This window comes from Bubalus kerabau, chromosome 13, assembly GCF_029407905.1.
Source record: "Bubalus kerabau isolate K-KA32 ecotype Philippines breed swamp buffalo chromosome 13, PCC_UOA_SB_1v2, whole genome shotgun sequence".
In the NCBI taxonomy this organism is placed as follows: domain Eukaryota; kingdom Metazoa; phylum Chordata; class Mammalia; order Artiodactyla; family Bovidae; genus Bubalus; species Bubalus kerabau.
Window position 1 is genome coordinate 63,375,974 of NC_073636.1, and position 144,179 is coordinate 63,520,152.

General features: G+C 44.5%; 3 protein-coding genes and 2 long non-coding RNA genes across 9 annotated transcripts; 2 read left to right on the plus strand and 3 right to left on the minus strand.

Annotated features, from left to right (window-relative positions):
- Window positions 1-11,133: 11,133 nt before the first annotated feature.
- Window positions 11,134-18,133, minus strand: LOC129625069 (uncharacterized). Of its 2 annotated transcripts, none has more exons than XR_008701245.1 (3): window positions 18,042-18,133; window positions 11,404-11,467; window positions 11,134-11,288 (listed from the first exon to the last, which is right to left on the minus strand). It is a non-coding gene; the product is annotated as an uncharacterized LOC129625069 (long non-coding RNA). The 2 variants fall into 2 exon arrangements; XR_008701244.1 differs by lacking the exon at window positions 18,042-18,133 and adding an exon at window positions 11,631-11,947.
- Window positions 18,134-26,593: 8,460 nt separating this feature from the next.
- Window positions 26,594-29,215, plus strand: LOC129625219 (vomeromodulin-like). The gene is made up of 4 exons (XM_055543336.1): window positions 26,594-26,754; window positions 27,537-27,659; window positions 27,953-28,020; window positions 29,203-29,215. The coding sequence occupies exons 1-4, from the start codon at window positions 26,704-26,706 to the stop codon at window positions 29,213-29,215; spliced, it is 255 nt and encodes an 84-aa protein (XP_055399311.1). The 5' UTR covers window positions 26,594-26,703.
- An 8,619-nt stretch (window positions 29,216-37,834) lies between these two features.
- On the minus strand, window positions 37,835-73,605 carry CDK5RAP1 (CDK5 regulatory subunit associated protein 1). 3 transcript variants are annotated; one of them, XM_055544776.1, is made up of 15 exons: window positions 73,458-73,591; window positions 70,823-70,957; window positions 70,065-70,395; window positions 68,398-68,501; window positions 67,864-67,898; window positions 66,739-66,839; window positions 64,407-64,617; window positions 62,551-62,671; window positions 60,952-61,182; window positions 59,795-59,892; window positions 59,074-59,129; window positions 51,970-52,100; window positions 48,980-49,129; window positions 44,772-44,912; window positions 37,835-38,091 (listed from the first exon to the last, which is right to left on the minus strand). In XM_055544776.1, exons 3-15 carry the CDS (start codon window positions 70,372-70,374, stop codon window positions 38,011-38,013), a joined length of 1,770 nt encoding a protein of 589 aa, XP_055400751.1. In that variant the 5' UTR covers window positions 70,375-70,395; window positions 70,823-70,957; window positions 73,458-73,591; the 3' UTR covers window positions 37,835-38,010. The 3 variants fall into 3 exon arrangements, with proteins under 3 accessions (XP_055400751.1, XP_055400750.1, XP_055400749.1); XM_055544775.1 differs by lacking the exon at window positions 73,458-73,591 and adding an exon at window positions 72,998-73,222; XM_055544774.1 differs by lacking the exon at window positions 70,823-70,957 and having other exon boundaries at window positions 73,458-73,605.
- LOC129625850 (uncharacterized) lies at window positions 73,540-80,142 on the plus strand. 2 transcript variants are annotated; one of them, XR_008701629.1, is made up of 4 exons: window positions 73,540-73,900; window positions 74,020-74,133; window positions 79,507-79,630; window positions 79,840-80,142. It is a non-coding gene; the product is annotated as an uncharacterized LOC129625850 (long non-coding RNA). The 2 variants fall into 2 exon arrangements; XR_008701628.1 differs by having other exon boundaries at window positions 73,576-73,900; window positions 79,507-80,142.
- Window positions 78,497-105,086, minus strand: SNTA1 (syntrophin alpha 1). Its single transcript, XM_055544777.1, has 8 exons — window positions 104,645-105,086; window positions 101,496-101,681; window positions 86,277-86,481; window positions 82,656-82,863; window positions 82,370-82,500; window positions 80,049-80,245; window positions 79,166-79,353; window positions 78,497-79,081 (listed from the first exon to the last, which is right to left on the minus strand). Exons 1-8 carry the CDS (start codon window positions 104,952-104,954, stop codon window positions 78,989-78,991), a joined length of 1,518 nt encoding a protein of 505 aa, XP_055400752.1. The 5' UTR covers window positions 104,955-105,086; the 3' UTR covers window positions 78,497-78,988.
- Window positions 105,087-144,179: the final 39,093 nt, after the last annotated feature.

The following is a 144,179-nucleotide window of genomic DNA, read 5'->3' on the forward strand; positions in this document are numbered from 1 at the left end:
ATTCCTGCTTTCCCTTAGCCCCTCAGAGGGGTATTCTGAATTCTGTATTCAGTGTCTTAAACGGTGTAAGTGCCTCAGAAAATGGAAAGGGGGCTTGAACTCCGAAAGCCTAGCCCCTGAGAGGATGCTGTGTGGAAAGGATGGGAGGAACATGCGCACACAGAAAAGCTCCCCTGCTCAAGAGGGAGGAAGAGAAAGGAAGCAGGAAAGAGAGTCCCTAAGAAGAGAGGGACCACAGGAGACCGATGTTTGGGAGGCGCTGAGCAGAGAGGGAAGCAGGCAGACCCCCACGCAGGTGAGTGCTTGTGAGACAGCCACACCTCAGAGCTCCCCTGGCCTCAAAGGCGTGGTGAGCAGCAGTGATTTTCATGTGCCCAAGAGCAGGGCCTTCAAGGGAGAGAGCCAAAAGCATCATCACCACCAACCTGCCAGCCCCATTTGGTCCAGGCAGAGCAAAGCAGCGAGCAGAGAAAAGCCAGGCACCAGAGGGCTTTGCAGTCTGAACTGTAAACAGCACCATGGTTGCCAAGGATGGAGGGATGGCCAAGCAGAGGGACGCCCCCTCCCACACCTGGGCACCTGTCAAAGCCCACAGCAGTTTGGGCCCTGCCCCAGAAAAAGACAGATGGGGGGAAACTTCAGATTCTTATAGAGACTCATAGCAGGCTCTGTCTTGGAATGAATAGGTAGTCAGCCGCCCAGGAACCCCAGCTGGCCTGTGAAACTGGAGAAATTGCTGGGGAGGCCGTCCTGGGGGCTGATTCTCTACCATGCAGCCCAAATTATGGGGGGAACTCACCAGTCTGCTGCAGGGTCCCTGATGGTAGGAGGAGGTGGGAGCCCAGAGCAGACCACTTGTGAGTTCTTTACCTGACTCCTCAACCTGTTTTACAAGCCTCACCTTGAAGGAAAAAAGTCCCCCACAGGAGCCCCCAGTGCAGGAGCCATCAGGAGGACTTCAGGCAGGAGGGCAGGACCGTCCTGGTCTTGGACCTCACTCTTGATGTGTATATGACACACCTAAGATAAGGTGGAGGCTAGAACACACTTTCCCAGAGGAGACGCAAATCTTTACCCCCAGCCCAGAATTTTCCCACCTGTGTGTGACCACATCGCCCGGCATAAGGTAGATACTAAGCGCAAAATGATTGAATGAAGACTTCCTCAGGACCCTGGCTTGCTCGTCAGCAGGAGTGACCTGTCCAAGCAGGAGAGAGCCTCTCCCTCGAGCCTTAGAAGATCCTCATTCCTCTCCTATGGCTTTACCAGATGCATGTCACTCTGCAGTCTGCAGACACTGTTATCCCATTAAACCTCGTGATAACATTGGATGCTCCCTGATAGGCTGTGAGATCACTCCCATCTGCCAGCAGGGCAACACCATTTCTGATGCTAGAAGTCAAGACAGGGGCTCCAAAGACCACCCTCCTGCTCCTTCCACCCCTATGGTCCCTCCCCGCTGCCACCCCCATCCCAGGCCTCGAAGCTCAGCTAAGGAGCAAACAGCCCAAAACACCTCCTCTGCTCACCTGCTCTGGTGACCTAAGATCTTCCCCATTTAGATCCCCCCTGAAGGTCTTCTTAAGAAATACATCTTTTTAAGAAGTGATTTTCTATTTTTCAAGGCTCATGATCCATGTCTTCAAATAAAAGCTTAAAAGAAATCTGATACATAAAACAGATGACAAGGGAGCTCCTCTGATAGAATGAGACAGGGGGCTGGATCTCTACCCTCTCTCGTTCCACTTTCTAATCCCCCAAGTGGGCACCTCTGAGAAGCCTCTATGCTCCATGGAGTGAAGTCATTGAGTCACCCAGGAGGGAGGCCATCAAGAACCAAGAGTGTTGAGGGACATGACACAGGATGGACGTGTTTTGACCAACTGGGATAAAAGCCTAAAGAATGGGGAGAGATTTATTGGAAGAAAGAAAGGGGCCCAGAAGGAAGAACATGGAAGGCACTCACTCTTCCCCACCCCGACCACAACTCCTCAGTTAAGGACTCTGATTCCTCCACACCCAGTCCAACACTGGTCCAATCCTGTGGTCCTACTTTCTAAATAGTTCTCAGACCCACCAGCAGTACCACACTGGACAAAGCTTCCACCATCTCTCACCTGGATTATTCCAGCTGCCTTCCCCTTGGACTCCAAGTAGCAGCCAGAATAGACTTTTCAAAACATAATCTGTATCATGTCACTTCCTGGTTAAAACCCTCTAATGGCTTCCAACTCAGAAGAAAATCCATGGTCTTCACCACGGCCCACGAGGCTCTTCCTGACTGGCCCCAGGTCAGCCCTCCATCCTCCTCAGTTTCATTGGCCTGTGAGCTGCTCAAACACACCAGATCTTCCCTACAGCAGGCTGACCCAAGCTGTTCCCTCTCCCTCAGCCCCTCACCCTGTCTTGGGTGGTTTCTTCTCATCCTTTAAATCAACTTAGGAACCATCTCCTCTGAGAGGTCCTCAACTACTGCCATCTCAGGCTTCATTTCTTTCAAAACTCTTAACACAATTTGTCCTTTATTTCACTGAATTTTATTGGTCTGTTCACTTGGCCTGTGTCTGTCTCTCTGACTATAAGTCATGAGGGGAGAGACCATGGCTCATTAATGCATTCATGGTGCCTGGTACATAGCTGGTGCTTAATAAATGTCTGAGGAATACATAAATAGATGAACTGATGGATGGATGGATGGCTGAACTCTCCTTGCCTCACATAAGGCTGTCACTTTACACACTCAGAGCCACCGTGTTATCTGACTCCCATAATCCCCCATAAGAGAAGCAGGCAAGGAACTGGTAGCTGATTTGACAGTCAGGGAGAGGAAAGTGAGGCTCTGAGAAGTCGATCCATTCATTCATTCTACCATTACTTCATTTATTCCATGTTTACTGCACACTGAGTGGAGACAGGGATGTACAAGGTGAGTGAGACATGCCCCAGCCCTCAAGAATCTCACAGACCAGAGGCACGAGAAGACAAACGGCACGTCCGAGGTCAAGGCTTTGGTTTCAGGCACATCTGTGCTTGAATCCCAGCCCTGCCACTTTTGTAGAGGAATAGCCGCTTCTCTGAGCCCCAGCCTCTTCATCTCTAAATGGGGATGTGGGTGATGGTAATGTGCTGCTGCTGCTGCTGAATGCAGGTTGTTGTAAAGATGAAAAGCATTTTTTGAGTGCTTATTAACAGGGGTTTGGTGGTTGTGGTCGCAGTCTTGTATCTTTTCAGTGTGATTTCCATGACATGATCCTCTCTCCATCTCAGGCAAAGCTCGATCCATCCACCCCCCCCAACCCCTACACCCGTAAAACCCAAGCTGGCTGATACGTAAAATGCCATCAGAGAAACACCTATAGCTATATATGGAGCCAACTTGTTGCACTTTCAAGCAGCAAAATGTAGCCCATGGATGGTAAAGTCACTCAGTGAGAAAGCAGCAAAAACAATGTGTAGCCCCTCAGGGAATGAATGAAAAACTCCTCTAGGCATAGACACATTCAGCTTTGACCTATTAACAAAGCAGAGACCATAGGCCTAACACATTGACATCTGTGGGGCAATTGGGTGGAAAAGAAACAGAGTCAAAACAAAGACATCTGCAAACATGTCTTAAATACTTAACCTTTTGAAACCACTCATGCATCTGTGACAAGATATATTCACAGGCATCATTGTGGTAGGATGTGTCAACAGAACTCTGTCCTCCCATTGAAAGAAAAAACTCTAATGACAGTAAAATGTCTCTATGCCTGCCTTAATTCTGGTAAAAGCATTATAAAGAATCCAATAGTTCAGTTAAAAAAAAATCCATATTTTCTTGTAGCAAATAAAGTATAAATAGTTGCCAAAGTCTAGGAAAACGGTATAAAATCCGAGAGAAAGGTAGACCCAAAAAAAAAAATTCTGAAAAAAATGATGCAAAAGTATATGATGATGATGACGGTAGTAAATTATGGAATACTCATATATGCCAAGGGGCTTCCCTGGTAGCTCAGACGGTAAAGAATACACCTGCAATGCAGGAGACTCATGTTCCATCCCTGGGTCGAGAAGATCCCCTGGAGAAGGGCATAGCAACCCACTTCAGTATTCATGCCTGGGAAATCCTATGGACAGAGGAGCCTGGTGGGCTACGGTCCATAGCGTCGCAGAGTCAGACACGACTGAAGCGATTTAGCACGCCCACACGCATATATGCCAAGCATTGTGCTAAGTGTTTGACACATTCACCTCATTTGATCCACAAGGCAATCCTATGAAAGGGACAATATTATCCCTACTTTATGGATGAGGAAACGAAGGCACAAAAAAAGTTGGATGACAGCCCAAGGCCACAGAAGAGTTAGTAGCTGAACCAGGATTCACAGACAGGTCTGTCTGGCCCCAAAGCCTGTGCACAGAAATTTTGCCTCTTCCTAAAACACTAACCTTTCACCTTTGATAAATCACAAAGCACACTGAAAATCTCATGAAAGATATGTACCCTACAAATGAAAATTAACCCAAATTTTACAAGCAACCGAAGAGTTCAGGGAGGTCAGTTCCCTACAGGAGGCCTCTGTGAATTCCCATTGCTGGCAAAGATCTGAGAGCAAGTGCACAAAAGAAGGAAACTGAGGAAGGAAAGCCACACATGACTGACAAGTCCAGGGGACTAGACGACATAGACAAGCATATATGCAGACAATCATATAAGCATGCACACGGCTGTATGCGTGTCACTAAAAAAACACCTATGGGACTTCGGTGGTTAAGAATCTGCCTGTCAACGCAGGGGACATGGGTTCAATCCCTGGTCCAGGAAAATACCACATGCTGCAAGGTAATTAAGCCAGTGCACCACAACTTCTGAGCCTGAAAGCCACAACTACGGGAAGCCCATGTGCCCTAGTGCCCCTGCTGTGCAACGAGACACACCGCAATGAGACGCCCAGACACCACAACTAGAGAGCAGCCCCGCTTGCCACAACTAGAGAAAGACCACGCACAGCAACGAAGACACAGCACAGCCATAAAGAAATGAATACATTAAAAAAAAAAAACCTATGAAAGGTCAAAACCCTGATGCCAACCATGGCTCAGCCAGTCCTATTAAGACATCTTCACACAAAGGTCATTAAGAATTGGTCTCTGCCTTATCTTCTGGAACTGTGATCCAGCCAAGACTTGGCCGGACTTGAAAGGGCCCTGCTCTTCAAGAATCAGCAGGTCAAATCACTTAGAACTTGGGAACAAACATGTCCTTGTGTTCAGCCTCATAAACCATACCTGCCTGAAACACTTTCCCATGAATCCTGGATTAGCAGAATTCAAAGGCTGCCCCACCTCCGAAAGTTCAAGGAAGGAGCGAGACAAAGACCTGGGAGGCCCCCAGGGCCTTCAGAGACTGCATTCCGGATATGCCCCTTCCAGACCATGGCGTTGGGTTCATTCCTTGGCACCAAAGAATCAATGGAAGCACCGATATCAAAGTTCACACCCACCGACAGGCATGACAAATTTCACCGAAAAGATGATTCTGTTTCCCTCAAAGCTCCAAGAAAAATAAGAGCCAGGACAGTCGGCTTTGTCTTCTGCTATCACCAGCTACACGTTCTGCCCTCTGAGAAAAGGTCAGCTGTCACTGGTTCTAGGCATCCGACATTTCAGCAAAGACGAAAATGGGACCTTTGGCAACTGGAACTGGAGCTGAGGTTCACAGTGTGAGAACAGGGAGGTTGGAGTGAGGTTGGAGGGGCCCTGCAGCAAAGTGCTGAGCCTGCCTGAAGGCAGGGCCCAGCCCAATCCCCACCCCAGCCCCCACTCCCCACTTAAGACATTAACCACCCCATGAGTCCACATCGCCCCCTCTCCCCGACTCTCACATTGTAAAGCTGTGGGAACACCACGGCATGATCATGCCAGGACAGCACCCCATCACAGAACATGGAGTGCTAGGAACCTAACAGATGACTGGGGCTTCTCTAAAATATAGAAAAAGCCTGAGGCCCATGGGATAGGCTTTAGAATTGAGGGAGCCATTAAATGAGATAATAAGTGAGAAGTCTGGGCTAGAGACTGGAAAATCCTGTATACAGATGAGCTCTACAGCAATCTCCTGACACCCTTTAAGCCTCATTCCTGCATGCTAAGTCACTCAGTAGTGTCTGACTCTTTGCCACCTCCAGGCTCCTCTGTCCATGGGATTCTCCAGACAAGAATTCTGGAGTGCGTTGCCATGTCCTCTTCCAGGGGATCTTCCCAACCCACGGATCAAACCCACATCTCTTAGGTCTCTTGCATTGGCAGGCAGATTCTTTACCACTAGCGCCACCTGGGAAGCCCTCAAGCCTCATTCTGGGGCAATGAGGGAAAGGAAAAGGGGCTGAGCAAATCATGTAACAAGCATGTTTAAAGCCCCCGGCCTGCTTTCACGCTCTTGCCCACTTAAGACACAGTGTACTTTCATCCTGCACCCATTATGTCTCTCTCAAATCTCTGTATGTTTGGATCCTTCATGTCACACATTTCTGATACAATAATGCCACTTGACGTGGAGGCCGTCCCTGAACGCCTTGCCTAAAGGGACCCACACCCTCTCCCTCAGATCCCCCACTGTAGTGAAAGTCACTCAATGCTGAGTGTCAACTATGACCAAGGCATGGCACTGGCACCATGCAATGAATCTCCCAGACTTCAGCCATAACACCTAAAAGCCTGCCAGGGGTCGATGATGTATTCATTTCCATTAAGTCTAATGTAAAATCCCTGTGAGGCATTACGGCAATGATAACCATTTTCTGACCAGTAGGACATGCCCAGCACATGTCCAGACACTCAACAGACAATGCATAAGAAAACCAAAAGTGCTGACTCATCCACCCACCCATCTCAACCACCCAGGGAATGCCAACCTAGACCATGAGGAGTACTGAAGAGAGGCAAGGTTTTGGGCCCACTTCTGAGAAACCATCTGTTCTAATCATCCTAAGAATACATATATTAAAGCACGCAATGAAATACAGATACTACTGAAGCAGAAAGAAAAAAAAAGAAAACTAAAAAGGAATAAAAAGGAAATATTTGAGCCAAGTATGAGATCATCAGGGGTTTCCCCAGTGGCTCAGTGGTAAAGAATCTGTCTGCAATACAGAAGACCCGGATTCAATCCCTGGGTTGGGAAGATCCCCTGGAGGAGGGCATGGCAACCCACTCCAGTATTCTGGCCTGGACAATCCTGTGGATAGAGGAGCCAGGCAGGCTACAGTCCAAGGGGTCACAACGAATCAAACATGACTGAAGCAACTTGGCACATGCACTCATGATATCATTAGAAAGTTTTCCAAAATTGTAACGATGTGCAAAAAATGCTTTTGATGGTGCTGCTAATTTTTCAAAAGCAAAATAAAAATTATATTTGGTATGCAAAAAAAAAAAAGAAATACAAATGCTGTCACTCAGAATCTTTTCCCTTCTTCGTATTTCTCTAAACTTTCAAATTTCCTGCCATGTGCTATTTGCATCTTATAAATAGAGAACACAATGCATATGATAGGAAGAGGAGTTATTCAATGGAGGCCAGAATAGATACCTAGTGGGAAGTTGCTATAATAGCCCTGTGCTCTGTGATGACCTAGAGGAGTGGGATGGGGGTCAAAGGGAGGGAGGCTTAAGAGGAAGGGATATATATAGTTATGACTGATTCACGTTGTTATATGCCAGTAACCAACACAACAGTGTAAAGCAATTATCCTCCAATTAAACATAAATAAAATTTTTAAAAAAATTTTAATGGTGAGATCCTGGAGAGAACATCACAGGTTGTGATGTTGAATTTTGAGAGTTCTTTACATGTCCTGGACACAAGCCCAACTTCAGATTCTCTCCCAATGTGTGCCCACCCCCACCCCGCGTGGCCCCATTTTTCATTCTTTTGCCAAATAAAACTTTGTTGTTCTTTTTCAGAATTGTTCTGGTTATTCTAGGGCTTTGGGTTTTCAATATTAATGATAGAATCAGACTGTCAATTTCCAAGAAAAAGTCTACTGGAATTTTTCTTGGGATTGCAATTTGTAAGGAATGCATTTCTTAACAACATTGCACTTTCCAACCCATGAACACGTGTCTCTCCATTTTTTTTTTTTTTTTTTTTTTTAGGTCTGCTTTATTTCATCAACTCTGTACTTTTTGACACAAAGACTGTTCAGGAACAGGTTTTGAGGGATTTATACCTAAGTAGCTTGTTTTTTGTGTTACTGTAAAATATAGTCTTCATTTTAATATACAGCTCTGAATTGTCAATATACAAATGCAATTGATGTTTGTAGCTTCACCTTCTATCCTACTGTCAACTTAAAAAAAATGCACAACATGAGAGTTGCAAGTTAAGTTTTATTTGGGGCAAAGTGAGAACTGCAGCCCAGGAGACAGCACCTCAGATAACTTTGAGAGACTGTTCCAAAGAGGGTAGGGGGGAAGGACAGTATATATGTGATTTTGGTAAAGGGGGACTACATGAAATCAAGCACATCTATTTCTTAGTAAGCTTCTTGTGGCCACCTGTTGCAAAGAGCCAACTCTTTGGAGAAGACCCTGATGCTGGGAAAGACTGAGGGCAGGAGGAGAAGGGGGCGACAGAGGATGAGATGATTGGATGGCATCACCTACTCAATGGACATGAGTTTGAGCAAACTCTGGTAGATAGTGAAGGACAAGGCAGCCTGGCATGCGGCAGTCCATGGGGCCACAAAGAGTCAGACATGACTGAGCAACTGAACAACAACAGTAATCAAAGAATATACTATGATTTTAAGTTTGTTTTATGGACCAGAATATAGTCTGTTGGTGAATGCTTCATACAGTCTTGAAAACATTGCATTCTACTGTTGCTGGGTAGATTGTCCTGTACAGGTCAGTTGGTTCAAATTAGTTGGAAGTGTTGTTCAGCTTCTCTATGTGTTTGATTTTCTGTGTACTTTTTCTATCAACTGAAAGAAGAATATTGGTTAATCATTGGTTAACCTGTTGGTTAATCAAAGAAATCTCCAAATGTAATTGTGGGTGTCTCTATTTCTCTTTTCATTTCCGTCAGATTTTCCTTCATGTGATCTGTTGTTAGATGTAGACATGTTTAGGATTACTATGGCTTCTAGGTAAACTGACTCTTCTATTATTATATAATGTCTCTCTTGATCCCTGATACAATATCTTGTTCTAAAATTTACATTGGTTTGATATTAAGATAGCCCCTATAGCCATACATATATATTTCCTAATCTTTCAAATTTTTCTTTTTAATCACACTTACACATGCCCACAGTTTAATGTCCTTCAGACGCTGGTTGCATTCCCAAGCTGTTACCTTTGCTTCTGACCAATCAGCTACAAAATGAAGGTTCCCATGACCCCCTTCCTTAGGTTTGATTAACCTGCTAGCACAGCTCACAGAATTTAAAGAAACTCAGTTTATAAACTCAGTTTACAAAAAGATATGATAAAGGATACAGATGAACAGCCAGATGAAGAGATGCAGGGCAAAGTCTGGGATGGTCCCAAGCCCAGGAGCTTCTGTTCCTGTGGATCTGGGGTGCGTCACCCTCCTGATGTAAATCTATTCACCAACCTAGAAGCTGTCTACGGAGAAGGCAATGGCACCCCACTCCAGTACTCTTGCCTGGAAAATCCCATGGACGGAGGAGCCTGGTGGGCTGTAGTTCATGGGGTCGCTACGAGTTGGACATGACTGAGCGACTTCACTTTCACTTTTCACTTTCCTGCATTGGAGAAGGAAATGGCAACCCACTCCAGTGTTCTTGCCTGGAGAATCCCAGGGACGGGGGAGTCTGGTGGGCTGCCGTCTATGGGGTCACACAGAGTCGGACATGACTGAAGTGACTTAGCAGTAGCAGTAGCAGAAGCTCTCTAAATTCTGTACTTCTGGGATTGTATAGAAGGCTCCTCAATTTGGCATGATCAATCATTAACTCCATTTCCAGTCCATCTCCCTTCTCTAGAGGATGGAAGGTGAGGCTGAAATTTCCAACCTTCTAATCATGGCTTGGTCTTTCTGGTGGCCAACTCCTATCCAGAAACCACCCAGGAGCCATCATCCAGTGTCACTTCATTATAACAAAAGATGCTCTTATTGCACTTATCATGTAGGAATTTACAAGGGTTTTAGGAGCTCTGTGCCAGGAACTGGAGGCAGAGACCAATATACCTATTTTCTATTATCTCATGAGCTCAAATGAAGCCCATTTATCCAGTCCTCTAGCCAGAATAATGGAGAAGGGAATGGCCACCCACTTCAGTATTCTTGCCTGAAGAATCCCATGGACTGAGAAGCCTAATGGGCTACAATCCATGGGGTCACAAAGAGTTGGACACGACTGAGTAACTAACCCTTTCACTTTCATATGACTTGGCTTCCATGGTGGCTCAGACAGTAAAGAATCTGCCTGCAATGTGGGAGACCAGGTTTGATCCCTGGGTTGGGAAGATCCCCTAGAGAAGGAAATGGCAACCCACTCTAGTATTCTTGCCTGGAGAATTCTATGGACAGTACAGTCCATGGGGTCGCAAAGAGTCAAACACAACTGGGCAACTAACACTTTCACTTTCAGCCAGAATATAGAGGAAATCTTATGGAGATTTTGTAGTCCACTGTCCTGCACACTTCCAGCACAGGGGCTCCCCAGGAATCAAAGAAGAAAACCTAAGGGAAAAAAGGAAGTTTATGCCTGAAAATTTTTACCTCCTTCCCTTACCTATTATTATTTATTCTCAGAGCTTTGGGGTATTTTCCTTTTATATTCTGTTCAGAGTTTTAAATTGTGATTAGTGTGCAACATAGCAGGTGGTTGGCTTACATCATCTTGGCTCACACATAGCCAAAGAGCTCATGAGTTCTTCGTCAAGACAGACCACATGCTGTGACATAAAACAATACTGAACGAATGCAAAAAGTTTAAATACATAACCACAATATCATTAGTTAAAAATCAATAACAGATCAATACATTAGGAGATGTGAGGATGATTCTAAATTGGACTACAAACCTCTAAGTAACTCAAGGGACAATGAAAGCAAAAGGAAAATCGGAAATGTTTAATTTTTTAATTGTTTTATTAATTAATTTATTTTTAGCTGCACTGGGTCTTCGTTGCGGCATCCACAGGCTTCTCTTGTTGCAATGCACAGGCTCAGTAGTTGCAGCACACAGGCTTAGCTGTCCCGAGGCATGTGGGATCTCAGTTTTCTGACCATTGGAAGGTGGATTCTTAACACTGGACCACCAGGGAAATCCCTGGAAATGTTTATAACAGAGTAGTAATGAAAAGACAGCATACCAAGAATCAAAGGTAATTTCCCACTATAGTCCCCCCTTACAGTCATTCTACCCCTCTTCTCTCCTCTAGTACCTGACTTCTAGGATCCAGTAGAGAAAACAGAGGGAGGTTGCAGCATTCGCATCAGAACTGAGGTCTAAAAAACATTAAATCCAGTGTCATAAATGAAAACCCCAGAAAAAATAATTCATACAAAAATGAATTTAGAGAGAGATAGACAATTGGAAACAGGATGCCCCCAAATTGACCTGGTTCATTGTGACATCTTCATATAGAAGCCGTCAAGGGCTGGCACTTACCCAGCCTCCTGTGGGGCTAAGTCTCGGCCAGACTGGAAAGGCCCTACCCTCCAAGAGTCAGCAGGTCAAACCACTGAGAGCTTGAGAACAACCACATCCTTGTGTCCTGCCCAATAAACCACATCTGAGTGAAACACCTCCCATGGATCCTGGATTAGCAGAATTCAAAGACTGCCACATCTCCTAAAGTTCAAGGAGAGAGAGACAAAGACCAGGAGGCCCCATCAGAGGTTGCATTCCGGATATGCCCCTTCCAGAACATGGAGTTGGGTTCATTCTTTGGCTCCAAAGAATCACTGGAAACACTGAAATCAAAGTTCACACCCACCAACAGATGTCACAGATTTTCACGTAAAAGGTGATTCCATTTCCCTCAAAGGTCCAAGAAAAATAAGAGCCAGGACAGTCGGTTCTGTCTTCTGCTATCATCGGGTACACCTTCTGCCCTCTGAGAAAAGGTCAGCTGTCACTGGTTCTAGGCATCGACATTTCAGGAAAGACGAAAATGGGATCTTTGGCAACTGGAACTGGAGCTGAGGTTCACAGTATGAGAACATACTGTGGAGGTTGGAGGGGCCCTGCAGCAAAATGCTGAGCCTGCCTGAAAGCAGGGCCCCAGCCCAATCCCCACCCCAGCCCCCACTCTCCACTTCAGGCATTGAATCCAAATCAGCTCCCATCCCATGAGTCCAAATCACCCCCTCTCCCCAACTCTTACATTGTAAAGCTGTGGGAACACCATGGCATGATCATGTCAGGATGCACTCAATCAATCACAGAACATGGAGTGCTAGGAACCTAACAGATGACTGGGGCTTCTCTAAAATACAGAAAAAGCCTGACACCCACGGCATAGGCATAGAATTGAGGGAGCCATTAAATGAGATAATAAGTGAGAAGAAGTCTGGGCTGCTGCTGCTGCTGCTAGAGACTGGAAAATCCTGAATACAGGTGAGCACTACAGCAGGCTCCTGACACCCTTCAAGCCTCATTCCTGGGGTAATTAGGGAAAGGAAAGGGAGTGAGCAAATCATGTCATGACCCTGCTTGAAGTTCCCCTGAAAAAGCAGTTCTAGCTCAGGGTAGCACCGAGCACGCCTCTGGGCCGAGGCTCATATTTGTTTCCCTTCACTGGTGTCCAGAGCAGGAGTAAAACCTATACTTGTCTCCTGGGGCAGTTTTCTCTACCTTCAGCCAAGAATCTTTCCTCCCACCTCTTGAACTAGTCAAATTCTTACCCATGTCAGATTCTTTGTACTTTTCCAAGCCCCAGACCTCTGCAGGCCTGGACCCCTCATATTTCTCCCATCAGGGATAAAATGTCACTCATCACCTGACACCCTATCCAAAGAGAACTCACTCCCTCTCTCCATCTTTTTTTTTTTAATATCACTATCAGAAGTCAACCTATTAACAGTGTCCCGCACTAAGGTGTGAGCTCCGTGAAGGAGAACCTGTGTGTCTGGCCCACTACCTAGTCCCCACAGCCTACCGCAGTACATGGCAAAGAGAAAGTACTCAGTGATATCCACTGAATGAACGCAGGCATGTACACATGCCAAGGGTCGCTGAGAGCGTCACACTTTACTTCAGGGATAGGAAAGAACTCACTGACAATCCCATCTCCCTGGCTCACAGCAGAAAGTAACAGTGGGTTTGGGGGGAAATTTGATATCTATTAATAGCAAGAAGATTTGAGTTCAGATCCTAAATCAGCTGGACTTCTTGGCGTCCTGAGGCACATACATAACCTCCTCTCTAGATCTCAGTGTTCTCATCTGCAAAAAAAAAAACAAGGGCATGGAATGGGCTAGACCAGTGGTTCTCAAACCTGGGCCACTCGCTTGGACCATTTGTGGAGGCTTTTTCAACAAATTTCTTCAACTCAACCCTGACTTATTAAAGTATTTAAGAGTTAGGCAAGGGAGGATCCAAGAATTAAAACTTTTAACAATGACCCCCACCCCCAGGTGATAATGATCCCTGCAGGGACAGCCAGTTTTCTCCACTAGGAAAAGAGGGCAGGGCCAGGCCCACACCTGCCCTGAAGACTCCCAGAGAACCTTCCAGATGCTCCGCCCAATGCAATCCCAACTAGTGAAGCTTCCAGAACCAGCTTCATTTGCTTCAGACCCTGATCCATGATCATCCATTCATCTGTGGGTAGCTTGGCGAGTGTCAGTCTCTCTCACTTGGACCATCAGCTCCATTAGGGCTGGGACCCTGTGAGTTGTACACCCTTCTACCGCCTCCAGGAACAGTGTATATGTGTTAGTCGCTCAGTCGTGTTTGATTCTTTGCAACCCCATGGACTGTAACAGCCTTCCAGGCTCCTCTGACCATGGAATTCTCAGGCAAGAATACTGGAATGGGTAGCCATTCCCTTCTCCAGGATCTTCCTGACCCAGGGATCGAACCCAGATCTCCTGCATTGCAGACAGACTCTTTACTGTCTGAGCCACCAGGGAAGCCCCCAGGAACAGTGCCTGGTACAATATATATTTGTGGCAATATAAGAATGAATGAGCACACAGGTCCTTTATGGTAGACAGCTGAGAGGCCTAGAGAGGCGAATATACTCAGAGAATCTCCAGGAGAGGGCTCACCATGATGTTACTACCCAGCTCAGTTGAACTCAGAGCCCTTTATCATGAAGCAGCAGATAATAAGCATGTTACAGGGGACAAAGACTGCCCAGTGAGGGGCACGTAAGAGGCAGACAATACTAGATGAGTGCAGGGGGATTTCATGTGGCTGGAGAGCTGCTTAAACCCAAGAGAGAGGGACCATCTAATCCCTTTGAACTGAATTCTTAACCCAGACTCATTTTTTTTTAATTAAAAATTTTTTTATTTATTTATTGGTTGTGCTGGGTCTTCACTGCTGCATGTGGGCTTTCAATAGTTGTGGTGAGCAGGGGCCACTCCCTAGTTGTGGCACACAGCCTTCTCTGCGGGGGCTTCTCTTGTTGAGGAGCACAGGCTCTAGGGTGGAGGATCAGTAGCTGTGGCCCACGGGCGGGGTTGCGCCGAGGCATGTGATACCTTCTGGGACCAGGGATCAAACCCAAGCTCCCTAGAGCCTCTGCTCCGCAGCAAGAGATGCCACAGCAATGAGCACCCCATGCACTGCAACTAAAGAGTAGCTCCCACTTGCTGCAACCAGAGAAAAGCCCAGACAAAAAAAGATAATTAAATGTAAAAAAATTTTTAAAGATAACAGGCCTGTGAAGATTAAAAAGAAGGGAACAGTTACTTGGCCTGCAGAACATCTCAGAAAGACACCGACAGACATCAAAACCATTAGCAGGTGCTGATCTTGGAAGTCAGCCTGTATCACATCACCCTTATCAGTAGGCTTGGATGGTGTCCCTACGTGTCCAAAGACTTTTCCGAGAGACACTGGTCTATAAAAATGGGATGGAGCTTTTCCTCTGACAGATCGGAGGCAGAAGCAGGAGTAAGGCACCTCCTGAAAACTTGTGCCCACCAACACCAACCGATCGGCACCGGACGAGGTAAGAACTCTCAATAAACAATACGCAAGAGAAAAGGGTCAAAACTCCAGGAGGGAAACAAGCATAGGCCAGCTCGTCAAAGGATAGATGACTTGGGTTCTGTGTTTTGAATCTCTTTCGCCATACCACTTCCCGGCTAAAACGTACATTACTCTGCCTAGCGCAGTAGGTGTTAACAGGGGCCTGTTAGGCAACTGCTTTTAAAAAAATGGGAGATTCATTACTAGAATTATCAGCAGGCTCCTCTCAAGACAATGTCTAACAATACTGCCATCGACTCAGTCACAGGCACAGAATTTTATTATTTTTCCCTCACAAGACACATGTTTCCTGAGACACTAATTCTAATTCCTCACTGATGAGGATAAAATGAAAAAATAATGAAAAGGTGAGTTTTTTCAAAAGCCAGACTTATCCAATGTGAAGGACTGTCAGTGGATTCCCATATGTCCTTCCCAACATTTCTGCAATAGCAGTTCTTCCTATGGTGTCAGTAAATAACAGGCAGCTTGACTTGGGCAATGCCGGCGAAGTCGACAAGCCCAATTTTACAAAACTTGACTGATTAGGAAATCCAAATAGAGAGGAGCTCAGAGTCTACTTGCTTCACTGAGGGGAAAGGCCCCAAGACACAAACCTCCATGTTGCCCAAAACATGAGCAAAGGAAAAGACAAGAGAATCCTGGGAACAGAGGAATCTGACCAGCAGGGGAGGGAAGTAATCTCCACTGGGTCACACAGCTGAGCTCAAACAGGGCTCTCCTGCCTGGGTCTAGACCCTGCCTTCTCATTAGCACTGAGGCTCCTCCGCTGCAGAGGATGATAATAATATTGTCTAGTGCCGGATTCGCTGGGAGAATTGTTGCAGATGAAGGGCTTAACACAACTGACCAGTATGAACATGAACCAATACTCATTAAGGAAACACCTATGGACACATCCCCAGAAGTAGAGTGGAGATTTACGAAGCTTACACATTCACAGTCACTAAGGCTGCTCAACCTCAGTCCAGAGGAAGATGCCCCACAGCCAATGGTCAGCGGGAGCATCCAGTGCCCTGCCCACAGGAGGGCCTCAAGAAGTGGATGAATAGGTTAACTCAGTCATTCAATACACACACAGGTGAGCTTCCTACATTATGGCTGCCTCCAATATCATAGTGTGGACTGACCAGTGCCACCATCAGACAAAGCCAGCGGCTCTCCCAGAACAAGGGAATGGGCTTTAAAAAGAGAGAAGCCCTGAGATGGTCTCACTCATAGGGAGATGACTCTGGCCTTAGTACACTGAGCTAACACGCTAGGATAGCCCAGTGACCAAGTGAGTGGAGGCTGCCAAGCCAAGGGCTGATTCCTGGGGTGCTTTAGTCCTGATCAGGCAAAACTACCAGCTGGGGGCAGACAGTGGGTAAAGGTGAGCATACTGGCCACTCTATAAACACAAGTTTCACCAAGTAAAAAATGAGAACACAGGCCTTCCATCTCAGCATTGTGTGGAGTTTAGAGCAACTGACGTCCATTCACACTCCACAAAGGGACTGGCATGTGATAAGCTCACATCAACAAGGACACTGCTATACATTAGCTGCCTGAAAACAAGGAGAGACCTTGACTACCACAGGAGTGATAACACTCGCAGCTTGATCATTCAAAACACTTGAGTTCCCCAGTTGGTGACTCAGATCACTGCAAGGCTATTTGAATCCGGAAGACTGGTAGGAGAACATGGGACCGTACAGTTAAGATCTGGGCAGGGCATGGCCTGTACTTAAAGGGTGCCACCAGCCCATAGACACCCCTGCGCAAAGTTAAATAAGCTGTAGAAAAAGGGGCCCTTCCTCAAGATACTGACTGTCATGGGCTGAAACGCCGTCCCTCGAATACGGTATACTGATCAGAATATTGACAATGTGAGTGGCACCTTCCTGTAAGAGCTAGGACCCTGGCATGTGCACAACCAATACAAATATACTGGCAGCCCTGTGGTCCACTGGGAATGTGGTGTCTGACGAAGCCCTCCTTTGCAGATATCGGCCACAAGATGCTGACCCTGTGGGCCTTGGCCATCATGCTAGCCGTCCAGGCAGGAGCGCTTGACCTATCGACCTCACCTTCACAGGTGGGAGCCCTTCCTGACAAAATAACCTCTAGGCTCCCTGTTCATTTCCCGATCAGTGTGCCTGACCCACAAGTCCCCAGAATTTCCTCAATCAGAAAAGGCTCTCTACCTCTAAGACGTGCAGCTGGGACCTCAGGAGCCAGATGTTCACCCGTGGCCAAATACCTTGTGTCTAGCAGCAAACTCAATGACTGTAAGTAAGATTCATTTTACCTGCACAGCTTTGACTTTCTACCCCTTCACACATGCTTTTCATCTCCAAGCCCAAAGGCTAGTTACACCTTCTGGCCAGGTGGTTCTGAAATAAGAGGTGATAGCAGTATCACCTTTGGAGCTTATTACCAAATAGCTGCCTGGACCCCACTCACGGACATTCTGGTGCAGCAGTACCGCCGTGGGCCGGAGGGAAGTTCAGACAGTGCTACACGTGATAGTTTTAACCCATCAAACAGCGACTTGGTGGTAGAGGCTGTTAATTTCATTGTCAGACATAAAAAAAAAAAAAAAAAACTTAAAAGATATGAATATAGAATTAACACCCTTGTGGGGGCTTCCCTGGTAGCTCAGTGGTAAAGAATACGCCAGCCAATGCAGGAGACGTGGGTTTGATTCCTGGGTCAGGAAGATCCCCTGGAGAAGGAAACAGCAACCCACTCCAGTATTCTTGAGTTGGAAATCCCATGGACAGAGAAGCCTGCCAGGGTTACATTCCAAGGGGCCTCAAAAGAGTCAGAGAAGACTTAGTGACTAAACAACAGCAACACCCTTGTACCCACCACTGAGACTGAGGAATAAAACGGGCCATAGGACGGAAGACCCCCAGGCTCCTACTGGGGCTGCGCTGCTCCATCCTCCATCTCCTCTCCTGAGAAGGCCTCTGGCCTGATTCTTTTCCTCCTGCCATTTCTTTATCTTTTATGACATGTGGATATTCCTTCTCAAGATAAATATTTGCACTAAGTGCTATAAAGTTTTCTAAAGGTGACCTGTCTCTCCAACCTAAACGTTTCTGAGGTGGTTCATCTGTGCTGTAATGAGAAGCTCTGGTCCATTCACTTTCGCTGCAGTATTGTACCCAATGAATCCTCCATGATTCACGAAGCTAGTCGATTTCCTTTAAAAAAAAAAATTGCAGTATAGTTGATGCAATGTTCCAGGTGTACAGAAAAATGATTCAGTTTCTTATATGTATTTTTTCATATTCTTTGCTATTATGGTTTATCATAAGGTTTATCATAAGATATTGGCTTCCCTGGTGGCTCAGATGGTAAAGATTCTGCCACAATGCAGGAGACCTGGGTTCAATCCCGGGGTTGGAAAGATCCCCCGGAGAAGGAAACAGCTACCCACTCCAGTGTTCTGGCCTGGAGAATTCCACGGTCTATATAGTCCATGTGGTCGCGAAGAATTGGACACAACTGAGCCACCTTCATTTTCACTTTCATAAGATATTGAATATAGTTCCCTGTTGTATACAACAAGTCCATGTTGTCTATCCTTTCCCCCACCCACTTGGTAACCATAAGTTTGTTTTCTAAGCCTGGAAGTCCAGTTCTTTTTTGTAAATATTAAGTATGTTCACTTGTATCATTTTTTTAGATTCCACATATAAGTGATATCATGCATTTGTCTTTGTCTTACTTCAGTTAGTTTGATAATCTCTAGGTCCATCTGTGTTGCTGCAAGTGGCATTATTTCATTCTTTTTTATGGCTAAGATTCCAGTGTGTGTGTGTGTGTGTGTGTGTGTGTGTGTGTGTACCACATCTTCTTTATTCATCTGTCAATGGACATTAGGGTTACTTCCATGTCTTAGCTATTATAAATATTGCTGCTATGAACATTGGGGTGCGTGTGTCTTTTTGGCTTTTCGTTCGCTTGCTTGTTTTAATTTCCATTTCTTATTTATTTGGTTGTGCCAGGCCTTAGCTGTGGCACACGGGATCTTCAGTCTTCACTGCACCATGCAGAATCTTTAGTTGCAGCGTGTGACCTCTTAGATGTAGCATGTGGGATTTAGTTCCCCAACCAAGGATCAAACCTGGGCCCCTGCATTGGGAGTGGGGAGTCTTAGCCACTGGACCACAGGGAAGTCCCAGCATGTATCTTTTTTAATTAGTGTTTCTGTCTTTTCTGGATATATGCCCAGGAGTAGAACTGATGGGTGAAATGGTACCTCTATTTTTAGTTTCTTAAAGAAACTCCATACTGCTCTCCACAGTGGCTGCATCAATTTACATTCCCACCAACAGTGGAGGAGGATTCCCTTTTCTCTACACCCTCTCCTGCATTTATTATTAAATGTAAAAGTCTACATTTATAAATGTAGACTTTTTGATGCTGGCCATTCTGATTGGTGTGGGGTGCAGAACCACACGGATGGAGAACAGATCTAGATCAGTTAGCTCCATTAACCTCCCTAGCCACCTCCTGCCCTACACAGCACTTAAAATCAGTGATCACTCACTTGGCCTGCCCCCAGGGAATCATGCTACAGGTTCCATCATATACCCCTGGTACCCCTGAGGCAAAACTGGGCCTCAGAAAAGAGAGGAGCCTGCCCCAGGCCACTTGGCCTTCAAGGGGCAGAACCTAGACTGTATGTATATACTCTGGGCTGCTAGGCTCAAAAGCTAAACTAGGTCCTTTCATGCCATGCTCAAATTGCTTTAGAGTAACATACTCAATACCAGGTTGGTCTCAGGTAGGTGCTGCTGCTGCTGCTAAGTCGCTTCAGTCGTGTCTGACTCTGTGTGACCCCATAGATGGCAGCCCACCAGGCTCCCCTATCCCTGGGATTCTCCAGGCAAGAACACTGGAATGGGTTGCCATTTCCTTCTCCAATGCATGAAAGTGAAAAGTGAAAGTGAAGCCACTCAGTCATGTCTGACTCTTCACGACCCCATGGACTGCAGCCCACCAGGCTCCTCCATCCATGGGATTTTTCAGGCAAGAGTACTGGAGTGGGATGCCAGTGCCTTCTCTGCAGGTAGGTGCTAGTAGAGGCTAACTCCTAAGAGGGGACAGGTATGTTTCTGGAACACCAGGTTGTCCTTGTGGGGAGCAGTGGCAGGAATTGATATTTCGGGGAGGCATGATATTAAATGCCTATGGGTCCCACAACTCAATGGTGCTGGCTCTCCAGCTGGAAAGCTTCCTCTGGCTGAACTGGCTGGGCAGCTAGCAGCAGAATCATGTCTGTCGACCCTTTTCAGATCTGAATGCCACCCTGACCCCGAAGATAGAGAACATGCTGAAGTGCGAGGAGATAAATCTGGCTGGTGTGTTGGGAGAAGTGATATCCACAGTGTCCAACTCTGGCCTGCTGTCTGTGTTAGATCTTACTTCATCCCTTGATATCCTTGGAGGTGGTGGCCTTGGTGGTATTCTGGGAAAGGGGAGCAGCAACAAGTCCCCAAAGCACCTCCAGTCACTGCTCTCAGAAGCCACTGGTGCTGTCGGTGACCTCGGCCAGGAGGCTCTGGGCAGCCTGCCACTCCTTGGTAGAGAGAATGCTGTCAAAGAACTCGTCGACAGCACTGGTCTCTTGACTGGTGACAAACTCAAAGAAACCACTGAGGGCATACTGAACAGTGTGGTGCCAAAAGACATTGACAGTGCGCTCACTGGCCTGCTGGGAAATATCGACTTGGAAGATCTCTTGTTAGGGTAAGTGCTTCCTTGACCCTAATGTCTGGCACAAGACGAAAGCTACTGTTTGGAGATACCGATGTTCAGTCCCCAATGATCCCATGGAAAAGGGCAACCACGTTTTCATGAAGCAATATTTTAACTCGGTGCTGAAAGGCTATCCTTTCGGGGGGAAATATGATCAAGATTTGTTGACCTTAAAGAACTGGGCCACCTTTTTTTTGAGAGTGGCAGTGATGTCTGTGGAACTGCCCCCAAGAGCCAGAGCTATTGTATTGTTAAAAAAAAAGGAAGGAGGAAAGAAAGAACCAAGTGGGTAAGGGGGCTGGGGAGTCCCAGAGATAGATGGGTGGGTAGGTTGTTAACTGCCTGCTTCAAAGGTGTTTTTCTTGTTGCCCAGACTGATTCCTTGAGCCAGGACTGACACTTATACTTGATGCTGTCACTTTACAGATTAGAGGTTGAAAAAGTGACCGTGGAGAACATGACGTCAACCATGACAGGCAACGGGATCCTTGTCCACGCCGTGACTACTGCCTTCATAGGTGGAAACGGGTGAGCCTATGTCCAAATCAGTCAACTGGGACAGGCTGGACTAGTGACTTAAGATCTAGCGTCCAAGAGCCAAGCAGAGACAAAAACGAGTAAGGCAGGATGGTTGAGGATGGAGCAAAAAGGGCACCAGGCCCAGCTGCCTCTCTCCTCTAGCCCAGAGGAGCAAGGTGGCAACATAACACCACAGCACCCCACTCTCAAATAGTACTAAAATAAAAGCCAGAAATCCAGATCTCCATGTGAAATCTGTATAATTTGATAGATGAGCAATGAAGACAGAAACCATGGAGAACTCATTTCATATCAACATGTACACTGGTCTTAGGGGAAATTCAGTTCAGTTCAGTTGCTCAGTTGTGTCCGACTCCTTGTGACGCCATGAATTGCAGCACGCCAGACCTCCCTGTCCATCACCAACTCCCGGAGTTCACTCAGACTCACGTCCATCGAGTCGGTGATGCCATCCAGCCATCTCATCCTCTGTAGTCCCCTTCTCCTCCTGCCCCCAATCCCTCCCAGCATCAGAGTCTTTTCTAATGAGTCAGCTCTTCACAAGAGGTAGCCAAAGTACTGGAGTTTCAGCTTTAGCATCACTCCTTCCAAAGAACACCCAGGACTGATCTCCTTTAGAATGGACTGGTTGGATCTCCAAATATGCCTTCCAAATAATCTTGACTCTCCAAGGAGAGTCAGCTCACTCTACAAACACTGTGCTAGGAAGTTGAGAGGAAACACAGATGATTAAAATGCCCTCAGGAAACTAGAGATTTAAACACGCATGCGTACACACATTCACTCATCCACCTAATGGGTAGTTAATAACTGCTGCTCTGTACCAGATGCTGTGTTGGGCAGAGGGAAGACTAAAGGCAGGTGGTCCCTGTCTTCAGTGGATGTCAACACTTGGGGGAGGGACAGGTTAACAGAGGAGGCCCAGGGCACCCAGGAAGATGTGAGAGGGGCAAGGGAATCCACACTGGGAAGGAGATTTCTTGGACTAATACATTCATATCCCTGATACTTATCACTGATTAAGCTCCAGCCAGGCCCTTAACTGAGGTACTCTGAACTCATGAAGCCTCTTGACAACCTCCTCAGGAAAGCAGTCCTGTTTCTAGACTAGAAAACCAGTTTAAACTAGGAAAACCAGTTATAAACCTTGCTCAAAGTCCCTCAACCAAACGATGGCAGTGACAGGATTTGAGCCCAGGTGTTCAGCTTCCAGAGTCCATATCTGTGACCACTACAGCTAACAGTGTCAGGGAGAACCATCTATCTTCTCCAAAATATCTGACTCAAAGAAGACCAGGCTCTGGAAAATGGTGGGTTTTTCCTGTCCGTTGTCACCCACACAACAGACAGCTGGGAGTGCTGGGCACAAAGGTGAACTTGTAATGGGCATCTTGTTACCAATCAGCCTGGTGCCACCCAACAAAAAAAGACCCTTGAAGCCTCGTTAGGAGGGTGATTTTGACAATGTTTATTGAATACCTCCTTTGAGCCAAGCTCTGAATTCTATGCACAGGAGATTGGCCAACCATGGGGCATACTTATTGGAAAGCACCGAACTTACCCTCACTCAAATAACCTGGTGATTCCCAAAATGCCTATTGCTTGGCTGAGTGACATCTTGCAATGGGACCTGGGTTCACCTGCATCTTGTTCTCCACAGCCTAGCAGGACCTGTAGTCAGCATACTGGGATTTCAAGTGCATGCAGATGTAACTCTGGAAATTGGAATTTCCACCAACAACACACAATGTGTCAGCCTCCTAGTCCAGGAGAAGAACATCAAAGTCAAGAATGTCAACCTGCAGATAGCAGAGGTGTATGTGAGACCATTTTTTCTCATTTTCTGGATCAAGTGGCCTATATGTCAGGATATCCTTGCTCGTACCACACCTAGAGAGCAGCTCAGCCAACCCAGTGGTTTGAACCATCAATAAAGGAGGCCCAAAGAAGGGCCTCTGCTTGCAAATGGCCCACTGGGCCTGAGCACAGCCTTCTCTCACTCTGCCTGTGTTCTCTTTGCTAAGCATGCTTTTGTACTCAGTCCTATTTTCCTGCATAAGCAATCCATTCACCTAGATCAAAATTCAAATGATTCAAAAAGCCATACAGTACAAGTCTCCCTCCCACCCATATACACCGGCTAATTATCCTTCCTGGAAGCAACCAATGGATCCAATTTTTCCATTGGCTTTCAGAGATATTATTTGCATATGCAACAAACGTGCATGTGTATACACACACAGAAATGGGCTGGTTTATTATATACACTTTTCTGGCCTCTGCTGATATTTTTAAAAATTGCTTGGAATTGGTCACATCAGAATATAAATAGCTTCTTGAAATTTTATGGCTGTCTAGTACTCCATTATGAAGATACACTATCACTTACTTAACAGATCCTTGTCAAGGAATAATTGGTTTTTTTCCAGCTACTAACTTTTGTACTCAACCGGTGAATAAGGTCCCAGACAAGTTTGTTTACCACTGTCGTGGTATCTGAAGGATAAATTCCTCCCTGTGAGATTTTGCTGGGTCAGCCCTCTGGCTTTGGTAGTTTTCTTAGGTATTCTTCCATCTTCCTTAGTGACTAAAACTGAAGGCAAAAGAGCTTAGGGCACAAAGTAAATAGCAGGACATCACTGCCATTGGTTTGTCAATGGATGTTTGGGCAAATGTGAAGGATCACACAGGTATACATGTGTGATACATGTTCTCCACGTGTATCTTCCCCAGGGTCACAGGTGTCTTGCCTCTGCCTCTGCCCTTGGATGATACCATTTCTCAATTGCTGACAGTAACTATGAACGAGAATGTAAGTCGTGGGACGGGGAGGGCACTGCCTCGGAGCTCTATGTTGCTGGGGGACACAGGAAGAGGCCCTTACCTCAGATACAGTCTGGTGCTAGAGGGACATCAGGCCTCAAGAGGCCCGTTTCTACAGAAGCATCCCCTCCCCCACCCCCAGCCCAAAATACCGCAGTAGCAGGATAGGCTAATGCTCCAGGTTGGGGCAGGAGTAGGGGAGGATGAGTTCTGGCAAAAAGGAAACCAGGAAATAGGACAGGGAGAAGAGGAGGACAGACGGAAGGGGACAGGAGGACAGGACTGCTGCTCTCCCTTGGCAAAGCTAACGATGAGCCCTGTAACAGATTGAAGGACCAAAATCATGTGGCATTGAGCTCAGTGATGTCAACGAATGCAAGAACTGTGAGTACAAACACCAGACCCCCACCCTCCCCAGCGGGGCTGCCCAGGTCAATGGAGGGAGGTGGCCCAGGCTCCTTTGGGATCCTATAGGTGATAGGAAAGGATGGAGCTGTAAGCTGCATCCCCCAGCACCCAGGCTGGAAATGTGGGAACTTAGCAGCTTCGCTGAACCACAGTGACTCATTCTCCAGGACACAGAGCCCCTCTGGAGTCTCTGGTAGCTCCTCAGTTCCAGTGGTGTGCAAAGTACACAGTGTGGAGTTTGAGCAAGGAGCACCCTCACACCAAGGAAGCTGGGAAGCAGAAACTCCCTCTCACATTTCCTAACATCCAGGAGACCAAGATAACAGGACGCAGTAGGATGGCAGTTGCCAAGACAGTTCAGGCAGGAACCTGTCGACATTTCCCAGGACCCAGAGCAGACGAAACACGGGGCCTGGGCAGCAAGACTCTTTTAGTTGTCACATCACCTTCCTCTCCATAGTCTCCTCCTAGACACATGTGGAAAAGCTAGTGAGGCAGCAGGTTTCTGCCTGGGACCAAGGGAGAGGGAGGCGTCCAGGGCCCAACCTCCAGGGGACTGCGCGTGCCTCCACATGCTCTCTTTCCCTCTCACCTGCAGCTACTGGCTTGTTCAACTACCAAGTCAAAAGTCCCAGGACTTCTGCAGAAGGTCTTTCAATCCTCTACTGTGTAAGTGTTCTTTGCGCTTATGAATGGGTTCTGTAAGAGGGCTGGAGACATCCCTGAACTCACCAAATAAACTCCAAATCATGACAAACCAGTCTTCCTCCCTTCGATCCCCAGACCTCCACCTGGGGCGATCTCCAGGCTTCTACCGTTAACAGCTGAGTGCCTGCTACAGGAGCCAGCCATGTTTTCCCTTCCATTTACGTCTAATGCACAGTGCCTGAGATGCATACCCAACAACGACAACTTTTTCTTGACCAGTAGGATGTACCCAGCAGCAGTTAGATATTCAACAGACTATATTTAAGGAAAGAAAAAGTGCAGACTCTCCCACCCACCCTCTCAACCACCCAGGGAATGGAAAACTAGGCCATGAGGAGTACTGAAGAGAGGCAAGGTTTTGGGCCCACTTACTCTACTCGTGGGAATCCATCTGTACAGACATCCCAAGTACAGATATATTTAAACACAAAGAAATACAAGTATTAATGACAAAGGGGGAAAAAACTGGAAATGAACTAGAAGGAAATAACTAAGCTAACTATGAGATTATTAGAAATATTGACAAAGTATGAAGGTACGGTTAATTTTTTAAAGCAAAATACAAGTGATATTATGTACAGGCAAAGGAAGAAAATAAGGTGAAATATTAGTGATAGCCACTCAAAATCTCTTTTCCCTTCTTCATACTTCTCTGCACTTGTCAAGCTTCCTGCCATGTGAAGTCTGCATTTTATAAACAGAGGCACAATGTATACGAAAGGAAGAGGAATCATTCAAAGGAGGCCAGAATTCCATAGATAAGATGAGCCTTGAGTGTGCTTGACAAGACAGTCATTGTAAGGTTGGGAGAACTGTGAGATAGGTACAGACATGCATACACACATATTACCTGAGGCAACATTTAAATGGAGGAATTCATTGGAAAATGAAGACATGTAGCTTCTCTTGGAAAATCGGAGGTCTGGGGGACCAAGGGGCACTGTTTCAGGGCTAATCGGCTGGAGACGGCAGTGCTTCCTCCTCTGTAAGGGGCTCCTCTCTCCCACGACCCCCCTACAGTCCCACAACAAGGGGGCAGGGAGGTCAACTGTGTTTTGTCTTCATGCTCATCCACTGTAGGATTCACATGGGGCCACCTCACTCCTCAGCATCACAGACGGGCCTTCGAAGACCCTGAAATTGATGGCAGTCTCACACGATAACAGGGATGTTTCTCTTGTTCTCTCTCTAGGCCTACTTTAACCAAAATAAATCCCCTGTGCCTGGAAGCCATCTTCCTCCAGATCCTAATAATGTCAACACTGCCGTGATTTTGTCCCAAATGATGCTCAGGGAGATTGTCACTAAAAGTGCCAAGGAGAGCTCTGTCAAGGTGAGCCTCAACCACATGGCCCTTCGACCCTCCTCTTTGCTTAAGCCTAGCCTATCAACCTCTAAGTGTGAGAAGGTAGAAATGCCAAGTGGGTTCTGGAATGCTCTTCCAGAGATAAAGACGAGGAATGCTATGGGATACAGATTTTCCCTTAATGGTCGTCTAACTGGGTCTTGTATATAATGCACTAGGGGAAAGGAGAGAGCAGGGCACAGGGGGAGCAGGAGCTCTGGGAGGCAGAGCTGCTTCTCTCCATTTTACAGGCGACCAAAGTGAGGAAGCAACTTAACCAACACTCACAGCATGTGCAAGGGAGTGGGTTTATCTACGTAGGAGGTATTCACTTGCTTCCTGCCCAGAAAGTGGTAGAAGGCAGGTAGTTATAACAAAATCATAATCTTCAGTACTCTCTATGTGCCAGGCTCTATTTCAATGCTTCCTTAACACAGTCTCCCAAAATCATCAAGTGCAGAGCTATCTGCTACAAGAGCACAGAAAGAAATGGGCTCTAAAATGGATGAGGAGTAATAGAAACACGCTTCTGTGTCATGGGCCCCACTGTCTTTTCGAGAAAGGAAATGCGATAAAGGGAGATGTCTGGAATGAGATGGTGTCTGTGTGCTCATATCAGCTGTGGCAGCACCCAGCAAGGTGACCAATGCATACCGCAGGATCCATAAACATCTGAATAATGGAATCGAGCAATGCATGGATATCTCACCATGCAACATCCTGCAGCCCTCTCCCTCTCCATACTCTATACGATGACTTCTTTACCACAGATAAACAACCTGGAAGCGGCGATCACCAAAATCATTTACCACCACCTGCCGAACAACAAAATCAACGCCGCCTACTGGGTCACTATAGAGAAGGATGGTGAGAACATAGCCACTGGGCAGACGGTGAGTGCTGAGTAACAAATCGGGAATGGCTATGAGGAGGAACGAATAGGAGCAGAGGTCCCATGGAAAGAAGAGTGCTCTGGGGGGGAACTACTACCAAAACTCTGGGGGTCAGAGTGCCTGGGTGTCCCTAGGAGGAGGAGGCCAACCAGGCTGGTAGGCTGTCTCCTAAGACCTGGTCGCCTCCACGCCAGGCATCACCTGTCACCTGCTGGTCATACCACAACATGACACGTTTGCTGAGCAGCCTGGTGAAGGTATTTTCAACTCATGTTTGTTTTATATTTATGCAGGACGTCACCATCTCCCATGCAAGTGAGATTTCAAACAACAAAATCAAAACCACCATCAAGATTGACAGGTACGGTCTATAACTACAAACTCCTCTTGCCATTCATCAGCATAGAATGCAATCTCAAGAAACCAATTCAGAAACTACTGTACAGGCACAGGGAGCTCAACCCGGGGCTCCGTGACAACCCAGAGGGGTGGGATGGGGCGAGGGTGGGGGTGGCTCAAGAGGGAGGGGACATACGTACACTTAGGACTCATTCATGTTGTTGTACGGCAGAAGCCAACACAATACCGTAAAGCAATTATCCTCCAATTAAGAAAAAAAGAAGAACCCAATTCAAATCACATGCAAAGAATAATGGACAAGGCCTTTGAGAAATACTTGGATCATTACAGGGAAATCAGAAAGAAGTTTTACTCACATGCTGTTATGCACCTTAAATCTGCTCTTTCTCCTCTGTATTTATTACAACATTTTATAAGTGACTTCAAGAAGGAACTGAGCTAATACCTAAACTCTACTTTAGAACTGGTTAATAATTGTTATTTGGAAATAATTTTTCCTTGTCTTTCCTGACAGTGCTAAACACAGCGTGACACCCCCTGAGGCTGTAAGTCAATCTGATTTTTCAAAATATTTATCTATGATAGGTGAGAAATTATTTTCAAGCCAGGCACTCAGTAAAACAGGACTCTCAAAAAAAAAAAAAAAAGACACAGATTGGATCACAGACGCAATGTGGAGCAGGACTGCAGGTTCCAAACCTAGGTTCTCTCTGGGAAGCTCTTAAAACCCGGTTCCCCAAGCTCATTCAATGACCTCAGTCAATGACCTAAAGGCAGGCCTAGAATCTGTGCTCTTTGTGTTTGGTGATTCGGATACACCAGGAAGTCTTGAGGGTCCACAGAAAGGAAGAAAACATGATGTGGATTCTATTTACACCTTGGCTCACCAGAGCATCTCACTACCCCCACCTTTATGACATTTGATCTTACACACACACATAATTATACTTTCATTCAACAAACATTTAGTGAGCATCACTACATGTGTGACCCTAAATCTGTGACATGAAACAATGGTGAAGTCCCAGATTCCGGGAGTGACACTCTAGTTTAAGCAGGAGGACAGGGACAGATTAAAACCATATATGAATTAAGCCCCATCATTAAGAATCTGGTAACCACACACTGGCTGGAGGCACACAATATGCACTCAGAGGCGAACAGCCTTATGTCTATGTCCCAGGTGTCAGCCCTGAGACAGGGGGATGTCAGCTGAGAGGTAGACCCTGGAAGTCAGTGTAAGCCCAGGTTCCTTCACCTTATCTGTACTGGGCCGAGCTCTGTGCAGGGGAAGGATCACAGAAGGCATGAACCCTGACCTCATGTAACTACCCACCTAACAGGGAACAGACACTGATGCAATAGCTATCAACTGACCATGAAAAAGACAGAGAGCAGAAAGCATGAACAGGCAGGCAGACCATGGGTTCACTGAGAAAATGATGCCTGGACTCAGCCCTGAAGAAGGAGCAGGAGTTTACCAGGGAGCAAAGGTGTAAACCAGGTAGAGGAAACAGGAAGTGCAAAGGGTAGGCAGCGTGGACTCCTAGGCCTGTCGAGGGGAATGCAAAAGAAGGGAGGTAAACAGAGCACCAGATCCAAGGGGACTCGGAACAGATCCCGAAGAGTACAGTCCATCCTCCCAAATACTGAAACGGCATTTGGCCTGAGGGCACACAGCTGCATCTCAGTGCCTACAGCAATGTCTGGAACAGGATCCCAAGAAACACTGGCCAAGGAGCCACCCAAGGCATCAAAAACCTACTTGAAAGGCCTTTGAAAATCCCCAAAGAATTAGAGGCCTGAGGGATAAATTGAGATCCACCTCCCCACATAGCCTTGTCGAGTACCAGGAAAAAAAAGAGCCCACATGTCCAGAGGAACCCAAGACCACTTTCCACTATGTGAGGACTAGCTGGGAGGCTAGCAGATGTACTAACAAAAACACTCCACCCATCTCTTTCAGGAGGAGGAAGAAAGAGATGCGCTACGTGAAGTTCTGAAGAAACTTCTATTTGCTGTTACCAGTATGTGGAACGAGTAACGTGAACACCAGAAAAGTCAGTGTCACTGAAAGGCCGGGACGGGACAGCACCCTGCAGCCTGTGCCAAAGCAGCGAGCAGAGTATCATCTGGTCATTGCGGGACTGAAGAGCACGTTTTTATTATCAGATAGGGACCGCAGCATCTTGAGATGGCAAAACATGAAAACCAAATCAAAATGTTTCTTCTCCCGGTCCAAATGAAATCCAGCCCACTGGGTGTCTTCAGAACAGCATTATGCCACTTAGAGGAAAGAAACATGGGCCTCGTCACCTAGTCACATAGATAACAGAGTTTGAGAAATTTAGGAGTATGAGTTCATAACCCTGATGATCATCAAGAGATAGAGCACAAAATGCCATCTATGCATATTAACGATGAACTCTAGAGGGGTTGATGTATTGCAAATGAAATCAAAAGAGCAAGGCTTAATTCTTCTGGTTTCTTAAGAGAAAGAGGGCAGACATGCCAGCATCTCTCTTGGTATCGATTATACCCATCAGATTTCCAGTTAGCTCTAGGGTCCTTGAGAACTCACCCTCACACACACACAAGACTGGGAGAAACTGTGTCTTAACTCAGATCCCTCTGTTGAAGGGGCGGGGGAGAGATTTCCCCTAGAGCCACACTCTGCCCAGAGACATTCTCCAGTTGACTGTGGCTAAAACAACCTACCCTAGCCATTGTTTCTTTCAACTCACATCGTAAGATGTGCCTTCTTTTTTTCAGGAAACATAAATCAATGGAATATTCCACTAGGAGTAATCCCAAATTCTCTAAACAGTGCCAAGCTTCAAGTGCTTAAATCGGTAAGAGAAAGAAATACAAACATTTTCCTTTCACATTAAAGTCCACTCTGCACCTGTCTTCAGAGTAATGAATAAGGCCAGTGGGCCCTGGCATCAAAGTCTGTCTGGGCTGCTTTACCAGCTCCATCCAGTCTCCCTAGTCTTTCCTAAGCAGATTCATTGCCTACTGTCCCTGTCATTACCATGTAAGTTCTAACCCTGAGACTGGAAACACGTGCACGCACGCCCAGTCATGTCCAACTCTTTGCAACCCCATGGACTGTAGCCCACCAAGCTCCTCCATCCATGGGATTTTCCAGGCAAGAATACTGGAATGTGTTGTCATTTCCTCCTCCAACGGATCTTTCCAAGCCAGGTATCGAACCCATGTCTTCTGCATTGGGAGGCAGATTCTTTACCACTGGGCCATCGGGGAAGCCCTACATCCCCACTACATATTCCTGATTCATCCACACTGTTGCCTTTTGACTGTAAAGCCTCTTGTTCTTTACCACCCTGACTCAGATTTCCCCTTCTTCCCATCTATCTAACCTCACACTTAGGGAAAACTGAAAAGAGAACTTGCTTTCTGAAAAATAGTTAAAAGGATGGAACCTTTATGTAAATTTGCCACCAGGAAAACAGTGAAAGAGGGGTGAAACTAGAGAAGATATACGAGAGAGTAAATAAATTTAGAATCTCCATCACCCTTACAATGTTCCATTCTTGATAAACATGTCTAATGAGTATGCCATCTGACTGGGAAAACATTAATTTCTTTCATGTTGGCTCAAATTTCAGAAGTCTTACATTCTAATTTTTACTTAATCCCCCAAAGTCCATGAATCTGTGACCAAACCAATTACTACAGTGTAGAGGCTGGTAAAATCAGCACTTGCCTCAATGTTAGCTTTCTACCTCCTACTCTTATGCTCCGTAACTATGAGGGGCCTGGACATATCCCTTTGCCTCCCGCATTCCGCCTGAGTTAAGGGACTGGATCAGATGAATGCCAATTGTGTTTCAGCTGCAAGTGACAGGAAACTCAACCAAAACTGGTTCAAGCAACAACACAGAGTTATTGGTCCTAACATCCAAGGATGGTGCTAACTTCAGCAGTGGCCCAAATGTGACACCAGAATCCATCTCTTGACTCTAAATGCTTTGGGGTGGGCTCTATTTTGGCTCTGAACTGGGGGTCCCTAACTATCAGGAACTTCACCCTATTTCCGGAATAACAAATGAAAGTCATCCAGAAGTAACATCTGGGGCTCCCATTGGCCTGAACTGTTCCACATCCCCATCCTTGAAGCCAGTGCTGCGGTCAGGGGGATGGAGTCCACTGCCTGGCTCAGCCTGTGCCTGCACCAGCTTACGTATTTAAGAGTATATAACTAGCTGTCTTTTGTCTCCCCACAGAATGATTTTCAAGCCACAAACTAAACCCAGCACCGGAAGCCAGGGAATGTTTCAGAATGAAAGCAAAGACACTCTGTAATCCCTCTCTATGAAACACTGTGGAAAAGACATCCTTTTGACTAAGGAATTAAGTAGAGTTAGTGTTCTCAACATGTCCAGCTATGCTTTGGAATTTCACCAACAATACCCTGAATTAACAAGTGTAAGAAAGGCAGGAATCCAGGGATAGGTGGGGACTTTTCTAATTATCTCACCAATAAATAACCTGTTTTCATGCAGAAAAAAAAAAGTGATGTGTCTTTAATTCTTACAAATAGGAGTTCCATTGTGTGTTTATGACTAGTAAAAGCACTTCTTACTGGGGACAAAAATTAGTAATATGAGTGATGAGGCCACAAAACTCAGGATTACTTTACAGAGTGCTCTAGGGAACAATCCTGACACTGATTAAGACTTTTCTTCCCACAGCTCAGGCCTCCCGTCCCCAAATGCCAAACGTTCTCTTCTGCCCATTGGCCCAAGATGAAAATCACACAGGGGCTAGGCTCCAACTTCCCCATTGTCACATGTTAAAAACTGAAGGGCACAGTCCAAATGCTAAAAGCTGGGTGGAACAGAGCAGATAAGAGTCCGATAATATCATAAACAGGGCAGCAAAGGATCTAGATCCCAGCTCAGGGACTACAGGCCAGGCCAAGTGGCTGTGAGAGGAAAGATATCAATGTTAGGTCAGTAAATGCAGAGAAACCCAGAAAAATACACAACAGGGATAATGAGAAACACAACTCTGAACTCTAAACCAGGCAGAGACTCTCTGCCCTATGCCAGTGTATTGCACAACTGTGTGCTCCAGAACCAAAACAGCTCAGGTTGTGGACACAAAAGATCAGAAAGGGAAGCAGGGCCATAGACTGGGTGTGCCTTACAGCAAGGACAGCACCGCACAAGACAAAGACCCGATCACACTCTTAATGGGTATGGGGTTCTATTCTGGAGTGATGGTTTGGAACCAGATAGAGGTTGTCGTTGAACCTTGTGCCACTAAACTGTCTCCTTTAACTTAGTTAATTTTATGTTATGTGAATTCCACTCCATTTAAAAAAACAAAAAATGGGACTTCCCTTAGAAGGTGAGCATTTGATCCCTGGTCAAAGAGCTAAGCTCCCACATGCCACACCAAAAAACCAAAACATAAAACAGAAGCAATACTGTAACGAATTCAATAAAGACTTAAAAAAAAAGGTACACATTAAAAAAAATTTTAATAAATAAAAAACAAGAAGCCTTCCAAATCACATTCGCAACGAGTATATCAGTACCCAGATGTTGATTTCTATACCATTCTTTATCAAAGGAACCTAATCAGTCCCCTTGGAGAAATGGCTAATTCTAAGACTAGAAACAAAATATGAAAAATGACCCAGAACAGCTCAGATGCAAGGAAGAAGGCACTCATACAAAGGCGGAAGTGTGTCAAAGGGATAGAGGGCCAAAAGAAAGAGCTTCCAGAGCTGAAACAATTTGGCCAATGAAATATATAAAGGAGTATTGGATTGATCCAGAATATTCATTAGAAAGGATGCTGAAGCTGAAGCTCTGATACTTTGGCCACCTGATGTGAAGAGCCAATTCACTGGAAAAGACCCTGATGCTAGGAAAGACTGAAGGCAAAAGGAGAAGGGGGAAGCAGAGGATAAGATGGTTAGAGAGCACCACCAACTCAATGGACATGAATCTGAGCAAACTCTGGGAGATAGTGGAGGACAGAGGAGCCTGACATGCTGCAGTCCATGGGGTCGCAGAGAGTCAGACATGACTTAGTGACTGAACAACTGGATTATAACCCATAGAATAAAATAAATATCTAGCAGCCTAAACTAATATAAATAAATGATTCAGTAAATATACAGGTGAGAACAGGCAAATCTCCTGTGCAGAAGAAGCCAAAATGATTTACACAAGCTACTGCACCCTTGAGGAGGGAGGGCATAACTTCCATTCACTAAGCTTCAGCTGCACATGGCGACTTTTCTCCAAAGTATAGAAAGGGGAAAAAAGAGCAACTGTACAATGAAAAAATCTGACAAACACTACCTGAAGCCAAGTGATCAAGGTCAGTATAAACAGTGATAAATCATATTAATAGTATGTACCCTTATGATGGAATGAGAATGGTATTTTACCTTCGTGGTCTTCCTTCCCAAAACACGTAATTCCAATCTAAACATGAGAAAAACATAACAAATCCTAACAAAGGGACACTGCAAAATATCTGACCAGTTCTCCTCAAAACTATCAATGTCATCAAAATTACAAGTCTGAGTCAAGAGGAACCTAAAGAGACATGATTGTAATGTGGCCTCCCAGATGGGATTCTGGAAAAATAAAAAGAGATTAGGGAAAAACTGAAGCTATCTGAATAAAGTATGGCCTTCAGTAAATAATGCATCACTATTGATTTATTAGGTGTTAACAAATGAACCACAATAAAATATTACAATAGGGAAAACTGGGTACAGTGTATAGAAAAACTCTCTGCACTATTTTGCAATAATTCAGTAAAACTATTTTAAAATTTAAAGTTTGTTTAAAAACATGAAACAAAATATTAACAAAAACTAAGAAAAATAAAAGGGCACAAGAGTCAACGTGAAAGTGTTCCCAATGCCCAAACTGGGATCAATTTGAGCAAAATTAAATAAATATCAGAGTATAAACCAAAATATAAACACCCATGAGTCCATTCTGACATAAATGATGGAATAAATACATAAGTAGAGGGAAAGAGGCATTTTTCCTACAGAATTCCAAATAATACATGTAAATAACCCTCCACTTTGGAGTTTGGGCTCAATCCCCACCATCTAATAGGTGATAAAAGATTAACTTCAACAATGATGTTATATCACGTACACTCTGGTATGATTCGATAATAAACGTACTAATCATAAGAAAATAGCAGAAAAATCCAAACTGAGAATTTGTGACTGGTACTCTTCAGAAGCGTCAGTCACGGAAAACAAGGGAAGACTGAGTAACTTTCACAAATCACAAGAGACTAAGGAGACATGACAACTAAATGCAATGTGGTATCTTGGATTGGATACTGCAATAAAAAGGCACATTCATCAGAGGAAAAGCTGGTGAAATCTGAATGAAGTTTTACTCTTAGTGAATAGCAATGTGCCAATATTAATTTCATAGCTCTGACAAATGAACACTATGCTGTGTGATGACTTAGGAGAATGCTCTATGAACTCACTTTGCAACTTCTCTGAAAGTCAAAAATATTTAAAAATTTAAAAAATTAAAAACCATCCAATGTCTCCCCACTGTATTTAAATAAAACCCATCAGGCCTCAAAGGTCCTGGACAATGCACCTAAAGCCAACCATTCCCATCTCATCTCATATTAGACCAGTCTGTCCCTCCCTGACAGTATTTCATCTACACTAAGCTCCTAGTTTCTTTCAACTCTCCCAACTCATCACCAAACTCTTTCTCTTGCCATGAGATCTGTGGCAGACTATATTCCAAAGATGGCACCAAGACCTGCCATCCCACATACTCTTCAGGAACCCAGCCACTTCCTATTAAGAGGAGGAGCCTAATTTTCCTTTATTTAAACCTGAGTGCAAATGTGAGTTTCTGAAAATCAATAGTAACTCCTCTTTCTTTACCCTGTAAGATTCAGAAGTGAATTAAGTAAAACAAGAATTATAAATCTATGTTAAGGGGTACACAGTGCATTAAGATGTATTTTAGAACAATAACAACAACATGGGATGGAATGGTACCCTTCAATGTTTTTGAATCCTATTGAAACTAAATTAATATTAATTGGGAGATATTATAATCCTCAAAGCAACCATTAAGGGCTTCCCAGGTGACACAGTGGTAAAGAATTCGCCTCAGGAGATGCAAGAGACACAGGTTCAATCCTTGGGTAAGGAAGATACCCTGGAGCAGGAAATGGCAACCCACTCCAGTATTCTTGCCTGCAAAACTGCAGGGACAGAGGAGCCTGGTGGGCTACAGTCCATGGGGTCGCAAAGAGTTGGACACGACTGAGTAATTAACACTTTCACTTCTCACTTTCACCTACTATACATTAGGCACCATTCTTTTTTCAATGACTGTCTGTCTATTTATTATTTATTTTGGCGGTACTGGGTCTTAGTTGCGGCATGTGAGACTTAGTTACAGCATGCATGCAGGATCGAGTTCCCCAAGCAGGGATCAAATCCAGGCCCTCTGCATTGTGACTGCAGAGTCTTACCCACTGGACCAGAGACGTCCCAAATGCTGGCCTTTTCTGATCCAGGAAAAAAGTAAAAGGCAGGAAACTGACCAATTACAGATACCTGTTATATTGTCTGAATTATTTACCACATGTATGATTTACTTTTTCATAAAAAGTAAAATAAAATTTCCAAAAGTTTTTCATGTCTTCTGAATAAAGACTGAGGTGAAGAGCCATAACAAATATTTCTTGAGTAGAAGATGGATTTTTTTTAATATTTATTTTTATTTGGCTGCGACAAGTCTTAGTTGCAGCATGCAGGATCTCCAACCTTCATTGTGGCATGTGGGATCTGGTTCCCTGACCAGGGATGGAACCTGGGCCCCCTGCATTGGGAGCTCAGAGTCTTAGCCACTGGACCACCAGGGAAGTCCCAGAAGATGGATCTTGAGGACAGAAATCAACTCCCTCAAGCCATGCCAACAGATACGGAAGAGGTTCCCAGCCTGGGATTCCCAAAGGTTGCCATGCAGGTCAGTGGGAAGGTGTAAAAAGGAGATCATAGCCAGACACACAATAAAAGCCTCAGCATATCCTAATATACACAGTGTGTTTTAGAAGCAAAATCTTTCAATGATCACTCTTCATCTGCTAAGATTTTACTGTGTTCCACAGACCGTGCTAAGTTCCTCCCAAGTACAATCTCACTGAACTCCAGATGAGATAAGCATTGTATTATTATTCCCATGTCACATGAGAAAATCAAGGCACAGATAAATAATAAAATAACTACTCAAGTTCACACAACTCTGAAGCAATGGAGCGGAAACTTAGACCAAAGTCCTTCTGACTCCAAATATTCTATACCACCATCTTTGGGATTTTTTCACATGATCCCCACAGAATGACATAATCTTGGCAGATTAAGGAGCCAAGAATGACTCCTCAGAACCTACTAGAAGGTAATGATGTTTTCTAAACTCCAAATGCTGTCAGACCTGAAGGCAAAAAATACTCTGACAAGCTTAAAAAAAAAAAGGGGGGGGGGGGGTCCATGAGGGAATTTCTCAGGTAAAATAAAGTGAGGAGATAGGTAGCTGAGTCAATGTTATCAGACCAAAATGTTAGAAAGATCTACAGCAGGTTTTCCTAAGCAAATGGTTCTCTCCACCTTCCCTGCCCCTTTAGTCTCCAATTCCTAGGGTACGTGAGAGAAAACCAGAGAAGTGTTACAGTCCACAACAGAAACTGGGTTGGGAAACTAGGGAAAATCTCAGACACTCACCAAGGCAAAAATGAAGTAAAAGTAGATAAAAATGAACTACTTTAGGTAAATTTAATGACTGTAAAAGCTATTCACAAAGCAGCAAAGAAATGCATTTTCCATTTCATAGAAAGTTGCTTCACCACTTGAGGCTTGGCTCCAAAGCTTCGTCTTTCATTAGTGACCACTCATATTTCTCTTCCTGCCAGAAAAGACTGACGCCAACCACTCAGGTCAGCAATATGCTGTAGAGTCCTTCAGAGTGGTCTTGCAGAGAACACGTCCTTTAAGTGTCTGAGAACTGGCTGAGGTGATCTGAAAGAAAACAAATCAGAAGAAGGCAAGGTAATTGGGACTGAACTACAGGGACTTAATGTGAATGGTCCAAAGGAGAGGCCACCAAATGGAATCTAATGGGAGATAACAGGCCAGCATCTCGAGACTGCACGGTTCCTCTCTGCCCCCAGAGACGTCTAATACAATACTAATGTATATAATTTAAGAGACAGCATGGTTCCTCTATGCCCCCAGAGACATCTGATACAATACTAATATATATAATTTAAGAAGTCCAAAATAGGTCAGTCCCAAACAGCCACTACTCCCTTTTCTCTTGGGAGATGGTCTTCCCCAGAGGCAACCATAAAGTTCATGTACGAGCTGCCTAACACAGACACGCGTGCATGGTAAGTCACTTCAGTCGTGTCTGACTCTGCGACCCTATGAACTGCCAGGGTCCTCTGTCCATGGGATTCTCCAGGCAAGAATACTGGGGTGGGTTGTCATGTCGTCCTCCAAGGGATCTTCCAGACCCAGGGATCAAACCCGAGTCTCTTCCATCTCCTGCACTGGCAGGCGGGTTCTTTACTACTAGTGCCACCTAGGAAGCCTACCACAGACGCTGCCCTCCCAACCCAAGGCAGCTGTGATCCAGGCTGCACCTGTCAAACACCTTCCTAAGACATTTATTGTGTCAAGATGCATTACTATGAACAAAGCTAGTATACGTGATGGAATTCCAGTTGAGCTATTTCAAATCCTAAAGGATGATGCTGTTAAAAAGTGCTGCACTTAATAAGCCAGCAAATTTGGAAAACTCAGCAATGGCCACAGAACTGGAAAAGGTCAGTTTTCATTCCAACCCTAAAGACGTGCAATGCCAAAGAATGTTCAAACTATGGTACAATTGCACTCATTTCACATGTTAGCAAGGTAATGTTCAAAATCCTTCAAGCTAGGCTTCAGCAGTATATGAACCATGAACTTCCAAATGTTCAAGATGGATTTAGAAAAGGCAAAGGAACCAGAGATCAAATTGCCAGCATCCGCTGGATGATGGAAAAAGCAAGGGAGTTCCAGAAAAACATCTATTTCTGCTTTATTGACTATGCCAAAGCCTTTATGACTGTGTGAATCACAATAAACTGTGGAAAATTCTGAAAGAGATGGGAATACCAGACCACCTGACCTACCTCTTGAGAAACCTGTATGCAGGTCAGGAAGCAACAGTTAGAACTGGACATGGAACAACAAACTGGTTCCAAATAGGAAAAGGAGTACATCAAGGCTGTATATTGTCATCCTGCTTATTTAACTTATATGTAGAGTACATCATGAGAAACAATGGGCTGGATGAAGCACAGGCTGGAATCAAGATTGCCAGGAAAAACAGCAATAACCTCAGATATGCAGATGACACCACCTATATGGCAGAAAGTGAAGAAGAACTAAAGAGCCTCTTGATGAAAGTGAAAGAGGAGAGTGAAAAAGTTGGCTTAATGCTCAACATTCAGAAAACAAAGATCATGGCTTCCAGTACCATCACTTCATGAAAAACAGATGGAGAAACAGTGCAAACAGTGGCAGACTTTATTTTAGGGGGCTCCAAAATCACTGCAGATGGTGACTGCAGCCATGAAATTAAAAGACACTTACTCCTTGGGAGAAAAGTTATAACCAACTTAGACAGCATATTAACCTTTACCAACAAAGGTTCATCTAGTCAAGGCTATGGTTTTTCCAGTAGTCATGTACGGATGTGAGAGTTGGACTATAAAGAAAGCTGAGCACAGAAGAATTGATGCTTTTGAACTGTGGTACTGGAGAAGACTCTTGAGAGTCTTGGACTTCAAGGAGATCCAACCAGTCCATTCTAAAGGAAATCAGTCCTGAATATTCATTGGAAGGACTGATATTGAAGCTGAAACTCCAATACTTTGGCCACCTGATGTGAAGAGCTGACTCATTTGAAAAGACCCTGATGCTAGGAAAGAGAAGGGGAGGACAAGGGGGGAGGAGAAGGGGACGACAGAGGATGAGATGGTTGGATGCCGTCACTGACTCAATGGACGTGAGTTTGAGTAAACTTCGGAAGTTGGTGATGGACAGGGAGGCCTCGCATGCTGCAGTCCATGGGGTCGCAAAGAGTCAGACACAACTGAGTGACTGAACTGAATTGATGAAGATAAAATGGGCTAATGCCCAAACAGTGACAAGAGCAAGGCAGAGGGAAGTTGCTTTCAGCACTAGTGAGCTTTTCAAGGAGGTGACATTTAAGAGAACTTGGAATGTTTAAAAGAAGGCAGCCAGGCAAAAATCAAGACCCTCCTAAGTGACACAGCATTTTCAAAGTCCCTAACACTCGAACTAAGTCTGAGAGGCAAAAAAAGAGGCCACCAAGACTAGATGAAAGAGAATAAAAAGAGGACAGAGGACATGAGGTTGGAAAGGTAGCTGGGAAAGATCATAAAAGGCCCTGGACACCCTGTGGCTCCAATGAGAAACCACTGGAGGGCTTAAGCAAATGAGTGAGTGATCTGATTTAGAAAGATCAAACTGACTGCTATGGAGCAGGAAGACTAGAGGAGGGCAAGAATGAAAGCAGGAATACAAAGCCTCTGAAACACTCAGGTACTGTTGGTGGGAGTGCAAAACGGTATAATCATGTTGGCTCTTTCTATTATATATACCCAGTTTCCCAGCAATTTCAAACCATATACCCTATAGAATGCACTATAACACATACATAGCAGCTCTATTCGTAATAGCTCCAAAATGGAAAACAATCAAAATGGCCATCGAAAGTACAATATATAAATTGTGGTATATTCATATAAAATGGATAAGTATTATCATAGATGAACTGCACAATATCCATGTTATCAAAAATCTACACTGTATGATTCAATTTTATATCAAAAATAAGCAAAACTGAACTATGGTATTAAAAATTAGGATGGAGGGAAGAAGAAGAGTATGGTAGGAACATGAGGGGGGTTTTGGAGGTTCTGAAAATATTGTTTTTTGATTCAGGAGGCAGTCACATGGGTAGGGTCACTTTGTGATGATTCATAAAGTATTAAGTACACTTTTGAGCAATTTTCTACATTTATGATATGCTTCAATAAAATAATTCACTTTCAAAATACAGAAACAAGAAAACTTGTGAAAAGGCTGCTCTAATCTAAGCTAACCAAGAAGACAGCTTAGAGAAAGAAAGAGACCCAAAATACATTCCATAGGTAGAGCTGAAACAGATGAACTACTGAAGGGGAGTACAAGAAAATAAATATCTAGAATGATTCTATATATTTGGTTTTAGCAACTGAGTGGTGCTATTTGCTGAGATGGAAGAGGCTTCAAAAGAAGAAAACTGCAGGAAAGTGGGAAGAATTCATTCTATTTTGGCCACATTAAGTTTAGGACACAAGAGAGAGAGAAGAAAAATGCAAATCTGGAGAGGATGTGAAGGGATGGAAGCAAAAAGCACAAGCAGCAGTGTGACAGAAGACGCAGACACTTCCTACACAGCCCACATGAGCAGACAGCAGGGACAGGTGGAGACGCGCCTGAGTGGGTGCAAACAGCAACGAGACAGTGAGATGTCACGCGACTGCATCTATTTTCTCTACACAAGACAAGACAGACATAGCTGCGACTAGGATTTAAAGACGTGAGTGAAGATTTAGGGAGAATGAAGAGTTCAGATCAGTTCAGTCGCTCAGTCGTGTCCGACTCTTTGTGACCCCATGAACCACAGCACACCAGGCCTCCCTGTCCATCACCAGCTCCCGGAGTCCACCCAAACCCATGTCCATTGAGTCGGTGATGCCATCCAACCATCTCATCCTCTGTTGTCCCCTTCTCCTCCTGCTCTCAATCTTTCCCAGCATGGGGGTCTTTTCAAATAAGTCAGCTCTTCACATCAGGTGGCCAAAGTATTAGAGTTTCAGCTTCAAAATCAGTCCTACCAATGAACACCCAGGACTGATCTCCTTTAGAATGGACTGGTTGGATCTCCTTGCAGTCCACGGGACTCTCAAGAGTCTTCTCCAACACCACAGTTCAAAAGCATCAATTCTTCAGTGCTCAGCTTTCTTCACAGTCCAACTCTTACATCCATACATGACCCCTGAAAAAACCATAGCCTTGACTAGATGGACTTTTGTTGGCAAAGTAATGTCTCTGCTTTTTAAAATGCTGTCTAAGTTGGTCATAACTTTCCTTCCAAGGAGTAAGCGTCTTTTAATTTCATGGCTGCAATCAGCATCTACAGTGATTTACTGGGAAAATACTGTAAAATTAGGATTTCAGGGCCATGCTGAGTGTTCAATTTGAACTTTATGGCATAAATGTGAACTGAGTGCAGCTGGTTTCTGTGAAGAGACTGTTTCTTGTCCCCCAACAGTTCTCCTCTTCCTCCTCAGTAACAGAATTACCCATTTTTAACTGGGCACGTGGTCATTCAGAACGAAGACCATACTTCTCAACTTCTTTGCAGCCTTTTTGTGCAACTTCTGCAAAGTGTCTTGAAAGGAAGAGGGCATGCCCTTCACCTCTCTTCTTCCTGCTTCCTACAAGCTAGGATATGGACATGGTTGCTGCAACAGCCATCTTGAATCATAAGATGACCTTGAGAATGGAGGCCACACAGAGAAGAGCAAAAGATAGACGCAGTTGAGACCCTTGGTGATCATGGAGCCATCGCAACCACCAGTCCTGGACCTTCCATATATCTAGATTTTTATGAGAAAGAGAACTTCTGCTTATTTAAACCAGTGTATTCTGAGTTTTCAGTCACCATTATCGGACTTAACCTATGTCATACAGATTAACTGGGTGCTCTTCCCCAACTATTCAGCTGTTTTCACGCAGATAAAAAGTGAAGCAGATAATCATTTTCACCAAGCTTGGAGACTAGCCAAATAAGCACCACAGAAGAAAGGCAACAAGAAAACGGAATTTATGAGGAAATGGTTCTAGTACAGCCCAGAAACTTTCTCAGTGGAGAAAGATGAGAAGAGCAGATACGAGTGACAGAAACAGCCAACAGACCCCTGGTTCCACAGTTTCTCCTTTATTTTGCTCCCTCCATTAAATCTTGTCGGGTTTATTATGTCACTTTGGAACAACAACAAAAGAGTCCCAAGTATCACCTTTCTGTCTTTCTTGACAAATGGAATTTTTCCATTTTACAGAAGAATATCATACTAACATTATAACCCAACCCACTAACCTCATCCCTTTATCAAGTAACCTTTATCTATAGTAGAAAGAGAATAGGAAGAGGTATGAAAAATCAAATGAAAATCAAAGAAGCAAAAATTGAGAAGATGAAGAAGAAAACAAGACACTGTCAAAAAGAAAGAAAGAACAAGTAGAAAAGCCTATGAGAGACTGTTTCCACATCAATCAGGTTGCTGCTGCTGCTGCTAAGTCACTTCAGTCGTGTCCAACTCTGTGTGACCCCACAGACGGCAGCCCACCAGGCTCCCCTGTCCCTGGGATTCTCCAGGCAAGAACACTGGAGTGGGTTGCCATTTCCTTCTCCAATGCATGAAAATGAAAAGTGAAAGTGAAGTCGCTCAGTCGTGTCCGACTCTTAGCGACCCCATGGACTGCAGCCTACCAGGCTCCTCCGTCCATGGGATTTTCCAGGCAAGAGTACTGGAGTGGGTTGCCATTGCCTTCTCTGAATCAGGTTGCTACCTAGTAGGAATTCCTCCCCTGAGGAAACCTCTAGGCAATGCTGAAAGTAAGACAATCCCCTGTCCGAACAAGGCCAGAAAGGAATGAGATCACAGAAGTCCCCAACCACAAAATCACTGATTTTGTCAGATGGACAGAACAGAAAAGTTCTGAGCGCTGGTAAAACTTCCAGGCCAATCTACAGAAGTTACACACCAAGGAAATGAGACTCTGTCTGCTGCATACCATGAACCATGGCTCCTATGATGATTCAAGCAGGAGGTGAAGTAACAAGGATGGAAGAGTAGAGGGTGAGGCACCAAGGAACAGGGCAGAGAATGTAACTCTGAACGACATCAGTAGAAGAATCGCCCTCTTGCCACCTCTCTTTTGCAGATGCCTCAGAGATCAGTATTGGAAAAGTACTTGTGCTCCTGGCCACCTCATCAGCACATGTCCTGCCAGCCTCTGGCACTGGGGCAAAGTGGACATGAGGAAAAAAAGGGAAGATGGCAGTGGCAGACCTGCGGTTGTACAAGACGGAAAAGAAGAGAGAGGAAACTCAGCAAGGGGGAATATCTTCAGTGAAATGAGAGGAAAAAATCCCACAGCCATTCAACTAGACCTATAGTCCAGGGAAGGAATGCAGGAAACTTGTAAGTTAGGAACGTCTGGGGCATCAGAGACCTCAAAGGGAATGCTCATCTCTGCCAGAGAGAACTATCAACTCACATAAGAACTTAATCTTCCTGGCCTCTCTCCAGCAGAAAACTACTTGCTACTGTTATTCCAACCTCACTAAATTCCCAGAAATAATCCTTTCAGGGCAGGAGAGAAGAGAATAAAACAGAAGGCCTAGTTAGGAGTAGTCTAAAATTTAATTCAAGTGCCCTTGCATTGGTGGGGTTGAGAAGAGATTTTTATCTTACTCAAGAATTTCTCCAGGAAAAAAAACTTCATTCCCTCAAATTATCCAATCCAACTCCCATTTCACAGTGCAAGTCAAAAGCACAAAAAGAACTCCTTACCTTCACCAGCACATAGTCCCCAGGCTGAGCTCGGACCCTGAGCCCAGAGTCAGTGGCATCCTCCATCTCTACGTCAGCAAAGATCACCTTAAGGTTTCCATCATTCCGGCCACACAGGTCAGCAGCAGAGCGTTTACTGGGCTGCAAAAGGACAGAGGAGAGGTTACGAATGTCAGGCACCAGTTTTTGGTCTGTCTCAGATCCCCAGGGGTCTGAGCCATAGAGCACTTTTTAACCAAGGAATCACCTAAGACTAAGTGCTTCACCGCTGCTTTACCAATGAGGTCAGTAAATGGCACATGACAGAAACTGAATAAAGTTTTGCTGACAATATGTCCATTTAATAAATGACTCGATCAATGAGTCTTTGATTACAGAATTACCTTTCACAGGAATGAACCTCCAACAGGCTTGATGCCAAGGGCATATGAGTGATATATTCGGTAAAATGACTCTCACTTCACAGAGTCTCATAGCAATCACTCAGGAATGTTCTCGGGTTGTCTGGCCTGGGTTACAGGTCTCAGTGAATAGAAGACTGGAAGCCAGAGCCTCCATTATAACATGTAAACGACTGGGCCAGGAAAATAATAAAATCAGTATGCAGTACGCAGTTCTGGGTATTAATTCCCAGAACATACACAAGCCTTTCTCTTCCAGTCATGAGGAAGTGACAAGAACGAAATTCATCCTCAGGCCTTAAATAACCAGGAAATTGGACAAAACATATGAAAAACCTATTTTCTGATATTGGACAACAGACTGTGTAAAACTATGATCCCCAAGAGAAGGAAAACAAATGGAGAGAATCACCCCTGCATTCTACCAGAAGACATGTGCCAGACCAGAGAACACAAAGCTGGGAGGGAGACCTCAAGCAGAACATGGTGGTTCTCTCTGAACTGAGGAAAAATGGATCAAAGTCCAGGGAATCTGCAATAGCTAGAAATTGTAGAGCAAGTTCTAGAGAAGAGGGGGTGAAAAGCCATGAAGTCAAAGAATTGGTTAGCTGAGAACTGTTTAGCTCCCAGATCTCACACTGGGCTGGGAATCATTTGATCTAGCAACAAATAGTCCTCATTGATTCTTTGGGACATGCAGCAGCAACTCTAGAATCTACAGCCACACCTAGTACTAAGGCCAAACTTCCTAGAATAAAAAAACTTTTCTAGCAGATTAAAAACAAACCTTAAAAGGATCAAACAAAACCCCGAGTAATGAAACTGCTTTTTAAAACAAAGCCCAACACAAATCCCAGACATTCAAAAATAATGTCCAACATCCAATCAAAAATCACTAGATATGCCCAGAAGCAGAAAAATGTGACTCATAATCAAGAAAAAAATCAATGAAGCAGACCTAGAAATGATGGCAATGATGGGATTATTACAAAGATATTAAACCAGCTATTATAATTAAGTTCAAATACTAAGTTTCAAAAGAAAACAAGAAAGCAGGAGAGAAATACTAGAAGATGTTTTTACAAAAACCAAATGTAACTTACACAGATGAAATATAAAACATCTGAATGTATTAATTCAATACATAATAGCAAATGAGACACTGTCAAAGAAAAACAAAACTGAAGACAGAATAATAGAAACTGAATTATTCAAAGTGAAGCACAGATATAAAAAATACGACAGGGGAAAAAAAAACCTGAACAGCCTCAGTGACCTACGACACAATATCAAGTGGCTGGACACATGGGTGATTGGAGGAGAGAAGAAAGGGGAGGCGGTGGGAGAAAGCAGGAGGGGTACAGAAAAATATCTGAAGAGTAATAAACGAAAGTTTTCCAAATCTGATGAAAAGTATAAACCCACAAATTATGTAGCCTTGATATATTCCAAACAAAACACAAACAAAGCCCTGCCAAAACACATTAAATTTCAAAAAAGTGATACAATGACAACACATGTGATACTGAACTGAATCTTTTTCTTATAAATGACGGGTTCTTAGGTAAGTGGAGAAACTTAAGTCAGGTCTAAGGACTGGATGGTAATAATCTAACAAGCTTAATTTTCTGACTCTGATGGTTGTACTATAGTTATTTAGAAGAATGCTCCTGTCCACACAAAACAAACACTCTAATGTTTGGGGAGTTGGGACCATCAGAGCAACTTATTCTCAAATGCTTCACAGAAAAAAGTTCTTTGTACTATACTGCTACTTTTCTGCAAGGTTTGTGACGGCTTTACAATAAATTTTTTTAAAGAGACAGCATTCATGTTCCATGATTTGAACAAACCAACCACGAACATTTATAAGACAAAGAGGGAAACTAGAACATTGACTAGATATTTGAAAATAATAAGAAACTACTGTTGGGACTTCCCTGGTGGTCCAGGAGCTAAGACTCTGCACTTCCAATGCAGGGGGTCCGGCTTCAATCCCTGGTCAGGGAACTAGATCCCATACGCTGCAACTAAGAGTTCACATGTCACAACAAAGATCAAAGATTGCTGTGCTACAATTAAAAATCCCGCATGCCACTAAAAAAAGACCCTGCATGCCAGAACAAAGATTGAAGATCCCAACTGAGTCTACACAGCCAAATTAATTAATTAAATAAAATTAAATTTAACTTATTATAAATAAAATAAAGACAAAATAAAACAAAACTTGTTTTGGTTGAAATAATTACCATGTGCTCTCCATGGGGCCAATGACGTCATGGACAAAGATTAGTAACCTGAGTACTTATTCATTCAATCAAATGACAAGTACACTATTCTGTACCAGATCTTGTATGAGGAGAACTGGGGTTACAGTAAGACCTAATTCCTACTGGACAAAATGAGGACTGCTAATAGACACGTTCATGTATGGAGATCTTCAGAATCATAGCTGATACCTAAATAGCAAAGCACTTATCAAGGCAAACACTTTGCGGATATTTCACCAGCTCAGTATCATCAACCAACAGCAACTGCTGGACCAGACCACAGGAAGATTCCTAGCCCAAGCTGAGCGGATGAGACTCCCTCTCCTGGAAATTTGAATTGGAGCTGAAAAACACAACGCTGGTCTGTGAACAGCTGGAACTATACACCAGGAAACACAGGAACTACAGGGCTGCTGTACTCCGCCACACAGATGAAGAATTAGGAAAAGCTGACCTGAGGAGAGAAGAAAGTCTGAGCCTCAGGGCTTCCCAGATTGGGTACGGTACCCTCCAGACACCTGGCAGTATTCTTACCATTGGGCTCCACAATATACTCCTGAAGTCTTACACAAAGCAGAATTACTTTTGGCTTGAACAAATTTTCCACAGTTACTCATTAATGGAGAGTCTTAACAAACACAAATGAGCAATTGGTGATTCTGAAGCTGCCATATCGTAAGGCATGGAGCAGGACTCGCTCAATTCAGGACTTGTGAGGAGTCACAGAAAGGGCGCTGCCTCTCTCCTTCCCCTTCTCTTCAAGAGCTGAAACATGCAGCTTCACAGAAGGTCAGGTTCTCTAACACCCCTTCTTATCCTAACTGTTTAGTGCACGAAATGATGGCTAGATTCCCAAGCTTGACCATGGAAGACTACAGAAGCCCAAACTTTCTGAAACACAGTATATTTCTAAGACAGTGTGATTTTTTTTAAAGGACTGAAAACAGACAATAAAATTGGTTCTCAAAATACACACAATACTGCTTCCAGAAAGATGCAGCAGAAAAACTTTTCCCCAATCCTTCCACTAAATACAAAAATATCCTTCAGGAATGAAGAAGAAATCAACATTCTAAGATGAAGGAAAACAAAGAGAATCTACTACCAGAATGTCTAAAGGAAGTTCTCTAAGCAAAAAGGAAACAATAAAAGAAGGAACCTGGAACAACAGGAAGAAACAAAAAACCAATAATAATATGATAACTTCCTAAGAAAATCCCAAGGAACCTACCCAAAAAACTCCTAGGACTACTGAGTTCACCAAGATCATGGGCTACAATATAAAAATTATTTTTAAAAAATCAATTATTTCTACATACTAACAGTGAATACATGGACACCCAAAATGAAAAATACAATAGCAATTACAATAGCTAAAAAAAAAGTATAAATCTAACAAAACATGTACAGGACCTATATGCTGAAAACTTCAAAAACTGATAAGATAAATGAAAGATCTAAATAAAGGCAGATACACTGTGCTCTAAAAAACAAAAAGACAAACAAACAAAATATATACATATACACATAGCCTCACCCCCTCCACCAGCACCAGCTGCGTACAACCCACAAAGGATTTGTTGGCTTTTGTTGCTTCTTCTCTGAAGACAGTGATAAGTTCCTCCAAACGCCTTAATTTTACCTCTTCTGGAATATCATCCTTCAACCTGTGATATGCCCGTGTCTTCTATTTGAAAAAAGAGAGTTGGAGGTCACCAAGGACTTGTAGAGTCCATTTTTAAGGCAGACATGCTCATCCAATCTGCAATTTACAGACACATCTACAGGAACTCAAGCCACACCACGACGGTTCTCTAGTTCAGAGGCCTTCTAAGAGAAAAAGGTAACTGTGCAATAGTCATATTTTTACAAGGGTTAAACTCTAAATTTAGCACATGAAAATCATAGACTCAAAAATTGTTCTTGATACTTTTATAGCACACATATATTAAGTAATTCATGTACCAGGTTTCTGAGCAGCAGTTTTATAAAGACACAAGACGCAAAGCAAGTAAATGTTTATCAATAAGTAACCTGTGAAATAAATTATGGTTTATCTACACAATGGAATATTACACACCTGTGAAAAAGAATGAGATAGCTCTGTACATATAGATATGATTGCTCTCCAAAATATACTCTGAACAGAAATAAGCAAGGTACAGATCATCGTGTATAGCAAGTTTGCTATAGAAACAATACATACAAATATACTCATAAATACATGAAATATCTCTGGAAGGTTACACAGTAAGTTGCTAAGAGCAGTTGCCTTCAGAGAAGGAACTGAAAAACCAGGCAATCTAGGAAGAAAAAACAACTACTTTGGACTGCACACTATTTTGATGTTTTGAATTCTATACCATGTACATGTATTACCTAGTCAAAAAATAAAATAAGTTATCCTTGAAAAACTTTTAAATCATCCAAAATCAGTGTACATACATCTTTATATATAAATATATACATACACACGTTTACACATATCTTTATTAACACAAGCTCATAATAGAGCTGGAGAACCACAGAACTAAACAAGAGGAAAGTCTATACACCTGAGTCGACATTCAAACCAATCTGCCTAACTCTAATGCTCTAAGAGAACTACCAAATCCAGAGGGAAATGAAGAACTGGTAGACAATTCTAAAACAGAATTATTTTACAGAGCTTACTCTAATTCTTTATTATTAACAATAATAATTTACCTCTGTTGTGCACTCAACTACTATATAGCACTATTTTAAGTGCTTTATATATATTTAATTGAGCTAATATATTACTTCAAAATAATCTGATAAGGTTGGTATTAATGTTATTCCCTTTCACAGATGAAGAAAGCAAAGACTTTTTCCAAGGTCACATAGCCATTAAATGGTAGAGGCACAATTTGACTGTTTGTTCTTACCCACTATGCTACTTGATGAAGTCTCTATGACTTTCACTCTAATCTAGGAATTATTAAACAGATTCCTAAATCAACATTCATAAGCAATGCCTGTAGGGCATGCTTCCACCACACACTGAAAACTCATCTCCAACTCTAGAGTTAAAGAGAAATTTCTCTTGCATATTTGTCACTTCTGATATGAAGCAAATTGGAAGCCAACAGCTCCTCTGATGCTTTATCCCTGAAACAATCTGTAAGAGGCATCAATACACACACTGGCCCACTTACACTGTCTGTAGACCACTTGGCAGTGGGTTTTAAAAGACATGAATTAGCTTGGTTGATGAGAGACAGCTGAGTGACATTCATAGCTCAATCATTCATCAGACAGCTTTTCCCTGGCCATGGAAGTCCCTCAGTCTCCAGCCCAAACACAAACCAAGTGACCCCTGAGGTGACTGGGAAGATGATAAGAGACCCAAGCAATTCATTCCTGCTATCAAGAAAATAGCAGGCAACCAAGACTACTCCTCTCTGCAAGAAATACACATTACTCGCCCTTTTCTTTCTCATCTCCTTCTGCTTTGTTTTCCTGGGAATTGTTTTGTAAGAGAAACTCTAAAGCAGATATCAGTGGGTTCACCTGGCCTAGAAAAATGGAAATTAAAAATGGCTGAGGATGAGACTTCCCTGGTGGTCCAGTGGTTAAGAATCCTCCCTGCAATGCAAGGGACATGGGTTCAATTCCTGGTCAGAGAACTAAGATCCCACACGCCGCAGAGCAACTAAGCCTGAGTGCCACAACTACTGAGCATGTGAGCCACAACTAGAGAGTTCATGTTCCGCAACCAAGGTCCCATGTGCCACAACCAAGACCTAGCGCAACCAAGTATATAAATACTAATAAATATTTTTTTTTAATGGTTGAGAATGGCTGGGAGGGCAACAAGGAGCTTCCATAAAACAAATCACATCTGTAGGCCAAAAGAAAAGTTCTGCATTTTAGTAAAGGATTTGCAGTTTCTTTTAAAGAGAACGGTGTCCCTCCTCCTTGCACTTTCAAATTCTAAACAATAATTTTAAATATTCTAATAAAGGGTGGACTCAGTGATAAAAAAATTGCCTGCCAATAAAACAGACACAGCTTCAATCCCTGATCCAAAAGATCCCACATGACACGAGACAACTAAGCCCATGTGTCACAACTACTGAGCCTGTGCTCTGGAACCCGGGGGCTGCAACTGCTGAAGCCCAAACACTCTAGAGTCCATGCTATACACTGAGAAGCCTGTGCACGTCAACTAGGGGGTAGACTCTGCTCACCACAACTACAGAAAAGCCCGTGCAGCAACAAAGACCCAGCACAGCCGAAAGTTAATTAACCAATTAATTTTTTTAAATATTCTAATAAAGAGGAATACTTGCAGAAGCAGTTGTTTTTCATCTCAAATTGCTGAACTATGTAAAAGAGTAAATAGGTTTATTAGAAAAAAAATAATGAATGTAAGATCCCTGTGGTTTCTCAAGCAAAGCCTTGCTGTCCCTTTCTTTTCTTCCAGCAGTTCACAATCAATCAGAAACTGGTCAGAAATGATGTCTCAGAATTAGAAAGAGCTCTTCCCCCCAGTCCAGGACTCACCTGTCTCATGCTATAGGCAAAGAGGAAGCCTATGTTGTACTGAACTTCCCGAAGCAAGGACACTGTCTGAAGGTGATCTTCCTCCGTCTCACCACAAAAGCCAGCAATGAAATCACTGCTGAGGCTCACACCTGTGACACACGACAAATGACAGCATGTCACTGCTGCTTACCTTCGAGTGAGGCCGTGGCACTCGGAGATTTCAGAGGGAGGGCTAGTGACTGTACAGCCTTCCCGGAGCTATTTAACCCATGTGGCAAGTGAAACAGAACAATCAATACAGAGCCAGGAGGGACATGACTGCTCATCGACAAGATTCCCAAGCCAAAGCCTGGCTTCTCAGTCTACATTCCCCTCAGCTTCATATCAGAAAAGGTATTTTTCACTTCAAACATTGCATTGAGGGACAGGGACACAGCAGGAGTCCATATTTTCAAATCTGTCCTGCTTTTACTTTTTTTTTTAATCTTTTATATTGGGGTATAGCTGATTTACAATGTTGTCAGCTTTAGGTGTACAGCAAAGTGATTCAGTTATGCACATACATATTTCTACTCTTGTTCAGACTGTTTTCCAATATGGGTTATTACACAATATTGAGATCACTGTGCTATAGAGAGGGTCCTTGTTGCTATCTGTTTTATATATAGTAGTTGTATATGTTAATCCCAAACTCAGTATAACTCTCCCCACCACTTTTCCTCTTTGGTAAACATAAGTTTGTTTTCAAAGTCTGTGAATCTGTTTCTGTTTCATGAGTTCATCTGTGTCACCTTTTTAGATTCCATATATAAGTGATACCATATATTTGTCTTTGTCTCTCTGACTTACTTTAGTATGGTAATCTCTCAGACTATCTATGTTGCTATAAATGGCATTATTTCATTATTTTTATGGCAGAGTAATATTCCAGTGTGTGTGTGTGTGTGTGTGTGTATACACACCACATCTTCAGCCATTCCTCCATCAAGGAATGAGGCATTTAGGGTGCTTCCATGTCTTGACTATTGTAAACAGTGCTGCAATGAACACTGGGATGCACCTTTCTTTTTGGATTATGTTTTTTTTCCAGATATATGCCCACAAGTAGGATTGCTGGATCATATGATAGTTCTATTGGAGAAGGCAATGGCACCCCACTCCAGTACTCTTGCCTGGAAAACCCCATGGGCGGAGGAGCCCGGTAGGCTGCAGTCCATAGGGTCGCAAAGAGTCGGACACGACTGAGCGACTTCACTTTCACTTTTCATTTTCATGCATTGGAGAAGGAAATGGCAACCCATTCCAGTGTTCTTGCCTGGAGAATCCCAGGGACGGGGGAGCCTGGTGGGCTGCCGTCTATGGGGTCACACAGAGTCGGACACGACTGAAGCAACTTAATACCTAGTTTTTTAAGGAACCTCCATACTGTTCTCCATAGTAGTTACACCAATTTCCATTCCCATCAACAGTTTAGGAGGGTTCCCTCTTCTCCACACTCGCTCCAAGATTCACTGTTTGAAGACTTTTCGATGATGGCCATTCTGACTAGTGTAAGGCGATACCTCATTGTAGTTTCCCTCTGCATTTCTCTAATAATTAGCGATGTTTGAGCATCTTTTTATATGCTTTCTGGCCATTTGAATGTCCTCTTTGGAGAAATGTCTATTTATGTATTCTGCCCATTTTCTGACTAGGCTGTTTGTTTTTTGATACTGAGCTGCACAAGCTGTTTGTCCATTTTGGAGATTAATCCCCTCTTGGCCACTTCATTTGCAAATATTTCCTTCCATCCTGTGGGTTGCCTTTTTGTTTTGTTTATGGTTTCTTTTGCTGTGCAAAGGCTTTTAAGTTTAACTAGGTCTCATCTGTTTATTTTTTATTTTCATTACTCTAGGAGGTAGATCCAAAAAGTAGTGCTGTGGGAATTCCCTGGCAGTCCAGTGGTTAGAACTTGGCGCTTTCACTGCAACAGCCCAGGTTCAACCCCTGACTGAGAAACTAAGACCCCAGGCAAGCCAAGCAGTATGCAAAAAAATATATATATATTGCTGTAATTTATATCACAGAGTGTTCTGCCTATGTTTCCCTCTACAAGTTTTATAGTATCTGGTCTTACATTTAGATCTTTAATCCATTTTTAGTTTATTTTTATGTATGTGTTAGAGAATGTTCTAATTTCATTTTTTTGTATTAGTTGGTGCAAAAGTTAACTGCAGTTTTTGAATTTGCTGTCTGACATGAATACATTCTATATAAATGTGGATGTTACAAATAATTCTAATGTGCATTTCTTGCTTTATGTTTTTTGGGCTAATTACTTATTACTTTATATTTTTTATTATTATTTTTTAAGACTTAGAAAAGTTTATATTTATATAAAAGTTTATATATAAAATTTTATATTTTAAAAATATAAAAATATATTTTTAAAATAAATTTTAAAAATAAATTTTTAAATTAAAAAATTTAAATAAATTTTAAATAAGTTTAATTTTTAATAATTTTTATTTTAAATTTTTATATTATATAAAAATTTTATTTATATAAAAGTTTATATTTATTTTAGACTATGGAAATGATGTTAGACCAAAAAACAAATTCAAGCAATTTTCTTATTTGAGTTCAAAATGGCTCATAAAGCAGCAGAGACAACTGACAACATCAACAACGCATTTGGCACAGGAACTGCTAACAAATGTACAAAGGAGTGGTGGTTATGAAGTTCTGCAGAGGAGATGAGAGCCTTGAAGATGAGAAGCATAGTGAATGGCTATCAGAAGTTGACAATGACAACTTAGAGTAATCATCGAGGCTGATCCTCTTACAACTTCATGAGAAGTTGCTGAGGAACTCAACACTGACCAGTCTACGGTTATTCAGCATTTGAAGCAAATTGGAAGGTGAAAAAGTTCGACAGGTGGGTGCTTCGTGAGCTGACCTGAAATTAAAACACCATTGTTCTGAAGTGTTGTCTTCTCTTATTCTACACAACAATGCCAAACCATTTCTTGATCAGACTGTGATATGTGACAAAAAGTGGATCGTATACAAGAAGAGATGACCAGCTCAGTGGCTGGATCAAAAGGAAGCTCCAAAGCACTTCCCCAAGCCAAACTTGCACCCAAAAAAGTCATGGTCACTGTTTGGTGGTCTGCTGCCAGTCTGATTCACTACAACTTTCTGAACCCCAGCAAAATCATTACATCTGAGAAGTATGCTCAGCAAACTGATGAGATGCACCAAAAACTGCAATGCCTGTAGCCAGTATTGGTCAACAGAATGGGCCTGATTCTTCTCCACAAGAAAACCTAACTGCATATGAGACAACTAACACTTCAAAAGTTGTGCTACAAAGTTTTGCCTAATCTGCCATATTCATGTGACCTCTCACCAACCAACTACCACTTCTTCAAGCATCTTGACAACTTTGCAGAGAAAACATTTCCAAAACCAACAGGAGTTAGAAAATACTTTCCAAGAGTTCGTTGAATCCTAAGGCATGGATTTTTATGCTATAGGAACAAAGAAACACTTTGTTGGCAAGAGTGTGTTGACTCTTAATGTAATGGTTCCTAATAAATATGTGTCTGAGCCTAGCTATGATTTAAAATTCAGTTTATATGCTAACTTATCAGATCAGATCAGTCACTCAGTCGTGTCCGACTCTTTGCGACCCCATGAATCGCAGCACACCAGGCCTCCCTGTCCATCACCAGCTCCTGGAGTTCACCCAGACTCACGTCCATCGAGTCAGTGATGCCATCCAGCCATCTCATCCTCTGTAGTCCCCTTCTCCTCCTGCCCCCAATACCTCCCAGCATCAGAGTCTTTTCCAGTGAGTCAACCCTTCAAATGAGGTGGCCAAAGTACTGGAGTTTCAGCTTTAGCATCATTCCTTCCAAAGAAATCCCAGGGCTGATCTCCTTCAGAATGGACTGGGTGGATATCCTTGCAGTCCAAGGGACTCTCAAGAGTCTTCTCCAACACCACAGTTCAAAAGCATCACTTCTTCGGCGCTCAGCCTTCTTCACAGTCCAACTATCACATCCATACATGACCACAGGAAAAGCCATAGCCTTGACTAGACGAACCTTTGTTGGCAAAGTAATGTCTCTGCTTTTGAATATGCTATCTAGGTTGGTCATAACTTTCCTTAACATATAGTTGTCCAATATTCCCAGAACCATTTATTGAAGAAATTGTCTTTTCTCCACTGTATATTCTTGCCTCCTTTGTCATACATTAACTGACGAAAGGTGTGTGGGTCTATTTTGGAGTTTTCTGTTCTGTTCCATTGATCTATTATTTCTGTTTTTGTGCCAGTACCATACTGTTTTGATGACTATAGCTTTGTTGTATGGTCTAAAGCCAGGAAGCCTGATTCCTCCAGCTCTGTTTTTCTTTCTCAGGATTGCTTTGGCTATTCGGGGTCTTTCTGTTTCCGGATAAATTTAAAACTATTTGTTCTAGTTCTGTGAAAAGTGTCACTGGTAATTTGATAGATTGCACTTTTGATAAGGATTGCACTGAATCTGTAGATCGCCTTGGGTAGTACAGTTGTTTTGACAATACTATTCTTCCAATCTAAGAATATGGTGTGTCTTTCCAACTGTTGGTATCACTTCAACTTCTTTCATCAATGTTTTATGCTTTTCAGAGTACAGGTCTTTTGCCTCCTTATGTAGGTTTATTCCTAGGTATTTTCCTCTTTTCAATACAGTGGTAAATGAAATTGTTTCTTTTCATTTCTCTTTCTGATCTTTTTGTTCTTAGTGTATAGAAATGCAAGAGATTTCTGTATATTAATTCTGTATCCTGAAACTTCACTGAATTCACTGATAAGCTCTAGTAGTTTTCTGATAGCATCTTCAGAATTTTTATATATAGTATCATGTCATCTGCAAACAGTGACAGTTTTACTTCTTTTCCAATCTGGATTTCTTCTTTTTCCATCTCTGATTGCCACGGCTAGGACTTTCAAAACTATGTCGAATAAAAGTGTTTTGTTCCTGATCTTAGAGGAAATGCTTTCAGCTTTTCACTCTTGAGTATGATGTTAGTTCTGGGTTTGTCATATATGGCTTTTGTTATGTTGAGGTAGGTTCTCTCTACGCCCACTTTCTGGAGAGTTTTTATCGTAATAGTTGTTTCAGTTTTGTCAAAAGCTTTTTTTTCACATCTACTGACATAATATGGTTTTTACTCTTCAATTTGTGTGGTGTTTCACACTGATTTGCAGATATTGAAAAATCCTTGCATCCCTGGGATAAATCTGATTTGATCATGGTATATGATCCTTTCAATGTATTACTGGATTCAGTTTGCTCTGATTTTATTGATGATTTCTGCATCTATGTTTGTCAGTGATATTGGCCTATAATTTTCTTTTCTGGTGGTGTCTTTTCTTCTCTGGTTTTGATATCAGGGTGATGGTGGCCTCACAGAATGAGTTTGGGCACATTCCTTCCTCTGCAATTTTTGCACTAGTTTCAGAAGGATAGGTGTTAATTCTTCTCTTAAATGTGTGATAAAATTCATCTGTGGAGCCATCTGGTCCTGGACTTTATTTGGAAGTTTTTTAATCTCAGTTCAATTTCACTACTTATGACTGGTCTGTTTATATTTTCTTTCTTTCTGGTTCAGTCTTGGAAGATTTTACCTTTCTAAGAATGTGTCCATTTCTTCTAGGCTGTCCATTTTACTGGTATACAGTTGCTTAAAGAAATCTCTTATGATCCTTTCTATCTCTGTGGTGTCAGCTGTAACTTCTCCTTTTCATTTCTAATTTTTTTTAATGAGCTCTTTCCCTTTTTCCCTTGATAAGTCTGGTTAAAGGTTTATTAATTTTGTTTATCTTTTCAAAGAACCAGCTTTTAGTTTCATTGGTCCTTTCTATTGCTTTCTTTGTCTCTATTTCATTTATTTCTGCTCTGATCTTTATGATTTCTTTCTTTATAACTTTGGGTTTTGTTTGTTCTTCTTTCTCTAGCTGCTTTTGATATAAGGTTAGGTTATTTCATTGAGATTTTTCTTATTTCTTGAGGTAAGATTGTATTGCTACAAACTCCCCTCTTAGAATTGCTTTCGCTGCATCCCACAGATTTTGGATCATCATGTTTTCATTTTCATTTGTCTCTAGGAATTTTCTGATTTCCTCTTTGATTTCTTTGGTGATCCACTGGTTGTTTAGTAACATTGTTTAGCCTTCACATGTTTGGGTTTTTTACAATTTTTTTCTTGTAGCTGATTTCTAATTTCATAGAGCTGTGGCTGAAAAAGATGCTTGATATGATTTCAATTCTCTTAAATTTACGGAGGTTTGCTTTGTGGCCCAGCATGTGATCTATCATGCAGAATGTTTTAAGTACCTCCTACAAACATATACACAACATTCCAACACACTTTAATTATCCTAATAATCCAACAAGGTGAGTACTATTAGTTCCACATTACAGAAGAGGAAGCTGCAGCCCAGAGAACCTCCACACTATCCTGTCCCATCCAAATGCAAGTTTTAGTGCAGAACACATTACAGTAATTAGAAATTTGTAAAACAATGCAGACACTGTCAACAGATCTAAAAAACTACAGAGTAAAGGGGTATCCAACAAGGACCTACTGTATAGCACATACAACTCTGCTCAATGTCCTTGGCAGCCTGGATGGGATGGGTTCGAGGGAGAATAGATATATATATACACATACGGCTGAATCCTTCACTGTTCACCAGAAACTACCACAACACTGTTAACTGGCCCCAATACAAAACAGAAGTTTAAAAAAAAAAAGATATCAATTGCTCCCAAATAAGAACTAATTTAGACCATAACTTTGCTGCTAACGAGCAGAAACAAGGTCTCTCTCGTGTTCAGAAACATAAAGACTCTAGAAAAGGAATCTCTTTAGTTTGAGGCCACAAGCTAATCCACATCACTGAGTACTTCTAGCAAGACCAAGATATTTGGTCAGAAAGAAGTAAGAGAAAGAGAGAAATGAAGAACAGTAAAAGAAGTGTTGAAGGTGACACCATGTACTTCCACAAGTGTTGCCTGTATCCAACCAAAAAGACTGGGGGTCACTGGTAAAGTAACATGCCCAGCAAAATACGTTTCTTAAATGTACCTGGGATAGACTCTCTGATATGATGAATTAATTCCACATAAGCTTCTCTTGAATACCTGCAATAAAAAAACAAAAAGAAAAAGCTCAAATGAACCAATCTTCTTTAAATGAATGCTGTAAGAAGATAATACTATGAATTACTTCACATAATCACTTTACATTCACACAGGACAGTACAAGAGTAAGTTAAAATATTCTAAAGAGCCCTTCAGATCCAAATCCTGTACTGTAACCTAATCCACAGCCTATAAAATTTTAATTCAAGAACGTAATTTTAAATAGCCATTTTTATGTAACTAAGAAATGAAGACAAATTAATACTTAATATTTCTAAGATTCTTTGCCACTGTGGAATATAAGTGGAATATAAGGTAAATCACTAGTTCTATCCAGTGTGTCATCTGTCACCTTCTCCTTTCAGTCTTATCTTTGCTATACTATTTCCAGAGTAAGTAAACACAGAGAAGCCATAAAGATTAAAAGTCTCAGTGTGCCACACGGTAGGTGCTTAATAAGACACATGCTAAACAAATGAGTGATCCAATCCTCAGTCTATACTTATAGAATGAACAAAGCAAGTTATAAAGTCCATCAGTTTACTTATGTGATAAATCTTTATTGAGCAGCTACCATGCGCCACACACTATCCTAGGTTCTTAAGACACTGCTTGGTCCTTAAACATGGATTGGTATGGAACGCCCCTCCCCAAGCAAATCTGACCCCCTCCGCATGGCCTCCAATACACGGCTGCTTCCACTCTGGGCTGGTAGGTGGATCTGTTTACAGATGTTGTCCCTCTCATGAATCAGTTGCAGAACCTGGTCAAATATAACACATTAAAGGTCATCAAAATATCACCAAAGAATCACAGAAAGGAATACCACTCCCACTGTTTCTCCACCAAGATTAATTTTTAAGAATTAAGAGGCTGACAAAACCAAATATATAAACCACCCAAATTCTTTACTTTTGCTCAAGCCATGTTCCATCTGTCCCAGACATTTCACCTGATGGTATCTCTCTACTTTTACTACTTTTAAAGAGTGAAGAAAGCAAGCAGAGGTCAGATTCAGGTCACGAGGCTATACAAGGACAGTGCCAACACAGATCAGAAAGGAAAAACAGCATTTGTCTCACCTAGCTTATAAACTAATTAGCCCCTTTAAAAGATACAATCAAGAAACTAAAACTAGGAGAAAATACTTGAAAAAAATTTATTGACAAATGATTCTTACCAAGAGTACATAAAGAACGTTCACAACTCAATAAGACAAATATTTCAGAGGGGAAAAAGTAGGGGTGGGGCCAAAAGACAGACATTTCACCAAAACAAAAAACTTTCCCAACAACGCAAAGCAGGCAGTGATTATTAACCATTTTACAAATGAAGATGACAAGTTGAAAAGGTCATCTCTACTGGTAAAGAGTTAGTGACAGACAGGGAAGCTTGGCGTGCTGCCGTCCATGGGGCTGCAAAGACTCGGACAAGACTGAGCAACTGAACTGAACTGAACTGGTAAAGCAGTGGAAGAGCCAGGACTGAACTCAGCTCTGTCTGAGGCCAAAGTCTAAACTGTCTGCTGCTGCATCACATTGCCTCCCTACCTGCCCTTCCCATACCATCTTGTAATAAAACCTCTCTCTGCACAGCCCTCACGGTCCACTGATGGCCTCAGTATCAATCCTACACCTTCCTCCACCTTGGTGGACTTCAAATCTTTCCATAAGGGTGTAGATTCAGAGGGCAATACAGTAACACACCTCAGGATCCCCTGACCTCTGAGGACAGATGCCTCTGCCACACCCTACTGGCTCCAACCTTTGGCAATCTTAGGGACACTGATGTCAATCTGGCACAGTAAAATATCAATACTCACCTCATCAGGGAAGTCCTTAGGGTGGGGAGAGGTGAAACGAATCCTCATTTCGGGATCTATTCTGGATACCTGATCCAGAAGGTGAGCAAAACGAAGGCCTCCCTGCTTGGCTTTATAGTTGGTGGAAAAGCCACGGCTGAGGTTGGTGGACACTGCATTATTGAACTGGACCTCTGAATTGTCCCGAAAACTATTAACATTCTGACCAAGGAGTGTCACTTCTTTCAGCCCCTGAAAAAGGAAATATAAATATATTGGAAGCAATTTTAAAACTTGTTTGGCAGCGTTATGCCAAATCTCCAACTAAAATTAGCTAAACCTGCCAAGAGTCATCCATAAACATACTCCCTCTTTAACTCAATAATTTCATCTTGGGCATCATGTCCAAAGAGCTGAACTTCAGGATAAAACCATATGTAAAAATCTTCAAAGCATTTTTAAAAATAGCAAAAAAGCTGGATGCAAACCCAATATTCAAAAATAACAGCTAATTTATAACACCAAAAATCAAATTATGATACCATTCTGTCCTTTGAATGTTATATAATCATTATCTATGCAGTATTGTTGCCAAAAATATTTAGTCTAAATCCAATCAAGCTTTTACACCTAACTTTCAGTTTACCACAATTCAGGGGAATATTTTAAATAACAACATGAGGAAACAAACAAATGGAGATATGTCTAATGCATCATTTAAGACAAAAAACAAAAAAGTGAAAGAACTGTTTTAGGTTAAGAGAGATTGAAGAAATATTACATACAATCAAATCAAACTATATAAATCTTAATGGGATCTTGGCTTAAAAATAGAACAGTAATAAGACATTTTTGGATAATTAAGATATTTTGAATATGGGCTACATGTTAGAATATACTAGTTAACTGTTTCCTACTTATGATAATGGTATTATGGTTATGAAGGGAAAAATTCTTCCTTCTGAGAAGATGCATACTGACAGATGCAGGGCAAAAGGGCCTGATGACTACTACTTACTCTCAAATGGTTCAGAAAAAAGTATATTTATATATCTGTAGAGATAGGCAGATAAAAAACATACGACAAAATGTCAGTAATCATGTTTATTAATCTTTCAACTTGTCTGTGTTTGAAAATCTACACTGTAAAATTTCAGAAAGTAAAAGAAAAATGGTTGCTATAAAGACTATTTTTTATTATTTTATTTTGACATAATTTCAAACTTACAGAAAAACTGAGATGGTATAAAAAACTCCCATAAACTACTTGCCCAGACTCAGTAATTGTTAACACTGTGCCTCATTTCTTTATCATTCACATTCACACATCTGTTCTGTCTACACACACATCAAACCAGAGAATGGTGGAGCCCGAATTCATAATCACTTCATTCATGCTCTCTCCATTCTACTGTACTCCCTCCTAAGGAACCCTCTCTGTGGATCTGCCTAAACTTTGTGGGCAGCAACCCAAGATGTATACCCAGGAATTTCTTTCTGGTCAGGTATGGTTCTAAACATGTACAGCTGAGAGACAGCACAGGCTGTAAAACTATAGAAAAGTTGTCCTCATCCTCCAACAAACACACTCACAGCCAGAAGGGCTGGAAGATTTCTCACCTGCTCAGAAAGCTTCCTCACTTCCTCCAGGATGGAGGCAACAGGCCGACTCCTCTCCCGGCCACGTGTGAAAGGAACGATGCAGTAGCTGCACATGTTGTCACAGCCTCGCATGATCGACCTGGGGAGGAAAGCGCCGTACTCAGTAAAGGAGCAGGACGATATGGTCCAACCCAAGGAGGTCACAGCTCCCTTGGCATTTATCCTTTAGCTCTGAATTCTCTTGGCAACATGCTCACACAGGACCAATCTGAGATCTAAGAAGCAACAAAGCAGACATTTTTATCTTTAAAAACTATGAGTTGGGAGTTCCCTGGTGGTCTAGTGGTTAGGATTACAGGCTTTCACTGCCATTGCCTGGGTTCAACCCCTGCTCAGGGAACTGAGATCCCACAAGCCACATGACATGGCCAAAAAAAAAAATTATTATCTGATAATCACAGGATGTAAACCAAACTGTAACTGTACCGTGGTTACCCCCAAGGAAGCACAGTAGTGAAGGAAGGGGGTACAGATCTTGCACATTTGGACTTTCTACTGTTCATGTTTACCTATTTTTTAATTCCTTAAATCCAGACCAGAAAAAATAAATATTATCAAAGAGTACATAACGAGTAGAGACCTGGATTTAAAATGTAAGGTTCTGCATCTCTCACTCATTCCTGATCCAAATGCCAAGTATCTAAGCTACATCACTCTCTTTCATTTGTATCCTATATATGAAAGCCTCAATTTATCTTAGGGAAACAATTATGGATCGCTATGTATTAAAGATGTTCACTGAAGAACTCAAATAAATATTAGCTATTAATTTTTTTATTAAGCATTCCAACAACAGAGTATTGGAGAGCCATTAAAATGAGAGGTTGCAAACTTTTTCTGTAAAAAATCCAGATAGTAAATATTTTAGGTTTTATAAACCATACTAATACTGTAGTGGCAAAAGCAGTCACAGACAATATGTAAACAAATGAGCATGGCTGTATTACAATAAAACTTTATTTACAAGAACAGGCTATAAGCCTATTCGCCAATCTGTTACAGAAAATTTCATAACAAATGTTCATCATTTTAAATAAGAAAACGTATAAAACCAAGTACATCAAGAGCCAATTTTTATGAATAAATACATACAAAGCATACACACGCAAACACAGAGGAAAGAATAGAATGATATACACCAAAATGATAATAGTGTTTATCATTAGGTGGTAAAACGTGTAAGTAATTCTTACGCACTTCTCTATGTTTTTCTATCTTTTCACATATTCTTCAACAAATATGAACTATTTTGTCATCAGATCTTTTTTTTTTTTAATTTTATTTTATTTTTAAACTTTACATAACTGTATTAGTTTTGCCAAATATCAAAATGAATCCACCACATCTGTCATCAGATCTTTTAAGTTAAAAGATCAAGGGAGTATACCTGTGGTGGATTCATTTTGATATTTGGCAAAACTAATACAATTATGTAAAGTTTAAAAATAAAATAAAATTTAAAAATAAATAAATAAATAAATAAAGATCAAGGGAGGGACAAAAGGATCAGTTAAGCCCAAAACATTTTCTTAAGTGAAAAAAGTAAGAGAAGGGAGGGTAGAAAAGAGTCCATATTAAATATATGAATGCATGTGCAAAGAATACTTCTGAAAGGATTATATAAGGAACTACAAACACGGCTGCCTCAGAGTTAGTCTAGGAGACTGAGGATGAGAGTTCTGAGGAGTCCTACTATACCATTTTTTGTCTTTAGTTTTACTATGTGCATTATTTTTTAATGTAATAAAGGTAAGATGTTACTTTAAAAGTAAGGAAAGAGAAGCTGACTCCCCATCTCCTGGTCAGTGACTCACACGAAGGCAGAGGTAGCACTGGGGCTCGTCTGGACTGGCATGACGTCAGCATAGGTCTCATCCAGAGACAGCAGCACATTGGCAGCTTGCTGGCCTGACTCAGCAACAGCCAGCAATCGAGGAAGGTCCCTATAGGCATCTGGGCCAGCCAAAATATCTACCATTTTCTCCCTGTTGAGGATCTCCTCCTTCAGTCTCTCAGCCATGCAGCCTGGGAGGGAAAACAAATAAGCTGAGACCTGTTGCCAAATTCATCTGGTCTCACGACTTCTTTCCAGTACACATTCTCTCCAGGTGGATCAAAGGCGAAAGCATAGAAACTTCTCTAGGAATTTAGCATCACTCCTTAAATTTGCCCAACACTCTATACCTCTGGAACCTGCATATTTCTATATAAGAAAATCAGGAAAAGGGCTCTACAGCAATTCAATTACATGCCTGACAAAAATTAAACCACCATCCAAAACCATTTCTAGACATGAACCATCTCTTTTTTCAATTGAAAATTACTTGGTACTATAAATAAAAACTATTTTGTGTCAAAAACTTATTTTTTAAATAAAACCTACCTACATACAGCTGCCCTTACGCTCTTTTTCTTTCTTATTGCCCATGTGTACGTGTGTGCTCAGTCGCTCAGTCGTGTTCAACCCAGTGACCCCATGGACTGTAGCCCCCCAAGCTCCGTCCATGGGATTCTCCAGGCAAGAATACTAGAGTGGGTTGTGATGCCCTCCTCCAGGGAATCCTCCCAACCCAAGGATCGAACCCGCACCTCTTGTATCTCTTACATTGGTAGGTGAGTGCTTTACCCACCTGGGAACTCCTCCTATCACCCATAATACTTACCAAAACCTGTAAGAAATGAGTTATCATCTATGCTGGCATCTTCCATAACCAAGAAAACCATTGCCATTAGTAAAAAAATAGAATTTGAAAGTCCATTTTCTTAAAAATACCCTTTAAAAACATTTAAGAACAATTCTTTTTTTTTTTAAGAACAATTCTTGATTGTATAATCATGTTTATAGCAGCATCATTCACAATAGCCAAAGAGTGAAAGCAACCTATGTCCATAAACAGATGTCAATACATACATACAATGGAATACTACTCAGCCTTAAAAAGGAAGGAAATTCTGATACATACTACCACCTGGATGAACCTTGAGGACATTGTGCTAAGCCAGTTACAAAAATACCATATGATTCCATTTCTATGAAGTACCCAGAGCAATAAAATTCATCAAGGCAGAGAGCAGAATGGCAGTTGCCAGCAACTGAACTGAGGGAGGAATGGGAGAGTCATTTCCTAATTGGTATGGAGTTTCAGCTTGGGAAGAAGAAAAAGTTCTGGAAATGGTTGGTGGTAACGTTTGCACAACCATGTGAATATACTGTATACCACTGAACTAACTGTGCCTCTGGAAGAGGTTCAAAAGGTAAACCTTTTTTATGTTACATATACTTTACTACAATTTAAAAAACAAAAAAACTATTTTGGAGATTTCTAACACTCCAAACAGATATATATAAGTCCTATAATGAAGGAATTGAAATGGAACAAAACATCCTAGCTAATCCATCCATCTTTCTGCTTCACTTAGTACATTAATCTGTGTAAAAGAATAAGCTCCCTTTGTTTTGATCCATCATCAAGAGGACTTAACTATTCCACAATAGACACAATCTATTTTTAAGGTTAAATACATCAACTAAATTCTGGGACCACAAAGGTACCGAATATTTATTTTTGAAATATGCCTCCCAGCTCTCTAGATCAGAGCTACCCAATAGAACTGTCTAAAGATGAAGGAAATGTGCTTTATCTATGCTGTTCAAACTGGCAGCTACTAGTCAAGTGTGACTAATAAGCAGTCAATATGTGGCTAGTGAGACTGAAGAAGTGCATTTTTAATATTATATAAGTGTAATTAAATTTAAATGACCACATGTGACTAGTGGCTACCATACTGGTCAGTGCATAGCTGGATCTTCACTTGGGCATGTTTTAGGAGTCCAGATGAAAGAGATCTACCTGATAAATTCAAACTGTCCCTTCAGACTCTCCTATCCATTACTCTGTGCTACCACAAGCCACATTAGACTAATAAGGACAGATCACTTTCTGAGTACCTGTTACTTTCCAGGCACTAAGAAAAGTCCTTTTATGAGCTTCATCTCATTTAATTCTATAGCTTCTGACATTAAGTACAAGGGCTGAATGGGATGTATAAGACTGAGAATCCAGCATCTAAGGGAAACTCTAGCATATGAAGCTACACGGTACCCAAGTCTCAAAAAGCTCACAAAGCCTACAAATTACCAGATACCTAGAATCCCAATCCTCAGAGGCACTCGGGAGCGGAGCCGTTTGGACTTCAGGGATTTGAGTTGATGTAAACGATTCCAGATGGTCTGTTCAGCCTTCTCCCTACAAAGATCAAAAAAGGTAGACCTGAACCTGAAAATAAACTACAGAGCAACCTAAAAGAGCATGACAACGGGAGGAATGGGAATTCCCTGTTGGTCCAGGGGTCAGGACTCCAAGCTTTCACTGCTGAGGGCACAGGTTTGATCCCTGGTCAGAAACTAACATTTCACAAACAGTGCAGCCAAAACCATTCCTAAGACGAGTCCTCCCTACACATCTACAAATCCTGAAGAGCCTTTAAGCCAAACGCAAAAACAACCTATTTCACAAAGACTTCCCAAACTCTCCTTGGTTGGAGAGTTTGTTCTCCTATCACTTTAACTATTCTTTTCCCTGTATTCAGCAATTTCTCCTTTTTACTGTTTTTTTTTACCTAGTGCTTTCTGCCAGATGTTAGAGCTATCTGTGTATCTGTCTTAGTTCCCATATCAGACTAAGTTCCGTAAAGTCGGGCTCCATGGAGGAAAGGTTCATTTCTGAATCTCCCAAAGCACCTAGTTCAATGTCCTGCAAGACCCTCAGAACAAAAATGCTGGATTGACTGATAATACAGCCAGCTGAGGAAACAACACTAACATGCCATGTACACAGAAACAAAGTAATAAGCAGGGTATGTTCACTTGTGATGGATGCCACCCATCTCTGTCAGAAGAACTCTGTCCCTAGCCACTGACTGGACCTAGCCCTAATGACGTGAGGTACAGCATAAACATGTGCAAGAAAAACCGCAGGAAATGTTGGGCGACTCAGCACACTCTCGGTTTCCTCATCGATAAAATGAGTTTGGTAACAGCACCCACCTCAGAGGGTTGTCATGAGAATCCGTCAGGGCACATACTGTGCTCAGCACAGGACCTGACGCAAGGTATACGTTCAGCAAATGCTGACGTTCTATCAGGACTATATTCACTTGGAAAACTGCAAACCTGCTGCCTCATCTCCACGGGTTGGGTCACCCTGGCACTGCTGCTCTGGCATTTTACCTAAGGTTTATTCACTCTCTAGGTAAAGAATAAATTCCCACCTGATAGAACATGTGACGAGGAGAATCACATCAGCCTGGGTAGAGAGCAAGGAAAAAAGGAAAATTATGATCTTTAAAATCAGCCTTGTAGAATCATTGCCCACAGTCCATTATTTTCCCCTAGATTATGGCGAAACACACATAACATAAAATTTACCATTTTAACCATTTTTAAGTCTACAGTTCAGTAGCATTATGTACACTCACACTGTTGTTCAACCATCACTACCATCAACCTCCAGAACTATTTCACCTTCCCCAACTAAAACCAATAGGCATTAAACACTAACTCCCCATTTGCCTTCTCCTCGCAGCCCATTTTCAACCTAGTTCCTTGCCTGAGGTGAGCACCACCATAAAAGTTTCAAAAATAACTGCAACAGAAGTACACCTCAGTCCCATACTCCTCACTTCCCTCAAAGGAACTCATTCTCACAAGGCCACAGCCTGTTCCTGAAACTCCACCTAAGAACCAGCACAAATGCAGAATCTCACCCAGGCCCAGGAAACAGGGAAAGAGGGAAATGTGTATACCTCCTGAAGGTTACTGGTCCGCAGGTAGCCACTCTTCTGTAAGATGGACCAGGCTATCTCTGTGTCATTCACATTCATCTGGCAGCCATAGGTCTCAAGGTAGACTGCAACGAGAGGGCAATTCCACAGGCAAGAAGACAAAAAGGGACCACGTGTCTCAAAAGCCTGCCTCCCCAAACGCCCCAGAAACACCTGAGGCACCTGGTTAGTCGCTTAAGTCCCCTGATGCCTCAATGCAGAGACACCATTAATTGCCAGATGTACCCCCAAACTATTAATAATGAAGCCTTTCAGAACAAAAGAAATACTTCATTATATACACACACCAACTATAAGTCAGATCATTTAAAAGTGGGGAAAACATGCTCCTAAGACTCAGGAAATACAGTTATACAGAATGAGGTTCTCCAGCCTCTAGAGATAACAGCGGTGGCTAGAGGGTCAATAAAGCTACAAAATAAAAATGAGGCAATTTCCTAAAGTAACTCCAAACATATCAAAGGAAAGTAAGTATGGCTAACATGACATAAAACACATCTGCACCAAGTTTTAAGAACATCAATTTCACACCCAAGCAAACCCTTTCAAACTAAATCCCTCTATCAATCCCTATCCCACCAACACACTTAATCCACAAACCCAAATAAATTCTAAATGGAGCTAAGAGCTGAAGGACAATCACATGAAAACCAATATAAAATAGCAGTAATTTTTTAAAAAATAAACAATCAGAAAATTTTCTAAATGTTCCTTGGCTCCCTTTCTTTGTCTAAAAAGAGAAAACACCAAACTTATGTCAGCGAGAGACAGAAGGGAATAACAAATTTTAAAGGACTACAAAAATCTGAGAAGTCATGAGGTATACAGGCTCCTCGATTTACCAATTCAATGCCTAGACATTTACTCTAGGAAAAAAATGTTGAAGAAGCAAAACTATCTCTATACGTGTGAATATGTGTATCTGTGTGTGTATACATACAAAAGCACTTTTAATAGTGTTATTTATAATATAAAAATTTGTGAAACAACCTAATGTCCCAACAATTGGAAAACATCATGGTACAGCATGTGGTATTTTGCAACAACTTTTAATTTAATTATGAAGACTGGTATTTGGAAGAATATTAAATGAAAATAGCATATTACAAATAATTTGCACCATATAATGAGACCAAATAATTAAGAGTTATAAACGGAAGCTTTTTTTTGAAACAGTGCAAAAGGGGAGAGGTCTGGTTATCTCTTAATGTCTTTTCAAATTTTAACACATTTTAACTGAGTGCATTATGTTTTCTAAGAAAACCTCTGCCTAAGCATAATGATTTTCTATAGTACCAATTGCAAAACCTGCCTTGTAACTTAGGATGATCTAAAACTCAGAACAGAGATTGCAAGGTTTCCAAAGGTAACCAAAGAGAGGACTACCCAGGACTTCCACCCACAATTTGCATGTATCAGAACTGTTAAGTTTCTTTATATTATTGCTGCTTGGTAGAGGCTGATGATTCCATAACTTAGCAGCCTTTCTACTCCGCTAACCCAACCTTCTACTGAGTTAACCCTGTTAACTCCAAAGCCAGGTCTATAAAAGATCAGTTAAGAATCAAGCCATGAGCACTGAAAGGGAGTAAGGCAGGACGTCCAAAGAGAAGTAAAGTTAAACCAACCTCTTCTCTGCCTTCCTAAAAGTTCATCCACCGTGAGATACGGGGGTGGGTCCTCCACTTCTGAAGAGGACGGTTGCTCTGGAGGAACTGAAGCACTTCTTAAAAAATCCTGAAAAGTCGGTCCAGTGGCCAGCCTGGAGCTGAAATCCTTCCAAACTCCATCCTCCTGCTGCCTCTGTGGACTGGGACATGCAGAGCTGGGGACACTGCTGTGTGCCCTGCAGGTCCTGAGCAGCAGCCAGGACACAGAGGCCAAGGGCCCCCGCCTCAGACACCTCCGGGCTCGGAGAACACACTGAAAAGGATGCATGGCACTGAAGGAGCCCACAGTCTGCAAGAGGATGACAGACATCACCAAAAGTTATTGAGCACTATACACAGGGCACTGCTCTAAGCATTTGACATATATTAATACATTTAATCTTCATAAAAACCCAAGAACGTACTCTTAATGATACTGTCCTCTTAATAGTATTTTAAAGATGGAAAATCTGAAGCAATTTGACCAATATCATAAAAAGTGCTAGTGATGAGATGCAAATCCAGGCAGTCTATTTTCAAAACAGGAGTGACAGAGATGAAATGAGAAGCCCTGACAAAATAACAAAGTAGCACCTTGAGCCAGGAACAGTTCCAAGGACTTTAAGTGTATTAATTCTTTAAATCTTTATAGCGATCTTGAGTAACACAGGCAACAGACACTATTACTATCCCCATTCAGAGAGGAGGAAATAGACAGAGAGAGGGTGAAGACTTACCTAAGCTCCCACAGCCAATAAGCAGCAGGGTGGGGATCCAAATAAAGTTCTGAATTAACATAAAGCTGAAGCTGAAGCTCCAGTATTTTGGTCATCTGATACGAACAGACAATTCATTGCAAAAAGTCTCTGATGCTGGGAAGGACCAAGGGAAGAAGGAGAAAAGGGTGTCAGAGGACTAGATGGCTGGATGGCATCACCCATCCAATGAACATGAACTTGGGCAAACTCCAGGAGCTGGTGAGGGACAGGGAGGCCTGGCTTGCTGTAGTCCATGTGGTCGCAAAGAGTCTGACATAAATGCCACTGAACAACGACAATTACTACAAAGACTGTGCCCCAACCACCCTGATACACTGCCTCCCCACACTGTGAAAACTACTTAGCATCTTCCTCTGTCTTCCTTCAAAAGGAAAGTATCTAACATGGGGGCACCATAGGCCTGATAAGTGACTTCTTCTACCCTCCAAGAGTTTCACATTACTGCCTTCAAACTTCTCACCCAGACCCTCTCACACATGGCTGGGAGGCATAGAAGATGGCACAACCTTTACAATGACCATTTTGCCACCTTCCATCAAAATCACAAACATAACAATTCCTAGATAATTAATAAGGACCTACTGTATAACACAGGGAACTCCACTCAATACTCTGTAATGATCTATATGGGAAAAGAATTTTAAAAAGAGAGCATATATGTACATGTATAACTGATTCCCTTTGTTCTATACCTGAAACTAACACAACATTGTAAATCAACTATATTTCAGTAAAAATTAAGAAAACACACACACAAACCTTTTGACCAAGCAGTTCCATTCCTAGGTATTTATCCTACAGATAGACTCTTGCATATACAAAATAACCTATGCCTAAGGATACTTGATGCAGCAGTGTTTCTAACAGCAAAGAAGTGGAAAAGATCTAAACGTCATCAATAGGGGACTGTTAAATAAGTCATACCACATCCATACAATGGAATAAGATGCAACTGTTAGAAAGTGAGGCTGAATGACAAAAGCAGGGAAGTAAAGTGCTATACTAGATATAGTGGGCCATCCACAGATCTGTGTAGCAAAGAAAGCATGAAAATTCAGGTACATATTTGTAAGGCACACAGTATCTCAAGAGTGAGAAACAGTGGGTGCCTCCCAGGAAAGAATCTAGGTAACTCAAGGAATTAATAGAAAAGATGGAGACTTGCTTTCCACCACATAGTCTTAATGGACCCCACATCTCCAGCCTGACTACCTCACTCCACCCATACCAAACATCTTCGTACTGATCTTCACTAGCTTCTAGGCTTTTACACGTGCTGTCTTCTCTGGATGTTACATCTTATCTCAACTGACTTAACCAACTCCTACACTACTTTTAGTTTACTTCCTCTTGGACGCCTTTTCAGGCCATCACAGCCAAAGTCTAGAGGTCCTCCTCTGGGTTCCCAAACACTTCTTCTCACTATCACAAGACTCATCACACCTTGCTGTTAATTGCTGCTTATCCCTTATAAGCCCGAGGTCCCTGAAAGCAGGAAACAAATCTCATTCATTTCTACATCCTTGGTATCTCCCATTCTAGTAACATGGCAGGTGCTGTACATGTAAAATGAGACAGACGGGGCTTGTTAATTCTCCAATCTGATCACCTAATGTACATGCTACCAGCACTTCGGAGCAATGCCAACCTACTTTCAAGTGACAGAGAACAGCAGACTTTCAGTGTGAGCGTTGAAGTTACCTGTTTCTGCCCCTTACTTGTGTGACCCTGGGCAAGTCAAATACCTACCTGAGTCACCAATTCCACCTCTGTTGAGAATTAATGATATCAAAACCTAACTTTGCATACAGTAAGTCTTCAGTAACCGCACCTTTTGCAGCCCACACCTCCTTTGTTGGTGGATATTGTTGTTGTTCAGTGTCTGACTCTTTGAGATACCATGGGCTGCAGCAAGGCCACTTAGGGAAGTGGTGGATATAGAACATTGTGATTAAGGTCTTAAGAGTCAGAGTCTGACCCAACTGCTTCACCAGGTAACTTCGGGCACCTGGAATCAAAGTTTTGGGACCTTCCATTTCCTCATATGTAAATAGGAATAATAGTACCTATTACAGCATCTATCTCCATGTCTTTTGTGAGGATGAAATGTGGTGATACAAATAAAATGCTTACATAGCACAATGTAGGGGCCTCTCTGCGGCGCTACATTAATTTGTAGTTGACAAAAACGATGTCGACGATTTCGGTAGCCTCGTGTCAACATAAGCTAACAATCAAGCATCCCAAACCTTTTACTGGGTGATTACAACGTGACAGGCGGTGCTAGGCGCTTTCCACGGATTACCGTATTCGATCTTCACAGCAACTGTGAGGCAGGTTCTATCACCCCCACTTTTTCACAGGTGACAAAGCTAAGGTTTAAGGGGAAGAGAGGTGACTTGTCCAAGGTCACAAACGAATAGGCAGCGAAGCTAGGGTGAGAATACTCAAGAGTCTGACTCTAAGATCCGCGCCATAACCACCGCCCCATTCTCCCCTTGGACACTGCGCATTCCCCGGCACCGTGGTCCCTCTAGCCCCAGTCATGGGCCACAGGCGAGGGCGCAGGCCACCTTAAACGCGCGCCGCTCACCTTCCGCAGCCCCGACAACCCAGCTTCCTGCCGCGGACTGTCCTCTCGACCAGCAAGCTCCCGGCTCCTCCGTCTGCGGCTGCGCGCGCATACACGCAACTTCCGTTCCGCTGCAATTTCGGTCCAGGGTGTTCCGTCCGGCAGAAGTGCGTCGTCTATAGCGTCCGGGGTGGGCCTTTTCTGGCTTTGAAAATCCTCCGCTGCTTCCCTGAACCAAGTGGTAACCCCTAACTGGCATATGGCAACGGAGCGCTTGAAACGTAGCGAGTGCGAGTTAGCTGTGCTGTAAGTGTGAAACACACTGAATGTCGAAGAAAGAAGGCCAACTGTCTCATCGATCATTTTTATATTGACTCAGTTCAGTTCAGTCGCTCAGTCATGTCCGACTCTTTGAGACCCCATGAATTGCGTGCTGAGATAATATTTAGGACCTATTGGGCTAAGTAAGTATATTATTTAAGTTAGTTTCAACTGTTTATTTTTCCTTTTTTTTTTTTTTAACTGTGGCTACTGAGAAATTTTTAATTATTTACGTGGCTCACTTTTTTTTTCTGTTGGACAGTGCTGCGCTAAAGACTTCGCAATTCACGTTTCCAGCATAGACCACCCCCTCTTGCCGCCCCTGCTGGAGTCATAGATCCAGAGTTCCACTGTCTCTGGGGCACCTCCCCTTTGGGTACGTATCGACCGCCTCTAACTTAATACAGAATTCGTCATTTCTACACACACATCCTCACCCAAAACCTGTGTCTGCCCAGTTTTGCCCATCTCAGACCCAAGCATCCTCCCAGTTGCACTAACAGAAACTCATTTTTGTTTCTTCCCCCTCAGTCTCTACAGTCAGAAACTTCTGTCAGCTCTAACTCCAAAATGTCTCAAATCTGTCACTTTTCTATTCTCCCGTTCTACCCCTGCTGCAACTCGGTCTCAGGCAACCATTATCTCATCAGAAACTGCTGCAATAGCCTAAATGGTCTCCTTGCTTCTGCCTTTAACCTAGTCTCCTACTGACTTCCCTGGTGGCTCAGATGGTAAGGCGTCTGTCTACAATGAGGGAGACCTGGGTTTGGTCCCTGGGTCGGGAAGATTCCCTGGAGAAGGAAATGGCAACCCACTCCAGTACTCTTGCCTAGAAAACCCCATGGACGGAGGAGCCTGGTGCAGGCAACTGCCCATGAGGTCGCAAAGAGTCGGACAGGACTGAGCAACTTCACTTTCTTTCTTTCCTACTGACTTATCTCCCACACAGAGCCTAAGGGAATATATTTGTTTTTATCCTGAGGTCACAGGAATTCGCTGGCGGTCCAGTGATTAGGGCTCTGCCCTTTCACTGCAATGGGCTAGAGTTTGATCTGGATCCCTGATAGGGAACTAAGATCCCAAAAGCTGCCCAGCCCCACAGGAAAAAAAAAGAGAAAAGTCAGATCACATCACTCCTCTGCTGAAAATTCCCGGTGGCTTGTCATTGCCTTTGCAATAAAATCCAAATTTCCTACTGTGTCCTAGGACCTGCAAGATCTAGCTACTGCTTTCTTTTACTTCTCCAACCCATTTATTTCTTTCTTTTCCTAGCATGATCTCTCTAGTTGAATATACTTCAACTACATAATTTTATTTTGCTTCTTCAATACCCCAAGCACCTATTTATCTCAGAGCCTTTGTATTTAACTAGCTTCTTTCTGGAATGTTCCCCCAGATTGTTTCAAGGCTAGTGCCTTCTTGTCCTTCATGTCTCAGCTTAAATGCCAGCTCTCCAGAGAGACCCTTTCTGACCATCCCATTTAAAATGCCCCCATTATTATCACATCATTTTCTTCACAATACTTGTCACTATCCATAATGATAGCATTATTTGCTTACTTAGCATTGCCTAGTTCCTAGACATTCAGCTCCCTGAGAGCAGGAACACAATCTGTCTTGTTCATTGCAATATCCCCAGGATCTAGCACAGAGTCTGACTCATTGTATGGCTTAATAAATATGCGTTGAATGAATAAATGACTGCTTTATGTATTAGTTTGAGTTCCCCAGAAGCAGACCTTATGTATTTGAGTGCATGAAGGTGATCTCAGAAGACACTGATAAGGTAGTCAGAAAATGAGTCAGAGAAGGGGAGACATCCAATAAAGAATGTGTTACCAAGCCAGTTACTGAAGTGGGCATCTGGGTCTTAATTCTGTTGCAGAGATCTAGGAAACAGTAAAACACAGATCTCAGAATTATTTCACCCAAAGGGGTAGTTATATACTAGCAGCCATGGTGGAAGTATACTCCTACATATGTTAATGGAGAGGCTGTGGTTTGGGAGAAAGCCTTCTGACTATAAGATGCAGACAATGGCTCCAGCCACTCTGAATTACTAAGACTCTGGGGGCCCTGACAACCCCTGTTACAACTAATCTCTTTGATACCTGATTAGAAGTCTATGAGGCTATTGTTGGTCCATTTTTAAGGTGAGAAAACTGAAAATACAAATAGGTAGTCATGTGCTGAAGCTCACACAACTAGTATATGGCAGACTGGAACCCACCCACAGGCCAGTCTGATCCAAAAGTCCTGTCATCAACTGACTAGTTCAAAGTCAGACTGGCTGGGTTCATATTAAGGCTCCAATGCTTATGATAGCCATGGCCAAGTTAGTCATCCCTGCTGACTTTCACTTTCTTTGCATATAAAGTGGCTGCTGTGTGGGAAATAGGCTGCACTGCAGGAAGGAAGGTGAGGAAACAAATAAGTAGATCATTTAGGAGCTGTGGCAGCTGTCCAGGGACTGTGGAGTCCTGGGCCAGTGTGGTGTCTGGGGGCAGTGAGGAAAAAAAAAAACCCGGATTTTAGAAGTTTGAAACATACCATAATAAATTTCAGGGGCTTCCCAGGTGACGTTAGTAATAAAGAACCCTCCTGCCAATGCAGGAGATATAAGAGATGCAGGTTTGATCCCTGGGTTGGGAAGATCCCCAGGAGAAGGGTATGGCAACCCACTCCAGTATTCTAGCCTGGAGAATCCCATGGACAGAGAAGCCTGGCAGGCTACAGTCCATAGGATCACAAAGAGTTTGCAACAACTGAAGTGACTACGCACGCACGCATGCATAACAAATTTCGTACTGTCTCATACTGCCCTGGGAGTTGATGCTCATTCATCCTGGGGTCCAAAAGGAGAAACATAGAGTAGACCCGAGCCCAACCCACAGTCTGGACCAAAGCCATCCAGCCAAGCCCAGCTTTTAATAGTCAAACTGCAGTCAACATGCAGCCCCAGAAGCGTGAAAATAAATGCTTGTTTCTGGGGCAACAGAGATTGGGGTTGTCTGATTTTTAGCATGCTCCTTCAGATGCACATCAGCTTCAGGTCTCCTCCTTAGAGAAACCTACCCTCACCCTCAGAGATCAGGTCCCCTCTGGCCTCTCTGATATTTCCATGTGTCTACCCAATCAGAGTCACACATTTGATTGTGAGAGCTTCTGCTGAATTTCTTTCCCCTGCACATGGGGACCTGTCAGGCTTGCTCCCAGCAAAGCAGCTCCTGGCCCCAAGGATTAGCACAGACTAGGTGTGCACTATATATTTCTTGAATAAACAGTGCATTGACAGTGGGCAGATTGAGGTGGGCAAAGCTGGAATATCTCTGCTTACCTGCATTTCCCCAGGGAAATAATTTCACTTATGGGAAAACTGTAATATATTTGGAAATAACTTGATTATGTGAATCTAATTTTTTCAACTGTAAATTTTATGAAAATACCAATCGAAGGTTTCTAATGAAAATTTGACCTCTGAATAGAGATGTAGGTATAAAATACACAGATTTCAAAGGCTTACTATGACAGAAAGAATGTAAAACATTTCATTAATGAATTTGTACATTATGTACTGAAGTTCTAACAGTTTGGCTCTATTAGGTTAAATAAAACATATTATTAAAATTGTTTTCATCTATTTTTTCTTACTTTTTAAATGGTGGCTACTGGAAAATTAGTAGTTACATACGTGGCTTGCATTATATTTCTAGTGGATAGTGCAGGACCAGAAAGTCGCTAAGGTGAACAAGAGGTCAGAAGTCAGAAAGACATCGTTTGAATCCAAGCTCAGAATTTCATAACTGTGTGACTTTGGGCAAGTGTCTCTCCCCGCTGAGCCTGTTTTCTTACCTGTGAAATGGAGATTGTTGTGCTTACCACATAGGTATGTGGTGACAACCCCGTAAGGAAATGCATGCACAGTGCTGAGCAGATAGCAAGCACTCTCCGAATGTACGCTACAATTACTGATGTCATGGTGGTTTTCTGGACAATGCAAGCAATTAAGGCTCATATGTAGCCAGCTGCCTGGTACAGCTTCCAAAGAAACATTCCAAGAACATGCCAAGCATCTTCTCTTCTGCAGGAAACAGGCCAGAGGCTCTCAATGATGGTTTTTAAGTAGGTCCACAAATTCTTTGACATTCCTTTTTTCAAGAGGTAGAGCCTAATTCCTCTCCCCTTGAGAGTGGGCTGGGATTAGTGACTCACTTCTAATGAATAGAGCAAAAATGACAGGATGTGACATCCAAGACTAGGTGATAAGAGGCACAGTGGATTCCTCCTGGTTCTCTCGTCTGTGTCACTCACTCTGGGGGAAGCCAGCCACATTGTCATAATGAGGTGACTATGGTGAGGAACGAGGGCTTCCTGCTAACAGCCATGAGTTAGAAATATTGAAAACAAATCCTCTGACCCCAGTCAAGCCTTCAGATGAATACAACTGACACCTTGATGATAACCTCATGAAAGATCCTGAGACAGAAACAATCCAGCTTAGCCCCTCTCAAATTTCCAACTCCCCAAACTTGAAAGATAATAAATGTTCATTGTTTCAAGCTGCTAAATTTGGGGGTCATTTGTTCTGCAATAGTAGATAACCAATAGACTCTTTTTCCACCCTATGGTTAAAGGTCTGCTCTTCTCTAAGGAAAGGGACTCCAGTCTTCAGTCTGGTCCATCTTGGGACTACAAGGGCCAACACAGGACCCACAGGCCAAGGCACAAACCACAGACACTGGGCCAGGCTGCGTATGTGCTCACAGGCTATTTATTTATCCAAGAGTAAGGAGGAGAGAGAGGATGAAGAGAACCTGATGCCCCAAGGTGGTGGAGCTGAGGGGAGAAATGAATGAAAGGCTTCTCTGTCTCTTGCCATGGGCCCCAGGGAGCTCCAGCTTCAGGTGGGGCCTCTGGGGACAGTTTAGGGGCCTCTAGGAAGGCCAGCAGTTGTTAGCTGGGGCCAGGATTCCCAAAGGGGCATATACTAGGCTCGGAATGGTTTCTGTGTACACAAAATATCTCTCCACGAAAGGCACTGGTGGGGGTGGGGGGAGCTGCAGGGACACTCCCCCATCACTGGTGAGATCCGCTGTGTCCTGAGCTGGGTCTCCGCCTTCTTGCTCTTCTCTCCCTTCCCTCAGCCCAGCGGCAAGCAGGCAATCAGCAGAGGGCCAGGTCAGGCCATGTGGTGGACACTCCCTCTTCAGGGCTAATGCATCTGACCACCTCTAGGCTAAGAGCCCCAGACGGGTGACCTTGGCCGAGAGGAAGGAGTGGATGATGAACACCATGGTTTTGGGGCACGAATGCAGGTCCAGCTGCTACGGGGTGAACAGAGAGAAGGGTCAGGAGCCCACCCAGCCTGGCCTCCAGGAGAGCATCACCCCTCAACCCCTTCCACTCACAATCTCGCCTTCAGTGCCCCCGAAGTCCAGGAATAGGAGACTGGCACCATCGTCTGAGGACATCTGCAGTTTCTCAAAGGGCTGACGCAGCAGCACGGCTCGGGCCGCACCTGGCTCCGCCGCCCACAGCGTGAAGCCGTTGTCAATATGCACGGAGAGGCTGCAGGCACGGCCATTCCACGTGCAGGCTGTGGGGAGGGCGTGGGCACAGGCACAGCGACACCTCAGAGACTGCAAGCCCTCCCTCCAGTCCCCCCTGGCAGCTCCAAAAGTGGGGCTTGAATGCCACCGGGGGTGGGAAGCTCACTGTCTGTCATGCCATTTGTACACCCACCCTATAGAGAGTCAGAAGGATGAGTGGGCAGAAAACCTATACCCCACTTCCAGACCCACAGCCAGCAGCACCAAAGGAGGAAAGGGGAATCTGCAACTCTGCCTTGGACAGGAGGCCCACTCCCTGTGAAGGTAGGCCCACCAAGTCTGGCCTTTGGAGACCTTAAACGCCTACAGACTTCTTGCCCAGTTAAATGTGAATTTCAGATAATCAATGGGTAATTTGGATCTCCCTCAATTAAACAATTATTTGCTGTTCACCTGAAATTCAAATCCAAGTGAGTGTCCTGTACTTTTTCTGGCAACCCTACCCCAAGTGCCACCTCTCATATCCTCACCAGCGGAGTCACAAAGCCAGGACAAGAAAACCCCTGGGAAGCAAGTCTCACTACCTTCCAGGACACCTGCACATCCGAAACAGAGGGCCCTCGGAGACCCCAAATCCCACTCTTGATCCCCCTCCTGAAGCATCCTAAAGAAGGAAACTTGAATGCCCCTGGGGACAAGCAGCTCATTACCAGAAAGGCACTCCCAGATCCACCCAGCCCACCTGTCGACACCTCCTGCACACCCTCAGCGGCCCGGTGACAGCCATCCACCAGCTGGCGGGTCCAGGCAGCCAGCTCCTGCGGTGACTCCACGCTGAACAGGTGAGTGTCCACACCGTGGCGCGTGCCCGTGCGCAGGGCAAAAGAGAGCTCTGCATCGTAGGGCACCGAGCCCTTGGAGGGGCCTGAGTGCACCAGCCTGGGGGCAGGGGGCAGAGGTCTAAGCATGAGGCTTCAGGCAGCAGGGAAGTAGTTCTGGGCTAAGGGGGCAGTGACCTGGGAAGGGACCCTGCGACTCCTTTTCCACCCAGTGGGGGGACAGGACGTCCAGACGGTCACTGATGGAGTCACAGGAGACCATCTCCTGCCACCCTCCTCCTGGCCCCCTCAGCTCCAGCCACTCTAGCGTCTTCAAACACTCCAAGCACACTCCTGCCTCAGCCCCTCTGCTGTTCCCTCTGCCCAGCAAACTTTTCCCTGATTATCTGCATTGCTTTCTCCCTTACCTCCTTCAGACCTTTGCTCAAACGCCAGCTCCTCTGAGAAGCCTTCCCTGACTTCTCTGCCTAAAATGACACCTCAGGACTTCCCTGGCGGTCCAGTGGTTAAGACTCTGTGCTTCCACCTCAGGGGGCCCAGGTTTGATCCCTGGTTAGGGAACTAAGATCCCACATGCCACACAGCCAAAAAATAAAAATAAAACAGCGCTCTCCCCTATCACTAGCCGCACTTTTCCTTATGGTACCAGAAATTATACTTACTTTTTACTGTTGCAGTTGGCTTTTGATTGCCTTTTTCTCTAGAATATCATCAAGGGTACAAATGTTTGTCTAGCTTGTTCACTGCTATAGTCCCAGAAACTAAAACAATGCCTGGCACAAAGTAGGTGCTTAGTAAACATTTGTGGCCTGAATTAATGAATCACTTGATTAGGTAGCACGTTCATGACCTGCTCATCCCTAGTAGGCAGCAGGCTCCTGACACGTGTGCCGGAACGCATTCTGGAGTGAGGAGACGTGAGCAGCAAGGGCCCACACCTCTCAGCTTGACTCCCACTTGCTGTGTAACCTTGGGCAGTTCACCGCCCCTCTCTAGGCAGCAGACCCCAGAGTTCTATACCTTCGCCCTCTTTGGTCCTCACTCCACAAGCTTTCTCTTGTAGCTTCAGTTCCTCCTTGGAGCTGTTTCTGATGCCCAGTCTCCTACTTGGCAGCCCTAAGCAACAGACTCACAAGTTCCCCAGTTTCCTACCCAAGCTCCCTACCTACCCGCCCCCCACCGACACTTTGGACTGGACATCTTGATCCAACCTCCTCCCTTTGCACTCCCACCCCTACTCCTACTGCCCACCCAGACACCAGCTCCAAAACTCCCGTTCATCCATTCATCAGGACGCCTCCCTCACCCTCCCCATCTGGCAAGTATGAAGCCTGGTTAATTTTCCCACCATGTGTTTCCAATGCAAATGCGGCCTTTCTTCCCCATCTGCTGCCTCTACCCACCTCCACTGTCTCTCCAGCATAACTTCTCCCATCCCCCTCCTCCAGTATATTTTCCGCATGGCAGCCACACAGATCCTTTTTAAAACAGGACCCAATGAGACACCTCACTCCCAGGTTAAAGCTCTTCTCACTCTGTCTGCCACAGCTCTTCAGATAAAGCTAACAGCCCTTATCCAGGCAACAGAAGCTCTGCAAGATCGGGGCTGCCAACTCCCTGCCTTGTTTCTCTCCACTTCCCAGACAGAGTCTACACCCTGGTTACGGCACACTCAGAGAGCTCCATGGAACTGCGACAGCTCTGCGTGCTTCTGTCCCTCTGACTACATTGTTCCCTCTGTGTAAGATGCCTGTCCACCCTTCCTTAAATGGCAAATTTCTACCCACCTGCCAAAGTCCAGCTCAGATGTCATCTTCTACCTGAAGCCTTGCCCCACCCCCACCTGCAGGCCAGGTAGAGTTAAGTGGTTCCTACACTCTGCATTGTAAAGGCTGTTCCCAGGCCAGTCTCCTCACCAGGATGGGTCCTCCCTGAGGACAGAGACCTCTGGGGACTGTCTTTCATCTGAACCAGGCAGCACCAGGTTGGACAGAGCAGGTGTCAATGGGTGAGTGACTGATACGACCTCATATCCTTCTGTTCCAAGTCCCCATTTTACAGATGAGGAAACCAAGGCCCAGACTGGGCAGAGACTCGCTTCAGGCCACCTGGGGAATAACTCAGCATAGAATGGGGCTGGAGTCCCCAGCTTCTGAGGTCCATCTAGAGCATCGCCCCCCCAAGCTCTGGGCGGGACACACAGCCCTGCCCTACCCGCAGATACCTGGTGGTGATAAGGGGGGCAGTACGCGCCGGCCGGCTCAAGGCCTCACGGGTCTGGGGCAGACAGCTGTAGAGGAGCAGCTCCTTTTCGGTCAGCAGGGCCAAAGTGGGTGCCGTGCCCCCGCTGGGCAGCTGCAGGAGGCAAGGCAGCAGTGATGGGGGACGGGGAAGGGAGAAGAGAGGTGAGAGGGCCAGGGTGGGGTGAGGCAGTGAGGGGAAATGCGAGTGGGGTCGCCTCTGGGAGAGGGGAAGGGAGGGGAGGAGGGGTCCCTGGGCCCGGCAGGCACCTGCTCAGTCAGCCAGCCGATCCGCTTGATGTCCTGACTCCCGGCTGTGCTGGTGGCCGACAGCAGCGCCTGCAGCTCATCCTTGACCCGGGGCGTCAGCGTGTTGACCTGGGCTTGGATGGCAGCCGCCCAGGACTTGGCGCTAGCCTCATCCTTGGCCCTCAGGAAGAGGGTGTCCCGGCCATCGGCCGAGCAGATCTCCAGATACCTGCAGGCACAAGTGAGGTAGAGGGGAGTCCCGTCCACTGGACAGGTGCCCAACCCTGAAACCTGAGCCAAAGGACCCCAATCTACCACAAAACCAGAGGAAACCACAGGGGATGTCCATGAGAGAATCAGGAGCGACTCCCACTGCAGGGCTCCGGCCACAGTTGTTGGGCCTCATGGGGTTTATCTATCTTATCTTATCTTGGGATAAGAGACTATATCTCTCTCTCCAACACACATACACATACAGGCATATATACACAAATACACACACTCCAAAGTGTAGTAGTAGTACTGTTAGTCGCTGGGTCATGTCTGACTCTTTGAGACCCCATGGACTGTAGCCAGCCAGGCTCCTCTGTCCATGGAATTTTCCAGGCAAGAAGCCTGGAGTGGGTTGCCATTTCCTACTCCAGGGGATCTTCCCAACCCAGAGACTGAACCTGTGTCTCCTGCATCGGCAGGTCAATTCTTTACCACTGAGCCACCAGGGAAGCCCTACTACAAGGCAAACTGTATGGTCAAAAAAGAAAAGAAAAAGCCAGGGTATGGCGAAGGGAAAGGGTGGGGAGACAAAAAGCCACACAGGCAAGTGCAAGGGGACGGTCTCAAGGAGGTCCAAGAAGAGTCAGTGGCAGGGAAAGGACCTTCAAATGTTCTGTGGGGCTTTAAAGAATCACTCCCCTCTGGTATTTCCGTAACCAGTGAAGCGGGGCAGAAACTGGAGAATGGCTCACACATATCCATTCCAATGCCTTCACCTCTGCCTTCCTCCACCACGGATCTCCCCTGCAGCTAGCACTGGCCATCAACCCAATTCTGACTGATGAAATAGAAAGCAAAGTCTTTGGGGAGGGCGTCCCTTCCCAACTGAAGCGTTCCTAGCTGTGGCCGTTAGTTTCCAAAGATGGCCTCCACCAAACTCATCTCTCCCTATATGCAGTGTACCTCCCTCACCAAGAGGTGAAGCTTATTTCTCCTCTCCTTGACCATCTGACTTGGTTTGACAGACAAAATGTGGCAGAAGTGCCATTTTGGCATTCTTAAACGATCACGAAATCCATCTACCCCAAGGTCACCTATGCTGAGAGGGAAAACAAGCTAGCCACGTGGAAAAGCCCTACAAAAAGAGGAATGCTTAGCCAGCCGCCAGCTATTCCAACACCCCTGCTGAGGAAGCAGGCACATAGGTGAAGCAGCTATCCTGGATTTGTAGCCCCTGCAGATGGCACAAGGAACAGAAGAACTGCCTGGCTAAGCCAGCCCAGATTACAGAATTGTGAAAAATATTAAACTGCTATCTTCTAAGCCACTAAACTTCAGGACGGCTGTTTATGCAGCAATAGAACAAAATACCAGGGGAACAATTCCTTTGTCTTTTGCCTTCTTCCTGTCTAGAATATGGACACATGCGTAGAGGTGCAGGCACCAAGCTATTTCCAAGAAGAAGAAAATCCATACTAAAAACGGCAGGAGGGGAATTCCCTGCCATTAGGACTCCATGCTTTCACTGCCAAGAGCCTGGGTTCAATGCCTGGTCGGGGAACTAGGATACCATAAGCTTCATGGTGCAGCCAAGAAAAATTTTTTTAATAAAAACTGTAAAAGATGGCAGAAGAAGAAGCTGGAAGCCTGATGCCTTGAGGGTATTCTTGATCATCAATTGCAGCCTAAATAGCTGACTGCTGGATTTCTTTTTTACGTATGTGTGTATTTATTTTGGGCTATACTGGGTCATTACTTTGCACTGGTTTTCTCTCTAATTGCGGCAAGCAGGTGCTACTCTCCGTTGTGGTGCTCAGGTTTCTCATGGCGGTGGCTTCTTGTTGCGGAGCACAGGCTCTAGGCACATGGGCTTCAGTACTTGCAGCACCTGGACTCGCAAGTTGCAGTACACAGGCTTAGTTGCTCCACAGCATGTGGAATTCTCCCAGACCAGGGATGGAACTCAGGTCCCCACGTCTCCTGCTTTGGCAGACATCTTCTTATCCACGGTGCCACCAGGGAAGTCTTGAACTTCTTTTTAAACATGTGGAAAATTAACTCCTCATTTATTAAGCCATTGCTTGTTGGGGTTTCTGATGCTTGCACACCAATGTAATCTTAACACTAAGTAAAAGTTCAAAACATTTTTCATTATGCTTTGGTTACCAAATGGTGTTCCTTTGACTGGGATATTGTGCTGATATGGAATCCCAGTTATATTCAAGTTACACATGTGTGCATAGGTCAAGCACACGTACATACATGCATATACACGTATGGATATTAACACAAAAACATACAACACACATATGCACAGATCTACATCCCTGCCTGTGCAAATGCTCACATATACACACAAACACTTGCATTTACATGCCATCCACATGTACACACACATAGAAATACAGGTACACACATGCTTCAGGTGATGTCTGGGATCAGGCTGGGAACCACAACTAACCTAAAGTTCTGTGAGTCGCAGGAAGGACTGACACCACCTCACCTTCACCCAACACAAAAGGTCCCTAAGTGGAGCACCTGTAAGTAACCTGTGAATCACTAGTTCTTGCCTCATGGGGGAGGCTGGGGCCAGGGCATCAAGTAGGGATCGGAGGTCTGAATGCTGAACATTAACCAGACCCCCCGGCCCATTTGGGCATTGGCTGGGCATTAAATTCAGCTGAAATTAGCACCCAGAGCACAGGCCTTTCAGCCCCACCCCAATACTGCACCCCTCACTTGATCGACAGGGACTGCCTTCACCACTGTCACCACTCAGGTAGCTCCTGAAGCTGAGAGGGCTACCTGGAACGAGGCAAGCTCCATTCTCCTCCTGGCTGTGTGGTCTTGGGCAGGTTACTTCCTCCCTCTGTCCTCATCTATAATAGCGGGGTGAAACAATAGGACTTTGCTCATAGGGCTGCTGTGAGAGTTACATTCAATTGTGCATGATAAGTACTCAATAATGCTGGCTAGTATCAATCTTATCATCAATGTTAGGGCTGCTCAGATGTGAGGGATGGTAACCTTCCACGTCCCTGAGTGAAAGTTACCAGGTATCTTGGAAACTTGGCAGAGTTGGAAGAGACTTGAGGGGCTCACTAAGTCTGATATCCTTCTTTCATATGGGAGAATCTAAAGGTTAGTGAGGAAAAGGGCCTAGTTCAAGAAGAACCAAGACTGGAATCCAGGACTCCTCTGCAGACCAAGTTCCTCCTCAGATGTGAGCTACCCAGAGGAAGAAGAGAGAAGAAAAGCACACCGTCATCCCCATAACTTCACTCCTGTCTCCATTCAACAAGCATTTCTTAAGCACCTACTACGTTCGGGCATTGTGCTTGTCACTTGCAACACAAGGGATCTTTCCTTTGGCCCCACCACCTAACATGAGGGCACGTTTGTCTGAGTCGCCCCCTATGCTAGGCTTACCTGGTTTCTGGGTCTGTAGGAGTGCACCTCCTTGACACATATGCCATCTTCAAGGACATGTGTTTGGCATCACGGAGGTCCCGGGGTGGGGGGCCAGGGGAGGAAGGCTGCCGCTGAAGGGGTGAGGCAGGAGGCGAGTCCCAGCCAACCGAGGTCCCGCTGGCAGAGTTCTTGAAATATGGTGAGACCTCTTTCATGTACTTGACTGGTTAGGGGAGAGGTCAGCAGTTACCACCGTGACGTGGGCTCCCATGTAGCACATGTAACAGCTGTCACTAATTCATTAAATTTTAATTTATGTCCACTTCCCTTCCCTGGCGGCTCAGATGATCCACCAGGAATCTGCCTGCAATGCAGGAGACCTAGGTTGGATCCTTGGGTCAGGAAGATCCTCTGGAGAAGGGAATGGCTATCAACTCCAGTATTCTTTTTTTTTCAACTCCAATATTCTTGCCTGGAGAATTCTGTGGACAGAGAAGTCTGATGGGCTACAGTCCATGGGGTCACAAAGAGTCAGATACAACTAAGCAACCAACACACACACTTTCACATCACTACCCTCCTCTAGGCTAAAGTCTCTGACAGGGCTGCATGGTAGAAAATTCTGGATGCAGGCCAACATTCATCCTTTTGCCTTTCTTATTCATAGACCCATGGCCACCTGGTGGACTACATTTCACAGCCTCCTTTGCAGCTAGGTATGGCCACATGACTAAGTTCTAACCCCGTAAGTTTAAGTGCTTAGAGTTTGAAAATGACCGCTTAAAGAGAATAGGCAACAACCACAACAAGGCAGTGAGCGAGCGCCAAGACAGGAGTCAGGAGACAGAAGTGCTCCCCCACCGTCCCCTTGTCTGCCTCTCTCTCTCCAGTCTTCTCATCTGCTGAAAGGAGAGGCTGCATGAGATAGTCCTGTGGTGGAGGCTGCCAATTTTCCTCCAAAATAGTGATAACCTTCCAACTTAAGACTTCAATTTGCAGGTTCCCTTGCAGCTGTAAGTGCCCATGTGACCAAGTCTGGCCAATAGGATGAGAACAAAAGAGATGTGTTAGGCTACCAAGTCCTGCCCATTAAAAAAGGGGGCACGCCCTTCCTTTCCCTGCCTTTTCCCCTCACAGGGTTGAGCTGGCTGAAACACAGACTGGTGGAGCACCATCTTGACCAGGAGAACATGAGCCACACTCCAAAAGGTTGACCAATAATACAGAAATAAATGGATGCTGAGACTTTGGAGATGCCACATCAGACTTGAACTGCTACCTGAGAAAGCAAGGAGCTTCTGTTATATTTGTGCCTGTACTTAGTCCTTCAGCCTGACTCTTTTCAAACCCATGGACTGTAGCCCGCCAGGCTCCTCTGTCCATGGTATTTCCCAGGCAAGAATCCTGGAGCAGGTTGCTATTTCCTTCTTCAGGGAATCCTTCCAACTCAGGGACCCAACCTGCATCTCCTGCACTGGCAGGTGGATTCCTTACCCCTGAGCTACCTGGTAAGTCCATGGTTGCTGCTGCTAAGTCGCTTCAGTCGTGTCCGACTCTGTGCGACCCCAGAGATGGCAGCCCACCAGGCTTCCCCATCCCTGGGATTCTCCAGGCAAGAACACTGGAGTGGGTTGCCATTTCCTTCTCCAATGCATGAAAGTGAAAAGTGAAAGTGAAGTCGCTCAGTCGTTCCCGACTCTTTGAGACCCCATGGACTGCAGCCTACCAGGCTCCTCTGTCCATGGATTTTCCAGGCAAGAGTACTGGAGTGGGTGCCATTGCCTTCTCCATGGTAGCCATTACCAATCAATTAAAGCTGACTGATAATAAAATATTTTGGTCCCTCTTCCTCTATCAATTAGCTGGGTTTGGCTACAAATAATAGAACATATGATACTAGTGCCTTAAGCAAGAAAGATATTTATGATTTCATGTGACAAGAAGTCTAGAGGAAAGCAATGTCAGGGTTGGTTCAATGACTCAATGACACTGGATCCTGGATGGGCATCCCTACCATTCTCCCGGCCTTCCCCTCATGACCACAGGATGGCTGCAACACAGTCCAGCCGACGATCCCTTACATGACCAAACCAGGAAGGAAGGAGATAGGCAGCAAAAGCTCTGTCAACTCATACCTCCCTCTTATCAGAGAGATAAATACTTCCATGAAACCTTTTATTTCATTGGCACAATTGGACTGGCATGCCAACTTCTAGCATAATCATTAGTAAGAGGGAGTAGTCATGATTGATTTAGACCAATCACAAGTCAGCCTGTGGGGCTGACTGAACATTAAAGTGAAGTCACTCAGTCGTGTTTAACTCTTTGCAACCCCATGGACTGTAGCCTGCCAGGCTCCTCTGTCCACAGGCTTCTCCAGACCAGAATACTGGAGTGGGTAGCCGTTCCCTTCTCCAGGGGATCTTCGCAAGCCAGGGATCGAACCCATATCTCCCACACTGCAGACAGATTCTTTACTGTCTGAGTCACCAGGGAAGCCCTGGGGCCGAGCAAATTAAATCAGGCTCTGGTAGCACGGAAGAAGGGGAAATGGTTGAAAGGCAGGCAACCAAGGTGTCCACCACATCTGACCCAGCATCTGGACTGTCCCCAATTCTGATGAGCAGCAGTCTCCTTGTCTCTGAAATGAGGTACTAGGAGGACAGTGTATATGTCAAGATGGTTGAAAGTCTTGCCCAAGGGACTTTCCTAGTGGTCCAGTGGCTAAGACTCTGCACTCCTAATGCAGGGGCCTGAGTTTGATCCTGGTCAGGGTACTAGATCCCACATGCTGCAAGTAAGACCTGGTGCAGTCAAATAAATAAATAATTTTTTTTAATGTCTTGCCCAAGCACTGGTCTTTCTTCTCCCTGTCAGGCTGTCCCCTCGGCTGCCCTACTGAAGAATGCCTATGCCTGCTAGCCCTGGGACAGCCTCTCTTCCTCTCTTCTCAGCCACCTCTACCTCCACGGCCATCTGGTTTGTTGGCCATCTGATGCCTGCAGTCAAGGCCCAGTCAGTATGCTCTGGCTGTGAGTGGACAGACCAGGAAGTAGGGGGAAGAAGTTCTTGGCCCAGCTCCCTGGAAGAACCAGATAAGAAGTTATTTCTGTCACAAGAGACTGCTCAGATAAGATCCAAGTAAACAAGGGTGAAAGTGAGAGGGATGATGTTGGAAAATAAGAGCAGAGTTCTTTTGAAAGAACTAAGCCTAGGTCTAAAGACTGGGAACTAAGGCTAAAAATGACTCATCCTCACCATTACAGCAATGACTTTCCCCAAGAGTATGTCTCAAGGGGTGATAGAGGTGGGACACATCACAGTCTGTCTGTCAGTTAAACCATTAAAGAAAAAAATCCTACTTTTTTTTCCTCCTTGCTAACAGAACTCTGAGCCCTAAAGGCTGGGCTTCTCCCCAGCTCAGAGGAAAAATCTTAATTGGTTAAAGCTAATCATGATCATTCCATCCTTTTTAATTGTGATTGGCCTAAAAAGGGGCAGATAATACAATTCTGTCCAATGAGCTGTGAGGGAAAATATACTCCCTTCCCTTCCTCTCCTCTAGCCTTTAGAAGTTGCTGGAAAGCAGGGAGTTTGTTCTAAGGCAATGATAGTCACTTTGACCACAGGATTGGGGTCCACACATTGCAAAGCCTTAAGTTAATCTGGAACCATGCTGACTTTAGGTATTCTGGAAGAAAACCTATTTTCTTCAACATTTAAACCTCTTTGAATGGGGTTCCTGTTCCTTGCAGACAAAAGCATCTTAACTAATGCAGCACCCACCCATCCCCTACCCCCACTCAGGGTGCAACTGATATATCTCCCTACTATATTTAGCTACTCCCCTCCCCTGCTTAAAGCTATGCTCTGGCTCCCGGCACTCTTCATCCAACTTCAAGGTTTTCCAGGATCTGGGCCCTGCCTACCTTGCAGGCTTCACCTCCAGCCACATCTAGCCCTCTAATCCAATCATACTGACGTGCTCAGAGCTCTCAGAAGGTGTAGGAGCTTCCAAATACCTTTGAAAATGCAGTTCCCCTGCACAGAATGACCCTAGTACATGGTTAGGGCACAGGTATTCTCAGACTTGAATTCCAGCTCTGTCTAGCTGTGTGGCCATTGTTGTTGTTGTTGTTGTTGTTGTTCAGTCGCTAAGTAGAGTCCGATTCTTCTGCGACCCCATGGACTGTAGCCCACCAGGCTCCTCTGTCCATGGGATTTCCCAGGCAAGAATACTGGAGTGGATTGCCGTTTCCTCCTCCAGGGGATCTTCCCAACCCAGGGACTGAACCCACGTCTCCTGCATTGGCAAGTGGATTCTTTACCACTGAGCCACCAGGGAAGCCCCTGAACAAGGTAATTCACCTGCCTGTCCCTCAACCTGAATAACAATGTATACCTTAGAGAGACAGTGAATTAAATGAGATGATGTGAAACACTTGACACGGGTTCTGCCCACACTCCTTAGAACTCTGCAGTGCTTCTGTGTGTTGGGGCTTTCTTTCTCACCAAACTGGGAGCTCCTAGAGAACAGAAGGGGCTCAGATGCTAAACAATCTGCCTGCAGGAGACCCGGGTCCAATCCCTGGGTCAGGAAGATTCCCTGGAGGAGGGAATGGCAACCCACTCCAGGATTCTTGTCTGGAGAATTCCATGGACTGAGGAGTCTGGCAGCCTACAGTCCATGGGGTCACAAAGAGTCAGACACAACTGAGCAACACACACACACACACACACACACACACACAAAGACGACACAAATGGGGTTTGATTCGAACTCAGAGTCAGTGTTCTGGGAATGGAGAAATGAATGCCAGGACAGAAAAGATTCATTCAACGAGGAGAAGTTGCCACAGCCCAGGAGGTCCCAGCTCAGCCCAGACATTGCCCCTCAAGAAAACCTTCCCAGATGTCCACTAGATCCTGCACACCCACCACCTCTGCAGGTCCCTAGACCCCACTTCCCTATATGTCCATGTGGGAATCTGTATCCTTCTCCAGGCTGAGAGCACTGGAAAGGCAGGGACCTTGACTGACTGGTCTCTGTATCCCTAGAATTCGGCAGGGATCTCTGACGCTATGTACTCAGCAAATGGACATTTGTCAGTTTTGCAACCAAAGAAACTGCTAGAGGCCTTGCTCGCTCAGGCCATCCTGGAAGTGGGTCCTCCTTTTCCTTGCCCACAGGAACACACTATAAATGGACAGCACACCAGCTGATGTCTGAAACCGGGCTGGCATTTCACAAACCAACTGGCCCATCCCAGGGTGGGGGTGGGGTCCTGAGGGCCCTGGAGTGTGGCCGTAAATAGCCCAGCTCTGAGGTCTCCTCCCTGTCTCTGATTTCTGCCTGAGTCACCCGACCAAGCAGGGCGGGGCTGCCCAAAGGCAGTGGCCTGGAGAGCTGAGGGCAAGAACGTGGCCCTGTGGCCAGGATTCTTTGAGCCTCCAAGTATAGACCCAGTTGGTGTCCACACCCTCTCCAGCCAAACTCTGGCCCAGGAACCTGGTAAACAGTGACACTTGGGCCCTTCCTCCTCAGGGAAGCAGAAGCAGACACACACAGGACACCCTGCCCTTTCCAGAGGCCCCAACTCCCAACTCTGCCAAGAAGAGAAGCCAGCACTGACCCCAAGGAGCCAGGAACAGATTCCACAAGAAACACAAGAACTGGGAGTTCCCTGGTAGCCTAGTGGATAGGATTCTGGGCTTTCACTTCTGTGGCTCGGGTTCAATCCCTGGTCGGGGAACTGAGATCCCACAAGACACATGACATGGCCAAAAAAAAAAAAAAAAAAAAAGTAAAGAAACACAAGGAAGAGAGACAAGGCAGGACCCTTTGCCTGGCCCAGGACAATTGGGAGGGAACCTATGTGTTGCAGAGAGAATGGGATAAATCCATTCTGGCTCAACACAGCACACCCAGTGCATATCCTGGTGTTCAATAATGGTGTATGACTGAATGTCTTGGTTTTGAATCTTGGCTCAAGCCTGTCCTCTAAGCTCAAACTGTTCCTTGTCTGTTCAGTGGGTGGTCACTTACTTGCCCCTGCCTGAAAATACATGATCTATCTATCCACTTGCTTACTGTCAACAGCTTCTCTCCTCAATACAAAATGTAGGTTCCACAAGAGCAGGGGCCTGTTTTCTTTATTTATTAGGATATCCCCAGCATCTAGTATAGTACCTGACATATCCAGGTAATCAGTAAATAAGAAATACATTAAATAAACGAATATTGACAATCCTGAGGTTTCCCAGGCTAGAGACATTGAATTGGGCTCTCAAGTAATGCAGGCTTGTGTTTAACTTCCCTGTTCTGTGACTTTGAACAAGTGACTTGACTTCTGTAAGCCTCTATTTCTGCATCTTTAAAATGAGAGTAAAATATATCTACCTTCTAGCATACTGAGATCCAACACTTGTAAAGCACTTTGCCCTGCCTGGCACAGAACAGGTCTTTAGCAAATCGTAATGTGGCTGGTTATTATTTCTGCTGCTGTTCTTAGTATGACAGTATAAGGAGATGAACACAGGTGACAGACAAAGATTTCAATCCAGATCCTATCACTTGCATCCTGGCCTTGGCAAGTCCCGATGTCTCTCTGAGCCTCAGTTTGCCTGCCTATATAATTGGCACTAATATGCCAGCTCTCTAAGTAGGGCATTGTGAGGATTCAAGTCCAGGCTGCCCACCTGTCAGGATATTGTGACATCCCTTGGGAAGGGATGACCTTTGAGGTCCTGTTAGTCCAGCAAGGCTGGACTATGAATAGTTCCCAGTCATTGGCAGGCCCTGCAGCAGAGCTGCCTGGGTTGTCTGGGGCAACACTCTAGGGAAAAAAAATCTCACCTTCCACACCCTTGTGCAGTCGTGTCCAACTCTTTGCAACCCTATAGGCTGTAGCCTGCTAGGCTCCTCTATCCATGGGATTCTCCAGGCAAGAATACTGGACTGGGTTGCCATGACCTCCTCCAGGGGATCTTCCCACCCCAGGGATCAAACCCCCATCTCTTATGTCTCCTGCATTGGCAGGCAGATTCTTTACCACTAGCGCCACCTGGGAAGCCCTATATGTGCAGTTTAAGAGGCACCATCTATCAAGATCCTAAAGGCACACGAACACTTTGAACTCGCAATACCCTTTCCAGGAATCCTCTTCAGATAAATGTTCACAGGTGCATGAAGGGGTCATGACAGCATTGTCTATGGTGCAAGAAGCTAGAAACAACATGAATTTCTTGAATATGGTCTTGCTAAATACAAGAAGTGAGTTCTTTGGCAGATCACTCAGTCCTGTTCACAGCTCTGTCCCCAGTGCCTACATCGAGTCTTGGCATAGAACAGGGGCTCAGGCTATATTGGTTAAATGGACATCTGAATCCCAATAATGGGATATTGTGCAACCATTAAAGAGAATGAAACAGCTACATGAGCTGAGTTGGAAAGAGGTCCTCAACTTGCTCAATGATAAAAACAAATATGGAAACTTCTCTCTGGAAGTGTTTGAAAATATTAGCCATGGGTACCACTCCAGTGCTCTTGCCTGGGAAATCCCATGGACAGGGGAGCCTGGTGGGCTGCAGTCCATGGGGTCGCTGAGAGTCAGACACGACTGAGCGACTTCACTTTCACTTTTCACTTTCATGCATTGGAGAAGGAAATGGCAACCCACTCCAGTATTCTTGCCTGGAGAATCCCAGGGACAGAGGAGCCTAGTGGACTGCCATCTATGGGGTCGCACAGAGTCGGACACGACTGAAGCGACTTAGCAGCAGCAGCAGCAGCAACATTAATCTATGAGAAGACAATTGCTTTGCACTTTCCTGAGGTTTTTTTATTTGTGCTTACTCACTCAGTCGTGTCCGACTCTTTGCGACCCCATGAACTGTGACCTGCCTGGCTCCTCAGTCCATGGAATTCACCAGGCAAGAATACTGGAGTGGGTTGCCATTTCCTTCTCCATTTTTTAATTTAGGTGTATATTATTTTTGACATTTTTAAAATTCTATTTTTCAAAAATATACCACATTCCAAACCATCTTAGCCAGGATTCAAAGACAAGGCCCTCATCAACTCAAGAAGCCTACTAGGATCTTAGTAGTGGGAGAAAGAAGCACTTATTAAGCATCTACTATATACCAAGCATGAAAGCTCAAATCTCACTAACACATCATCACTTAACCACACCAATTCAATGAGACTGATCCGTTGTTAAACTGTTCTATTTAACAGTTGAATAAATTGAGTAAACTGAGTCTCACATGGATGACATGGCTTGCAGTGCAGGATAAACATTGAAGAACATGGGCTTTGACATCTGACAGATCTAACTTCAAATTCCATCTCTGCCTCTGTGTAACTTTGGGCAAGTAGCTTCACCTCTACAAGTTTTAATATTCTTATTTGTACAATGAGATGAATGATGTACCTTGAATCATAGGGGTGGTTTTGAGGATCCAATGAGAAAACATACAGAAGGCATTTAGCACAGTATCCAGGACATTGTAGGTGCTCAATAAAGAGCAGACATACCATCACTATTATTAACATTCTTATCATTACTGTTAGAATTCCCTCCGCTACCATCAGCAACCAGCTCATATTGTAAATGGAGGCCAAAACCTGCCCCCAGAGTCCCACAAGCATTTTAATCAAAGATCCAAGGAACAGGCCAGAGCTGATTAAGCCAAGTTTTGTCTGTGGGGAATCATATGGCCCTAAGCCATGTATGTGCACAGCCAAATTAATGTTTTCTTGAGAACAATGATTAGAACAACAGGTCTTTGCAGTCATGGAAGGGACTGGACAAGGGCTTCATTCACGCCTCTGTTCCCAGGACAAGAGTCCCTCAGGCACCTCTCAGGCACAGCTACACTCACCTAAACTGAACAGGGTGACCTCAGATTAGCTGCATCGGTTAACAACATCCCACTTTTGACAGTGGTGATATATGGAGCCAAATTTCAGGCAGGATATCAGGCAGTACCCATCTGCCAGAGGATGGGCTGGCAGGGACCTGGTTTTGGAGTTCTGAGGACTCATAACGGAAACTCTCAGGAGTCAGTCAAATCCAGCATGAGCCTGGAACCCCCTTTTAAACATTTACGAAAGTCAACTGCAATTGAGCAGGTTAAAGGCAAAGTAGAAAGAGTCAGAGATGTCCCCTCCTAGGGATCCCTTCCCCCAAACTCACCAGCATCTAGGCTTGGCGCCAGGCCTGGGGATCTGAGACAAACTACACATGATTCCTGCCCTCAGAGACCTTCAAGTTTACTGGAGAAAACAAAAATTGCTGCTGCTGATACGATGATGACAAAGGTTGACATTGATCAAATGCTTACCATGTGGAAGATACCGTGCCATAAACTTCAAATGCACTGTCTCATCCTTATAAATAGCAAACAAAATAAACATAAATGAGTGCCTACTTATACACACTGGCCTCAGCACATAACATGCATTATTTCTTAATCTTGCAAACTACCATGAGAAGTGGGTATTATCCAAGGCAGGGTCAACAGTGGCCTCTGCAGTCAGAGAAACCTAGGTTTGAATTCTTTTTTGTTGTTGTACCGCACAGCATGCAGAATCTTAGTTCCCTGATCAGGGATTGAACCCCTGCCCCTTGCAAAAAGCACACAGTCTTAACTACCAGAATGCCAGGGAAGTCCTTAGGTCTGAATTCCGAGTCTGCCAATTTATTAGTTGTATGACTTGAAGGAAGTTACTTATTTTTAACAAATCTTGGTGACTTTGTCTGTAAAATGGGGATTATAGAAATTCCTACTATTCTTTGTATTTTTATGTACATACTATTCTCTGCCTGTATCTTTTAAAAGCCTGACCTTTATGAGAGATGAACCTTCTCTTCTTTGTACAAAGTACCAAAATTGACTTTATCCATTTTTGTCCTTTAGCATTATTTTTTAATGCATCAAAGGCTCCCTGTTGCCAGCCTTGCTAGGGGGCTGTGGAGGGAGTGGAGGCATTTGACCATCCCTCCCTTTTCCTCCAGGCACAGTCTCCAAGGGCCTGGCTCCAGATCCGTGCACACAATGGGCCTCTCTAAGAAGCAGACAGACGAGTAACTGGCTGCCAGCTTGGGCCCAGACTCTGGTCACAAACACATCCCTGGAACTGAGAATAGGCTCAAGACACTTGTGCAAAATCCTGACCTCAAGAAGAAAAGGTCCAGAAGGCACGCTGGGGTTGCTGAGTCCCTTAGGTCGGGGGTATAGGGTTCTGGCTGGCAACAGCAGTTTGCCAGTAACAGTTTTCTTTCTAGGATGTTCTCAGACAGCTCTGTACTCACCAAGCCCCAGACCTCAGGAAAGATGCCCTGCTACCCTGCCAAGTTCACATCCAAAGGATAGGCCGTGGCTCCTTGGAAAGTGAAAGTGAAAGTCGCTCAGTCGTGTCCGACTCTTTGCGACCCCATGGACTATACAGTCCATGGAATTCTCCAGGCCAGAATACTGGAGTGGGTAGCCTATCCCTTCTCCAGGGGATCTTCCCAACCCAGGAATCAAACCTGGGTCTCCTGCATTGCAGGCGGATTCTTTACCAACTGAGCTATCAGGGAAGCCCTTGGCTCCTTGGAGGTGGCCTTAAGAAGTGGGATGAGGGCGGGGAAATTCTGAACAATGTGATCACTGATTGGGTGCTGGGGAGGAACCTAGGCCCAGAGAGGCTTCTAGGAGCTCTGGTTCCAGACTGGGGCAGCTGCCTGTTCTCCACAAACTCCCCCAAGTCTCAAGGACCAGCCACAACCCAGCATCTTAGCTTCCTCACATCTTCCAGGCTCTTCAGATCACCCGTGCAATTCAAAGATTCTTGACCCCAGTTCTCGGCCCCAGCCCTTTGCTGCCTTGGGTGGAATTATCTCCTTCTACAAGCCTACTGGACAGCAGCTGAGACAGACTTCAACTAAGAAAAATCTGGGGAAAAAAAAAAAAAAAACTAACAAGAAGGCTACAACATCAAGTGCATGTGTGCGTGCTCAGTCATGTCCATCTCTTTGCGACCCCATGGACTGTAGCCTGCCAGGCTCCTCTGTCCATGGGATTCTCCAGGCAAGAATACTGGAGTGGGTTGCCATGCCCTCATCCAGGGGATCTTCCCGACCCAAGGATCAAAGACTCGGCCTCCTGAGGCTTCTGCATTCACAGGTGGTTTTTTTAATGCTGAGCCAGTTGGGAAGCCCCACAACCTCGAGACTCTTCTTTTATCCAAGCCTGCTTAGGTCAAACCATCATGATCTCCCTTCTGCTCATGGCCCCAGCCTCCTTGCTGCCATTCTTTTCTCTTTTAATATTTATTTCTTTGGCTGTCTCGGATCTTAGTTGGGGCCCACTGAATCTTCACCGCATCGTGAGGGATCTTTCATTCGGTGCACACTCTTGTTGCAGCACGCAGGCTCAGAAGGTGCCGCGCACAGGTTTAGTTGCTCCGGGTATTTGGGATCTTAATTCCCTGACCAGGGATTGAACCCACATCCCCTGCACTGGAAGGTGGATTTTTAACCACTGGACTGCCAGGGAAGTCCCTCCTTGCTGCCGTTCTGCATCTATTGTTGCCTCCTTCCAAACCGGGTTGATGCAGTAAAGCCCAAAGCTGACCATGTGAGCCCCTGCTGAAAAACCCTTGAAACAGCTCTCTGTTTCCCTCCAAATTCCTTTATTCTGGCACTCAAGGCCCTGCAGGATCTGTCAATCTGAATAGCCTCCTCTTTCTCCACCCGCTTCCTCACACCTAAGCTCAAATAAAGCTGAATTACTTCCCAGGCAGTTCCCCAGGTAAGTCAAGTCATTTCACCCTTCCCTTTTGCTCAGACAACTTCCATTCCTGGAATGCCCTTTCTCTACCCCATTCCCATCTCTGCTTATTGTTCATAAGTTGCCAGCATCCCTCCTCCAGGAAGTCGTTCCTGACCATTTAGAGAGAGGAGACGACTGCTTCCTCCCACCTCTAGGCAGACTCCATCTCAGCACCCATGACAAGATGGTGATCTAGTAGGTTTGCTTAGCTATCTGCTCCATGAGACAGAATCCCGTTGAAACCACTGAGTAGAGCAGTATAAAGGGAGGAGGAGAGAAAGAGAAAGCAGGAGAGCGCTTTCATCCAAAAGGGAGGAAAAATACGTGAAGATTATAAACAACTTTATGCCAAGAAATTTGGCAGCTTAAATGAAATGGACAAATTCCTTGTAAGACATAAACTACCAAAACACATTCAAGGAAAACATAGAGCATCTAAATTGTCTTATTAAAGACATCATGATTTTCCTGACAATCCAGTGGTTAGGACTCTGCACTTCCACTGCAGGGGGTCTGGGTTTGATCCCTGGCGGAGGAGCCTGGTGGGCTGCTGTCTATGGGGTCGCACAGAGTTGGACATGACTGAGTGACTTCACTTTCACTTTTCATTTTCATGCATTGGAGAAGGAAATGGCAACCCACTCCAGTGTTCTTGCCTGGAGAATCCCAGGGATGGGGGAGCCTGGTGGGCTGCCGTCTATGGGGTCACACAGAGTTGGACACGACTGAAGCAACTTAGCAGCAGCAGCAGGGAACTAAGATCTTATATGTCGCAAAGTGTGGGGGGAAAAAAATACTTTTCTATAAGGGTAACTTCCCTGGAGACTGCTGCTGCTGCTGCTAAGTCGCTTCAGTTGTGTCCGACTCTTTGCAACCCCATGGACTACAGCCTACCAGGCTCCTCTGTCCATGGGATTTTCCAGGCAAGAGTACTGGAGTGGGGTGCCATCGCCTTCTCTGCTGGAGACTGCTACCAAACATTTAAGCAGAAAATAATACCAATTCTATGTAAATGTGATGGGACAGGAGAGGAGTTACTAACAGAAAAAAGTGAAAATATTAGTCTGACTCTTTGCAACCCCATGGACTGTAGCCTGCCAGGCTCCTCTGTCCGTGTCTGTTTTCTCCAGGCAAGAAAACAGGAGTGGGTAGCCATCCCCTTCTCCAGCCTACTATGTGCCAAATCCTATGCTGGCAAGAGGCAGGCCAGCTCCACCCAACAGCCTGCAGCAGGGCTTGCCAAGGAAAGATCTTGCCCAGAGAAAAGTTTTAGAGAACACAAGTTCCAGAGACCCTCAGTCCTGGGACAGTATGTATACTATATCTCTTCCCTTCTCTATCTGCACTAAACATTGCAAATCAATTCTAGCTCCTTTCTGCTGAGTTCAGATAAGACTTCCCAGTGTTTCCAAATATGGAACTCCCAGGAGCCACCAAGGAAACTGACACTCAGAATGAAAGCTGTTGAGTAATCTAGCTCAACCCCAGCAGATATGAGATCTGAGGCCCAGAGAAGATGAGGGTCTTGCCCAAGACCAGATTAATTACAGAGCAGACAGGATCGTAGATGCTGATTTTTAAATGGCTTGTGTGGAATCAGTTCCGTCATTCAGTCGTGTCCAACCCTTTGCAACCCCATGGACTGCAGCACACCAGGCTTCCCTGTCCATCACCAACTCCTGGAGCTTGCTCAAATTCATGTCCATCAAGTCGGTGGTGCCATCCAACCATCTCATCCTCTGTCATTCCATTTTTAGACAGTGTTCATGTTTTGTCCCCCCATTCAATAGAGGGCTCTTTTAGGCAGGCCCTGGGTCCAGTTTACCTTCTACCCCAATGCTCTGCACATCGGGTACATAGTAGGTCTCTGGAAAGGCATCTTGGCTTTAATGAGGAAGGAATGGAATGAATGAGGTGTCAGAGGCTTGGGTATTAGCCCCAATACCAGGAAATGCTTCAAATGTCTAACACTCAGAGACACTGCCTTCTCAGAATGATCCACACTAAGAACCCAGAAAGAGACATTCTCTACCTAAAGATGAGGAGGGGAGGGGGACCTCAGTGTAGATTAGAGACGTGTCTACAGTAGAAATCTTACCATCTATGAGCTAAATTTTCAAACAGCAGAGACTAAAAGAGCTTTTCAAGTCAACCGAAATATGACATTTTGATGAATTTCAACTATTTCAAACTGCATTACTGGCTATAAATATCAAAGTGATGAGGCATGTGGAAAGAAAGTCTCCTATATCCATCTCCTTTATGTGTGATCTCGTTATTTAACTTTGCTGTTAAAATATGATTGATATCCTTAAGCTTTCAGGGATCAATCCCGCAGAGGCAGCTTTAAGTGTATATTTAAAAATGCAACAGCAGCATTTGAATAGACACACAGTACATTTAAATAAATAATAAACTGTAAAAATAAAATAAAATGAAATGAGAGAGAATCGAGGTCAGGGCCATAAGAATGCCAAAGATCACCCAGGCATCCAGAGCCTGTTGGTTTCTGTGGCCTCTTGGAGACATCTTTGGCAACCTCTCAGGACCTGCGCCTGGGCCTCAGTGCAGCAGCTTTGTTGGCCATGGCATTCTCCATCAACCCCCGCCACCTCCCTGTGCCTGTTCTGGGCCAGGAGCCAAAGACACATTCCTCGGGCCCCCATGGTTTCCGGAACTGACAGGGTAGAATTTGACAAATGGGCTGAGCAAAGCAGAAACCTCCTGACAGAGATGGCAAAAGGCAGAAGCGGGACCACCCCAGCAAGAGACTATAACAAGTGACGGGAAACCAAGGCCGGGAGAAAGCAAAGGTCTCATCTAAGATGACACGGTGAGGGGAGAGTGGCAGGGAGCCACAAAGTTTCCCTCCCCTCCAAAACACATTCCTCTTGGATCCTAGCTAGAAGTAGCCAATGTCCTGCTACATAAAGGCCAAGTATCCTCCCAAGGCAGGATGGGTCGCAGGGTTCTAGGGCTCCTGGGTGATAGGAGGATTCAGAGTTGAGAGCTCCCCTGGTTTCTCAGGCAAGATTCTAAGTCTCCCCTTCCCCAGTCCCCACCCGTTTCTTCCCCTGTGTCACTCACCGAGTGGCAGTTCCTACCATGGACCTTTCATCCTAGTCCCACAACCCAGCAAGGCAGAAGTTATATCCCTGCCCTACAGATGAGAAAACTAAGGCTCAGGGAAATGAAGTGACTCATCCAAGGTCAAACACTAGGGAGTGGGAGAGAGGAAATGAAGTCCAGATCTGCCTGTCTCTGAAGCAGCTCTATCCCCACCACACCAATGTCTCAAGGCAGGTCTCCAAGTTCTGTTTCTGTTTTCAACCCTGCCCACCTCCCAGACCCCACTGGTTGAGGCCTGGGGGGTTGTAGGGAAGAACTGAACACCCCTGGGTCCTCAGTGCTTACCCTCCAGCACCACCTCTTTGCCTGTCTTCTTTAGGACTTGCACCGCCTCGTCATGGGTGGCAGAGGAAAGGTCCTCCCCATTTACGGACAGGATGGCATCCCCCACGAAGAGGGCCTCCGTCTGGTCAGCTGCCAGGCCCTTGAAGATCTTGGAGATAAGAATAGGCATCTTGTTCTCTCGGCCCCCTGGACAAGCACAGAAAGAGGAAGAAATTGAGGCAGACACTCCAACACTTGCAAGTCACAACAAGGCAAAATTATTTCTGAAGGTCTCCCACTGTGTCCAGCCCAGTACTGGGAAAGTGGCAGTGTGGGGCAAAGAGAATCTCAGAAAAGAGCCTTAGAAGTTTGGGGCACTAATGATACCTAAAAGACATTTTCTAAATTTATAATGTTATAATGGATCTTTTGGGTAAGTGCTTTGGGTGGTCACCAGTGTTTGAAGAACTTACAAGATGCTTCAATAACTTCTTATTTTTTATTTTAAGTGAGTTTCCCATAATGGGGAAACTCACTGATAACCTCTAATCGAGAATAAAGATAGAAGTCAGTTACTGCTATGGCCACAAAGCTGAAAGCTTCACAACCTAGGTCTCAGCATGGAAACCAGGGCTTTAAAGTCTAGAGATTTCAAAAGCCTATCTGAATTGCATCTCTGATGCAAAAAGACAAAAAAATCAAATATTAATACATTTTACCATGTTGCTTTATTTATAAGCTCTTGAATGTCCTTTTAAAATAATAAACAGTGAAAACAGTTCACATTAGTTCCACATACCAAATGCCAAGCACCATGTTAAATGCTTTCAATCTTGTCTCATTGCATCTTCACAACACCCAATCACACAGGCATGCTCAGATTCCTATTGGGAAGGTTGAAGTGTGGAGAGAAACCCCTTGTCCAAGGTCACCCAGCTAATTAGTGGCAAAGACAATATCTGAACCTAGATCTCCAGGCTCCAGAACCAACACTCTTAACCCTCTGGTAGGCTGCAAGTCAGGCCTTCAGATACCACACTATTGCTCCATCCTCACAGATGAGGAACAAGTGGCCCAGGGAGAGGAGGTCATAATTTCAAGGTCACTCAACAGACTGGTGGCAGAAGTAGGACTGGAATGCCTCTCTGGACCCCCACATAGGCCCAGCAGTTTGCTCACTGCAGTGCACAGAGCTTGAAGCCTAGGAAAGGAAGGAGTGTCTATTTAAATTGAGTTGGCCAAAATGTTCATTCAAGTTTTTCTATAAGATGATATGGAAAACCCCGAATGAACTTTTTGGCCAACCCAGTATCTATCTGCCCTCTTCCACCTGAAACTAGGGACTTCAAGTCAGTTTGAATCCATGGCCATTCCTCGATGCCTCGGGCTGGGCTGGACCCTAAAGGAGAGGTCAACACACCAACAGGAGTCCAGTCTCCATCCATAAAGAATTGAATGGAGCTGGTATTCCCCGACACCTCCTAAAAGTCCCTTTACCCCCACCTGGGAGTATGAAGCTAGGGAGTAACTTTATGTGACCTTGAAAAGTCCTCTTCCTCTCCAAGACTCAGTCTATCTACAAAATGGAACGCTATATGAACATTAAGTTCCTTCCTGCTTTAACACAGAGTGTACAATTTCTGCATTGATCTGTGGCCCTATCCCATGCTGGTGTTTGAGGGCAAAACAGGTGTCCACTCCCTGGCTTTCTCATTACCCCGCTTTTAGATCCCTTTGGTTGGTTGCATGGAAGTTTGCCCTTTCCTGGGGAAAAATCAACCTCTCTGAACACTCTTTAGCGGCTTGATAATTGAGGTTCAAATCCCAGCTCTGTCGCTCACTGACTGTGTGATCCTAGGAAAATCATTTTACTTTTACTTTTCATTTTTTTTTCCAGTTTTTTACTTTTCCTCTTCAGTTTTTTTTTTTTCAGTTTCCTTTTCATTTTACTTTTACTTTTCAGTTTCCTCACCTGCTAAATGAAGATTATACTTCCTATCTTTTAGTACTTGTTGCCAGGATGAAGTGGCTCCTGAGCCTAGAGTACTGGGCATAGCACTCAGCACAGAGTGGTAGCCAAGTCACCACCATCCCCACCCCCTCAGGAAGGAATGGTGAACGCAGCGGCTGGGGTGTGCAGACTTTTCAGCACCAGATTAGTTACTCTGGGAGTCTTTCCTGACCTTCATTTTTCCTCTCATCTAACAGCAATAACTATCTAGGCACCTATTATGTGTTGGCAGAGTGAGTATTTTGGACACCTATTTTCATAGAAACATCCCAATTCTATCACTACTCTCAGGGCCAGAGATGGGAAAGGGCTTCCCAGGTGGCACTAGCGGTAAAGAACCCGCTTGCCAATGCAGCAGACATGAGAGACGTGGGTTTTATCCCTGGTTTGGAAGATCCCCTGCAGGAGGAAATGGCAACCCGGTATCCTAGCCTGGAGAATCTCATGGACAGAGGAGCCTACCAAGCTACAGTCTATGGGATCTTACCACACAAGTTCACACAGGTGATTCTGGACTTCAGTCTGGGTTGCACCTTAAAGAAAGCTGTCAGTGCTGGGGGCTGAAAGCCCATCTCAGTCCTGTGATGGTGGACACTTAGGACTCTTCACCCACACATACAGGTTTCCTAGGTGCTCAGATTCCCAGGTCCTTTCCGGCCCCCTGTCTGTGAGCCCAGCCCAGTTGGCACCTCCACCTAGTCGCCATCCCAGCCATGCTTCCCACTCCAGACCTTACCCCTCCTTCCCTTCTACTTTGACCGTATCTTGAAGACTTCCTCTTCCTTTCCCTAGTAGCACCCCAGGCCTCAGTCTCCCTTCTCTATCCTTTGCTCTCCTGGGGTCCCTCTTGTCCTTGATACCCATGCAACTCCTGAGAGGCAATCAGTCTCAGACCTCTTTGCCTCGGCACACAACTCCCCACCCACTTGTCCTTGGCGTGCCCCCAAAGCCGTCCACACCTGTGCCTTCTGACTGAGACCTCAAAGCCCTCTCCGACCTTGGTGCTCTGGTGCCCTCGGTTCTGTCCTCCCAGACGCCGTTACCCCGGACAGAAGTCCACCAACTCCACGTCCTCAATACGCTGCCAGCCCCCGCGATCCCTGCGCCTTAGCGGTCCCACAGACACCAAGACCCGTGCCCTCGGTGCCCCCGCGCCCACCTTTGATGCTGATACCCAGCCCACCGGCGTCGGCCTTGCGCACAGTCACGCGACGCGGCTGGAGCAGCAGCGCCTCCGGCAGCGGCGGGGACGCGGCGCCAGGTTCGGCGGCGCCGTTGAGCTGCGCGGGCTCCGGCTCCCGCTGGGCACCGGGCTCCGGTCCGGGCTCGCCGTCGGCGGGGCTCACGGTCAGCGCGTCCTCCTCTAGACTGAGCAGCACCCGCTGCCACCGCTCGCCGCCAGCCCCCGAGCCTGCCCCGGCGCGCAGTTCCAGCAGCCCGGTGCGCGGGGCGCGCCTGCCTGACGCCATCTTCGCCTCCGAGCCCCCGGGCCGCCGCGCTCGCCCTGCCCCCGCAGTGCCCGGCCCGCTCCGACCCAGCGCCCAGAGCTGAGGGCAGCGGGGGCCCAGCTGGGCCAGCCGCCACCCTACCCCAGGCCGCGGGGGTGGAGCCTCGGTGGGCGGGGCTGTATGTGGGTGTGGCTAACAGCGAAGGGCGTGGTCACCGGCAAGCTCGAAGGGGCTGTGGCGGGTTCCAAGAACCAGAGGATATACTGTGAGAATGCATGACTTTGCCCACAAAGGTCCATATAGTCAAAGCTATGGTTTTACCAGTAATCACGTACAGATGTGAGAGTTGGACCATAAAGAAGGCTGAGCGCAGAAGAATTGATGCTTTCGAACTGTGATGCTGGAGAAGACTCTTGACAGTCCCTTGGATAGCAAGGAGATCAAACCAGTCAGTCCTAAAGGAAATCAACCCTGAATATTCATTGGAAGGACTGATGCTGAAGCTGGAGCTCCAATACTTTGGCCACCCAATGCGAAGACCCGGCTCATTAGAAAAGACACTGATGCTGGGAAAGACTGAGGGCAGGATGAGAGGGAACGACAGATGATGAGATGCTTGGATGGCATCACCGATTCGATGGACATGAGTCTGAGCAAAATCTGGAAGATGGTGATGGATGGTGAAGCCTGGCGTGCTGCAGTCCATGGGGTCACAAAGAGTCGGACACGACTGAGCGACTGAACGACAACAACATGGGCATGGGGACATAAGGGTGTCCGGACGGGATCCAAAGTTAAGGCAATGAGAGCGTGAAGTGGGGTGGTCGGGGCCCTGGGGGCCCGGCTTCGTGCCCCGGGCTGGACCCTAAGATCCTGGGCAGGAGACAGCCGGGCGAAGCCGTCGAGGGCCGAGGCCGTAGCTCGCAGCCATGGGATCACGAGAAAAAGAGACAGAACCATGGATCGTGGTGCGAGGCTTTGGGCTTTAGAGTGGGGCTGCATATGGCAGAGCGCCGGACTGCAGGGACACGGCTTGAGTTTAAGAGGTAGACCTCGAGCTGCAAGGGACTTCTCAGGCGGGCGGCTAGTGCAGGAGATTTGCGGGTTTCCGACTGTGGGGCGGGAACTTTGGTCTGTGGGTATGGCTTAGTGTCGGGTGCGGTGTCTAACAGGCCCCGCCCTCTGGGATAAGCGCGGTGCTGGCTGTTGAGGGATTGGGGAAGGGGTAACACTCCCCACGTCGAAATTGGAAAGGAATTGAAGAGATTAACCCCTTGTTCTTCACAGTCGAATACAGAAAAGCCTGAATTCCACACTGGACAGAGAAGAACCCAGAACTCCTGGTGTTGGGGAAGAAGGCTGGAAGGTGGGGCTTCTGGGTCTGGACCTCTGGAGACCTGTTTTTTAACCCTGTTCAGAAACTGTGAGCTCCATATCGACCTTGGTCCTGGCCCTACAGTTCTCTAGGCCTCAATTACCTCATCTGTGAAATGGGGGTCCTAATAACCCCTATAACCCTCACAGGGACTGTGTCAGGGTTAAATCAGTGGGGAAATATATTTTACTCTGTGAATCTTATGCAATCAATATAATCACTTTTATTTGTTGAATCCTTACTTTTATTGAATCCACTTTTATTTATCTGTTGAATTGGCCAGGCCTAGATCTGAGCATTTTCATGTGTTTTCTCAGCTTTACAGTAGCCTCGTGAAGTAGCTACAGTTAAGAATACTCCCATTATACCGAAAGGAAAATTTTGATTCAAAAGATCTAATTGGCCCAGTTCACACATTTGTGAGTAGGGCAGAGCTGGGATTCAAACCTAGTCTTGTCTCACACCAGTGCCTGGGCACTGACCCTGGGCACTAGACAGATGAGGTGTGATCATTACCAGAAAAAACTCACTACCTCACAGACCTCAACCAGCCCTCATATCTGCTCCTTGTTTCCATCTTCCACTACTACCTGGGATGCTGTTGGACAATAAATAGGGCCACATCCGTGTATAGATTCCCTGCAAGTAGAATCTTCCACGTAAGATATCATCAAGGGGAAGAAAAAAAAAAGCTCACAAGAAAACAGGTGGAGTGGTACAGAGGAGCCTGTTTTCAGGGCAGGAATAGAGACCCAGACAGAGAGAAGAGACGTGAGCACATAAGGTATGAGGGGAAGGAGGGGGTGAGCTGAACTGGGAGCACAGCGCTGACATGCATACACTACCATGTATAAAACAGAGCTCGTGGGAAGCAGCTGAATAGCACAGGGAGCTCAGCTCGGGGCTCTGTGATGGCCTACAGGGGTGGGATGGGGGAGGAGAGGGAGGTTCAAGAGGAAGAGGAGATATATATATATACATACATACACGTATCACTGGTTCACTTTATTGTACAGCAGAAACTAACACAACATTGTAAAGCAATTATATGATTACGCCAATAAAGAAAGAAAGAAAACAGGTACGTATACAAGTTGTCCTCATCAAACATCTGTTTGCGAATAACTAGGGATGAACCCAAGTATCCAACAATTTGGGAGTGGCTCTATACCACTGAAAACCTACTAAGGCTACATGCATAATGCAGATGCATTATATGCGCATGTACATATAAAAATAGATGTCATTTGTTCAGTTTGCTATATACATAGGTACATGAGCTGGCTGATTAATATACATTGTCATTTAAACTTCACATGAATTCTGCTCAGTCTGTATATTATCCCCATTTTATAGGTGAGAAAATTGAGGCACAGCCCTAGTAAGAACAGTTCTCTATGCAAACCTTGGGTCTGTCTGGCTTCCAAGCTCATATCCCCCCTATTCCTTTCTGCAACTCACATAGCAGCAAAGGATGATTTCACTGTTCATTCATTCAATCAATAATGCCTATTGACTATCCACTCTATGCCAGACACAGTGGTTGGTGTATAAATAAGTAGTTGTAAACAAGATAGCCAGTGTCTCACCTCACAGGACATACAGTCCACTGTGTGGAGGGGAGGATCTCATGGTGCTTAAGAGCAAGAGCTTTGGATTCTGATTTTCCATGTTCAAATCCCTACTGTGCCTTTTCTTCCTATCTTTACTGAGATATAACTGACATGTAACACTGTGCTACTTTCCAGCTCTGTGGTCCTGGGTGACTTTTTTAACATATAAGCTTCCATTTCATAATCTATGATATAGGAATATTAAAACTACTCTAACTTGGATTATTATGAGAAATACATAAAATAATATTCATAAACCACTTAACATAGTTCCTGTAGTACATAATTAGCATTCAAAAATATGAGTTATTGGACTTCCCTGGTGGTCCTGTAGTGAAGACTCCATGCTCCCACAGCAGAAAACACAGGTTCAATCCTTGATCATGGAACTAAGATCCCACATTCCTCGAGGGGCAGCCAAAAAACAAAACAAAAAACAAACAAACAAAAAAGTGAGTCATAATAATCTTGGAAAACAGGCATCAAGCAAATAGCTTTAATTTAGAGTGATAAGTCAGAGAAGGCAATGGCACCCCACTCAGTACTCTTGCCTGGAAAATCCCATGGACGGAGGAGCCTCGTGGGCTGCAGTCCATGGGGTCGCTAAGAGTCGGACACGACTGAGCGACTTCACTTTCACTTTTCACTTTCATGCATTGGAGGAGGAAATGGCAACCCACTCCAGTGTTCTTGCCTGGAGAATCCCAGGGATGGGGGAGCCTGGCGGGCTGCCGTCTACGGGGTCGCACAGAGTCGGACACGACTGAAGCGACTTAGCAGCAGCAGCAGCAGAGTGATAAGTATCAAAACACCATAGACACAAGTAAAACAAAGAAAACCTAGGGTCTTACATATACCCGATACACGATAAATATTGGATAAAACCCAAATGAACTTGTTGGCCAATCCAATATATAGAAGAAAGAGACAAAGTGAGAAAGAAAGGAAGGAAGATAGAAAGAAATTTAACGCTATATATACACACATATTTATGATCATGAAACTAAGATCCCACATTCCTGTGGGATCATATATATATATATATATGTGTGTGTGTGTGTGTGTGTGTATATATATATGCATTGATATTTTAAAAATATGGTTGGGCTTCAAGATTGTAGATGAACCTGAGAAAATTGAGGTTAAACAATGATAAAAGAGAACAGCATTTTATTTGACTTTTAAAAGCTTCATTCTGAAGGAGGGAGGGTTGGGGGGGAGGCAAGTGGAATCAGGCAGGAGGCAAGAAACCAGAGGGAAGATGAGATTCCTTTCCCAGGACCAAATCCTAAAGCCAGATCCTTAAAAGTCACCCCACGTACTGCCCTGCTTAAAAAAGACTTAATGAGCCCCAGACAAACTTGGTGAGAAAGAGTTCCTCCCCTGGGGGACTGTTTTCTATGGTTATAAAGACAAAGGAGGAAGGAGAGGGGTGATGTGTGTAGAATAAAAGGAGGCTAGCAGAGAAGGAAGGAGGATGTAAAGACAGAGAAAACAGTGGTGTGTGTGCACGTGTATATGTGTGTGTGTATAGATGTGTACGTGTATTTTTTTTGTGTATCTGTGAGAGAGAGAGAGAGAATGTATGTGTGTGTCTCCATGATCACGCAGTACGAGCAATGCCAATCAGCTGTGCCCCCATCAGTCCACTCACAGCAGTGCTATAGCTGGAGGAATACACTACCCCTCCACTATGTCAGCTGGTGCCACTCTGCTGTGGTTCAGAAATTGACCTTCCAGACACACACAGGCAGGACTGGCTCCTCACCAAACCCCAGGGCAGAGATCCCAAGGGAAACCAGTTCACTCCCAAGAGATAAGAGAGAAGGACAGGGAAAGGAAGGAGAGAGGAGCAGATCAGTTCACCAGTCTCAAATTCCCATAGAAGGTTCTGCAGGCTCAGGCTTTTGGACCAAGAACCTCAGGCCCTCATCCAGACAAGGAGGCCTCTGTGCTTTGGCTCCTAGGCAAATAGCAGAGATTCCTACACTCCTGGCCTTCCAGACCCAGTGAAAGCTGAAATAACGAGAGTTTACATAACCAGCATGCTTTTGTGGATCATCTCATTTAACCTTCAAGAAAATCATAGGTCCTGTTATTATCCCCATTAGGCAGATGAGGAAACTGAAGTTCAGCGACAGGAAGTACTAAGCCCAGCAAGTCTGGCACCAGAGCTCGCTGTGACACCATACTGCACCCAGGGAGACATTTGGATCTCTGGGATCCAAAGAGGGTGTGAGGTTTCCAAAATCTAAAATTGTGGTATCTTGTGGGATAGAAATCAAACCAAGTGCTGCCCTTACACACCACGTCTTAATCTTCTTGCACCTTGTGAGGCAGGAACTGTCATCTCCATTCTACAGGCCAAGGCTCAGAGACAGAAAGCAATTTGTCCAAGATCATATAGCTAATAAACAAGAGAGCCTGGGTATGAACCAAGTTATTTCTGATTCCAAAGTTTTGGCCATTTCTAAGCTACCCTAAGATCCAAGTTAAAATCAGACTCTCCGAATGTTTAGGGAATTCAAATTGTAAGCTTGTGGAATTTAGAATAAAGGAATGTTAGCATCCAAAAAGGAGAAGGCAATGGCACCCCACTCCAGTACTCTTACCTGGAAAATCCTATGGACGGAGGAGCCTGGTGGGCTGCAGTCCATGGGGTCGCTAAGAGTTGGACACGACTGAGGGACTTCACTTTCACTTCTCACTTTCATGTATTGGAGAAGGAAATGGCAACCCACTCCAATGTTCTTGCCTGGAGAATCCCAGGGACGGGGGAGCCTGGTGGGCTGCCGTCTATGGGGTCGCACAGAGTCGGACATGACTGAAGCAACTTAGCAGCAGCAGCAGCAGTATCCAAAAATCTTGATGTGGGGCTTCCCTGGTAATCCAATAGCTAAGATTTTGGCTCCTTATCAGTTCATCTATTCACTCATTCAAAAATATTATTAAGTCTCTACTCTGAGCCAGACACTGGCTTTTGAATTTATTCACTCAAAAAATATTTATTAAATCTCTACTCTGAGCCAGTGAGGTGCTGGTCATAGACCATGAACAAGATGTATATAGTCCCTGCCATAATGGAATCTACAGTCTAGTGGGGGAATCTTTATTAAGCAAACATGCGTGCCTGCTAAGTCACTTCGGTCATGTCTGACTGTTTGCAACCCCATAGACTGTAGCCCACCAAGCTTCTCTGTCCATGGGGATTCTCCAGGCAAGAATACTGGAGTGGATTTCCATGCCCTCCTCCAGGGGATCTTCCAGACCCAGCGATCAAACCTGGGTTTCTTAGGTCTTCTGCATTGACAGGCAGGTTCTTTACCACTAGCGCCACCTGGGAAGCCCTTTTTAAGCAAGAAAACAAGTCAAATAACTCCCAAAACTGATGCGTGTCTGAAAAAAAATTAACAGGGCACAATGATGGAAAACAGCAAGGAGGACCTATTGGAGAGTGGTCAAGGGAAGGGGTATATTCAAACTAAGATGTAAAAGTTAACAAGGAGCAAATAATGCTGAGAGGAAACAGCCTGTGCCAAGGCCCTGAGGTATGAAAGACCTTGGCTTCTTTGGGTGGTTGTAGTTTAATGGCCAAGGGAGAAAGTGCAAAGAGGTCATGGGAGCCAGATAATGCAGACCCCATGAGGCACGGAAGGCATCCAGAGTATTCCAAGCTGTCAGGCACTGGAGGGTTTTAGTAGAGAACTAACATGGTTTGCTTTATGGAGTTACCCTTTATTTTTATTAAGTATTTAAAATGTTTAGGGGGGACTTCCCTAGTGGTCCAGTGGTTAAAAATCTGCCTTCCAATGCAGGGGACCCCAGGTTTGATCCCTGGTGGGGGAACTAAGTTTCACATGCTGCAGGGCAACTAAGCCCGTGTGCTACAACAACTGAGCCCCTGCACTCTAGAGCCTGGACTCTGCAACAAGAGAAGTCCCCGAGCACAGCAACAAAGAGCCCATCAGCCAAACTAAAATATATACATACACATTTATAAAAATTTAAAATATTTAGGGGAATTCCTTGATGGTCCAGTGGTTAAGACTCTGCTTTCTCGCTGCCAAAGGCCTGGGTTCAATCCCTGGTCAGGGAATTAAAATCCCCCAAGTCAGACAGCGTGGCCAAAAACTAAAAATAAATAAACTAATAATTAATTAAACATTTAAAATAATGGAGACATCTAGCTAATGTGTAAAGAATAAGAAAACAAGGACTTCCCAGGTGGCTCAGTGGTAAAGAATCCACCTGCCAATGCAGGAAGATGTAGGAGACTCAGGTTTGTTCCCTGGTCCAGGAAGATCCCACATGCTGCAGAGCAACTAAGCCCCTGCCCCACAACTATTGAGCCTGTGCTCTCAAGCCCAGGAGCCGCAACTGCTGAAGTCCCCACACCCTAGAGCCTGTGCTCTGCAAAGAGAAGCCACCGCAACAGTTAGAGAGAGTGCCCTGGGCTCATTACAACTAGAGAAAAAAGCGCAGCAATGAAAATTTTGAAAATTCAAACAAAAATTTTTTTAAATAAGAAAATAATCATGTAAATAGCACCCAGTTTAAAGAATAGAACATAACCAAACCACCTGTGATAAGCCCCCTCCCTTATCACATTCCCACATCCAGAGATGATTTGCTCTAATCGTGCCCTTATATTTTGTTACAGTGTTAATGTATATGTATGAATCCTAAAAAATCTATTGTTTTACTTTTTTTCTTTTTTTGCCTGTGCTCCTAGCTTGTCGGATCTTGGTTACCTGACCAGGGATTGAACACAGGCCCTGGAAATGAAAGCACCAAGTCCTAACCACTGAATCACCAGGGAATTCCCTATTTTGTAAACATCTTACAAATGAACATTTCTCCTTCTATTATTTAGAAGTTATATCATCTAACTGTATTCACTCCAATCTCTGATCTTCAGTTACTCTCTTTCAAAGTATTTGCTGTGTTTGTTTAGTGTTTTAATGCTCATTCTTTCTTAATCCCACAAATTACATACCATGGTCACTTTATACAGTCAGTGTCTATTCAGCAGTACATACATGTTCACCATTTTCTTTACTCTTCACTCTTTCTTGAATCAAAATTTTCTTTTGGGACTGTTTTCTTTTTTTCCAATTCCAAAGAAAATCTTTGAGAATTTCCCTTAGTGAGAGAGAGAGTATGCTAATGGTAAACTCTCTGTTTTCCTTTACCTGAAAATATTTTTATTTTATGCTTTTATTGAAAGAGAGCTTCATTGAGTAGAAATTCTAGGTTGGCAGGTTTTTCCCCTAGCATTAAGGATACTCTGTCCCTGTCTTCTGGCTTCCACTGAAGCTATTGAGCAGTCAGCAGTCAATCAAATACTTATTTCTGTACATAAACTGTCTTTGGGGCTTCCTTTCAAAAACCAGCAACCCAAATTTAATCATGAGAAAAACATCAGACAAATCCCTAGGGAGAGACATTCTACAAAATAGCTGACCAGTTCTCAAAACTGTCAAGGTCGAGGGGAGGAGCCAAGATGGCGGAGGAGTAGGACGGGGAGAACACTTTCTCCCCCACAAATTCATCAAAAGAGCATTTAAACGTCGAGTAAATTCCACAAAACAACTTCTGAATGCCGGCAGAGGACATCAGGCACCCAGAAAAGCAGCCCAACTCTTCGAAAGGAGAGAGAAGAAATACAGCTCCATCCACCAGAACATCGACACAAGCTTCCCTAACCAGGAAACCTTGACAAGCCACCTGTACAAACCCACACACAGCGAGGAAACACCACAATAAAGAGAACTCCACAAACTGCCAGAATACAGAAAGGACACCCCAAACTCAGCAATTGAAACAAGATGAAGAGACAGAGGAATACCCAGCAGATAAAGGAACAGGATAAATGCCCACCAAACCAAACAAAAGAGGAAGAGATAGGGAATCTACCTGATAAAGAATTCCGAATAATGATAGTGAAATTGATCCAAAATCTTGAAATTAAAATGGAATCACAGATAAATAGCCTGGAGGCAAGGATTGAGAAGATGCAAGAAAGGTATAAGAAGGACTTAGAAGAAATAAAAAAGAGTCAATATATAATGAATAATGCAATAAGTGAAATTAAAAACACTCTGGAGGCAACAAATTGTAGAATAACAGAGGTAGAAGATAGGATTAGTGAATTAGAAGATAGAATGGTAGAAATAAATGAATCAGAGAGGACAAAAGAAAAACGAATTAAAAGAAATGAGGACAATCTCAGAGACCTCCAGGACAATATTAAACGCTACAACATTCGAATCATAGGGGTCCCAGAAGAAGAAGACAAAAAGAAAGACCATGAGAAAATACTTGAAGAGATAATAGTTGAAAACTTCCCTAAAATGGGGAAGGAAATAATCACCCAAGTCCAAGAAACCCAGAGAGTCCCAAACAGGATAAACCCAAGGCGAAACACCCCAAGACACATATTAATCAAATTAACAAAGATCAAACACAAAGAACAAATATTAAAAGCAGCAAGGGAAAAACAACAAATAACACACAAGGGAATACCCATAAGGATAACAGCTGATCTTTCAATAGAAACTCTTCAAGCCAGGAGGGAATGGCAAGACATACTTAAAATGATGAAAGAAAATAACCTACAGCCCAGATTATTGTACCCAGCAAGGATCTCATTCAAGTATGAAGGAGAAATCAAAAGCTTTTCAGACAAGCAAAAGCTGAGAGAATTCTGCACCACCAAACCAGCTCTCCAACAAATACTAAAGGATATTCTCTAGACAGGAAACACAAAAATGGTGTATAAATTCGAACCCCAAACAATAAAGTAAATGGCAACGGGATCATGCTTATCAGTAATTACCTTAAACGTAAATGGGTTGAATGCCCCAACCAAAAGACAAAGACTGGCTGAATGGATACAAAAACAAGACCCCTACATATGTTGTCTACAAGAGACCCACCTCAAAACAGGAGACGCATACAGACTGAAAGTGAAGGGCTGGAAAAAGATTTTCCATGCAAATAGGGACCAAAAGAAAGCAGGAGTAGCAATACTCATATCAGATAAAATAGACTTTAAAACAAAGACCTTGAAAAGAGACAAAGATGGTCACTACATAATGATCAAAGGATCAATCCAAGAAGAAGATATAACAATTATAAATATATATGCATCCAACATGGGAGCACCGCAGTATGTAAGATAAATGCTAACAAGTATGAAAGGAGAAATCAACAATAACACAATAATAGTGGGAGACTTTAATACCCCACTCACACCTATGGATAGATCAACTAAACAGAAAATTAACAAGGAAACACAAACTTTAAATGATACAATAGACCAGTTAGACCTAATTGATATCTATAGGACATTTCATCCCAAAACAATGAATTTCACCTTCTTCTCAAGCGCACATGGAACCTTCTCCAGGATAGATCACATCCTGGGCCATAAAGCTAGCCTTGGTAAATTCAAAAAAATAGAAATCATTCCAAGCATCTTTTCTGACCACAATGCAGTAAGACTAGATCTCAATTACAGGAGAAAAACTATTAAAAAATCCAACATATGGAGGCTGAACAACACGCTGCTGAATAACCAACAAATCACAGAAGAAATCAAAAAAGAAATCAAAATTTGCATAGAAACGAGTGAAAATGAAAACACAACAACCCAAAACCTGTGGGACATGGTAAAAGCAGTCCTAAGGGGAAAGTTCATAGCAATACAGGCACACCTCAAGAAACAAGAAAAAAGTCAAATAAATAACCTAACTCTACACCTAAAGCAACTAGAAAAGGAAGAAATGAAGAACCCCAGGGTTAGTAGAAGGAAAGAAATCTTAAAAATTAGAGCAGAAATAAATGCAAAAGAAACAAAAGAGACCATAGCAAAAATCAACAAAGCCAAAAGCTGGTTCTTTGAAAGGATAAATAAAATTGACAAACCATTAGCCAGACTCATCAAGAAACAAAGGGAGAAAAATCAAATCAATAAAATTAGAAATGAAAATGGAGATATCACAACAGACAACACAGAAATACAAAGGATCATAAGAGACTACTATCAGCAATTATATGCCAATAAAATGGACAACGAGGAAGAAATGGACAAATTCTTAGAAAAGTACAACTTTCCAAAACTCGACCAGGAAGAAATAGAAAATCTTAACAGACCCATCACAAGCATGGAAATTGAAACTGTAATCAAAAATCTTCCAGCAAACAAAAGCCCAGGTCCAGACGGCTTCACAGCTGAATTCTACCAAAAATTTAGAGAAGAGCTAACACCTATCCTGCTCAAACTCTTCCAGAAAATTGCAGAGGATGGTAAACTTCCCAACTCATTCTATGAGGCCACCATCACCCTAATACCAAAACCTGACAAAGATCCCACAAAAAAAGAATACTACAGGCCAATATCACTGATGAACATAGATGCAAAAATCCTTAACAAAATTCTAGCAATCAGAATCCAACAACACATTAAAAAGATCATACACCATGACCAAGTGGGCTTTATCCCAGGGATGCAAGGATTCTTCAATATCCACAAATCAATCAATGTAATACACCACATTAACAAATTGAAAAATAAAAACCATATGATTATCTCAATAGATGCAGAGAAAGCCTTTGACAAAATTCAACATCCATTTATGATCAAAACTCTCCAGAAAGCAGGAATAGAAGGAACATACCTCAACATAATAAAAGCTATATATGACAAACCCACAGCAAACATTATCCTCAATGGTGAAAAATTGAAAGCATTTCCTCTAAAGTCAGGAACAAGACAAGGGTGCCCACTTTCACCATTACTATTCAACATAGTTTTGGAAGTTTTGGCCACAGCAATCAGAACCGAAAAAGAAATAAAAGGAATCCAAATTGGAAAAGAAGAAGTAAAGCTCTCACTGTTTGCAGATGACATGATCCTCTACATAGAAAACCCTAAAGACTCCACCAGAAAATTACTAGAACTAATCAATGACTATAGTAAAGTTGCAGGATATAAAATCAACACACAGAAATCCCTTGCATTCCTATACACTAATAATGAGAAAACAGAAAGAGAAAGTAAGGAAACAATTCCATTCACCATTGCAACGGAAAGAATAAAATACTTAGGAATATATCTACCTAAAGAAACTAAAGACCTATATACAGAAAACTATAAAACACTGGTGAAAGAAATCAAAGAGGACACTAACAGATGGAGAAATATACCATGTTCATGGATTGGAAGAATCAATATAGTGAAAAGGAGTATACTACCCAAAGCAATCTATAGATTCAATGCAATCCCTATCAAGCTACCAACAGCATTCTTCACAGAGCTAGAACAAATAATTTCACAATTTGTATGGAAATACAAAAAACCTCGAATAGCCAAAGCGATCTTGAGAAAGAAGAATGGAACTGGAGGAATCAACCTGCCTGACTTCAGGCTCTACTACAAAGCCACAGTTATCAAGACAGTATGCTACTGGCACAAAGACAGAAATCTAGATCAATGGAACAAAATAGAAAGCCCAGAGATAAATCCACGCACATATGGGCACCTTATCTTTGACAAAGGAGGCAAGAATATACAATGGATTAAAGACAATCTCTTTAACAAGTGGTGCTGGGAAATCTGGTCAACCACTTGTAAAAGAATGAAACTAGAACACTTTCTCACACCATACACAAAAATAAACTCAAAATGGATTAAAGATCTAAATGTAAGACCAGAAACTATAAAACTCCTAGAGGAGAACATAGGCAAAACACTCTCTGACATACATCACAGCAGGATCCTCTATGACCCACCTCCCAGAATATTGGAAATAAAAGCAAAAATAAACAAATGGGACCTAATTAACCTTAAAAGCTTCTGCACATCAAAGGAAACTATTAGAAAGGTGAAAAGACAGCCTTCAGAATGGGAGAAGATAATAGCAAATGAAGCAACTGACAAACAACTAATCTCGAGAATATACAAGCAACTCCTACAGCTCAACTCCAGAAAAATAAATGACCCAATCAAAAAGTGGGCCAAAGAACTAAATAGACATTTCTCCAAAGAAGACATCCAGATGGCTAACAAACACATGAAAAGATGCTCAACATCACTCATTATCAGAGAAATGCAAATCAAAACCACTATGAGGTACCATTTCACACCAGTCAGAATGGCTGCGATCCAAAAGTCTACAAGTAATAAATGCTGGAGAGGGTGTGGAGAAAAGGGAACCCTCTTACACTGTTGGTGGGAATGCAAACTAGTACAGCCACTATGGAGAACAGTGTGGAGATTCCTTAAAAAACTGGAAATAGAACTGCCTTATGATCCAGCAATCCCACTGCTGGGCATACACACTGAGGAAACCAGAAGGGAAAGAGACACGTGTACCCCAGTGTTCATCGCAGCACTGTTTATAATAGCCAGGACATGGAAGCAACCTAGATGCCCATCAGCAGATGAATGGATAAGAAAGCTGTGGTACATATACACAATGGAGTATTACTCAGCCATTAAAAAGAATACATTTGAATCAGTTCTAATGAGGTGGATGAAACTGGAGCCTATTATACAGAGTGAAGTAAGCCAGAAAGAAAAACACCAATACAGTATACTAATGCATATATATGGAATTTAGAAAAATGGTAACAATAACCCTATGTATGAGACAGCAAAAGAGACACTGATGTATAGAACAGTCTTATGGACTCTGTGGGAGAGGGAGAGGGTGGGAAGATTTGGGAGAATGGCATTGAAACATGTAAAATATCATGTATGAAACGAGTTGCCAGTCCAGGTTCGATGCACGATACTGGATGCTTGGGGCTGGTGCACTGGGACGACCCAGAGGGATGGAATGGGGAGGGAGGAGGGAGGGGGGTTCGAAAAAAAAAAAAAACTGTCAAGGTCATCAAAAATAAGGAAAGTCTGAGAAACTGTCAAGAGGCAGGGATCAAGATGATCCCCAAGGAAAAGAAATTCAAAAAGGCAAAATGGTTGTCTGAGGAAGCCTTACAAATAGCTGTGAATAGAAGAGAAGTGAAAGGCAAAGGAAAAAAAGAAAGATATACCCATTTGAATGCAGAGTTCCAAAGAATAGCAAGGAGAGATAAGAAAGCCTTCCTCAGCAATTAATGCAAAGAAATAGAGGAAAATGATAGAATGGGAAAGACTAGAGATCTTTTCAAGAAAATTAGAGATACCAAGGGAATATTTCATGCAAAGATGAGCACAATAAAGGACAGAAATGGTATGGACTTAACAGAAGCAGAAGATATTAAGAAGAGATGGCAAGAACACAAAAAAGAACTATACAAAAAAGATCTTCATGACTCAGATAATCATGATGGTTTGATCACCAGCCTAGAGCCAGACATCCTGGAATGTGAAGTCAAGTAGGCATTAGGAAGCATCACTATGAACAAAGCTAGTGAGGGTGATGGAATTCCAGTGGAGCTATTTCAAATCCTAAAAAATGATGCTGTGAAAATACTGCACTCAATATGCCAGCAAATTAGGAAAACTCAGCAGTGGCCACAGGACTGGAAAATGTCAGTTTTCACTCCAATCCCAAAGAAAGGCAATGCCAAAGAATGCTCAAACTACTGCACAATTGCACTCATCTCACACACTAGTAAAGTAATGCTCAAAATTCTCCAAGCCAGGCTTCAACAGTATGTAAATCATGAACTTTCAGTTGTTTAAGCTGGTTTTAGAAAAGGCAGAGGAACCAGAGATCAAATTGCCAACATCTGTTGGAGTATAGAAAAAGCAAGAGAGTTCCAGAAAAACATCTACTTCTGCTTTATTGACTATGCCAAAGCCTTTGACTGTGTGGACCACAACAAACCATGGAAAATTCTTCAAGAGATGGGAATACCAGACCACCTGACCTGCCTCTTGAGAAATCTGTATGCAGGTCAGGAAGCAACAGTTAGAACCGGACATGGAACAACAGACTGGTTCCAAATTGGGAAAGGAGTACATCAAGGCTGTATATTGTCACCCTTCTTATTTAACTTACATGCAGAGTACATCATGAGAAACACTGGGCTGGATGAAGCACAAGCTGGACCCAAGATTGCCAGTCAGTCAGTTCAGTTCAGTTGCTCAGTCATGTCTGACTCCTTGCAACACCCCATGAATCGCAGCACACCAGGCCTCCCTGTCCATCACCAACTCCCAGAGTTTACCCAAACTCATGTCCATTGAGTCAGTGATGCCATCCAGGCAACTCATCCTCTGTTGTCCCCTTCTCCTCCTGCCCCCAATCCCTCCCAACATCAGGGTCTTTTCCAATGAGTCAATTCTTTGCATGAGGTGGCTGGTAGAAATATCAATAACCTCAGATATGCAGATGATACTACCCTTATAACAGAAAGCCAAGAGGAACTAAAGAGCCTCTTGATGAAAGTGAAAGAGGAGAGTAAAAAAGTTGGCTTAAAACTCAATATTCAGAAACCTAAGATCATGGCATCTGGTCCCATAACTTCATGGCAGATAGATGGGGAAACACTGAAAACAGTAACAGACTTTATTTTTGGGGGCTCAAAAATCACTGCAGATGGTGACTGCAGCCATGAAATTAAAAGACGCTTGGTCCTTGGAAGACAAGTTATGACCAACCTAGACAGCATATTAAAAAGCAGAGACATTGCTTTGCCAACAAAGGTCCATCTAGTCAAAGCTATGGTTTTTCCAGTAGTCATGTATGGATGTGAGAGTTGGACTATAAAGAAACCTGAGTGCCAAAGAATTGATGCTTTTGAACTATGGTGTTGGAGAAGACTCTTGAGAGTCCCTTGGACTGCAAGGAGATCCAAGCAGTTCATCCTAAAGGAAATCAGTCCTGAATATTCATTGGAAGGACTGATGCTAAAGCTGAAACTCTAATACTTTGGCTATCTGATGGGAAGAACTGGCTCATTTGAAAAGACCCTGATAATGGGAAAGATTAAAGGCAGGAGGAGAAGGGGATAACAGAGGATGAGGTGGCTGGATGGCATCACTGACTCAATGGACATGAGTTTGGGTAAACTCCGGGAGTTGGAGATGGACAGGGAGGCCTGGTGTGCTGCGATTCATGGGATCGCAAAGAGTCAGACATGACTGAGCGACTGATCTGAACTGAACTGAGAAACTGTCAGAGCTAAGAGGCTCCTAAGGAGACAGGACATCTAAAGGAAATGTGGCGTCCTGGATGGGATCCTGGAACAGAAAAAAGACATTAGGCAATAAAAACAAATTTTTTTTTAATTAAAAAAAAAAAAATGAACTTCCCTAGTGGTCCAGTCGTTAACACTATGCTCCCAATGTAGGGGGCACAGGTTTAATCCCTGTTCAGGGAACTAAGATCATGCCATGAGGCAGGGTCGAAAAAGAAAACAAAAACAAGGGGGCTTCCCTGGTGGCTCAGTGGTAAGGAATCCACCTCCCAACGCAGGAGACACGGGCTCGATCCCTGATCCAGATCCCACACACCTCAGAGCAACTAAGCCCATGTGCCGCATATGGAGCTTATGCTTTAGAGCCCTGGAGCCACAAGCACTGAGTCACCACACTGAAACTCCTGAAGCCCGTGGGCCCTAGAGACGGTACTCTGAAACAAGAGAAGCCACTGCAATGAAAAGCCCGCACACTGCAGCTAGAATAGCCCCTGCTGCCTCAACTAGAGAAAGCCCAGGCACAGCCGAGATGACTCAGCACAGCCAAAAACAAGCAAATAAAATTATTAAAAAATAAAAATCAAGAAAACCTCTAGCCTATGTCAACATCAAACGAAACAGTCAATGTATCCAACAAATATGTGTGAAGGTCTACTCTTAATTGGTCAAGGAACTGCATCCTCAGATCACAAGACAAAAAAAGGTAAAACCTATATTTTTTTAAAAATTCAGAGGTTGTTTAACAAAATAATTCCAGGGACTTCCCTGGTGGTCCAGTGGTTAAGAGCATGCCTGCCAAAGCAGGGAATGTGGGTTCGATCCCTCCACGAAGATCCCACATGCCGAGGCAACTAAGCCCATGCTCCACAACTGCTGAGCCCACATGCTGCCGAAGCCCATGCACCCTAGAGTCTGTTCTCTGCAACAAGAAAAGCCACCGCGGTGAGACGCCCACGCACCACAGCTAGAGAGTAGCCCTCGCTTGCTGCAAAAAGAAAGAGCCCACTGGCAACAACGAAGACCAAGTGCAGCCAAAAGTAAACTAAGTACATAAATACAAAAAAATAATAACAATTTCAGTTTTAGAGTTAGGCAGTTCCTTAAATGTTATAAAGCATAGTTACCATATGATCCAGCAATTCTATTCTTAGGCATATGCCTGAGAGACATGAAACCAACTGCTGAGTGGATAAACAATGTGATATATTCATACAGTAGATTGCTATCAAGCAATAAAAAAAGAAGAACAAGGTGCTGATACAGGATACAACAAGAAAGAACCTCAAAAACATTGTACTAAGTGAAAGTCTCTCAGTCGTTTCCGACTCTTTGCGACCCCATGGAATTCTCCAGGCCGGAATACTGGGGTGGGTAGCCTTTCCCTTCTCCAGGGGATCTTCCCAACCCAGGGATCGAACCCAGGTTTCCCATATTGCAGGTGGTTTCTTTACAAGCTGAGTCATAAGGGAAGCCCAAGAATACTGTAGTGGGTAGCCTAGCCCTTCTCCAGGGGATCTTCCTGACCCAGGAATCAAATCAAAGGCCCTGTATTGCAAGGTCTCCTGCAATGCAGGCAGATGCTTTACCAACTAGGTATCAGGGAAACCCAAGTGAAAGAAGCCAGTCACAAAAGACCGCGTACTGAATGATTCCATTTATGTGGAAGGAATAGGCAAATCTATATCACTAGGCAAATTTTTAGAGACTGAAAATAGAAGGGCAGCTGCCTAGGCTCGGATTGGGAGAAGAGAGTCTATCTAGGGGTGAAAGGGTTCTTTCTTTCTTTAACTGGGGTATAGTTGCTTTACAATGTTGTGTTAGTTTCTGCTGTGCAATGAAGTGAGTCAGCTGTATGTATACATATATCCCCTCCCTCTTGGGCCTCTTCCCCTCCCCACTCATGTGGGTCACCGCAGAGCACTGAACTGAGCTCCCTGTGCTATACAGCAGCTTCCCACTAGCTATTTTGCACATGGCAGTGCACACACATCAATTTAAATCTCCCAGTTCATCCCACCCGCTCCCCTCCTCGTGTCCATGTCCATCCTCTAGTCTGTGCATATTGGGTCTGTACTATATTAGCAGATTCCACGTATAATGTGTTAATATACGGTATCTGTTTTTCTCTTTCTGACTTACCTCACTTGGTATGACAGACGCTAGGTCCATCCATGTCTCTACAAATGATCCAGCTTCATTCCTTTTTATAGCTAAGTAACGCTATGTGATAAAAATGTAATGAAAATCCATTTAGAGTATGGTGATAGTCACACAACTCTGTAAATATAATAAAAATGATTGAGTTATACATGAGTGAACTTTATGGTAGATGAATTGTATCTTGGGCTTCCCAGGTGGTACTAGTGGTAAAGGACCCAGCTGTCAATGCAGGAGATGTATGAGACACAGATTCGATCCCTGGGTCGGGAAGATCCCCTGGAGGAGGGCATGGCAATCCGTTCCTGTATTCTTGCCTGGAGAATCTCATGGACAGAGGAGCCTGGCGGGCCACAGTCCATGGGGTCCCAAAGAGTTGGACACGACTAAAGTAACTTAGCATGCATGCAAACTGGGTCTCAGTCAAACTGTCTATCCATAGAGTTTCAGTTTAACTACAATTAAAAATTTACAATTTTCAGAACCAAAGATTCTACTGTCATACTTGACTCATGTTCTCCAATATGATAGAAAAGGTCTAAAATGGATGATACAATAACTCTTTCCAAAAATGTTTGAGATTTACATGTAACCATCCTTCATGAGTTGATTTTCATGAGTTGATTTATTTTCATAAGTTGTATGACTCAGATGTTACAGAAATACTTGTGCATGAAAATAGTTTTTGCTCTACCCCTTTCATTCTTAGCTGCTCATAGTGTATTTTTAGGTTTTACCCAGCACTTTTAGATTTTTTTGAGCAAAAGAGTTGTTCAGAAAAAAAAAAAAAGAAATAGAGTTGTTCAGAGTTATCTAATCCACTAAATTGCTGGCTGATTTATGCTTTTAAAATAACTCTCTGGCCACCAAATAGAATATGGACAATATGGGGGGGGGGGGTTGTGGATTAGAAACAAGGAGAGTATTTCAGGAGGGAGGCCCTAGGGAGCCTCACTAGCCCTGTTTCCGGAGCCCAGTATGGGTCACTCACAAAGGACACAGTCAACAAACAGGAGACAGGCTGATGTTGGGAGTCATACGGATTCCGCAGCCTAGTGGCACATCTGTCAGGTGCCAGCAGAGGGCAGCAGAGAGCCAGGGCTGCAGAGTCCAGGGCAGGCTGGCCATCCAGCTCTGGCACAACAAAGAGGGAAATCTAGAAGAGGGTGGGAGGCAGGCATCCTTGAGGTTGCCACTTCTGAAGCATTTTCTTCTCTTCCGCAGATCAGAATTACAAATTCACTTCACAGATGGTGGTAATTATTATTGTAACCATATTATACCAGTCACCATTTGTTGAACCCAACCCAACGGCACACTCTCAACCCCCAGTCACGGACACCCCCCTCAGTGGAAAGAGAACCCATTTGGGTGTCAGACTGACTTGGCCTCAACCCTGGCTCTTCCATTAACATCGAATGTGCGTGTTAAGTCGCTGCAGTCATGTTCCACTCTTTGCGACCCTATGGACTATAGGCTCCTCTGCCCATGGGGTTCTCCAGGCAAGAATACTAGAGTGGGTTGCCATGCCCTCCTCCAGGGGATCTAACTGACCCAGGGATCAAACTCGAATCTCTTAATGTCTCCTGCATTGGCAGTCGAGTTCTTTACCACTGGTGCCACCTGGGAAGGCCCCACTAACATCATATGACCTCTAATAGCTTTCTCTTTGAGTCTACTTTCCTTGTCTATAAAATGGAGATAATAAAACAAAAGGTTGGAGGGCTCTGAGAGAATTAAATGGGCTCTGTGTAAGGTGCCTAGCACATGGGAGGATCTCCATAAATTTCAATCCCTTCTCTGGCTTCTACAGATTGTTTTATTTAGGTGAATGTTTTTGCTGTCACTCAATGGACATTCTCTTGGTGCATACTCTATGCCTAGATCTATCCTAGGTGCCTGGGGACACATGGGTGGATCTCCCAGACTCGCAGAAGCCAGGAAAGCACCCACGAAGACTATCTGGATTAAAAGTCAGGGTTCCAAATACCTGTTGCCTTGCATTTAATTTATGTTGCACCCCTCAGTTTATGACCTTGGGCAGGTGATCCTGTCTCTCTGAGCCTCAGTTGTATCATCTATAAAATGGGGATAGTTGCAGTACCTAGAGGATCAAGGTGACAATTAAGTGTACAATGTACAGCAAATGCACAAAGTAAGTGCTCAGTAAATTTAAAAACAAAACAGTGTCAGGAATTCCCTGGTGATCCAGTGGTCGGGACTCAGTGCTTTCACTTCTGGTGGCTTGAGTTTGATATTTGGTTGGGGAACTAAGATCCCTCAAGCGGTGGGGAAAGAAGCAAAAACAAAAATTAAAAAACAGAGCTAGCCTCCCTTAAAGTTACCTCTCCTTTTACTGCTCACTTTAGCCACCAAACGCCTCCTCAGATTTACCAAAGCAGGATGGCATAAGAGAGGAAAAAACACCCAGCATCTGAAGACTCATTCTATCACTGACCCACCGTGTGACCTTGAACATTCATTCGGCCTCTCTGTTCTTCAGTTTCCTATCCAAAAATTGGGGTCATAACAGTAGATACCGGTTAGGGTTTTTGTGAGGGTTAAATGAAGATAATACTTAGAAATTCTTAACACAGTGTCAGACAGAGTAAGTGCACAATACATATTCAGTTGCTAGTATTATTATTATCAATATTATTATTGTTAATGCTACTATCCTACCATGCTATCTTCCACATCCACCCTGGCATCAGCTCCTATGGTTCAGCTTCCTCAAAGCCTCTCAAAGCAGTCTCCATCCTCAATTCCTGAGCCTAGCCCTGTCTATCATTTCAGGCCTCTATTAGGGGCTTGTTAAAACACCAATTGCTGAGCCCCATTCAGCCATTAATAAACCCAGAGTTTTGATTCAGTGGGTCTGCCATAGACTCATTTGCATTTTTAGCAAGTTCCCAGATGACAATGATGCTGTGGTCCAAGAATTATCCTTGGACAACCTTGACTTCTGAGCTCTTCTCAGCTTCTCTGATTCAGGAGTCTCCCACCCAGTCCTTCTCCAGCTGGTGGTCCCAGAACTGGGGTGACTTGGGGGTGGAGTTCATTCAATGAGGGTCAGAGGTTACAGACTAGGGTATGAAAAGGGGATTAGCCTCTGATTCGCGCATTTGTTCTTCACCCAGCCCCCTCCCCAACACACACACACACACAGCTCTTCTCTGCCCCTCCTGAGGAATATGTATACATACAGCTCTTCTTCACCCACTCCAGGATGAGTTCCAAGCTGTGGAGGGAGCCCCCCTGGGCTCAGAGCTCACCCGTCCTTGTGCTGTGTCCAGAATAACCCTTCCTTCCTCTCCGCACAGATGTTTCATTCTCCCTCCTCTCTGGTCTGAAATTCCCTCAAAAGCACTCACTAGTAATTTTACCGAATCACAGTAATTACCTCATTACTTTGATATTAATAGACTTCACTTGGCATCAAGGACCCAGTTGAAACATGCCCAGACCCTGTGTGGGGAGATGGATTCCTGGAGGCAGGACCTCAGGAGGGCCGGCCTGACTGCAGTCCTGTGGCTCAGCTCCGCTCACCTCCCTTCCCGCTGCCTTCTCCCTTCATGCTCTTGCCCACATCAGAGACTATTCTGGAACCACAGACTTCTGAGAAACAGCAGAGGCCAAACCATCCATTCCCCAGAGGCCTAGAGTCTCCCAGCAAAATAGTAGTGAATCCAGAGGAAACCCAGGGCTCTTGACCATCCAGGGCAGCCTTGTTCCCTTCCTTCCCTCAGCTACGCCCAAGATCTGACTTGGAGACCCTCTGAAACCCAGCCTGGGTGAGGAGGCAGGGAGGACTCCTAACCTCCTGATAGTAATGAATACTTACTGAATACGGTTCATAAACCTTCCAGGTGATAGCTTATGTCATCCTCATAGTCTCCTAGGAGATAACAGTTCTCATTTAACCCATTTTACAGATAAAGAAACAGAGTCACAGCCAAGAAAAAGGTTGCACAATTGTAATGGGGGCGTCCTTGGGGAGGACTCCAGGACTGAATCAATCACCTACAGATGCTCTGGGATCCTCCTCTCCCTACCCTGAGGCTTTCTTGTCTCTAGCAGCACCTTCAACCTCTTCCTCATTTCCAGGGACAACAGTGAGATTTAGTTCATATGTATTGAGGGCCAACTCTGTACCAGATGCTTTTCTTGCCTTGTCTTCCCTCTCCCTCAGGACTGTTCTCTATGATCAAGATTTAATTAGCCCCATTTTGGATGAGGAATGAGAGTTTAGGTGATCTGCCCAAGGACTCACTCTCAGTAATAGATCTGGATTAATTCAGGTAGGCCTGACTCCCAAGCTTATTCTTCTATCCATGAGACTCTCCTGCAAGCACTCTCCTCTGCAGGCTTCAGCTTCCCCATCTGCAGTAATCAGAGGGACCATCAGTGAGGGCCTCCTGAGGGCCAGGCACTGGTTTGCCACAATCCCTCCATGGCCCGTTGCACTTGATCTTCTTAGTGTATTTGAATTGGGGACCTGTTATAAAAACAGAGCCATACTCAGTCACATCTCCCCACCCTCAGATGGATGGTAAGTGGGTTTCCAAGTTCAAGGCTCTCCAGGAACACTGCTTGGGAAACTTCCTCTACAAATAGCACAGGGGGGAGGGACAGTTTCAGCAGAAAAGCTATGCAGGGCAAGGCAGGCCAAGGCTGAGAATGACTGGGCAGCCAGAGACTAGACTAGCCAAGCTGGTCAGGGCGAGGGGGGGCAGGGGGGCAGTATAGAGGATCCTTTGTCAGACCAGAAGCTACAAGGCTGCCCCATCCCCACCATCTGGCTCCAGCTCCAACCCAGTGATGCATGATGGGGGAAATGGGGGTGGGGTGCTGGGGGCTGCCCACCTGCTCTGCCTCCTGGGATAAACCAAACCCAAGACCTCCCAGGCCCATCTGGCCAACATATCCCCGAGCCCTGACTACCCCTGGGAACTCTTTTCGACAGGCTGGAATTGGCCGAGAGTGTGGCCAGCCTGTCAGGGTCACAGGTCACTGTTAATCTGCTAGAACAAGGGACGGCAGGCAGGCAGGTGGGCAGGCAGCCAGTGTGGGCAAAGCCCTGGCAGTTCCTGCCTTCTGCTCTGGTGGTCTCAGAGGGAGATTTTCCTCTTCTGGAGTCAGGGAGGTGGGTTAGAAAGAACACAGACTCTAGGAAAGTTGCAAACGCTCATATCTAGCTACCTAGCAATTCCTCTTCTAGGTAAGGACTCCAGAGAAACTCTCACCCTTATGTTCAAGATGTCATTGCAACACCATGTGTAATAGCTGAACACTGGCAATAACCCAAACACCCATCAATAGGTTCTGGTAAGTCCCCCACATATGAACCTTCAAGTTTCGAACTTTCAAAGATAACAAATGTGCATTGCATCAATGTCAGGCGTGAGTGAAACTGCAGGTTGCCCTCTGTCTCCTACTGTTGATGACCCTTCCATTCTAACATCTCCCACCTCTTCTCCATCCTCCAGTCAGTCACTCTTCTTGCCTGCTCACTCGATGTCAGCCCCGATATGCCAACTGTTGTTCGGTACTACTGTACTTTTTAAGGTACTGTACTATAAGATTTAAAATGTTTATTTGTGTGTGTGTGTTGGTTTGTTAGATATTATTTGTGTAAAAAGTATTATAAACCTATTACAGAGTAGTACTATATAACCAATGGCCTTAGTTGGGTACCTAGGCTAACTCTGTTGGACTGACAAATTGGACTCATGAATGTGCTTTCTGAAAGGAACTTGTTCTTAGGTAGGAGACTTACTGTATAAGAACCTAGACCATTTCCTCACTGTTACTCAGTTATTGGGTCTGAGAACTGAGGTCCCCCTATGTCAACAGGACTTGACCATTTGTTCCAGGAAATTCTTGTCCAGAAAGATAAGACTGTAAACCAGTAAATAACTTTGCTATTTGCCTCAGGAAATTCTTGCTAACCAGCTTGGGCAAAGTTTGCTCACCTTGGCAAATACCTCTCTTATCAGACGTCAGTTCATTTGTCGAAGTTTCAAGAACCTCTTCTCAGGTGTCCACCAACTCCAAACTGTTTTGTCACAAACTTTGCGCAATCGCAGCCAGTTTTCTGCTTTAAAAGACTTCTACTTGGGAATTCCCTGGTGGTCCAATGGTTAGGACTCCTTGCTCTCACTGCTGAGGGCTGAGATTCAATCCCTGGTCAGGAAACTAAAATCACACAAGCTATAAATAACCCTATAAGTATTCTTCCCTGATCACCCTTTTTTTGAGGCACTAAGACTCCCTGGAGATACTGCTTCCCCTTACTGTTGTTTAGTCACTAAGTCGTGTTCGGCTCCTTTGCAACCCTGTGGACTGTAGCCCACCAGGCTCCTCTGACCATGGGATTTTCCAGGCAAGAATACTGTGGTGGGTTACCATTTCCTTCTCCAGGAGATCTTCCAACCCAGGGATGGAACCTGAGTCTCCTGAATTGGCAGGCATATTCTTTCCTGCATTGGCAGGCATATTCTTTACTGCTGAGCCGCAAGGGAAACTCACTGTTTGCCCTTGCTGCAACAGATTTCATTAACTCAGCTTTACCTAAGAGCAACAGATTTTCCTGGTGGTCTTTCTGGAGAAGTTGACAATAGACAAATAAAATGTGGTCTCTTTATATGACACAATTACTACAGGTAAAGAAAATGAACTAGAAATGGATGGATCTTGAAAAAGATAAGGTGAAAAATTCAAGTTGCAGCAAGATGTGGGGAACAATACGACAAATTACATGACACTTTTAAAACACACAAATAATATTGTGTATGATTTTAGGACAACTCATAAAAAGGAGTACAGTTATAAACAATGCATGGTGCTCATGGAAACCCAGACTCAAGGCATTTATGAAAACCAAACTCCCCTGTGGAGGGCAGGAAGGGCAGTGGGATAGAGGAGTAGAGGAATGCAATGGAATGGAAGCTCTACTGTTTTATCACTTCTGTAAAAAATGAAAATAAAAAAATTTGAAAAAACTTGTTTAAAATGGTAGTACTTGATTATTTGGGGAAATAGGTACCCATGTGATCTTTTCATTTCCAAAAATTGTTCTTTTTTTTTAAACTGTCTACTGGTCAAAAGCTTACTCTTTAAAAAAATTCTAGTAAAATATATAAAACATGAAATTTACCAATTTAATAATTTTCAGTTGTAGAGCTGTGTGGCTCTTTTTTCCTTTTTTGAGAATAATTGCTCTACAATGTTGTGTTATTTTCTGCTGTACAATGAAGTGAATCAGTTGTATGTACACACATATCCCCTTGCTCTTGGACTTTTCTCCCACTCCCCCCACCTCCCATCCCACCCATCTACGTCATCACAGAGCACCAAGCTGAGTCTCCTGTGCTATACAGTGGGTTCCCACTAGTTATCTATTTTACGCATGGTAGTGTATATATGTCAATCCTAACCTCTCAATGCGTTCCAACCTCCCCTTGCCCTGCTGTGTCCACATGTCTGTTCTGTAGGTCTGCTTCTCTATTCCAGTTCATTCACATTGTTATGCAAACAGCACCACTATCCATCTCCAGAACTTTTGCATCTTTCCAAATTGAAACTCCATACCTATTAAATAATAACTTCCCATTCTTCCCTCCCCCATCCCTGGCAACCACTATTCTACTTTCCATCTCTATGAATTTGACTACTCTAGGGACCTCATATAAATGATATCATACCATATTCGTCCTTCTGTGACTGGCTTATTTCACTTTGCATAATGTCTTCAAGATTCATCCATGTTGCGGCATGTGCTAGAATTTCCTTCCTTTCCAAGGCTGAATAATCAGTTCAGTTCAGTTGCTCAGTCATGTCCGACTATTTATGACCCCATGGACTACAGCATGCCAGGCTTCCCTGTCCATCACATACTCCCAGAGCTTATTCAAACTCACGTCCATTGAGTCGGTGATGCACTCCACTGTATTTATAGACCACATTGTGTTTATACATTCATCCATCAATGGACACTCAGCTTGCTTCCACTTTTTCACTATACTGAATGATGCTGCTATGAACATGGGTGTACAAATACTGTTTGAGATCTTGTTTTCAGTACTTTTAAGTATATACCCAGAAGTGAAATTGCTGTATCATTGGTAATTCTATGTTTGATTTTTCAAGAAATTACCATGCCATTTTCTGTAGCAGCTGCACCATTTTCCATTCCCACCAGCAGCAAGTGCACTAAGGTTTGAATTCCACATCCTCACCAGCCCTTGTTGTTCTCTGATATTTAACAACAGCCATCTTAGCGGGTGTCTGGGGCTTCCCAGGTAGCTCAGTGGGTAAAGAATATGCCTGCAGTGCAGGAGACACAACAGACACAGATTCCATCCCTGGGTCGAGAAGATCTCCTAGAGAAGAGTATGGCAACTCACTCCAATATTCTTGCCTGGAGAATCCCATGGACAGAGGAGCCTGGTGGGCTAAGTCCATAGGGATGCAAAGAGTTGAACACGACTGAAGCGACTGAGCACAGCACATTGGATGTCTTAAGTGGGCTTTTTTTTTGAAGTGCAAATAATCTTATATGCTTTTCTATATTGAAAAAAGGAGTGGGGGGGGGAGGAAGTAAAAAGGAAGGAAAGAAAAAGTAAAAAAGAAAGAAAACATTTCCAAAGTTAAAGAAAGGAGGACAGGTTGGCTCAAATCCATAATCAGTAGTTAGATGAACAGCAATGAACAAACACCACTTCACCTCTCTGAGCCCCAATTCTGTTACCTAGGAAAATGGAGGACTAGTAATCCCACTTCTGGAATTAAGGAAGTAACAGTTGTGCGGATATTCATGCAAAGAAAGGAATCTGGCCAGAACACCAGTACATCTCCCTGCAAAAGTCGGTAACCAGGATCTGCGTGAAGGAAATGGAGCCTCCCTAGCCCTTTACTGAGGGCCAGGCACTTCCAAACTTTAAAGTTCTCCCCATTGTGCAGAAAAGAAAGTGAAGGTGCAGAGGGTCCAGGGACCTGCCCATAGTCACATATGGCAGAGCGGGGACCTGACCCCAGACTGAAACTCTCAGCCTCTGCTTTGTATGTGACCTGATCCTAATCCCAAGTGTTCACTGGAATAGGGCCCTGTAGATCAGAAAGTTTGAGTACCTCCATAACTGTAACTAATATTTAAAGAGCACTAGTCCTATGCTGGCAGAGAAGGCAATGGCACCCTACTCCAGTACTCTTGCCTGGCAAATCCCGTGGACGGAGGAGCCTGGTGGGCTGCAGTCCATGGGGTCGCTAAGAGTCGGACACGACTTAGCGACTTCACTTTTGTTTTTCACTTTCATGCACTGGAGAAGGAAATGGCAACCCACTCCAATGTTCTTGCCTGGAGAATCCCAGGGACGGGGGAGCCTGGTGGGCTGCCGTCTCTGGGGTCATACGAAGTCGGACATGACTGAAGCGACTTAGCAGAAGCAGTCCTATGCTGGAGAAGGAAATGGCAACCCACTCCAGTGTTCTTGCCTGGAGAATCCCAGGGACAGGGGAGCCTGGTGGGCTGCTGTCTATGGGGTTGCCCAGAGTCGGACACGACTGAAGTGACTTAGAGGCAGCAGCAGTCCTATGCTAGGGCTTCCCTGGTAGCTCAGCTGGTAAAGAATCCAGCCACAATTCAGGAGAGCCCAGTTTGATTCCTGGGTCGGGAAGATCCCCTAGAAAAGGGATAGACAACCCATTCCAGTGTTCTTGGTCTTCTCTCGTGGCTCAGATGGTAAATAATCTGCCTGCAAAGCGGGAGACCTGGGTTCAATCCCCTGAGAGGGGCATGGCAACCCACTCTAATATTCTTCCCTGGAGAATCCTCATGGACAGAGGAGCCTGGAGGGCTACAGTCCATGGGGTCACAAAGAGTCAGACACAGCTGAGCAACTAAACACAGCACAGCACAGTCCTGTGCCAAGCACCACTCTAAGCTCTGAATCCTCACAATCACCTTGAGTAAGTGTACTTCCTGCTCACTTATTTGGAAATGGAGTCTCAGATAAGTCAGAAGATTTGCCCAAAGTCACACAGCTAATAATAGTGTCAGGTCTATATGGCTGTAAAGCCACAACTGCCCCACTAAGTGGAAGACTCAGGATTCGAACTCAGAACACATCAGGACTCTAAGCCAGTGCACATTCTTGGTACCCTCTGTCTCCCAGGGAATGAAGTGGCTTCACCTTGCTCCCAGTCCTGGGCAGAATGCAGGGAGAGGCTTCTCCTTCAACTTGGAGGCTGAACCTGCCATAGGTGCTTTTTAGGCCACAAACCATTTTTTCTTTTTTTGGCCACCCCATGTGGCATGTGAGCTCTTACAGAGATCGAACCCACCTCCTCTGTAGTGGGAGTGCAGAGTCTTAACCACCGGATCGCCAGGGAAGTCCCAAGAAACCATTCTTTGAAAGCAGGTGAAAGAGTGCTAGGCTAGAAAGATTATGAATAATTATTAATACAGTCTAAATAAGTAAATATTAAAATAAGAAAACAATAATAGCTGACCTTGAGAAGTTATCTATGTACTAAGCACACATTGTCTCACTTAATCATTTAAATCTGTCAAGAATGCTATTGAGAAAAGAAAAAAAAAAAGAATGCTATGAGGTAAGGTTGATCTGTTTGCATTTTGAAGAAGTAAAAACCAAGCTCAGAGCGGGTAGGTACCTTGCCTGAGATCACACAGATGTCAGGTGGTAAAGTCTAAAGAGGCCTGGTGACCTAAACCTTACCCACCCTGATGCTTCCTGGGGGACATTGGGAAAGTTAATCGCACTCAGAGCCTCAGTTTGCCCAGATGCAGACAGGGAGAAAAGACAGAGAGGACAGAACCAAAGAAGCATGGAGCCATGCAGTTCGGTGGACTGGGGCAGAGGGAAGCAGTATGCTAAAGACTGTAAGCGGAATCTATTTAAGCCTAGAGGTAGGAACTTTTCTTAGTCGCATTTCACAGATGAGGACTTAGAGGCACAGAGAGGTTAAATAAATGCCCAGTGCCACATAGCTACTGGACACAGATTTGTCAGACTCAAAAGGCCTCACTTTGTGACTGCTAGACCGGAAGTCCGTCAGCACTTTCCTTATTCAAAACCAAAGACCTTAAATGCTGTGTGAGGTTTGGACTTTTTCTCTCAAGATCTGCACTATCCAGTACAGTAACCATTAGCCACCTATGAAGGTGAAGGTGCTTGTCACTCAGTCGTGTCCGACGCTGTGCAACCCCATGGACTGTAGCCCACCAGGCTCCTCTGCCTACGGGATTTTCCAGGCAAGAATATTGGAGTGGGTTGCTATTTCTTTCTCCAGGGGATTTTCCTGACCCAGGGATCAAATCCAGGTCTTCTGCATTGTGGGTAGGCTCTTTACCATCTGAGCCACGAGGGAAGCCTATATAAGCCACAGGTACTTATTTATAATTAAATAAAACTAACAATTCAGTTCCAGTGTTGCATTTGCCATGTTTCAGGTGCCCCATCTCCATATGTGGCTACTGACTATATAGACCATTCCTGGCAACCCACTCCAGTATGCTTGCTTGGAGAATCCCAGGGACGGTGGAGCCTGGTGGGCTGCAGTCTATGGGGTCGCACAGAGTCGGACACGACTAAAACGATTTAGCAGCAGCAGCAGCAGCATCCCAGAAACCTCTGTTGGCAAGTGGTGATCTAGATGTTGTGGAGGGAAGGCATCAACCAGTAGCCGCAGCAGGAATGTCACCAGGGCAGGTCTTTGTGCCGCAACCATCACTAAGGAGTCAGGAAGGGAAACAGGCAGGTACCCAGGAGGTGACAGTGACCAGGTTATGCTGAAGAGCCTGAACCCAGATGGCAGCGGGGATAGAGAAGTGGATGCCAGGAGGGAGAAGGGAGATATTCCCAAGAGTTCAGCTTTCCTGGAATACCCTCCCTGCCACTTGCTGTGTGGCTTTGGGCACTGTGTGCATGCCACTTCTCTGAGCCTCAGTTTCTTCAACTATAAAATGAAAATAATAAAAGTACAAGCTGGGAATTCCCTGGCAATCCAGTGGTTAGGGGCTTCCCAGGTAGCTCAGTAGTAAGGAATCTGCCTGCCAATGCAAGAGACATAGAAGACACGGGTTCAATCCCTGGGTTGGGAAGATCCCCTGAAGGAGGAAATGACAGCCCACTCCAGTATTCTTGCCTGGAGAATCCCATGGACAGAGAAGTCTGACGGGCTACAGTCCATGGGGTTGCAAAAGAGTCAGACATGACTGAGTGACTGAGCACTCTCGAACCAATAGTTAGGACTCCACACATCCACTGCAGGAGGCACGGGTTCGATCCCTGTTCAGGAAACTAAGATCCCTATGAGCCACATGGCACAGCAAAAAAAAAAAAAAAAAAATGTACCAGCTGCACAAGGGTTGTTGTGAATTTTGAATGGCTAATGTGAATAAAGCAGAGCTTTTCCTATCTGTGATAAGGGACCAGCTTACAGTTTCCAATCCGCCTGTGGACTGACATTTTATAAAATACAATGAAAATGAATTATTTGAAAAATAATCACATGCTCAAATGTCAGAGCAATGTCAAATTGCCATAAAACTTCTAGACATTCTTTTCTTACTCATTGTGCAGTAACAAACAGTTTAGGGACTTAGTAACAGTGATTATAGATCACTCGGTTTCAAGACTGGCACGGTTAATGGCAGCCATTGCTATCATTAATAATAATACTGATGGAGCAATGAATAATATATGTGGGGATGGGGAGAAGAAGGGGTCTTGGATGATACCCTATTGTGGCTAATACTCACAAGGGGGAAGGGCAGGACTGAAGCCCAGATACAAGTCACTCCAGAGTTCTCTCATTCAATGCAGTAGGGAGAAGGCTACAGAGGCCACAGGACTGACTGCAGGTGGTGGTGTCTTGTCATTCAGTCGCTAAGTCATGTCCGACTCATTGCGACCCCATGAACTGCAGCATGCCAGGCTTCCCTGTCCTTCATAATCTCCCCCAGTTTGCTCAAACTCATGTCCATTGATTCAGTGATGCCATCCAACCATCTCATCCTCTGTTGCCCCCTCCTCCTGCCCTCAATCTTTCCCAGTGTCAGGATCTTCTCCAATGGGTTGGCTCTTCATATCAAGTGGCCAGAGTATTGGAGCTTCAATTTCAGCATCAATCCTTACAATGAATATTCAGGGTTGATTTCCTTTAAGATTGTCTGGTTGGATCTCCTTGCTGTCCAAGGAACTCTTTTAAGAGTCTTCTCCAGCACCACAGTTCAAAAGCAATCGATGCTTTGGCACTCAGCCTTCTTTACAGTCTCTCACATCCATACATGACTACTGGAAAAACCATAGCTTTGACTATAGGACTTTTGCGAAGTGATGTCTCTGTTTTCTAATACATTGTCTAGGTTTGTCAGAGCTTTTCTTCCAAGGAGCAAGCTTCTTTTAACTTCATGACTTCAGCTACTGTCTGCAGTGATTTTGGAGCCCAAGAAAATAAAGGTAGATGTGGAATTGGGGCCTGGCTCATCGAGAGGTATACCTCTGGGCTTGTTATTTTTACCAGCCTTGCTGCAGATGAAACTCAGGTGTTATGACTCAAAGGTGGAGAAATGGATCCTTTTGCGATAGTTTTTCAATTGAATGCCTGGGTGAGGGGCAGGTTCCAGATCCCAGCTTTTGCACCTTCCTGGCACAGGACCTTGGTACATGCTGGGCGTCCCCTCCCCCTGAGCATTTTTCCTCCTTTCCCCTGGTTACTCCCACTGATCACTAAGGTTTTGCCATGCCCCCTCCGTAGCTGGTTTTACAGGGAGGTTAGGAAATGGCAACCCACTCCAGTATTCTTGCCTGGAAAATCCTATGGACGGAGGAATCTGGTAGGCTACAGTCCATGGGGTCGCAAAGAGTTGGACACGACTGAGCGACATTTACTTTTACTTCTCAATTGATAAGAATTTCACAGATTCAGAGTTCTATGACTTAGAATTTCACAACCAGAGAATTTTATTGACTGGAATTTTATGGCACCAGAAAATTATTGATTAGCTTTCCATGGTCCCAGAATTCTATTACTTAGAATTTCATGACTTAAGAATGCCATTGATTCAAATTTCATGGTTAGTGTTCCGGTAATGAATACTTCCCCCAGATACCAACACAGACTGCTCAGCCCTCTGCTCAAACTGTCACCTGTCACCTTCTCAGGAGGGGCCTTCCTTCACCTCCTTATTTCAGATTGTCTGTCTGCCACTTGCTCTGTTTTATTTTTCTGCATGGTGGTGATCACCGCTCAACAGACCAAACTCGTTACTTACTGCCCCCTGTAATAGAATGTGAGAAAATCCACTGGACAGGGATTTTTGATCTAGTTCACTGCAGTATTCCCAGGGCCTAGAACAGTGCCTGATGCCCAGTAAATGCTCAATTAATATTTGTTGAATGTTTATAAATGAATCAACTGCAGAATTAATAAACTGTTTTAATTATTACACAGTTATCATATAATAATTTTTAAAAGAGTGACTGTCCATTTATCCACCTTCCTCCTTCAGCATGCTGCTTCTCACTCACTGCCTCAACTTACAATGGAGAGGAGAATGCCTCTCCATTATCTGTATCTCACTGCCTAAGACAGGGTTCTTATTTGAATCAAGATCTATAGGCTTCAAGGAGAGGGGAAGGAATTGAAATGAAGGACAGACAGAGATGAGTCAAAAAGGAGATATCCTAACATCTGCTGCTGCTGCTAAGTCGCGTCAGTCGTGTCCGACTCTGTGCGACCCCATAGACGGCAGCCCAACAGGCTCCTCTGTCCCTGGGATTCTCCAGGCAAGAATACTGGAGTAGGTTACCATTTCCTTCTCCAATGCATGAAAGTGAGAAGTGAAAGTGAAGTCCCTCAGTCATGTCCGACTCTTAGCGACCCCATGGACTGCAGGCTACCAGGCTCCTCATTCCATGAGATTCTCCAGGCAAGAGTACTGGAGTGGGTGCCATTGCCTTCTCCAACATCAGATCAGATCAGATCAGATCAGTCACTCAGTCATGTCCAACTCTTTGTGACCCCATGAATCACAGCACACCAGGCCTCCCTGTCCATCACCAACTCCCGAAGTTCACTCAGACTCATGTCCATCAAGTCAGTGATGCCATCCAGCCATCTCATCCTCTGTCGTCCCCTTCTCCTTTTGCCCCCAATCCCTCCCAGCATCAGAGTCTTTTCCAACGAGTCAACTCTTCGAATGAGGTGGCCAAAGTACTGGAGTTTCAGCTTTAGCATCATTCCTTCCAAAGAAGTCCCAGGGCTGATCTCCTTCAGAATGGACTGGTTGGATCTCCTTGCAGTCCAAGGGACTCTCAAGAGTCTTCTCCAACACCACAGTTCAAAAGCATCAATTCTTCGGTGCTCAGCCTTCTTCGTAGTCCAACTCTCACATCCATACATGACCACAGGAAAAACCATAGCTTTGACTAGACGGACCTTTGTTGGCAAAGTAATGTCTCTGCTTTTGAATATGCTATCTAGGCTGGTCATAACTTTCCTTCCAAGGAGTAAGCGTCTTTTAATTTCATGGCTGCAGTCACCATCTGCAGTGATTTTGGAGCCCAGAAAAATAAAGTCTGACACTGTTTCCACTGTTTCCCCATCTATTTCCCATGAAGTGATGGGACTGGATGCCATGATCTTCGTTTTCTGAATGTTGAGCTTTACGCCAACTTTTTCTTTTTCTTTTTTTTTTTTTAAGCCAACTTTTTAACTCTCCACTTTCACCTTCATCAAGAGGCTTTTTAGTTCCTCTTCACTTTCTGCCATAAGGGTGGTGTCATCTGCATATCTGAGGTTATTGATATTTCTCCCCGCAATCTTGATTCCAGCTTGTGTTTCTTCCAGTCCAGTGTTTCTCATGATGTACTCTGCATATAAGTTAAATAAACAGGATGACAATATACAGCCTTGACGTACTCCTTTTCCTATTTGGAACCAGTCTGTTGTTCCATGTCCAGTTCTGACTGTTGCTTCCTGACCTGCATACAGGTTTCTCAAGAGACAGGTCAGGTGGTCTGGGATTCCCATCTCTTTCAGAATTTTCCACAGTTTATTGTGATCCACACAGTCAAAGGCTTTGGCATAGTCAATAAAGCAGAAATAGATGCTTTTCTGGAACTCTCTTGCTTTTTCCATGATCCAGCGGATGTTGGCAATTCAATCTCTAGTTCCTCTGCCTTTTCTAAAACCAGCTTGAACATCTGGAAGTTCACGGTTCACATATTGCTGAGGCCTGGCTTGGAGAATTTTGAGCATTACTTTACTAGCGTGTGAGATGAGTGCAACTGTACGGTAGTTTGAGCATTCTTTGGCATTGCCTTTCTTTGGGATTGGAATGAAAACTGACCTTTTCCAGTCCTGTGGCCACTGCTGAGTTTTCCAAATGTGCTGGCATACTGAGTGCAGCACTTTCACAGCATCATCTTTCAGGATTTGGAATAGCTCAACTGGAATTCTATCACCTCCACTACATCAGGAACCGCTAATTTTTTAGGCCTCAAATGTTACCATCACCTCCTCCAGGAAGTTCTCCCTGATGGCCAAATTAACTTGGCTCACCTGTCAAATGCTCTTCAACTTTCATGCACCTTGTCCACAGCACTCTGTACTTAATTTGTATTTAGAGATGTGCTGTGTGATTGATATCTGTAGATAAGGACCACATCTGTTTTGTACCTCATGCGAGGACCAGTGCATAGCACACAGAAGGTGCTTCAACATACTTGTGAAATGAATGTATGAACACCGTATCACACTCCTGCTGGCAGAATGGAAAGTGACATGCTAGGGTCAATAGCTGTCAAGGGTCAGGGGATGTCAGAGGAAGAAAGACCCTCAGGAGACCAAAGCTCCCTCTGGAGTTATCTATAGGGTTAAGGGGAGGATAGGGTAAGCAAACTTTTCATGTCAATGGACAGATAGTAAAACATAGCCCGCCTGCTGTTGTAGCAATCAGCCATAAACAATATGTAAACAATAAGCATGGATGTGTTTCCAAAAACTTTACTTAGGGATGCTATTATATAATATACAATAGAATTTATAAAGCAGACGCTTTACCATCTGAGCCACCGGGGAAGTCAGAATTTATAAACTTCATATAAGTCTCAAGTGTCAAAGGAACATCTGACTTTGGTCTGTTCAACAGTTAAAAGGTATAAACAGTTCAATACAGCAAGCAGCTATAACCTGCAAAACTCTAAAAAAGTTTTAAGTGGAAAGGGTGGGAGATGGAAGTGAAGAAGGGGCGTTTTTGTTTAAATTTGCAAGGTTGAGCAAGTCACTTAACCACTCGCAGCCTCCTGTTCCTCCTTTGGAAAAGGGTGATAATGAAGTCCTTAGTTCCCAAAGCAGTTCTGAGGATTAACTGAGATAACGCCTTCAGCCCAGCCAGGCGGGCTCAGCATGAGCCACTGGGCTGCTATTGTTAATAATAATCATTATTATTATTACCAGGGGGACTTTGGGAGGAGCCAACGGAAGGACATATGCAAATCCCACAGCACAAAGTCTGGCACCTAGAAGACCTCCATAGAAGATCCTAACCTCCCCTGGCCTCTACCCCGCCTCCACCCAGCCTAGGTCACTGGAGATAGACCTCCCTAGCATCCTCCACCAGCCTCCCAGGCTCTCCTGCTCCCCACAGGCCGCTTTGGAGACAGAGAAGGTGCCCACGGCAGCTGGCAGGGTGCGGGGAGGAGGGTTCTGACTAGGCCCCCCGCGTATTGTCTGAGCCCGCCAGCCCGCCAGCCAGCTGATGTCCTGAGTCCCGACACCAGCTGGCCCGCCCCACCCCCATCCAGTACTCCTTCCTCCCAGGTCCCTCCTTGTCACTCAGCCTCCATCCCCACCCACCCGCAGCCTAGAGTCAGGGTGTGACCAGAGGGTCTGAGCTTTTGTCCCCCAAACCATAGGCTGATTTGCATTCCTGTAGCAATTTGCACACCCTATTCATTTGTAGAGGCTAGACAACTGCAAAGCCAGCAGGGTCCTTGGGTTTATTTTATTTGCGAGGGGTTTTGAGAGGTGACTTTGGGTGTTCCCTTTCAGCATTTAGCACTTTCTCATTCTGGGACCTTGGCCACTCAGATCCTTAGTTTCCTCATCTGTAAAATGGGTACAATAACGCCTTTCTTATTGAGTGGTTGTGGGGAGTAAAGAGGGGCTTCCCAGGTGGCTCCGTGGTAAAGAATCTGCCTGCCATGCAGAAGAGGCAGATTCAATCCCTGGGTCAGGAAGAGAAGGAAATGGCAGCGCACTCCAGCATCCCATGACAGGGGAACCTGGCAGGTATAGTCCATGGGGTTGCAAAAGAGTCAGACACAACCGAGCAACTAAACAGCAGAGGAGTAAGTAAGGGAACGCATGCAGTGTACCTGGCATAAAGTATGTGCTCAACAGGTGACAGCTTTTTAAAATATTTATTTATTTGGCTGCATCGAGTTGTAGTTGCTGCCTGGGTTAGGATGCATGGACACTCTAGTTGTGGCACATGGGCTCCTGAGTGCACAGGCTCTGTGGTGCATAGGGTCTTAGTTACCCAACCAGGGATCTCCTGCACTATAGGGTGGATTCTTAACCAGTAGGCCACTAGGGAAGGCCCAACTGTTACTACTTAAACAGAGTAGCACCCTCATGCCTTAAGAGCCAACTGTTAAAACTGGTGCTGTTCCATAAGACAGCCACTAGGCATGTGTGGCTATTTAAAGTTAAACAAGCAGTAAAGAATCTACCTGCAATGCAGGAGACATAAGAGATGCTGGTTCAATCCCTGGGTCGGGAAGATCCCCTGGAGAAGAGAAAGGCAACCCACTCCAGTATTCTTGCCTGGAGAATGCCATGGATAGAGGAGCCTGACGTGCTACAGTCCATGGAGTCCCAAAGAGTCAGACAGGACTGAGCAACTTAACACAATTAAATTACAATTACAGGTAAATTGAAGGTCAGAGAAGGGGACAACAGAGGATGAGATGGTTGGATGGAATCTCCGATTCAATGGCCATGACTTTGAACAAACTTCGGGAGATCGTAAAGGACAAGGGAAGACTGACGTGCTGCAGTTCATGAGGTTGCAAAGAGTTGTACACGACTGAGTGACTGAACAACAATTACATTAAATTGGAACTTTAGTTCCTCAGTCTCACTAGCCTTGTGTTCAGGTGGCTGTCGTCTTGAGCAGCACAGATATTAAACATCCCCATTAGCAAAGAAAGGTTAGACTGTGTTGATTCAGGCCCTCTAACTCCCCTGAGCTTTTCTCCCTTTCCCCAAGAGGGCTCTCTCTTCTGCAGTCTTTCTCCCTGCCCCCATCAAGGTAATGACCTTGGTGAGTGGTGTTCTATTGTTCTCAGCACCTGGGCTAGAGGGTGGAGAACAGGTGTGGAGCTGTGCCCTGGAGCACCGAGGGGGTGGGCGCAAACTGTCCTTGTGCTAAAGCAAACAGCTGCACCCAGCTCTGTGCTGGCCACCAGCAGGAGCCTCCACGAGCCCGGATGTCGGTGAGGGAGGGGAGGTTCCGGGTTTCCATCCTCACCATCACCCAGAGGTGGTTTAAGGTCACACAACAGATCAGCGCCTCAGATGAGCAGCTTCCAGCGCAGCTGACACCTGAGGAAGGTGTGCCAGATGGGAGGCCTGGAGTGCAGGGGGAGGGGAAGATTAGCAACCTCTCCAAGCCACGGCTCAGCCGCACCAGAGATTGAAAGGCAGAAATAGGTCACATTCAGACTATTTCAAACCAGGTGGTCCCTGGGGTTTAACAACCATAGCAAGAAAGATTCTCAGTTCAGTTCAGTTCAGTCACTCAGTCGTGTCCGACTCTTTGTGACCCCATGAACCGCAGCACCCCAGGCCTCCCTGTCCATCACCAACTCCCAGAGTCTACCCAAACCCATGTCCATTGAGTCAGTGATGCCATCCAGCCATCTCATCCTCTGACGTCCCCTTCTCCTCCTGCTCCCAATCCCTCCCACATCAGGGTCTTTTCCAATGAGTCAACTCTTCGCATGAGGTGGCCAAAGTATTGGAGTTTCAGCTTCAACATCAGTTCTTCCAATGAACACCCAGGACTGATCTCCTTTAGGATGGACTGGTTGGATCTCTTTGTAGTCCAAGGGACTCTCAAGAGTCTTCTCCAACACCACACTTCAAAAGCATCAATTCTTCAGCGCTCAGCTTTCTTCACAGTCCAACTCTCACATCCATACATGACCACTGGAAAAATCATAGCCTTGACTAGACGGACCAAAGTAATGTCTCTGCTTTTCAATATGCTATCTAGGCTGGTCATAACTTTCCTTCCAAGGAGTAAGCGTCTTTTAATTTCATGGCTGCAGTCACCATCTGCAGTGATTTTGGAGCCCAAAAAGATAAAGTCTGACACTGTTTCCACTGTTTCCCCATCTATTTCCCATGAAGTGATGGGACCAGATGCCGTGATCTTAGTTTTCTGAATGTTGAGCTTTAAGCCAACTTTTTCACTTTTCTCTTTCACTTTCATCAAGAGGCTTTTTAGTTCCTCTTCACCTTCTGCCATAAGGGTGGTGTCATCTGTATATCTGAGGTTATTGATATTTCTCCCAGCAACCTTGATTCCAGCTTTTGCTTCTTCCAGCCCAGCGTTTCTCATGATGTACTCTGCATATAAGTTAAATAAGCAGGGTGACAATATACAGCCTTCACATACTCCTTTTCCTATTTGGAAATGTATTGGGTTGGCCCAAAAGTTCGTTTGGGTTTCCATCCCAGCTTACTGAAAAACCCAAACGAACTTCTGGGCCAGCCTGATAAATCTTGATGTGACTGTCAATTGTCATCTCCAAATCAACATCCCTAAAACTGAACTCACCCTTGTCTCCAGGATGCGTCTGTTCATTTTATAGTTGTCTCCAGCTTAGGCAACAGCTGCCCCATCCTTTC

Excerpts from the sequence above, each read along its gene's own strand:
- LOC129625219 (XM_055543336.1), top strand. The coding sequence starts at position 26,704 with ATGATGCTCAGGGAGATTGTCACTAAAAGTGCCAAGGAGAGCTCTGTC. Across the intron at positions 26,755-27,536 it reads CCAAGGAGAGCTCTGTCAAG|ATAAACAACCTGGAAGCGGC; the intron begins GTGAGCCTCAAC and ends TCTTTACCACAG. Across the intron at positions 27,660-27,952 it reads ACATAGCCACTGGGCAGACG|GACGTCACCATCTCCCATGC; the intron begins GTGAGTGCTGAG and ends ATATTTATGCAG.
- CDK5RAP1 (XM_055544774.1), bottom strand. The coding sequence starts at position 70,374 with ATGCATCCTTTTCAGTGTGTTCTCCGAGCCCGGAGGTGTCTGAGGCGG. Across the intron at positions 59,130-59,794 it reads TTGGAGGCCATGCGGAGGGG|GTATTCAAGAGAAGCTTATG; the intron begins GTCAGATTTGCT and ends TTTTTATTGCAG. Across the intron at positions 38,092-44,771 it reads GGGACTATGTGCTGGTGAAG|ATCACCTCAGCCAGTTCTCA; the intron begins GTAAGGAGTTCT and ends GTTTTCTTTCAG.
- SNTA1 (XM_055544777.1), bottom strand. The coding sequence starts at position 104,954 with ATGGCGTCAGGCAGGCGCGCCCCGCGCACCGGGCTGCTGGAACTGCGC. Across the intron at positions 101,682-104,644 it reads GCTGGGTATCAGCATCAAAG|GGGGCCGAGAGAACAAGATG; the intron begins GTGGGCGCGGGG and ends GTGCTTGTCCAG. Across the intron at positions 80,246-82,369 it reads GCCCCCCTTATCACCACCAG|GCTGGTGCACTCAGGCCCCT; the intron begins GTATCTGCGGGT and ends CCCTGCCCCCAG.